We start from the raw sequence: 144,179 nt of genomic DNA, 5'->3' as shown, positions 1-144,179 counted from the left end.
TCACAGGGCTACCTGAAAGCCTAGGACAAAGATAAAGCCTAGACATCATATTTCAAGAAACCAGAAAATAAACTGCCAAAATGTCTTAGAACCAGAAAGCAAAATAGAAATGGAAAGAATCCATCAATTACTTTCCAATAGAGATCCCAAAATTAAAACTCTCAGGAATATCACAAACAAATTCCAGAGCTCCCAGATCAAGGAGAAAATATTGAAAATAGCCACAAAGAAACAATTTAAATATCATAAAGCCACAATCACACTCCCACAAGATTTAGTTACAAACCATGAGCAGAGGGCTCAAAATATGATATTCTAAAAGGCAAAGGAGTTAGGATTACAACCAAGAATAACCCACCACTAAAATCAAATATAATCCTACAGAGGGAAAAATGGATATTTAATGAAAAAGAAGACTTTCAAGCATTTCTGTTGAAAAGTCCAGAGCTGAATAGAAATTTTGATATTGAAACACAGGCCTTAATAGAAGCATAAAAAGGTAAACATGAGTGAGCAATCATAAGAGATTAATCCATATTAAATTATTTACATTCTTTTACAGGGAAAATGATACATGTAACACCTCAGAGCTTTATCAAAACCAGGGGTCTGGGAGGGAACTTGACTAGACAGAGGGTCTTGGAGTGATCCTATTATGGTTAGATGAGCTCAGAAGAAGAATAATTGTGCAAAAGATAATTATAATAATGAAACAACACACCAAAATTTCTAGGATGCAACTGAAGCAGTCCTCAGGGGGAAAAATCATATCCTTAAAATCATACATTAAGAAAACAGAAACATAGATGATTAACTAAATATGCATTTTTAAAAATTAGAAAATCAACAAATAAAAAACTAAATAATGAACACAAAAGAGAAAATTAAAGGGGAAATGGATAAATTGGAAATAAAAAGTCATAGAAATATTCGATAAAACTATAAGCTGGTTCTTCAAAAAGTCTAATAAAATTGACAAACCCTTCCTTAGTGACTTTCATTAAAGAGAACAGAAAGTCAAATCAATAAAATAGCAAATGAGCAAGGTGAAATAGCAGCAAGAAGAAATAGCAGAAGAAATAAAAAACCAATAATTAGAACACATTCTACACCTTTATATATGAACAAAACTGAGAACACAAAAAATAGAGGAATACCTTCAAAAAACAGAGAAATACCTTCAAAAATTTAAACTATCCAGATGGTCCGATTACCACAAAAGGATATTAAATAACCCAATCTCATAAAAATTAAATAGATGTAGCTACTACAAAAGAAAAAAAAAGCTCTTGGTACTGATGGATTCACAGGAGAACTATATCAAACTTTAAAGAACTGTTTGTACCCATATTTCACAAATTATTCTCAAAGACTGAGCCAAGATGGCAGAGAAAAGGCAGGGATTTGCCCAAACTCTTCTAAATTCCCCTCCAAACAACTTTAAACAATACCTTAAAATGAATTCTGGCATAGCAGAACTAACAAAAGAATGAGGTGAATCAATGTTCTGTCCCAAGACAACTTAAAAAGTTCATAGGAAAGGTCTATAACAATGAGGTGAGAGTAGAGTATAGTCCAACATGCCAGTAACACCCTGGTATGACAGCAGCAGGCTTGGCAGCAACTAAATTGACAGCAGAGGCTTTCAGAGCTCTCAGTGCACATATGGGAAGGAGATCTAAAAACTGGTCAGAAGGAGACTACAGGACTCCCTTTGCTGGCATTAGGTGCAGGACCTTATCAAATTGCCCATACTTGGATCTGAGTCACAGTCCAGGTTTACAATTCCTGGGTGAAAAGGAGCACTAACACACAAGAGCATACTGCACAAAAGAAGAGATACTAAAAATTAGAGGGGAAATGGATGAATTGAAAATTAAAAAAAAAAAACCCAGTGGATCAGGGATCCTGGTCACATTTTCAGGGCAGAAAAGAATATTTGTGGACACTCATAGGCCAGATCACAAGCCAGAAGTGTAGTAAACACACCGCTCCTTAAATCATACCAACTTAGAGGAAATGAAAAATTACAGACCCCAGAAATAGCACTGAAAACAGCTACACAAAAAATCTGGAGCTTGGGACACGGCCCCTCCATCCTGGGAGCACAGCCCAATTTCAACATAAAATTAAAAGTCAAGAAACAAGCTCAGGAAATGAGCAAACAACAAAAAAGAAGGTGACCATAGAAAGTTACTATGGTGACAAGGAAGACCAAAACACAAACTCAGAAGACAACAAATTCAAAACTGCTATATCTAAAGCTTCAAAGAAAAACATTAATTGAGTTTAGGCCCAAAAATAATTCCAGGAAGAGCTCAAAAAGTTTTTTAAAAATCAAAGAAGAAAGGTAGAGGAAAAATGGGAAAAAGAAATGAGAATGATGCAAGAAAATTATGAAAAAGAGTTGAGAGCTTGGCAAAAGAGGCACAAAAAACATTGAAGGAGATAATGCCTTAAAAAAACAGAATAGTCCAAATGGTACAAGAAGCACAAATATCCATGGAAGAGAACTCCTTAAAAAGCAGAATTGGTGAAATGTAAAAAGATATACAAAAGTTTACTGAAGAAAAGAACTCCTTAAAAAATAGATTTGGACAAATGGAGAAGTGAGCAAAAAGCTCACTGAAGAAAATAATTCCTTGAAAATTAAAATTGGGAAAGCAGAAGCTAATGAATTCATGAGACATCAAGAAAAAATAAAGTAAAATTAAAAGAATAAAAAAATAGAAGAAAATGAGAATCATTTCATTGGAAAAACAAATTTCTTGAGTATGGAGGAGTGATAATTTAAGAACTGTTGGACTATCTGAAACCATGATAAAAAATGTCTAAACATATTTCAAGAAATCATGAAGAGTATTACCCCTATATTTTAGATCCAGAGGGTAAAATAGAAACTGAAAAAATGCACTGATCACCTCCTAAAAGAGATCACTAAATGAAAACTTCTAGGAATATTATAGCCAAATTCTAGAGCTCCCTGGTCAAGGAGAAAATATTGCAAGCAGTCACAAAGAAACAATTCAAATATCACAGAGCCACAGTTAGGATAACACAAGATTTATCAGCTTCTACATTAAAGGATTGGAGGGCTCAGAATATGATATTATGTAGGGCAAAGGAGCTAGGCTTACAACCAAGAATCACTTACATGGCAAAACTGAGTACAATACTTGGGCGGGGGGGATGAACATTAAAAAAATAGAGGATTCTCAAGCATCCCTGATAAAAAGACCAGAACTGAATAGAAACTTGACTTTCAAATAGAAAACTCAAGAGAAACCTCAAAAGGTAAACAGGAAGGGACTCAATAAAGTTAAACTATTTACATTTCTACATGGGAACATTGTGACTCCTAAGAACTTTATCATTATTTGGGCAGTTAGAAGGAGTATATATAGACAGAGGGCATGGGGGTGAGTTGAAGGTAGTGGGATGATATCTAAAGAAGATAAAAGTAATGAATGAGAAACAGGAATGCACAGGGAGAAGGGCAAAGGGAGTGGTAGAATGGGACAAATTATCTCACATAAAAGACATGAGAGGCATAAAAGAGGGAAAGATGCGGAAATCGAGTAGGGAGCACTTGAGCTTTACTCTTATCAGATTTGGCTCAAAGAGGGAATAACATATACACTCAGGTATAGAAATCTATCTTGGTCTATAGAAAAGCAGGAGAGGAAGGGGATAAGAGAAAGAGAGGGCCTGATAGAAGGGAAGGTAGATTGGAGGAGGTGGTAGTCAGAAGCAAAACACTTTAAAGGATGGACAGGGTAAAAGGAGGCAAAGAGTAAGATAAATGGGGGAGGGGAATAGAATGGAGGGAAATACACAGTAATCATAACTGTAAAAATTTTTATAGCAATTTTCTCTAATAAAGACCTCATTTCTCAAATATATAGAGAACTGAGTCAAATTTATAAAAATAAAAACCATTGCCCGATTGATAAATGGTCAAAGGTCAGTTTTCAGATGAAATTATCATAGCTATCTACAGTGATAAGAAAAAAATGCTCCAAATCACTATTGATTAGAGAAATGCAAATGACAATAACTGAGCTACCATCACAACTTGTCAGATTGACTAATATGACAGAAAAGGAGAACAAAATTGTTGGAGGAGATGTGAGAAAATTGAAGCACTACTCCGCAGTTGATGGAATTGTCAACCATTTTGGAAAGCAATTTGGAACCATGCCTAACGGGCTATAAAGCCATGCATTCACTTTGTCTCAGCAATACCACTACTAGGTTTGTATCCCAATGAGATATGGTATATGATTGTGATGGAATGCTTTTGTGCTATAAGAAATGATGAACAGGATGCCCTTAGAAAATCTTGGGAAGAGTTGAATGAACTAATGCAAAGTGAAATCAGCAGAAGCAGAACATTGTACATAGTAGCAGCAATATTGTACAACGATCAACTGTAAATGACTTAGCTAGTTTCAGAAATAACAATGATTCAGTACCATTCTGAAGGACTTATGATGAGAAATGTTATCCATCTTCAGAAAAAGAACTGATGGAATCTCCATGCAGACTGAAGCATACTTTTAAAAAACTTAATTTTTCTTATTTTTTTCTTGTGTTTTCTTTCACAACATGACTATTCTGCAAACATTTTTTTATATTACTGCACACATAAAACCTATATAAAATAACTTGCCTTCTCAATGAGGGGGGTGGGAAGGAAAGTAAAGGATCTGAAACTTAAAATTTTTTAAATGTTAAAAATTGTTTTTGCATGTAATTGGGAAAAATAAATTATTAAACAAATAATAAATAATAAATGCTTTCATCACACTCTTTTGGCTAAATACTTGAGAATGTGAGATGTTTTGTAACCATCATCAGAGGGCTAATATATATTAATTTGGAATAAATTATCAATATCATTTTTAAAAATTGGGAAAGAGCACCTTACCAGAATCATTTTTGAGAGTCCTAATACCTAAACCAGGAAAAGGTGTAACATAGAAAACTATAGGCCAATATCATTAAGGAACACTGACTCAAAAATTTTGAATAAAAATCTATCAAAGTTTATCCAAGAAATCATTCATTTTGATCAAATGGAATTTATACTGGGAAAATGGTTTAACAGTAGGAAAACAATCAACGTAATTAATCATATTAAAACCCAAATAAATCCAAACTTCTGGTCATCTCAATAAAAGCAGAAAAAGCCTTTGACAAAGTAACACCACTCTTTTATGCTAAAAACTCTAAAACGTATAAAGTATAGAAAAGGCACATAGATATTTTTAAATGATTCTTTAGGATTAAGTTATTTAGTCTCCAGTTGATTTTTAATCCTTTTTTTGTAACCCTTTGCTTAACATAATTTTATTGCATTGTGATTAGTAAGGGATATGTAGAATGTTTCTGCTTTTCTGCCTTTGTGAGTTTTATAGGTCCTAGAACATGTTCAAGTTGTAAAACTTCCATATACCACTAGGAAATTGAAATTATCTTTTTGAAATTTGAAATTTGAAAGCCATCATCTTTATCATGCTCCCTGAAAATGTACCCCTATATTTTGTCCTTTGTCATTTCTCTCTAGATTCACTTAGTGATGTAATTAAAAAGCATTTACTGTACTTAAAGCCAAAAGCAAACATCATATGCAATGAAGATACACTAAAATCTTTTCCTATAAATAAGGAAGTCAAGCAAGGATGGCCACTATGATTTGATATAGTTTTGGAAATGCTACCAATAGCAAGAAGACAAGAGAAAGGAATTAAAGAAATAAAGACAGATGAAGAGGGGAGAAACCTAGCCCTCTCTCCTGATGATATGATGGTTTACTTGGAAAATTCAGAATAATTAGTAAAGATACTAATTGAAATAATAAGTTCAGCAAAGTTTTAGGTTCAAAATAAAATTCAAAAAATCAACAACATTTCTCTATAATAATAACAAAATTCAAGAAACAACAACACACAGAAGACTTGTATATATTCAATTACAAAACACTCCTTAAAGAAATAGAATACAATCCAAATTGCCGGAAAAATATTCAGTGCTTATGGTTGGGTCATGCCAATATAACAAAAATGACAACCTTGCAAAAATTAAGTTGCATTTTTAATGCTATATCAACCAAATTACTAGAACTTGTTAAAATAATTACAAATTTTATTTGGAAAAACAAGAGATCTAGAATATCAAGGAGAATGATGAAAAAAAAGTAAGGAGGAAGGAAGAAATAACACTTGCAAATCTCAAACTACATTGTAAAGCAATAGTCATCAGAACCATTTGATATTGGTTAGAGTCAAGAGCCAGATCCACAGAAGCAAATAAAAAAAAGGAGATTCAGAAACCATAGAATTAAGCTCAGTTTTTGATAAAGTAGAAAACAAATTAATGATTAAGGAAAAACCCCTTATTTGATTTAAAAAAAACCTGGGAAAACTGGAAAGTCATGTGGCAGAAATTAAGCTTAAACTATCATCTAACACCACACTCCACATAACATTCTAAATTGATATGACTTTCATTTTAAAGATAATATAGTATAAAAAATTAGAAGAGAAGCCCATCATATACTTCTCACATTTATGGGCAGGAGATGTATTCTTTATCAAACAAGAGACAGTAGCAACTATAAAAGATAAAAGAGAATTTTGATTACTTGAAACTAAAAACCTTCTGCATAGACAACATTAGTGTATCTAGGATAAGAAGGGAAATAATCAAATGGGAAAAAGAAGTCTTCATATCAAATTTCTCTGATAAGAGTTTGATATCTAAGATATGTTATACTCATAGTTACACACATATATACATATATATGTATTTATCATACATGATGTATCTCTCTAGGAGAGGGAGGGAGAGAGATGCATAGAATACTATGGTGGTATAAGAAACAAAATATCCATTAAAAACTTATCAAAATAAAATTTTAAAAAGTAATCATTTGGAGGTTTTTTTATGTGACTAGAGATAACTTAGGATTCTTCCCTTAAGAACTAGAACTACTTGTTCACATTCTCAGATAATTTATCAATTGAAGAATGGATCTTGGACATGAAGGCTTTATCAGAGAAGCTTATTGTAAATATTTTGCCATTAATTATTTCTTAGATTTTTGAATTTTTTCCTGCGGAAACTCTTAAAATGCTGTACAAACAATATTATTTATGTTATCTTCTATGATCCTCTCTTACATTCTAGTCATGAATTTTCTTCTATTCATATCTCTCATAGATTTTTTTTCATGCTTCTCTAATTTATTTATGATGTGACCTTTGTTACTTGGGTCACATATACATTTGGAGCTTTGTCTTTGTATAAGATGTGAGGTACTGATACAAAATTCATTTCTTATATATTCATATGCAATTTTTCCTACAAATTTTATGGGATTGTGAACTCTCATCCCAGGACGTGGGATCTTTGAATTTACTGAATGTTAGGGTATTTGATACATTTGTTTCCATATATTGTATATCTAGTCTGTTCCACTAATTAGTCCATTTCTTAACCAGTATCAAATTATTTTAAGACTTGCTGCTATGTAATAGAGGTTGATAACTAGAAGTGTTAGTTCTCTGTTCGGATTTCTTTTCAGTTTCTCTAGAGATTCTTGACAATTTTTTATATATGAATTTCTCTATTTTTTCTAGTAATTCTTCAGTAGTTTAATTGTAATAGCATTGAATAAATAAACAAATTAAGGTAATATTTTCATTTTTTTGTTATATTAGTTCATCTTATCCATGAACAATTAATCTTCTCCCAATTATTTGGGGATGTCTTTATTACTTTGAACAATTGTTAGTAATTGTATTCATATTATTCTTGTGTGTATTTTGGAAGGCAAATATCTGAGTATTTTGTACTTTGTGTGATAATTTAAAATGGATTTCTCTATTATATCTTGCTGTCATTTATTGGTATTATATAGAAATGCTGATGATTTGGTTAGATATATTTCATATCCTATAAATTTGTTAAAATTGATAACTGTTAAATTAATTTTAGGTGACTCCTTTGTATTAAGCACACTATCATATTATATGTAGGTGATAAATTTATTTTTTCTTTATGATTATTCCCACAATTTCTTTTTCTGATCTCATGGTGACAATGGACATCCTTGTTTCACTCTTCAGTTTTTTGGGAAAGGATTCAGCTTGTTTGCATTATATATAACAGTAGTTCTTGGTATGCTATTTATCAATGTAAATGTGCTTTATATGTACAAATATAATGATAAATATACTGTTTATCAAAATAAAGAAAATCTATTATGTATTTCTTCTATTTTTTCCATAAATATGTGTTGTATTTTGTCCATAGATCTTTCTGCATCTATTGATATAGTAAAATTATTTTTTCTTATCAAAATGCTTAAATCTATAGTTTGACCAATATTAAGCCAAATTTACATTTATGGTACAAATCCAACCTGGTCGTAGTGTATCATCTTTGTGATATTTTGTTTCAGGCACTTTGTCAACATTTCACTCAAACTATGTTTATCCAAATTTATTAGGGATGTTAATCTGTAGTTTCCTTTTTCTCTTTTGATTCTCCTTGGTTTATGTATCAAGACCATATCTGCATCACAGAAGGAATTTTATAGGATACCTTATTTTATTATTTTTATAATTTATGCAATAATAGAATTAATTGTTTTTTGAATGCTTGATGGAATCCACTTGTGAATCCATCTGATCCTAGCTCTTTTTTCTTTGAAAGCTAATTTTCAATTAAATTTCAGTTTCCTAGGGTGTATGGAAGCTTTACAAAACTTGAACAGGTTTTAGGACCTATAAAACTCAAAAAGACAGAGAAGCAGAAACATTGTACACATCTCTTACTAATCACAATGCAATAAAATTATGTTAAGTGAAGGGTTACCCAAAAAAAGGAATAAACGTCAACTAGAGACAAGCTAACTTTATCCTAGAGAATTATTAGAGCAAAGAAAAAAGTCCTAGAAACAATTATTAAAGATAATCATTAATGATAATCATAATGAAAATGAGACAACACTCTAAAATCTGGGAATTACGATCAAAACAATTCTCAGGAGAAAATTTTATTATCTATAACCACTATTACTTAACAACAACAAAAAAGAAACATCCAAATCAATGAAATACTAGATAAAAAAATCATCCAGCTAAAAATCTTCTATGAAATCTCAAAATAGAAATCTTGAAAACTATAGAAGAAATTAATGAAATTAAAAAGGGAAAAAGTATTTGAATTGATAAGCAAAACTAGGAGCTAGTTTTTTTTAAAATAATGAACTAGTCAATTTGATTAAAAGGAAAAGAGGAAAACAAACTTCCACTATCAAAAATAAAGAGAATTCATGAGAAATGAAAAAGAAATGTGGGATATTATTCCAAATTATTTTGCCTCTCAAATTGTATTTGTAATCTTTATAATGATACTGCATATTCTTATATATACCCTTATTGTCTTTCTCATTACAATGTAAGCTCTTTGTAAGAAAAAATTGTTTCATTTATTATGTTTGTATATTGTATTATATTTGTATTATGTGTACCTAGCATAATTTCTGATACATAATAAATATTTAATAATTACTTGTTAATTAATTTCATTACACTAATCTATTGCTTCTCTTACTACCTGTCTTACCGCTCCTATTCAATGTCCTTCCTGAACCATCATCTTTATCATATTCCCTGAGAGTGAACCCCCATGATCTGTCCTTTGTCATTTCTCTCTAGATTCACTTAGTGATTTCATCAGCTGATATTGACTTAATTATATCTCTATGCAAATCTTCCTCAGAAAATGTAGTAGCAGAAATAACCACATTGAAAGAAAAACATTAAACAAGGAGTAAAACAGGGAGATATATGCTTGCCAAAGATATTTGCTACTGTCCTGAGTAGAAGATGCAGTTTAGATTCCAGGTAGAAGAGGGAACCCCTATGGATGGTGAGGTCTTCCAGATTCTCAAGATTGTGAGTGTAATGTTGATTGCATCAGCCCCCAGAATATAACAAAATGTCCTAGAAGACATCTATAATTAATTAAAGGAGTTTGATTTATCCATCCTCATAATAAATAACAAGTAGATGAAGAATATATATTACTCAGATTTCAACATGAATTTTGTTGAACACACATAGAGCTTTTCCAACCATGTGGATAATTAGGACAGACAGCAAAGATGGACAATATTCTATTCCCAATCTTGTAAAGGAGGAATGGTCTGGATTGCTTTTGAGAAACTGAAAAGTTCCTTTACTAACCCCAAGTTCCTCATGGAAGCAAAAGTTGATCTTCATAATGTTAGCATTTTACTAGTGTTTTTGTATGGCAGAAAGAAGTTAAACATTACTGTCTCTGAAGAACTAGATGTAAGTACCATTTAAAGGACAGTGGAAAGGCACATAGTGAGTGTGACCAGGCTACAACATATAACCCATAGAATATTCTAAAGAAGAACAAGAGTAAAGGGTGCCATCAAATAATCATATAACACAAAAATAACATGTATTGGCTATGTGTCAAGAGCAAGAGATAACAAGTGGACATCCAGAGTGCCCCACTTATACCTTTCTGATGTTGGGGAAAAATAAGGAAGTCTTACAGCATGTTGGGTGGGCTCCTTATGGTGAACTATTATTGTGAGAATATGTGTAAGAATTATACAGAAAAGGCAGACATGAATGTATTGCAATCTTATCATTGGAGAATGATAAGATTGCAATACATCAATTCACTCCTGAATTGATGAGTAAGAAAATTATTCCTAGATCTATATATCGTCTCTAATTTCTGTTGAGTTCCAGTAACATTTTACAAACTGCCTATTAAAATTTTGAATTATGTCTCATAGACTGTAACGTACCACTTCAGTTGAATCGTATGAATAGATGTCAACTTAGTATAACTGATAATGTAGTGAGAAAAAGATCTAGTATTTTAATAAGCTTGTTTGCCAACTTAACATAGCTTAATCTATTTTATTTTAAACCTCTGTTTGATGATCCAAGTCTTAGCACAGTGCCTGACACACTGCAAGCACTTAACAAATGTTTATGGATTGATTGAGACTTTTTGAGTAAGTTATTTTTCAACAATAAGATAAACACTGCATGGTATGTTGTTATAATAATATATATTCTTAAAAATAACTAATAAACATATGCATACCTCAAGATAAGACAGACAACATAGGAGAAAAAATGATAAATAACTTCATCAATAATTTTGAACTACATTAGTAGTCAAATTAGGTGGTAAACATTTTAGCTAAAAGCATAAAAACCTACCTGAGATCCTAGACATCAGCCTCTTCCTAGGTCTGACGTTCTCCATGCTTGATACTCCATTAAATCCATGTGGTTATAGGGCATTGCTGATTGTTTGATGGAGACTTGGAGACTTCCTAGAAGACCATCCCTGAGAGAGATATTCAGCCTTCAACGGGGCAGAGAAAGAACATTTAGTTCAGTAAAAATGAAGCCTACAAGAACCTCTAAAACGACTTGGTGGTTTGTTTTTAGAATGCTTGATAAAGTTTATTGCATACGTTAAATAGTATAAAGCTAATCAGTGTTTCCATTGTACTAATTGGTATATGTAACAGTGAATCAGTTAGATATATACCATACGTTACACAGGCATTTTGAATTCAACCTGTCCAGAGTCAAACTCATTATCTTTGCTCTTAAACCTTCTGAATGGTTGAGACCACCAAGGCTTTTGTGTCTGATACATGGTCAGTTTTGTAGAGATACCATAATAGCTGAAAACTATGTATAACTTTTTTTTCCTATTCCCATTCAGTAATCACCAAAGAATTATCATATCTAATTTAAAAAAAATTTATTCAGGTCTTTAACTTTTTTCTTGTGTATCTTTTGATTTGACTTTTCAAAGTCTAAGAGGGACATAATGAGATTCACAACAACTCATTTCTCCATGTAATACAATTAACTCTTCCTTAAACATTAAGATGCTATTCCATTCAGTACATTTAGATTAACATTTGATATTAATTCATCACCAATGGTGCCTTTATGCATCATGTAGTTTCCTTGTTTCTCTCTTGTAATTGTTAATTTTTATTTTTGTTTTATCTAAGGTCATGACTGCTACCTTTGTTTTTGGGTTTTTTTTAGTTCACCTGAACCATAATAAACAAATAAATTGTAAATTTACTCTAGCCTCTCATTTTGTCTATGTGAATCTGTTTTCATTGTTTCTTTTAAACAGCATATTTTGCTTTCTAATCCATTCTTCTGTCATGATATGGCTCAATTATATAATAAACACATCACAAAAAGCATGAACCAATTAAGGTACTTCTTCCAGGAAGATGATTAAAATTCAATTGAAGGTAATCATATAGGTTACCATGTATTCTTGAGGATAGAAAAGCATTGCTCTACTTACTGTTGTTTAGCTTCTCAGACTTGAGAAGTTTCTGGTTCCATGTGTTTAATCATGCTAGATTTGATTTACATTTGAAAAAATAAATTTCCTCACACCTCTTTCTAGTACAGCATCTCTTTTAACAAAGAATAAAAAAAAAATCAGAAAAAGGTAATTTAGACAATGGAGGACTGTCAAGGTTTTTCTTAAGCCATCTTCTATCTGCTTATGAGAACTAATTATTAAAATTTTAACACGTGTTTGTACCTCAGAAATTATAAAACACTACAATTTGGTATAAATTCATTGTTTTATTGATTTTATAGACTCAAGAAACTGATGGAAAATATTAATAATTTAGATTAAACTTTAAATGTGTCATGAACAGTTTTCCCCCAGAAAACTGATTGATAAACATTTACTAGCCAAGGCATGACTAGAGACTGTCTGTGATCCTCTTAGTCTCTCAAAAATCTTTAAAATATGAACTACGTGCAAAAGATAAAATACTTTCAACTGTCTTCATAGTCTAACACCTAGAATTCTAATGAATCAACAAGTGAGTGAAATAATAGCAGAGAAAATCTCTAATATGTAATTCCTCAAAACTGTCACAGCTTCCTTACTTTTCCTTTCTCACCTGAGAGCCTTGTTTCCTACTTCATTAAAAAGAAAGATGAATGGGGGGCAGGATAGGATGGAGGGAAATATAGTTAGTCTTACACAACATGACTATTATGGAAGTCATTTGCAAAACTACACAGATATAGCCTATATTGAATTGCTTGCCTTCCCAAAGGGAATGGGTGGGGAGGGAGGGATGAAGAGAAGCTGGAACTCAAAGTTTTAGGAACAACTGTTGAATATTGTTCTTGCATACAACTAGGAAATAAGAAATACAGGTAATGGGGTATAGAAATTTATCTTTCCTTACAGGACAAAAGAGAAGATGGGGATAAGGGAAGGGAGGGATGTTAAAAGGGAGGGCAGATTGGTGATAGGGGTAATTGGAATGCTTGGTGTTTTGGGGTGGGGGGAGGGGAGAAATGAAGAGAAAATTTGAAACTTAAAATGAATGTTGAAAACTTAAATAAATTTTAAAAAAAAGAATAAAATTTAAAAAAAAATAAAAAGAAAGATGAAGCCATTTACCAAGACCACGTCTTTTATTCTCACCTCACACCACTTGGATCTTTCCGCAACTCTCTTACTTTACTTCTCATTCATGCACAGGTGGCCTTTCTTACCCAGGTAAATACTTCTGCATGCACATGTAATCTCATCACCTCTTTTCTTTGACAGTTTGCCTTCTCTATCAATTCCTTCCATTTATCTGCAGTCTGTCCCTATCCTGGCTGCTTGCCTATAAACATACCAACGTTTCCCCCCATTCTCAAAGAATCCTCATGATTCACTAAACCCTGATAGCAGTCATCCTATTTGTCTCCTTCTTGTGCCTAAATTCCTTGAGAGAGTGAGCTATGATAAATATTTCCAGCTCCTTTCCTCTCTTCTTAACTCTACAATCTGGATTCCGTCTACATCATTTAACTGAAACAAATCTCTCCAAAATTGCCAGTCAAATCTAATGCCCTTTTCTTAATCCTTAATCCTCCTTGACTTTTCAATAGCCTTTCGCATAGCAGATTACCCTCATCTCTTTGATATTCATCTTTCTAGTTTTTTTTTTGAGATACTCTTGATTTTCCTCCTATCACCTCCAAGAACAAATATAAAATCCTGTTTGACATTCAAAGCCTGCCCCCCTGACTTTCCAGACTTCTTACACCTTTTGACTCCTCATGTACTCTGTGATGCAGTGACACTGACTTCCAAACTGTTCCTTGGACAAGGAACTTTATCACCCAATGTCACACATTTTCATTGGCTGTGCCCCATGCCTAGAATGCTCTCCTTCCTCATTTCTACCTCCCAGCCTCCCTGGATTTCTTTGAGTCAAGCCTAAAATCCCACCTTTTACAGGAAGCTTTTCCTAATCCCTCTTAATTCTAGTTCTTTACCTCTATTGATTATTTCTGATTTATCTTATATATGGCTTTATTTACAGATGGTTGTTTGTATATTGTCTTCCTCATTACACTGCTAACCCTGTGAGTTCAGGGACTGTCTTTTGCTTTTTTTTGTATCCCTAGTGCTTGGCACAGTGGTTGGCACATAGTAGGCATTTAACAAATCTTTAACCATCTGACTGGATAAATTTAATTAATTGGGTGACTAGAAATTATGTAAGTAACCAGAAGAAAGATCTGCAAATACAAAGGAGAGGAGAATCTAATAACACAAGACTATTCTGTATCTACCATGTTTCATAGGAGAGAACAGAATAATGTATTCTCAATAGCAAAGGAGCTCAAGATGTAACCCAAGGACACACACCTTGAAAATCTGAGCCTAACCATTAATGAGGAAAGATAAATGTTCAATAAAAAGGAAGTACTTGAAACATTCCTAATAAAAAACCCCAGATATAGATTACTTTCTTTGTAAACATCCTAGATAACTTAAATAAGAATTATTTTTTAAACTACAACAACTACATAAGACACGGGAAATGAAATTAATTACTCCAGGGGGAAAAAAGGAAAAAAAAAAACAAACTAAAAAGGTAAAGACATGAATGGAGTTAAAGAGAAAATGACACCACAACAAACTAAAAAGGTAAAGACATGAATGGAGTTAAAGAGAAAATGACACCAACAATAAAGTAACAACAGAGAGACCACCGACAATTTCTTTCTAAAAGTACACAATGGTGAAATCAGAAGTCAAATATAAGTACTGATGATGGAGAAACAGGCCTGAAGCATCATGAATTAAAACTTACAGTATCCCTTCCATATGTAAATCAAATTTATTTGTGGAATGAAACTGCAGAATGAGAAGCTATATAAATGATGAAGAAGAAAAAAGATAGAGAACATATGATGTATCTTAATGAATCAATGATTAACAATGAAGGGAAAATTACTCTTATATAGTCTTTTAAGGAGAAAAGGGTTTAGAGTTGAATGGGTGAGAAGGCAAAGGAAAGAACTGAATGGTGGACGGGGGGGGGAGTCTTGGTTTAGTGGTGGGAGGAACTCCCACTGAAGAAGGTTCCTATAAGGTAAGAAAGATTGTCTATAATTGGGATGGGGGGCTTTCAATGTATATAATATGAAGGGATTTGTAACTTAGATCTCTCATCTCATCTCAGAAAAAAGACAATTAGAATTCCTGGAGACAACTGGCAAGCAGAAAAGTAGGATAGCCTGGACCCAGATATGATACTTTATGACAAATGTGGGGAAAATGACCATGGGGAGGACAAAAAGTAGTAAAGACCTAAACCATCAGGGATACAGGAAAATTTCTTCTTGTTCAGTCATTTTCAATCATGCCTGACTCTTCATGATCCCATTTGGTTTGGTTTTTTTTTTTGACAAAGATACTGGAGTGGTTTGCTATTTTCTTCTCCAGCTCATTTTGCAGATGAAGAAACTGAGGCAAGTAGGTATGACTTATCGAGGGTCACATAGCTAATAAGTGTCAGGCCTGATTTGAAATTAGATCTTCCCGACTCTAGACCCAGTACTTTTGCCATCGAGCCAACTAGTTGCCCATAAAATTTCTACCACGAGGCAATATTTCTATATTCCTTATAAACTTCAGGAATTGGCATTTCTAGGAAAGAGACAACAAAAAAATGGAGGCAGGGACAATATTTACAATTCAATAATGAAAACTATATAGAAGACAAAACTTTTAAGACAGAATAGCAGGAAGAAGTACACTCAGGTTTACACCACATCTGTCCTCCACAGAACTCTAAAAAAATGGACAAAAACCAATTCTTATTTGGAACTCAAAGGAAAAAAATCACAAGTCATTTTTCAAGCCTAGGTAAGCACAGGGAGACAGACAGAAGTCTCATGATACTGGAGATGGGGTCTGACCAGGAGTGTGAAGTACATAGAGTATGATATCAAAACAGAAAGCCCCTGGAAAGTAAGAAGTCCCAAGGGATCCCTGAATTAGTGCAGGGCATAAGAAGCAGTGCTATTTGGAGCTTTGTGACTCACTCTACAGTTCCAAATCACAAATTCAGGGCAAACTGAGGAAAGCACTTGAACCTAGGGATTCCAGAGAGTAGCAGCTGCTATCATGCACCCTAGATATGTATTGCATGAGAAACATGTTAAGAAGCAAACAGTAGCTTACACAGCTACATGTTCTAATTCTAGGAGCAGAGATGGGACTCAGTTCTAGCCTTCATTTCAGATTGAATATCTATAATGGGAAGGAATCCCCAGCCAAAGCAGAGGCTGCAGTTTGGTTACTATTTTTGTTGCTGAATCTACAGAGTCTCCTAGCTAGCTAATATTGGCTGAATCCAGTCTATTGAAACCTCCAAATATTGGCTTCCAACCCAACTCTAGGTCAAGATCTTGCAGTGCTCAGACCAGGAGAGAAATGAGCAGATGTCTCTCTAGGTAACATCATCTTGGGAGCACTCAAAGATACAGATTCCTAATCCTAACTGCTCCCCAAATTCTGGTATAATACAACACTCAATAAATACAGCAATAAAGCAGAACAGACACTCAGCCCAGACATTCTCCCAGACATGCATAGATCCCAGGACTAACATAAAGTCTAAAATCAAGAAGTAGATTGGAAGAATAAGGGGATGGGGGAAGAATTCTACAATAAAAAAGTCATAGAAACAGGAAAACTCAAGACAAACCCAGATGAAAAAAATGTATGTATATATGTACACAATATGTTTAAAGTATGTACAAGACAAGCCTCAAAGAAAAATGAAGCTTGGCTGCAAGTTCAACCAGAATTCCTGGAAGACAGAAAATAAGAATTTTTAAAGAGCAAAGAAATTATTTTATAAAACAAAGGAGAGGGAAAAAGAGAAAAAAATGAAAGCTATGAAAGGAAGATAAGAAAAGAGAATTAACAGCTAAGAATAAGAGGCACAAAATCTTACTCACAAAAAAAAAATTCCCTGCAAAAATTTTGTTATTGTTTTTCAGTTGTTTCAGTCATGTTGACTCTTCATGATCTCATTTGGGGTTTTCTTGGCAAAGACACTAGAGTGCTTTGCCATTTCCTTCTTTAGCTCATTTTACAGCTGAGGAACTTAGGAAACTGTGTTAAGCGATTTACAAAAGGTCCCACAGCTAGTAAGTGTCTGAGGCCAGATTTGAACTCAGGAAGATGAATCTTTCTGACTTGGCTTAGCATCCTATCCACTGTATCATCTAGTGTAAAAGCAAGGATGCCGACATACACAGGAGGGTCTGCTATCACAGATTCTTGGATCTGCATTTCTAAAAGGAAAGCAACTTGAGTGGTCAACAGTCACTTTAATCAAGCACATCTATCATTCACCTAGTTCAGGGGAAAAAGTCAGCACCCTAAACTTCAGAGAAAATACAGAGATATCAAAATCAACAGACAGGTCTTCCAGCTGCCTGACAGATCAACAGATATGTTGTATATGTCTGATCATATATACATAGTTACCAGAGAGAGAAGCACCAACATCTGGATTTTCAAAGCCAGAGGTCTCCTTAGTGGCTGCCCAGAGTCTCATCCAACCAAACAAACATTTCCAGGGAGTAATCCCCACAGCAAAACCTCACCTCAGAGTATTTATGCATTTTTCAGAGTCAGAGGGCATCACAACCCTTGAGAACAAGTGCCTCACTGGAAAAATCAATGAAAGGTGTGGGCCTCCCCTCATCAAGCTTTCCTTAATGGGAAGTCCCATCAATGAGTGGGGAAGATCTTTAAATTCTCATAGCTTACCATTACATCTAGCTGTCCTGAAAATTAGAACTGGCCAAAGAGATGGTAACTACTCCATAAGACATCATGAAACATTAAGAGAAATTGAAAGGTCTGAAAAACAGAAGAAAATGTAAGGTATTTCACAGCAAAATCAACTCACTCAGAAAACAGATAAATGAAAGATAATTTAAGAATCATTGGGCTTGGGGTGGCTAAAAGATGCAGTAGATAAAGTTCTGGCCCTGGAGTCTGGAGGACCTGAGTTCAAACCCAACCTCACACATTTGACATGTACTAGCTGTGTGATCCTGGGCAAGTCACTTAACCTAGATTGCCCAGCCCCTCTCCACCCAAAAGAATCATTGGGCTCCCTAAAAACAATGCCCACCCAGATCTCTTAGAACTAGAAGTCAAAGTAGAAATCAACAAAAGTCACCAGTTACCTCCTGAAAGAAATTCCCAAAAGAAAACTCCCAGGAATATTAGAAGCAAAATATAGAGCTCTGAAAAAAATACAGCAACCAGCCAAAAAGAAATAATTCAGGTGGTAAGAAGTCACTATCAGGAACACATAAGATTTAGCAACATCTAGTATAAAGAAGTGGAAAGTTTGAAATAACATAGTGCAGAAGGCTAAAGATCTAGACATTACAGCCATTACCAACTAACACAGCACAACAGAGTATAATTCTGCAGGGGAGAAATGGATCTTAAATAAAATTGAGCATTTCCAAGCATTCCTGATGAAAAGACTAGAACTGAACAGAAAATCTTAGATACAAACTCAAGAGTCAAGAAAAGCATAAAAACATAAACATGAGCCAGCAACCATAAGAGACTGTTTAGATTTTTTTATATTAAAATAATAACTGTATTCCCACAGAACTCCATTGTAGTCAGCAGTCATAAAGGGAGTCTAATTAGAGGGTCTGAGAGTGATTCTAATATGATTTGATGAACTTAAAAGAAGAACAAAAAGGGAGGGGAAGAAGAATATAATGGAGGGAGGAAGAGATGGTAGGGGAAAAAATTACTTCATACAAATGGAATATACCAGCAGAACAAGGAGGTTGTGGTGGGCAGGGTTTGGGCAACATTTGAACATCACTCATGTGAACTGTTCAAAAGAGCAACACACTACACACACACACACACACACACACACACAGTAACAGAAATGCATTTCACACAGTCGAGAGAAAAGAAGAAAGAGGGCTAAGGGAAAAGAAGAAATAGGAGGGAGGGTAGATAAAGAGAGGAATTAATCATAATCAAAAAAACTTTTAAAGAAGGTGAGAGGACCAAAAATAAATAAATAAAGGAATGGGATGGGATAATACAACAGTCCTAATTGTGAGTGCGAATGGGATTAACTCACCTATAAAACAGAAGAGATAACAGAAAGGATTGTAAATCATAATCCTACAATGTGTTGTCTACAAGAAACACATTTGAAACAGAATAATATATCTGGGTTAAAATAAGGAGCTAGAGCTCTTAATATAGAACTTAGAATCTACTATACTTCAGCTGAAGAAAGAAAAAGTAGGGCAGTAATCATGAGATAAGACAAAACAATAGCACAAATATACTTAGGTAAAAAATAATAAGGAAACTATTTTGCTGAAAGGTATGATAGACAGAATTAGTATGAAAAATAAACATATATGTAAAAATAGAATGGCATCTAAATTCTTAAAGGAAAAGGGAAATGAATTACAAGGACAAGGAATAAAACTTTAATGATGATGGACCTTAGTGAGGAAGTAACACTCTCAAACCTAGATTAATTTAACTATACATATATATATATATGAGAAATTATACCAAAATTTTTGAGACAGAGTCAAAGCAATACTTGGGCAAATATTTGTGTATCTAAGTACTTTGATAAAAGAAATAGCAGATCAACAAATTGGACATATGAGTTTTTTTTTTATTATAGAGTCAACAAATTAAAAATCTCCAATTAAATTCCAAAACATAAATCCTGAAAATTAAAGAAGAGTCTAGCAAAATTGAAACAAGAGAAAATATTGAATAAAGGAGCCAGTTCTTTGAATAAAAACAGGAAAATAGAAAATATTATAAAGCAGAAATCATGAAAATCATGTTATTGATTTTTTAAAAAACCACAGAGGTAGGTCAATGGTACAGACTAGACTAGGGAGAATCAGAAACAATGTAACTCAGCAATAAATTTAAAAACATAAATTACTTTGGAAATAGCTCCCTATTTGATGAAAACAGCTGGGAAAATCAAAAAGCAATCTGGTAGAAGTTAGAGTTAGAAGACTACTTTATACCACGTTCTACAATATATTCCAAGTTGATATGTGACATTAATATTAAAGATAATGCCATAAAAATTTAAAAGAAATATCACATGCATTTCCCAACTATGGGTAGGAGACATTATTTTTAGATAATATTTTATTTTTCCAATTACATGTAAAAGCAATTTTAACATTCATTTAAAAGAATTTTGAGCTCCAAATTCTCTCCCTCCTGCCCCTTCCCCTTCACTGAGATGGCAACCAATTTGATATTGGTTATACATGTGCAGTCATGCAAAACATATTTCCATATCAGTCATCTTGTGAAAGAAAACCCAGACCAAAAAAAATCCCAATAAAAAATAAAGAAAATGAAAAACAGCAATATGCTTCAGTCTGCATCTTCAGACTCCATCAATTCTGCCTCCAGAGATAGATGGCATTTTTCTTCATGAGTCCTTTGGAATTGTCCTAGATCATTGTAATGCTGAGAATAACTAACTCATTGACAGTTGATCATCATCGAATACTGTCATGTGTACAATGTTCTTCTGATTCTGCTCACCTCACTCTGCGTCAATTCGTGTAAGTTTTTCTAGTTTTTTTATGAAAGCCTCCTGCTCTTCGTTTCTTAGAGCACAGTAGTATTCCATTACAATCCACAACTTGTTTAGCCATTTGTAATGGCCAGCAAAGTAGGATCGTTTGCTGTTTTTCTGGATTGAGTTTAGCCAATCAAGTACCTTTGATTGAGTCTTGCCCTTGATTGAATCAAGAGTCTTTGATTGAAAACAGTATGTGTGTGTGTGTGTGTGTGTGTGTGTGTGTGTGTGTGTGTGTGTGTGTGTGTGTACACACACATATATATAGTATTGTGTCTGGATATACATATGTATGTATAGTATTGCTTAGAGAAAATAGAGAGAGAAGTGAGCATGAGTAGGCTAGGGGAACTTGCTGGTGGGGAAGGTCTAACAGAAACAATGTTTGTGATGTCAGCACTCCCATTGATCTGTGTTGATTTCTCAGACAGAAGTCCTGTCTTGATGGCACTGGTAATGTGTGTAAATATTGTTAAGCTTTGTTTTCCCAGAAACAGAAGCTTCAGGTAGGAGCCCTTGGAGCTTGCTGTCAGGTGGAAGCAGGAAGAGTTTGGAGTGGAACAGTTCCTGTGAGCTGAGACAAGGAGTAGGAGCAGAGAGCTGCCTGCTTGTGATCCCAGGCAAGAGCTGGGAGCAGTCAGGCCATGGAGAAGGATCTGTGGGGTTAAGAAGTCAGCCCCAAGTCAAGACGAGAGAGAACTTTACTTGGACACTGCATATTGATTAAGAAGATTGTTCTTAGACCTAAGGGTGGATGGTGTAGTATTTTCTGCTACCCCTTAAGGATGCACCATGCTAGGGGAGACCCTAGCCTGGGACCCCCTGACTTTGGGGATGCAATGATATATGCTATGCTCCATATGACATACTGCGTGTTATGAGACACGTATGTGTATTAGATGATATGTTTTGCTTAAGGATGTTGCTGTGGATGTTATGCTCCACTTTACTGAACAATGTTTAGTTTATTGCTGAATAAATAGAGAGTTCATTATACTATGCAATCAGACCCTTAAAATTATTCACAAGAGCAGTCTGCAGGTGTGCTGCCATGACTGGTATTAAACCACTCCCCAATTTACAGACATCCCTTCAATTTTCAATTCATTGCCACCACACAAAAAAGCTACTATAAATATTTTCACACAAATAAGTTCTTTTCCTTTTTAAAAAATCTCTTTGAGGATACATATCTAGCAGCAGTACTGTTGGGTCAAAAGGTATGCACAGTTTTATCACCCTTCAAGTACAGTGGTAGGAAATATTCTTAACCAAAAAGGAATAGAGGTAATTACAAAGGATAACTTAGATTACAAGAAATTGAAAGTTTCTGGTCAAATTAATGAATCTAGGTAAGAAGGGAGGTGGTTGAATGATTTAAAAATATTTTTATTAAATTTCTTTGATGGAGTTTGGTATCCAAATATATATATAAACAATTTATATATATATATATATATATATACATATATACATAACAAATAACATATGTATATATGTTGTATATCCAAAAGCCATTTTCTACTAAAAGAAAGTTTCTCCAGTCTCTCAATCCAGTGATTCATTTCACTACTAAATTTATACTCCAAGGAAGATATTGTTTCAAAGGCTATACATCAAAATATACATAGCAGCACTTTTTTGTGATAGTAAAGAATTGGAAACAAAGCAGATTGTAGGACTTTTAGCTGAGACTAGAAGGAATACATGGAACCAAAGAGGCAGAAGTTAGGAGGGAAACCATTCTGGGCATAGGGGCAACCAATGACAATGTTCAGTCAAAGATGAAAGTCAAAGTTGGGTTATGAAAGGCTTTAAAGACCAGAGGATTTTATATTTGATCCTGAAGGTGATAGGGAGCCACTGGAGTTTATTGAAGAGGGAAGAGAGTGATACAGACTTACATTTTAAGAAGATCAATTTGACAGTTGAGTGTTGGATGGATTGGAGTGGGAGGAGATGAGGCAGAAATATCAAAAAAAAGGCTATTAGAGTACTGCAGCTATGAAGTGATGGGGCACTTCCCAAGAATGGTTGCCATATAAGAGGAGGGGAAGAGATTGCACATGAAATGATGAAGAGGGAGGATCAGCAGAATTTGGCAACTGATTGGATTTGGGTGGAGTGAGAAGGGATGAGTCAAGGATGATAACTACCTAAATTCTGAAACTAGGTGACTGAGAGGATGAGAGTATTTTTAATGGTAATAGAAATGTTACAAAGAGGAGAGAGTTTGGGGGAAAAGATAATTTAGTTTCAGACATTTAAGGTAATCATAAAGAACCACCACCACAAAAAAAATCAAAAGTGAATGCTGAAAAATTGCCAAGAGTAAATATGGCTCCAAAGATGAGACATGAAAAGACATTCCCATCCTAGTACTTTGCAGAGGTGGGAGGTTTTTAAGTATGGCATAGTGTACACATTTTCAGACTTTTCCTATATATTAATCAGTTTTGGCAATTTTTTCTCTTCTTTTTTTGTTTTAAAAAATATTATTTGTTATATAGATTGACTCTCTGGGAGGGGAAGGGGAAGGAAAACAGTAAAATTTTGATGATATAAAAAAGACACAAATGAAAAAATTATCCAAAAAGGGGAAAAAAGTAGTTCAGCAAAGCTAACACAGCACAGTCTGTGAAAAGTATGTGAGAAGTTCTGGCACATAGTTCTCCATCTCTTTGAAGAAGAGAGGGGCTACATTTTCTCATCTTTTGGGGACAATCTTGGTCATCAAAATTACACATTATTCAGTCTTGGTTTTGTTCTTTCCGTTTACATTGGAAATAGTCGTTGTGTACTTCATTCCGTACTAGTTTATGTTTTCTCAAATTTCTTGAAATTAATTTGTTTAGAATTTCTCACAATATTCTATAATATTATCTTATATTTACATGGTACACTTTGTTTAGCCACGGCTTGACTAACAGGCACTTGCACTTTTTATAATTCTTTGCACCACAAAAAGTGTTATGAGTATTTTGTTTCATGGGATCTTTATTTTGTTGTTTGACCACCTTAGGGCATACTGCTAGCATTGGAGGAGGGGTGATTTTCTGAGTCAAGCAGTAAAAATATTTTAGTAACATTTTATAACATTATTTCTCATTTGCAACCCATCCTACAAGGTGGCTTACACATTACGACCCCTTGGGCAAGCCTACTTATTCTCATGTTTAATCTTATCTTGAGCTGTAAGGAAATTCCAGGGCATTTAAAAATATTTCCCCATTCATTAGAATAACACCAATAGATCCTCAAGTAATAAACTAAGCTTAGAGCCCTCCTCAGTTCAAAAAGCATTATGTATTTAATAAACAAGAGAAATTGGTTTCATCAACCTGTAATCCCACCCAGACTGGGAGGATCACAGTTAGTTTAATCTAGGCCAGTTTAGTTTCCTCTTAAACCAAACAGTACATAAAAGACAATCATGGATATCAAAGAAAACATTACAAAAGAAACAGTAATTATGAGAGATACACATACATGTACATACATGTATGCATATATAAAACACATGTTTCGGTGATAGAAAATAAAGAGGCTTTGTGACTGACTCTAGATTGACAGGAAATCTAAGCTGAAACAAGGAGAGATCAATGTCACCCGGGAAGTCTGCTTTTTGGAGTCTCTGTGAAAGGCAGGCATTGGAAATCAAGGGGCATGTTGGATTACCAAATTTCCACGCATTCACGACTGTGTAGTCTCCTGTTCATACCAGCCTTCTCATGTGCAGTACTCAGCAGCACAGCACTCTTCTTCAGAGGACTGTGAAAAATATCTGGAGTGGAAATGGGGCTACATTCCTCTTACACAAGTATCTATAAGCATAGTAGAAAATGTGCTAAGCCTATGGTCGTCACCTCAAGTCATTCAATCCTTTATTCTTCAAGGCCTATAAATTTTTAAGTTGCTTAATATATAATTTATTAATAATGAAATCAATAATTAAAAATTGCATAATTAATTACACTGTTTTAGCTTTAAGAACAATCACAGCCAGAGCTGCCTCAGACCCTCACTGTAACTGCAGGGGACTTTTTTTTTTTCCATTTCTGGGAACAAATAAAATACTCTGTGCAAGAATCTTCTTCTTTGCAATGTAAAGGTTTCATAAGGAAGGATGATACCTTCAACTTCTTTCTCTCTTTCTTCTCCATTTTATCTACCAACATATCAGGAAAACAGTCTTCAGATTATCTAAAGCTATCACTATCAATAATATTTCTCTAGACCCACTCCTTATAAAATGATTTCTTCTTAAAGTAACGGCTGACAGGTCTAAGATGAAATAAGTTTCTCCTCATCTTCTTTCTCTCTGTTTTCTCCACAAACCTGTCCTATATCCTATAGTTCAAAGTTAAGAAAATATATACTCTTCTTGACGCTATATGGAGAAACATCTCATAGAATGATAGTTAAAACTGGAATTCTAACTTTTCTCTTTCTTAAAGAGCTAGTAACATGTTTTTGTTTTTTTAAACAAGTGTTACATGTAGCATTTAATACATTTTTACTTATCTATCAACAGGAGCATATGCAATGAGGGCATATGATGTCACTTTGGTGGGAAGCCATGTGGTACAGTGGAAAGAGCAATACCTCTGAAACTAAAGGATGTATGTGTTCAAATACCACCTCTGAAGCTTAGTACCTGTGTGACTTTGGGCAATCCACTTAACAACCCAGGGCCTCAGTTTCTTCATCTGTAAAATGAGGAGGTTGGACACGATGACCTCTGAGATCCTTTCCAGATCGACATCTATGATCTTGCATCCTTGGCATTTTAGCACAAAGCTTGTTGATTGAACATATCAATAAAACATTTTTTAAAAAAGAAACCACTTTATTTCTCTGGGCCTCAGTTTTCTCATCTGCAAAATTAAAGCATAGGAATAGATGGCCTGAAATGCCTTTTTGCCTCTATATTCATAGTTATTATTGATGGGAAGAGGGGAAGCTAGATAATATTTGGAGATGTTTATTATGGCTAGGATCTATCTCCCACACTTTCTGCTTCCCCTTTATCACCATGGCTGCCCTCCCAATGTCATTGATATGGGAAGTCATGGAGAACTGGGTGAAAAGAGACACCATTTAGGAGGGTGCTGTGAAACTAAAGTAGTAGCAGGCTTCATCTACGCCTTTTTCTACAGTATCTGTAATTTCGGTGCAACTGTTAAAGTTAACATTTGGGCATCCTACAGAACCTGACAGCAACAAGGCACTATGCTAGCACACTTAAGCTGAGTCTTTTCTTGGCTTGCTCTCATCCTAATGATAATGACATCACAATGATGAGAAGGGACTGATATTCTTAAGTCACTTTTTTTAGGTCAGTCGGAAAGGTTCAGAGTAAAGCAATATTTTCAAGCAGTGAGATCGTTTTGGTCTTGAAGTTTGGAAAAGCTGACTTCAAAATTCTGCCTCAGACCCTGAATAACTTTGGGATCCTGAAGAAATCATTTTTCTCTCAGCCTCAATTTTCTTATCTGTAAATTGGGAAGATAATAACATCTGCATAAAATACTTTTCAAACCTTCGAACCCTATATAAACACTAGCCATTATTTCAGTCTCTTCTCTTGTAAATGGTTTGATTCTCCTGATAAGGTTCCAGAAACTCACCGCCTTTCCCCCTTCCAGTGTGGGATCCACTTTCCTGGGGGTCCATTAAACTTCTGTCACAGCTAAGTGAAAAACTTATCAGGAAATAAAATTTCTTGTGAAATTTATTTCTTTGTTTGACTCTCCCTCTTTCAGTTCTTTCATTATCAGAACCACCCTCATTCCCTTGGCACCCCCTTCTCTAGTATCGACAAAACAGATCGCTACTTCACTGTTCACAGAGTTGATCGTTAGAAACTAAGGAGCAGTGGCAGAAGATGGAGGGACCATTTGCCCTGCATCATGTGGAAAAACTGCTAAGATAAGAAAGGTTATTTCCTTTCCCTTTAATATTAAGAGAATAATTGTGGTCTTCTGCCCTCCCACCCCCATCCCACGCAGCAGCAGTACTCAAGACCGCATTTTTTTTTTCAGAAGAAAAGGGCGAAAGTGTGAACGCGATAGAGTATTTCGAAAATTACGAAAAACAAGTATATTTAAAGAGTTAAGTCTTCACCACCCTGCCCTTTGAAGAGAAAGGAAATTGCAGACACCGTGAACTAAATGACAGATTGTACGGAATAATGAAAGGCTTATTTGAGAAAAGGAGGAACCTAAGTTCCCACACAAAGGGACAGAGTTCCCAGACTCTTCAGCTGCCTGGCAAATGTGGCATGTACTGCCTTGAGCTGATGGGAAGGGAGCTGCGGTCAGGGGTGGAATATGCTCTGTACAGCCAATTAATGTGCCAGGAAACCCCTTGTAAAAAATCCCAAACAAGGGATTTGACTGAGAGTGTGGCTAGGAGGGGAGGAGAAGGAAGGGGAAGTGGGTAATGGAGAAAGTCAAAAGGAGAGGAGGGGGAAAAGAATTTCGCGTGTTAAGTAGAAAAAAAATCCAATCCTTTGTGTGGATTTTACAATTCCACTCAAGCCGGAGATCAAAAGGGTTACTGGACGCACAGAGAAAAAGTTCTGCAGCAGCAATTGCCTACAAAAGGGTGGAGGGAGGGAAAGAGGGAAGAAGAAGGAGGGAGGGAGAGCTCAACTTAAAAACATACTAATAACTATCTCAAGCATTCACCAAAACATCCCTGCAGGAGATGAGGTAAGCAAAGACCAAGCAATCCCGATTGGTTGCGAAATGCAAAATAATGCTGGGAACACTATGATTGAAAGGAAATTGAGTTTTTCTTACCAAAATATTTTCACTTGCTCCCTCCCTTCTCTATCTCTCCACCCCTCGTCTTTCCTCTTTCTTTCCTCTCCTTTTCTCTCCTCGAGCTCTTTCTCCAATCGTCACTCTTCACCCCACCCATCCTGTCCTCTTTTTCCCCTCCTCTCTATCTGATTAAATGAGATGGGACCGTGGGAGGGGTGGTTCCGAAGCTCTCCCTTTAAGAGGCAGCCTGCAGTGACGAATTCTTGAAATTGCCCTTGCAGGATGGCATTCCACTATAAATTCATTGTTCGACCTCCTCTCATCTTCACATTTCTCTCTTCTCTCCTTGCCTGTATCGACCAACTGGGGATAACAACAAAAATGAAAATACAGAGCCACGGGGGATAAAGTGAGGACATCTTGCCATCTCACCAAAAGCGATCTGGGTTTTCCTCGGTCACCTCAGGTTCTCAAGAGACCAAATGGGACCACCAAATTAAAAAGAAAGAACTGCTGGCGCTTAGTTTGGAAAGTAAACATTCTTAGCATCGATGATCCAGATCGGAAAAGAGATAGGGGCAGAGAGGAAAAGCTGAAAAGTTGCCTGCTCTAGTCTCTGAATCTTATTTCTTGTTTGCTGTGTATGGCTTTGGGATTTTCTGCTTTTTCTACCCTTCTCATGCTGATTCTCCTCTTCCAGCTTTTTCCTAGCCAAAATCCAAAACGTTAATTTTGTTTTTGAAAAAAGAAACCAGCTAAGAAAAGTAACACACTAGGACCTCAGCTTTGACAATCCATAAGCTTTGTGGGCAGCATTTTCTTACACTTCATTCAACACTACAGGCAACACAGACGCACGCATACATATGTATATATTAAAATACATATATGTGTGTACAGAAAGATCTAGATAGAAAGCTATGTGGGTAGATATGTTTATTTCAATCCATGGTAATTTGCATTACCGCTTATTTTAAAACAACAAAAAGAAACCCTCTCCTTCCATTTTTTTCTCCCCTCTTCATCTATTCCGACGCTCTGAGAGAGCAATATGGTCTTGAAGTTGGTTTCTTTGCTTCTTTTGGTTTTCGAATCGCCCTTTGCTTCTGCTGGAGTCCGGGCTCCGCCGGCACCTAAACACAGTCCAACCCATCACCTTCCACCCATTGCAGTAGAGACAGCAGAAGCTCATCTCCACTACCGGCAGCAGAAGGAGGTGCTGCAGGAGCAGGAGCTGCAAAAGTATCCCCAGCAGCCCCCCTCCATTCCCCCTATCAACCGCAAGACTACAGGTCTAGTGCAAAACATTGACCAACTTTACTCCGGAGGAGGCAAAGTGGGATACCTCCTATATTTGGAGGGCAAGAAATTTCTGTTGGATTTGGAACAAGATGGATCAGTGGGCTTCCCGGAGCTCTTGTACCCCGGGTTTGACCAGGGCAGTCATCAGGAAAGCCACCGGGATCACTGCTTCTATCGAGGCACCGTGGATGGGAGCGCTAGCTCCCTGGCCCTCTTTAACCTGTGTGGGGGCATGAAGGGCTTCTTTGCCGTTAAACATACTCGTTACACCATCCAGCCGTTGTTGCTGGGGACAAGGGAGGCTGAAGGGGGGCGGCCGTTTGGGCACGGGTCTCTCCGGGTGCTGCACGTCTTCAGGAAAGAGAGTTTCAGTTTTAAAACCCTGAATCTTCGCAGCAGCTGCGAGACCCCCAGCTCTCCCAGGACCGGCCACAGACCACCAGAAGCACTCCCTGCCCAGGCTAAGCCAACGTCCGGGATCGTGCCCTCCCCGCAGCCCTTTGCGGCACCGGCTCCCGAACCACAGAAGGGCTGGCGACGTCAGCGGCGCTCCATCTCCAGGGCCAGGCAGGTGGAGCTGCTGCTGGTGGCGGATGTGTCTATGGCCAAGAAGTATGGCCGGGACTTACAGCATTACCTGTTGACTTTGGCTTCCATAGCTTCCCGGCTTTACAGTCACCCAAGCATCGAGAACCACATCCGCCTAGCGGTGGTGAAGGTAGTGGTGCTGGATGACAAGGAGAAAGGACTGGAGATAAACAAGAACGCGGCCACTACTCTCAAGAACTTCTGCAAGTGGCAACACCAACACAACCAGCTGGGAGATGATCATGAGGAGCATTATGATGCAGCTATCCTCTTTACCCGGGAGGTAAGTCTGAGGCCATGCCAGGTCACCACCAAACCGATGGCTACCCTCTGAGCATGTGTTTAGTGGTAGCTTATCTGGGGCGTCATTTGCACAATATGTATTTGGGAAAGTCTGGGGAGCTACAGGGAGGATGAACAGAGAAGCTGTGGTAGCTTCCAACCCCCCTCTCCCAAATGTTTTGAGACTTCATGGGATTTAATCTTATTTCATGAACGTATCAGGTTTACAGCTGGAAGAGACGAATAAATATTGACCTTGGATTAGATGCTAAACCTAGAATATTCTCTGACTTTCAATATCTGAGATGGGACCTGCATTGGTAGAGTTAATTTCCACTCGCAGGAGTTCTCTGTACCGATGAGATCACTCATTTCCTTAGTCTAGTGCTATCCTTACACACTCCCCACAACTTCGTGTCCAGGTGCCATCTGAGGAAATCTCAGGTATCCTAGCATTTAGGGATAGCTAGAGCTAATAGGGAATAACTAGATCTATTAAAAGCTGCATAATATTTGCATACATGTAGCTAATAGAGCTAATGCTGGATCTGTTGGAGGCTGTATAATATGTGTATACAGGCATTTAGTGTGAAAGAAAAGATAAAAAAGTTTTTAACCTTAAAATCTTTCTGCCTTTTCATAAACCAAGGGCAGCTGCTTGCCTGTGTGATTGAATTAGCTTGATATTTCATATTTCTTAATCACTTTCATTCCTTTCCACTCTTGCTTATCGTTTGTCTGTCAACTAACTATTAAGCACTTACTTATGTATCAAGAAAGGAAGGCCTGACCTCAAGAAGCTCACATTCTGATGACAGAGAGAACGTGAAAATAACAAGATGCTTACAGATATATGTACAATAGATAGAAAGAAGGATATTCAGTAGAGGGAAAGACAGTAGTAGCTAGGAGGAGGAGGGACTCAAAGAACTCCTGCAGAAAATGAAATATAAACAGAAAGAAGCCAGGAAAGCCAAGAGGCAGAGAGATGAGGATGGAGAACATTCCTGGCATGGGGGACACCCATGCAAACGCATGGTTTATAGTGTATAGAAATCTGGCTCCAGAGTTTTAAAGACCTGGATTTCAAAACCCAACTGGACAAATATTTGGCTATGATCCAGGGAAAGTTATATTTAATCTTTCAGTTCCTTATAAATCGCATGAGTTACTGCTCCAAATTGGTAAGAGTATCCTCACCTTGAATTCCCTACACTGAGGATACATCACAGGTCTAGACTAAAAATAAAGTAAAATAAACAAAACGGTTTCCTTCTCTGCTGTCCCTTTTATACCTAGTGGTGAAGGAGTTTCACAGGCAGCATGATGTCCACTGCTGGGAATCCAGAGACCTGGATTCGAATCCAGGTCCTGACCCTAACCAATAGGGTAATTTAAGCATGATACTTAACATCCTTGGACCTTGTTTTTCTTATGTGTGGAATGATGGAGTTGGCCTAGAGAGCCTAAATTTCTCAAATCTTACCTTATTATATGATTCTGTAGTGGCATAGCTCCATTCCTACCTTGTAAATGCTTTTAAATACATTGGGGAAGCCAACATATGGTATCAGTTGTGCAGCTGTTGTCTGTACTAAATATTTCCTGATAATAAGCCCTTCTCCTGGCAGCAAATATTCAATTAATATTTGTTTAATTAAAAGAACAAATAAATATAGGAGAATTGAGATGATCAAAGAGTCATTTGATAGACATTAAAAACCAGGTCAGTGAACAAAATAAGTATTCTGGGTATTTTGGTGTCTTTTTAAAAAACAGTGTAAAAATAAAACAAATAAAATAAAAAACAGTAGTCAATACCTCATTGTCTATACAATTTATGTTTGATCTACCTTTGAGCAATATAGCTTATTTATATGGTTTTTGGGAAATAAAAGAGTGCTTTACAGGTTCCAATGCTGAATATCCTGTGCAAAGGATTAAGTTATAGATGCTTAGCATTTCAGAGTATTCCTAGATTGGAGAATTATTTAACCAGGAGAGTGTAATGGAATGACCATAGACTGACGGGAAATCTGATCTAGTGTCCATATGGTATGGTAAATAGAATGTTGGACTTGGAGTTACAAAGACGTGTGTTCAAATCCTGCCTCAGACACTTCCTAGTTATGTGACTAAGCAAGGTACTTAACTTCTAGAAATGTTTTCTCATTTCTAAGATGATGAAGGTGTCTTTAATAAACTCTGCATTCTATTCCTGGCTTTGCTCACTGGCTGTTTTACTTTGGGTAGGCCACTTTATGTCTTTGGGCCTGGATTTCCTCATCTGTAGAGCAGAGATTTGGACTCTTGTTCCAACAGTGCTTTGATTCTGTTATAAGAAAATGGGGCCGTGGCTTTATTGGGCTTAAGAGAAAACAGAATAAACATATAAACATATGAGTAAACAGAGTATATATAAATATATATAAACAACAGAGTAAATATATAAACAATATCAGTAGATACTGGAAGAAAAGCAGTACACGATTTCCTACTGTCAATTCACAATGTGCCTGAGATTCAGATTTTACATATATAAATTGATAATATTATTAATGCTTGACCTCAGGTGAGTAGTGGCAATTGACTTACGAGCTCATTCTTTGAATGTCTGAGGAAAATACAGGTAGAGTTTTTGTTTATTATTATTATTTTTTAACAAAACTAAAAATAACATGCAAGGCACAAAAGAGAGAAAACAGTCGTTTAGGAAATTGAATGAAGTGTTTCAGGATACTCCCAATCAGAGAACTCCGCTCCTCCCACATTCTCTGTCCTGCTCACTCACAGGGCACCTGTGGTTTGAAAGGAAAAGGCTGATAAATTTGAACAGAGGGCTCCCTGGTTGTTCAAGGGCTAGGCATCAATGTAAACCAAATGTAAACAAAGAGACAGGTGTTAAAGACAGAGGAGTTAGATGAGAATAGACAACATATTTCTAAGCACACATGAAAAATCTTTCCCTTAATAAAATGATCCTTTGGAATTCCTTCTTGAAGGCATTGGTTTGTGTAACACTGCCGCAGTAGTTCTGTGGCTATTCCTTTGAAATAAAATACTTTAAATCTTTTTCTAGTATGGGCTGCAAGCTTAGGGAGATTTTTTTCCTCTAGTATTTTTTTTTTTAAACATTTCATGACTTTTCATGAATTCTTTCTTGGCTAAAGGAAGATAGGCAATAAGGATATCTAAGTTTGTTGCTAAACTACTTCAGGTGCTTGATTTTCATTCTGGGGTTTCCTTTTTATTCTCATATTCAAATGTAACTTTCTTATTTATATTTTAAAAAGAAAATTATGTGGGGTTTTGGCATTTTTGTTTGCATTTTAAAAACTATCAATTCTCTTATTGAACCTGAGCACACCGATACAAGCTTTTGTCTCTTTTTTTATTCTAAATGTTTTAGACTCTAAATTTTTGATTCTAAATGTTTTAATGAGTAGTCCACTCTACACTATTTTAAGGAGTAGTCAGCATTTTATTTTTTTGAAGCATTGGAATATAGCATATTTTTAAAAGATGAAAGCATAAAACATATTTATAATTTTATAGTATTCTTAACTTTTTCAATTTGACATTAATAATTATTGAAACAATATACTGTATTTATCCACAAATGAAAAATTCTATCAGCCTTTACTAAGCAAAAAAATACTTTCAGGAGGAAATTAGTTTTCTGGCATTTATTTGCTATGTAATATGTCAAAAAAATTCAAAAACCACATGTACTTATTTGAAAACCACATTGAAACTACCGATGAGTTCCATTTGTATATGGTCTAATTTTAGTTAAGAACTGAGAAAAATACCTAAAGACTTATTAAGGCTTCATTTTGTGGGGGAGGTGGAATGTGAAGTATAGGAAGACTGGAGGGGTGGGGATGGCAGGCTATAAAGGACTTGAAATGTCAGAGGATTTTGTGTTTGATCTTGGAAATGATAGGAAGCCATTGGAGTTTATAGGCTAGGGGTGGGGATGACATGATAAGACTTATGCTTTAGGAAAATCGCTTTGTCAGCTCAATGGAGGGTGGATTGTTGTGTGGAGAGACTTGTGACAGATCTGCTAGCCAGAAAGCTATTCCAGCAGTCCAGTTGTGAGTTGCAAAGGTGAAAATCAACAGGTCTTGACAACAGATGAGATGGGGAGTGGTCAAAGGAGTCAAGAATGACATCTAGTTTGAGAGCCTGGGGTACTGAGAGATTGTTGATGACCTCAACGGTAATACTGACGTTTGGAAATGGAGAGGCTTTGGGGAGAAAGATAATGAGTTCAGTTTGGAAATAAGTGAGTTTAAGATGTTTACTGGACATCCAGTTGGAGATGTACTATAGATAGTGGGAGCTGCGAGACTGGAGTTTAACAGAGAGGTTAATAATGTATGAATAGACTTGAAAATCATCAGCATAGAGATGGTAATTGAATCTTTGGAAACTAATGAAGTCACCAGTCAGAAAAGAAGACCAAGGACAGAGCTCTGTGGGACATGCATTGGTTAGCAGGCATGACCTGGATGAAGATCCAGCAAAGGATGTTGGGTTATATTGGTAGAAGAACCAGGAGATGGTAATGTCTCAAAAATCTAGAGAGAAGGGGATTGAGAAGGTCAAAGGCTGCAGAGAATTCAGGGAGAATAAGGACTGAAAAAAGGCCGTTGGATTTGGCAATTAAGAGATCACTAGAGAGAACAATTTCCATTAAATGATGAGGTTGGAAGCTGGATTTTAGAGATAAGAAGTGACAGGAAAATAAGTGAAAGCACATATTGCAGTCAGTCTTCTTGAGGAATTTAGACACAAAAGGAAGGAGATATATGGGATAATAGCAGGGATGAAATGATCATGTGAGGTTTTTGTTTGTTTGTTTTGAGGATGGGGAAGCATGGACATATTTATAGGTAGTAGGGAAGCAGCTGGTAGAAACTGATGATGTGTGAGAGAGTGGGAATGCTACGGTGGATGCTACAGCTACTGTCTGTGGGAGGAGAAGGGATAGAAAGGTATCATTTGTGCAGATAGAGGGTTTGTCTTCCCAAGGAGAAGGGCCATCTCTTCCTGTGAGATAGGGGTAAAGGAGAAAATAGTAGCAGAAAACCCCGAGCAACATGAAATGAGGAGGGGAGAAGAGGGAGCTCTAAGTGAATGACATCATTTTTTTTTTTCAGTAAACAAGGCAAGTGTATTATTTGAGGGGGGAGGGGAGCCATGAGATGTTTGAAATAGGTTGCTTAGCCATTAAGTCCATAGTTTGATGGGCTGTGAGTACTGCACAAATTTTGGATGTTCGGATATCTTCTAAATGGCTTTTTTTTTTAGGCATGAAACAAAATTTGAGATTATGTTTTCTATGCTTGTTTAGTAGTTAAGGTCACTATGGATTTTCTGCCATTATGCTAACAACAATAAATTCATTTATCAAACCAGCACATTTAAGTATTCTAAGTGTTTTAGTACCTGTCTCAAAAGTACTAAGTATCTACAGTGAAATAAACAAATATACAATTTTCTGACACAGACACAAAAATATTGTCCTTCTGGAGTAGCATTTTTTGCTAAAATTCACATCACTTTTGCCCTGAAATAACAGAAACATGATTTTCTTTAAGATTAAATTTTGTCTTCCAGAATCAGTTCTTTGTTCTTGGTTTCCGCTACTATAGCATGTTATTCGTTGTTCTTTAGAAGCAAAATATCTGTCTATTCTGTTTACAAAACAGAAAATTATTCGTCTTTTCCCACTCTACAAATATTGAAGGGTACTTTATCAAAAGCTATTTATATATTATAAATATTGTAAACCAAAACACTTAAGTAAGAGGTTAGGTAGGATGGGAGATTGATTCACATTCACTAATTACCATATTTGAAGCTTATCTAGGTCAAAAGTGAATGTTATCCAGTCATTATAGCCTATGCAGTGGTCCCATTCTCAAAAAATCTAAGCAGTTTAGGCACAAGAAGACTGTTAACAGATTAACTAGTCATAATTGAGAACCTAAGGCCAAACTGTAGAGAATTTTATGAACAATGTAATTCCCCAAAGAAAAGAATTTTATAATATACAATTTTTGCTTCATTTCACCATTAAGTTTCCCTAACAGTTCCATTTTTTTCTCATCCAGTTTTCTTGTCTAGAGTATTTTATAATTTCAATGTGACTTTACTCATCCAGATTTTTAAAGCAACTATTAATTCTGTCTAAATTTTTTCTGATGAATGCCCTTGTTGCACTACTCATCTAAAAAAATCAGATGGCAGCTCCAGTATTACTGTGGCAGCTAGAATAAATGTTGCAATCTTTGTAATACTTAAAACTATGGTACATAATTTTAATTGGCTTAAACGACATCCAATAGAATCAGAATTTGAGGGACTAAATTTTTAAAAATTAATTTAAACTTTATTGGGGAGTCTAGATCTGTTACTTCATTAGTATTCCAAAGTCCCATGTGGAGCCCTTTCTTGATGCAGATCATTAGCTTGTCGGTAAATTTAGAGCTTCAAAGAGCTGCCTGGTACGCTGAGAAGTTAAGTAATGTGCCTATCATCACAGAACTAATATGCCAGAATTGGGACATGAATGCAAGTCTTCCTGACTCCAAGGCTGACTCTGTCCGCTATCCTTTTATGTAAACCTTATAACAAGCAATTTACCACACTGGAAAGCAAAGCTCAGAGCAAGAATCTTGGGTAAAGTAGGAGGTTTATGGTGAATATTCTATAAGGCTCAGAAAGATCCATCTCTATCCCTGATGATACTATGAAGAACAAGCAGAGAAAGTTGGTATGTGAGCACAAATCATAGTAGGTCTACAATTGTGTCTGTTGATATTGAGAGAATTGAGAGAATGGGATGTCAGCACATCTTGTCCTCCTTCAGTTGTTATTATCAGTAATATTAATACTGAAATGTAGCATGACAGAAGGGATAACAAACTGAACAGGGAATTTAACACCTCCAGTACTGACTTTTGGACCTGTGGGAAAAAAAAAATATTTAAACTCTCATTGTTCCTCAGAAACTCTTTAGCACAAGGTAGCAATTCTGATTGTTTCTATAACTGTTTAGAAATAGTTAACGTTTTATTTTTGTGAAGCTTTACAAGTTAGTACTTTTTAAAAGATAAAAATAAGAAGGAAAATAGAATAATTTCATAATATTTTTATCAATTTGACTTTAACACTGAACTATATTTGTCTGCATGTAGAAATATTTTATATGATAAGTTTATTTTTTGACTACAAATTGAAAAAACAGCTGTTCATCTTTATTGGTAGAAGGAGTCTCTTCATCTGAATTTCCATCTATTGTTGAATTCTTGGATCCAAGAGTAAAAATAAGAATAATAACACATTTGTTTCGCACATTAAAGCTTATAAAACACGTTCCTCAAAATATCTTTGTTAGGTAGGTAGATGTGGTGATATCTTTGTCACCTCCAGAGTGATTTTACTATATAATACTAATCTAAATGAACTCTGTACTGAATAGTGCCTTCATAAGTTTGGAATTCTTTCTATACATATGATTTGGTTCAAACAGGTCATAAAACAAGGTCGATTGATTATAAAACAAGGCTGATCACCGGTTAAAAATTTGGTTAGTTTGCAGTGTTGTGGCTAATTGCTAACCAGTTGTCTAAATAATTTAGAATACATTAATACCTTTAAAAATTGATTTATATTTATTGTCATAAACTTTATCCTTCACATCATCACCAACCTATAAGGTTAAATTATTTTGTGGGGAGAAATAAGTGATGTCAAACATTCTAAAATAATGACCTGTTATTAAATTTTAGGGAGTGCATCAGAATAACTATATCTTCATGAAACTTAATTTTTAAAAATGAACTACTCAGCGATTTTAGTGTAAGAAATGATTCTTGACAATCTGCATGTTTGGGGTTCAGGTACTTAACATTCTGGAGGAGCAAATACTAAGTTGTCTGACTCCAAGTATTGATATGTTAATTTGCATGTGATGAACTGTAGAACTTTGGAGTGAATGGACCATGCCATCTGCCTATTTGATTTTCATGTGAAAATCAAAGAACATTTAGGTTAATAACTGGAGAAATATGGGCATGGACTTCTATACAGTTATGGGACAAATGTAATTTACCTGATTAAAAACAGACAATTCGTTATTAAGTTAAGGTGAGATTGCAGAGAGGACCTAGCTGCATATTATTGGAGGTGAAAGGAGAGTTTTAAAACTACGTTAAAGAGAGAAGGTAACTCTCTCTGCGCTGTCACTTGTTGTTGGGGAGTTTGGCCAATGAGAGGCTAGAGGGTTTTCTACTTCCACCTGAAGAAAGAACAGAGACAATGTTCTCTGCTCTCTATGTTAACTTGTTGTTGAGAAGATGAAGATGGGAGGAGAGCCAGAACAACTCATAGGGGTTACTCTGAGGACCCAGAGAGAGTAGTAGTAGCTACATGTCTATCCCTATTGGAAATCACCCTAGTGTCTGTATTGCGTGTAAGTCAGGTGAGTAAGCAACCCACAGCCCAAGAAGAAAGTGAACCTGAGAATATTTGGAGGGGAGGTCTATACCAGGCCCAATACATGGACACTGGTAGCCAAAACAACAAAAAAAAAGTTAGAGTTGTAGGGAATCTGAGGCATAATAATGTCATCCCCTCATTTTATACATGAAGACTCTAAGAGTAAGAGAGGTAAAATTACAATAATTAGTGGCAGAATCGGGACCAGAACATAGACTTTCTGATTTCCAAACAAGTTCTTTATTGGTCCATTATACAATGTCGCCCCATTATTATTTCAGAATATCATATTAACCCAATTTAATTCAGCCTGGGCACTTAGAAGGTGTGTATGATATTTGCAGGAGAGGCAGAAGCCATTAAATGTGAATCAGTCATCCACTAAATCAGAATCATGCATGGCAAGAGATTTTGTATAAAGAAATTCCTGATTGACTTTTCTAGCTGTTTTTGCTATGAGATTGTTCTGATCTCATTGCTGTTGGGGAAGAAGACCCATTCCTTGAATGTCTGCTATTTAATACCCAAGAAATCACTTCAACCCTGATGGTTACTTAGGGTTCTTGGCAATCTCACCAAACATTCTGGTGCCCAAACAATGAGGCCAACCCACTGCCTACTTCCAAGCTCAACTGCCAGATTCAGGTAGTAAAAATTTTTATCCCTACTATTGGAAAGTTGACCACCTGAGTAAATCCACTGGTCTTCTGTTTTTCTTTTGCTTAGTGCTTTTAATTTCCATGTAGTGTGGACTTTATGTAGTTATTTGGTATTCCCCTTGTTTCTCAAAGATAAAAATGCCAAAAGAAATTATCAGTTACCTTTACCAACATCCTATATGATAGCTGTGTTATCCACAGAGGCAGAAGCCATTAAATTTCCATCAGTCATCCAGCATGTGCATCTTCTAAGTGCCCTCTGGAATGCAAATTAGAGGCAGAAATATATTAACTCTTATCTTAGCAGTGTGGTTTTTAAAATATAAATTGTTTTAAAATGTAGTTATTTTGTATAAGTATATTAGAATGAAATTTCTTTAAACAAAATTCTACTGAATTAGAGACCACATATTCATATGTAACTGCAGTCAGCTACATTAAAAGAAATCTGTAACTTAAAAAAAGCAAGCAAATTTAAGTCAATTTTGTATTAGGATATTTTAACTTTTTAAAAAAAATTTCAAAAACTGTTCCTTTGTGATCTAAGCAAATTTAAATTTACCCAAATGTGTATTAAGTTGAAATAGAAATATGGAAAAGATATCTCTATCGTATATAGTAAGTTACCTTAATGTTTTAACGACAGTCCAATTTTCCTTATTCAGTTGTGCCTCATCCTCATCCTGAAATGCAATTTATTCTGGCTTCTTGTTATCATTAACCTTCCACAACAAAATGGCAGCATCTGTGGGGCATTAAATTTGATTATAGACTATATTTTATTGATTGTTTCTGAAAACATTACTGTTTCCTGAAATGATCTGTGATTGCATCACCGTGTAGAACTCTGAGAATGTGAACTTCTTTTACAAAACAAGGAGTAATATCCTAGACTCAGTAAAAATCCTGAGAAGTTGTCAGAGGCCCACACAGGTTAAGTGATTCTGCCTAGATCACGTCAGAAGTAAGATCTGAACTCAATTAAGTCTCTCTGATTTCCAACCCTAGCACTCTAGGCACCTCAATTATTCAATGTACGCATTATTATAACTTATTTTAGAAACAGTTTTTAGAAACCTTAGTGGAAGTGGAAGGAGTATTCCATGCCTGGGGCATCACTGGATAGCTGTAAACCCATTTTACTCTGAAGTTCACAGATTGGACCACAATAGGTCCCTGCCCAAGCAATAGTTAATGGCTATATTTTAGGCCCTCCTGGCTCGGAGCGAATGTTAGTAGTAACTTATTTCTCTTTTGACAAGTGACCCTGAGGGTATTCCCCTCTCTTTTTAATTAAAGGGGACATCCCTTGACTTACACTGAATGGCTGTTACAAAAGACCTTAGCCTCAAAGGGCCAGGGTTTCCCATTGCATTCTGGGCCATCTCCAGTTGTCCTGATGAATATCTGGTCACCGGACCCAGATGGCTCTGGAGGATAAAATGAGGCTGATGACCTTGCACAGCCCTCCCTCACTCTAATCAAAGTCAACTGCAAGTCATGTCATCATGTCCCTGATGTCATGGTCCTCTTTGAAAAACGAAGGATGAAGACAACAAGCTGTGTATAAAACACTAGACTCAGTACTGAGTATGAAGGTAATAAGACATGGTCTCTGACTTCAAGTAGCTTGTAATCTTATAGGGGAGAGATAGAATATAACTTTGAATTTGGATATTCTAAAAACATGTCCGAAGACTTTGCAAAAAAAATTTGCAGTCATGACATTGTTCTAGACTGGGTCTGACTCAGACCAGTTGCCTGGCCTTTTAGGTTCAACATTAAGTGCCTATTATGTGTCAGGTCCGGTGTTATGTGCTCTCTACAAATGGTAATCCCATTTGTTTTAAGGTTAAAATTTCCCAGGTTTTAAATTTTTAAAAGGGGGCCCTGTTTTAGTATGAATAGTTTCCCTTATTGATAATATTTTCCATATGAATATCAGTTAAAAAAAGCGTATGGTAATATTTAAGTAATGTTACCTGTATAAAATAATTCCTGAATATTTTAAAGATCACTTAAAATACTACTGTATAATTTAGTATCCTAGGTTTCAGTGCTGGAAGGAATCTAAAAGTTCAATCCCCATTTTTATCAGTTAAAGAATTAAGAATTGTTCAAGGGCAAACAAGTAGCAGAATCAAAGCCAATATGCTTTCCACTACCACTTTAAAATAGTAGAACTATTAAAAAAATTCTCATTAAAAATAAAAATCTGGCAGCTAACATAGATTATTTTAAAACCATTGGATTAATATTATTATGATTTAGAACCTTATGTATTTATAAACTGACAGTCTTTGCTGCCACTGCTGATTTCTGAACATTTCTTTTCCCTTAAGATTATCATTTCAGTAGTTTTTCTTGTGTTTTTTTCTTTGGAGTCCAGATATTTCAAACTGATATTTTGACTGAATGAAGGCACATTTTATTAATTTACAAATATCACCCACTTAATGACTCCCTATGAAATTGCAACGTTCTTTAGAAATGTTCACTCATTGAATTGTTTATAGATGCACATTTAGAATAGCTAAGTTTGGATTTTTTTCTAACCTACTAGAACATTTACATTGTAAGATATATTGTAATTTGTACCTGTACTGATGAATCCTTTACAAACTGATCAGGTTGAATACAAAATTGAATACAGAGGCCTTTCCAAAATGAAATCTAACTATTCTAGATGTTAAAGAATGCATATATTATGGCTTTAGTAATGCTTCTATTGTAAAATGGAACATACAACTCAAGGTATCTTTTAAATATAATTCAACCTAATTATACAACTTCTATGCTTCAGTAGCCCAGAATAGTTCTGAAAGCATGATATCCTCAGATCGTCCTTGGAGAAATGCCAGGGAGGGACAGGTGACATTTACATCTATCCAAATTCTTGGTATTTGGGAGGGCAAGTAACTATTTATAGTGACTTTTCCTGCATGTAAATTGATTTTAATTATTTCTTTTTTTTTCTCCCCTGCAGGATTTATGTGGACATCATTCATGTGATACTCTTGGAATGGCAGATGTTGGGACCATATGCTCTCCTGAGCGCAGCTGTGCAGTGATTGAGGATGATGGCCTCCATGCAGCTTTTACAGTTGCTCATGAAATTGGTATGCGTTGCCTTTTATGATCATTTGCCAAATCAAACACTTGTAGCAGCTGCATTAGGAACCAAAAACACTTTATAATTAATTCCAGATTTTTCCCTGGTTCAGTTGTACACTTGCAGATTACGTCTATGTGGGTGTTATCTTTCTGATAAGGAATCAGAAGACAGGGGAAGACACACAGTGGATGTTCATTTTTTGAAAGTATCATTTTAAATGAGTACTTGAAGGGAGAAGTCAAGTGTTCTAACTCTTTTAGAACATCAACATGCAGCTCTTTTAAATGAAATTTGGAAGTTTACTATAAAATATTCCCATATATACATTTTGTGAATGATTTAATGGAAAGTTATATTTCAACTTTATTTGTATCAGTTGGTCACAAAGGACAGCAAATAAGTTGTCATAGATAATGATGAGTAATCATATCAATGAGGTAAAAACTTGTCATGCCTTGTTTTCTTATGAAAGAAGTGAGTGAAATTAAACAATGAGACAAAATTTTGATTTTAAACATCACTTGCCTTATTATTTGCTATTATGTAGAAATAGCTTTCACAAAAATCTGTCAATAAAAATAAATTTCCATTCATTAGCACTATTTCCAATCTATTTGTTTTCATAAACTATTAATGTTGATGAGCACTTGAGTTGAGCTGATGACTTGAATACCAAAGACTTCAAAACCTAAATTCATCTTTTTTCTGTGTCATGAGGGAAACATTATTTATGTTGTTTGCGTTTTCCTTCTCTTCTTTTTTTATGGCATATATCATAATTTTAAAATGAAAAACTAATCATAAAATCCCATACTTAGAAGTAATTATGAATTGTCTAATGACTGATTAGGAATTCATCTCTTATTCACATTCCCCCAAAATATCATTTTCTGGGTTCCCCTAATTTATGATGAATTTTTTCTATTTAGATTGTTTATATAATTAGAATGTATTGTGGTGTATGATTTATGTGATGATATAAATACATTCTTTGTCAATTTTCTACCCTGCTTTTCCAGCAACTCTTATTGAAAAATTATTTTGTCTTCTCAAAATAATCAAAGATTAGACCACTATGCACTTTTCCTAATAGGTCTTCTTTATGTAATCTCTTCCATTGATTAACTTTTCTATTTCTTACCTGGTACCAGGAAATGCCAAATGATCACGCAGTTAGCAAACCCTCACCTGCAAACAGATAAAACTTACTGTACTTTGTCAGTATAAGGAAGTATGGTGACATGAGTGTGAAGACAGCAGTTCCGGTAACTATATCCAACTTCACCCCAGTCTTCATTTACTTAGTGAATTGGCTGAATAAATTTATCTGATGATGGTGAAAGTGGCACAGGCATGATAGAAAGAGAAGGAAATTACTCACTCTAACCCAGATGTGAAGTGAGTATAGAGGAAATTCCATTCAAAGTTTGTATTTTTAAGAAAAGGTAGATTTTACTTTATGGGACTTTTTGCTGTACTTTTGCTGGTTATATATGACTGTGGTCCTAATTCACATGATAATAGCAGCTAGTGTGAATATATTATATATATATATATAATGTATATACATACATACACATATACACACACACATATATTGGAGTATGTATGCATACCATTAATTGAACTCAAATTCATATATAACATATATATGTATATATAGTGCTGTAAGATTTGCAAAGCATTTTAAATGTATTTCATTCAATCTGTACAACTCTGTAGGGCAAGAGCTATTTAGTACTCCCATTTTACAGAAGAGTCAACTGAGGCTGAGAAAGGTTAGTGATTTGTTTGGGGTCATACTGTTATGGCAGGATTCAAATTCAAAGTGTTCCTGACTCCAAGTCTGGTGATTTTTCCACTGTACCATGTAACTGCCTCTCTTAAGATCTAAAAACCCTGAGATATTTGAAGACTTCAAATAGTAGATTGCCATCCTTGTCAGGAAAAGCTGTCTAGCCTCGGCGGTTCAGTGTCAAAACAGCTTAACAACCTTTGAAAGCTGTAAGATGTTCCAGCCAGGATGTGACTGACAACATGAATTGTCTGGGAAGGAAATCTCCCTTCCCATTTTGATGTGGACCCCTGTATATATTGGGTGTTGTGAGGCAGGGAAATCTTGTTTGGTATTTACTTGGTTATTCTATTTTGTGTAATTAATTTTTGCATTGAATTAATGTATAATCTGATTTTATCTGTTAGAGCAGAACATTAAATGGATGTGAATAGGTGCTGAGCTAATGAGTACTTGAATAATAGTGTAGTTTTTTGTGGAGGAAGGGATCATATTGTGGGGATGTATGCAACACATAATATTATACATAATAATCCAATCGGCATCACAATCCCCATTACCTCTCCTGTCAACAGCACGGACAGAGAGAGCCTGGGACTCCACTTTTACAGTTATAATTTTTTTCTTTTCCTTTCTCTCATGGTCAAGGATGTTGTAGTAATCACTCACTCTTCTCACTTTCTTTAGGATTCTTTTGTGTCTCCCATTTTAGGATAAATTATTTTAATCCACCTTACCTTCTCCTCATTATTACATATGATCTAGTTTTGCTTGTTATCTTTCTGAGGTTCTTCCTTAAATTCCCTCTGTGTTTTAAATGACTTAGAGTAATAATGATATTAAGGCTACCATAGATTTGTCACTTCCTTATAACATGAAAACATGAAATCATTTTTAAATTTTGATTGCATTCAAGTCTAAATCAACCTAAGTTTTATGTAGTTCATATATAATATGCATGACATGTATGTCAAAGACCCACTCTGGGTCAGAGGATTGGCTAACTTCCCAACAAACAAGGTGGTTATATTGTCTTTGAGGGTCTCTGGGTACTCTCTCTACTATCTTAATTGGCACATAGTCAAGTCTTTGAATTACTTAATATAGGATGTATTTACTGAACTCCAAATTGTCTAAAGCTGCTACACAAGCGTGGCAGGTCATATCTAGCTTGGCACTGGTCAAAATGTAGGTCAATGGATAGTTGCTTGTCCATACTTTAAATCTGGCTTCATTTATGTAGTCTGAACTTCTCATTGATAGCCCAATTGAAATCCAAAGACTCTAGTTTTTATTGTCTTATTGTCAATAAATTCTTTATTAGAAAATTTGTTAAGTTTCTGATTATAATCATTCTTCAAGTACAAGATTCTTACCAAGTATTTTAGGCTAGTTATGAGTATACAGGACAAAGGGTTTGCTCAGGTTCACATGGGTCAGCATTGGTTAGTGAGTGAAGCAATTAACAAAACCTTTGGAAATTTGTTGATACACCTAATCCCAGTGATCCGGGTACTGAATGGTACTGAAAGATTCAGGCTGTTTCTGACTTTTCTTGCCTTTCTGTCCTTGGTTCTTCCCAACTACATGTCAATAAATGAGATTGAATGTCATAGTAAAAAATAGCAAAATTCTTCCATTTTTTTTGGTGGCAACTGCAACATCGAAAAACATAGTTCACAGAGGTTCTTTGGGTACAACCAAATAGTAAGCCCTTCTCTGGGTCAGTATTCACTCCCTATTAAGACACTGATGCATATACCAGACAGAGACTTTGCCAAACTAGCATTTGCTGAGTTTTAGACCAACTTCTTCTAGCCAACCAAACACTTTGATTAGATTTTCCTCACATTCTTCCAAGGTCTTTCAATAGATAATGGGAACTTCTGGCTGATACAGTTCCCTGACAGATGATATGATTCCCACATACTAACTCCAGGAAAAACCTGAAATTCACACCCGATGGAATAATGAGTAAGATATCTGTTGAAAAATTAGAGTGTATGACTTCTTCAACTCAAAACTGCACAGAAAGTCAACCATAACCTATTGGGTAAAAGGAAAGGGTGTCACTGCAAAGACTGCCAGCACAGGCAAATAAGACTAGCCTACCATTGTGGCCAGCACTGTTCCAAAGACCCTTCAAAGCTCTATGAATAGAGGGAGCAAGAGTGAAAGGGCCCCAGAAAAAGCCTCAGAGTGGAGACCTTGAAAGCCCACACAGCAATCAGAGTCACATGGCAACACTCAAAGAATGACAGTCCAGGTTCCCAGGGGATATGAAGTCTCTGGTCATTTGCACTAAGGTGCGAAAGTCTCTGAAGATACAGTGCTCTGAACCTCAAAGATCCAGAAGGGGCTAACTTTGGGAGGCAAAAGTTAACATAAAACCTCAATGGTGAGACCATAGGGTCAACAAATAGGACCAAACCAATGGAATCAAAGTTTAGAAGAAGATGGATCCCCATCCTGGTAAAAAGCCTCAGTTTAGAAGCTAAAACAAGACATTGGCAAATCCAAAACAACACCAACCAGTATAAACAAATTATTGTAGATATTGAGACCCCTAAATAAAAATGAAAAAAAATTAACAACTGCATTAGACAGTAGGAAATACTATCACAAAATCAAGAGATTGTAAAGAAAGAAAATATATTTATAAAAATTAGCCCAGAAAATAGGTCAAGAAGAAATAATTTTAACAGTACTGGACTTCTGAAAACAATTTTAAAAAATCTGTATATTGTATTTTAAGAAGTCATAAATAAAAACTGTCCAGATCTATTAGAAACAAAGAGCAAAGTGAAGATACAAAGAATTTGCTGATTCTTTTCACCTTGGGGGAAAAGAAAAGAAAGGGGAAACACCAGAGATGTAAAAGCCAATGTCAAACCAAAAATGCTGCAATCCCGGAAAGAAGCAGTTTGAGTACCAAGGAATCACAGTAAGTATCATGTTGCCCTTGGCAGAAAAACTGTCAGTTTCTACAATGAATCAAAGGAGATCTTGGAAGACAATAATCTGAGGGGCAAAAGATATGGGCTCACAACCATGAATAACTTACCTGGTAAAGTGTGTATGTGTGTGTGTGCACGTGAGTGTGCAAATAGACCTCTAATGAAATGAAGGCCATTCAAGCATTTCTGAAGAAAAGACCAAAGTTGAGTAAGACATTGAAATGCAAACTCAAGAGTCAAGAAAAATCTAGCAAAGTCAATTTATTTGAGAAATTGTCAAGGATTGTATGATGACGTAACGTTCACATTCAAATGGGGAGAGAAAGAAGAAGTGTTCCTTTTAAGGATATGGAGAAAGTAATATCAAAAGCAGATTGGGATGGATCTATTAAAGAACTCTGAACAACCACATTTCCAGGGTCCTCCTGAAAGAAGCAAAAGACTCAAAGTGTAGAAAGAGAAATACATTTTTTGATATAGCTCCTATATTTATTTATTATAAGTTTGTTTTTGCTTTCTTTCAATTTTTAATTGCAGGGGACGAGATTTAAGAATATGAATGGATTAGACATAATGATGCCAGAAAAAAAGAGAGCAATTAAGACATTTTTAAAATTCACAGAAAGGAAATTCAAAGGGACAAACAGGACAGATTTGAAAGTAATGTATGAACCCTTTATGTAACTTTTTTTTTAAAGAAATGAAGATGCAGTTTCATACACAAAATTCTCCTTTATGTTCTATGTGTATAGAAATGCTTCATAATAAAAGTAAAGTCAAATATACAAGCAAATATACAAATATACAAGCACCTACTGTATGACTGTACTAGACACTGAAGATAGAAAGAAAGGTCAAAAAAAAAATCCCTGCCTTCAAGGAGCTCACAATCTAATGGGGAAGACAATATGCAAACCTCTGTGTCCAACAAAGATATGTATAGGATAAATTGGAGATGATCTTATGAAGGAGGACCAGTCAAGACTTCTTGCAGAAAGTAGAATTTTAACTAAGGCTTTAGGGAAGCTAGATGGAGGAAATAAGAAAATTCAGGCATAGAGGAAAACCAGTAGATATGAATCAAGAGTTGGAGTGTCTCCTATGAGGAACAGCCAATAGACCCGTGTCACTGGATCACAGAACGTGTGGGTGGGAGGGTAAGGAGTAAGAAGATTGAAGAGATAGGAAGGGATGAGGATATCAAAGGATTTGAACAGCAATCATAAGACTTTATATTTGGTCCTGGAATCAGTAGGGAGCCACTGGAGTTTATTGAATAGACTTGAATAAAGGAGGGCAACTAAAAGATTACTGTAGTAATCTATGCATTATGTGATAAAAATCTGTATCATGTCAGTGACTGTGTGAGTGGAAAGAAAAGATTAAAGGTTTCCAAGGTAGAAATGGTAGGACTTGGTGACAGATTGGACTGAGGAATGAATAGGAGTGAAGTGTAGAGGATGACAGCACCACACCCTTACCTTGGGGTTGTGAGCTTTGGTAACTTGGAGGACGGTGGTGTCACAGACAGTGATTAGAAGTAGGGAAGAAAGGAGGAAGGGGGTCGGTGGGAGATAATGAGTTCTGTTTGGAACACATCAAGTTGGAGATTTCTGTGGGACATTCAGTTTGAGACAGTTAATCAGCAGTAATGTGAGACTGGAGGTCAGTCTGGATAAATAAATTTGAGAATAATCTGCATAGAGATAATCATTTAATCCATGGAAAATGATGACCTCGCCAAGCAAAGTAGTATAAAGGGAGAAGAGAAAAGGGCCTAGGAGAGAGCCTTGGGGTTTTTTTCTCTTTTTATCATTTACTATTATAAGTGGCTTGCTGGAGAGGGGTGGGAGAAGAGACATATTTGGGACTGAAGGTGGCAAAGAAACAAAAGATATCAATAAAAATAAAATTTTTTAGAAATGGAAATATTAGGTGGCAAGCTGACAAATGCCTTGATTTTTGTCATTACAATTTTAATCACTAAAAACTCTATTATCTAGAGTCTATGATATGTCTTTAGCTGGACATGACCTGGATGATCTAGCCAAGGAGGCTTAGAAGAGCCTCTCACAATTCTGCTTTCCTTCCTCTGGGCACCACTCAATTTATCATTGTCCTTCGTAATATCTGATATTTAGAACTAAACAAGATGCTCAAGGTGTCTAATTACTGGCAGTCTAATATTGCATTAGCTGTTTTGGCTATCATAAACCTTCTGAATCTGCCTCCAGTCTATCCTTCCATGCACATTAATCTCCTTCATGCATGCATTTCTCAGTTAAACAAGACTACTTGTTTTTCCCCATACGTAACATTTCATTTCTGTCTCTAAGCCTTTGTACAAACTCCCCCATATTTATAGTAAGGTATAATAGAACTGGAAAAGTAGGAGAGGGCGAGACCACAAGGGGCTTTAAAAAGACAAATGGAGAATTTTATTTTTGTTCCAAGAGGTAATAGGGAGCCACCAGAGTCTATTGAATGGGGAAAGGAGTGACATAATAACACATTTTAAGAAGACAAGTTTGGTAGCTGAGTAGAGAGAGGATTAAATCAGAAAGACCAATCAGAAGGTTTCTGAAATAGTCTAGGAGTAAGGTGATGAGGACCTGCAGGAGGGTGGCAGTGTCAAAGGAGAGAAGGGAATGTAGACAAGAGGTTGGAATAAGAAAATTTAAAAAAAAAGGATAATGCAGTCATCTACATACATCTAAATAATTCATATCTCCTCACTTTTTCCATAAGCAATTGAAATGTGTTTGGTACCTTTGAGATTCCTTAAGGCGTATGCTCAAACTTGGAGAATCCAGTAAGGCAGATGCAGGCTGTTTTTACTTTCTCTTCATCTATCTTTAAGATGTGCTAAGACTGTGCAAGTCCAGTATTGGGAAGTACTGTCTGGGTAGTACTTGATCCAAACAAATCCTAGAAAGATAGCCCAGGGCATCTTGGAATCATGGCATGATATATTCTAGGTCTATCCTAGTTGTCTTGTTCAGTGTTAACTAGACTTTAGTAAAACCACTGAGGCTAAGACATGGACTTTTTAACTCTGATGCTGCCATATACTAATATTTTCAAATGATTTCTGAGGTCTTCTATATGTGAGAAACCTGTCTTCTAAGATTACTCTTGAATGGACTGGGAATTGTTGATCAAGATTCTATGTCACTACTTGGGCATACCTCACATCCCATTCATACAGTGATAACACATTGTTCTTCAAACTGTTCCTCACATATAGTGGATAAGGCATTGGGCTTAAAGTAGGGAAGACATGAGTTCAAATCTGGCATCAGACACTAGCTGCTGGACAAATTACTTAACTATTGTGTACCTTAGTTTCCTCATCTAGAAAATGAAGGTGTTGAACTCAATAGGCTTCTAAGGTCCCCTTTCCAACTCTAAATCTATAAATATATGATTCCCTTCCTGAACCATGGGAGACTGGCCAAAGTCAAATATTAATGGATCTACTGTTGAGATGGAGGAGCCAGTGTGTCCAGTGTTCTGTCGTCATTAGCTTCTTCCTTCCTCCAGGCTTCCACCCAGAATGCATGAATTATAAGTGTCTAGATGCTAGATCCAAGTTTTCTGCCTGCAATATTCGGCTAGTACTTCAAAGAGATTGGAGTTGGTTCCAATAAATGCTTATATGCCAGACACATTTTCTGGCTCTGCACACATTGGAGCCACAGTGTCTGTCTTCTCTCTGACTCCCATAGCTTCCTTAGGGAACTTGAAGTTTGTACCAGTATAACCCAAATATGGGTAGTCTTTCTCACACAATCTGCAGAATCCTAGCCTTTGTATAGACTGAAAGATGGTCTTTTGTGAAGGTTTCTCATAGAGGTCTATAATGCCATCATCCCTTGTGATCCACTCCAACACAGCAGAATACTAGGTTTTCAGTTTCCAAAGTCAGAACTTTACAAGGTCCCACAAGCCAGGGAGAGGAGGTAGGGTATAACTGGGCTTTGGCAAGGTCTAGGAGTGTCCTTATCCTCAACCGTTCAAGTTTCCTGATGCTATTTCGAAGGTGTTCAGTTTCAGATATACTAATTCTAGATCCTCTGGTAGAGCATATTTAATCCATCTATCAATATTTAAATGCTTACTATTTGCCAGGCAATGTGCTAAACACTAGGCATATGAAAGAAGGTAAAAGACAATCCTTATCTTTTACAATTGAATGGGGGAGAAAACATGTAAACAAATAAATACAAAGCAAGTTATATATAGGATAAATAGGAGGTAATTAGTGGAAGGAAGACTCTAGAATTTAGAGGGTTTGGAGAAAACTTCCAGTAAAAGAGATTTTTGTTGGAACTCAAAGGAAGCGAGGGAGGTCAGTAGTCAGAGTTGAGGAGAGAGAGTATTCCAGGCGTAGGGGACAGCCAAACAAACAACAGCAAAAAACCCAGAGCCAAGAAATCGAGTATTTTGTTTGTTTAATTTTTAGGGGGCCAATGTTACGTTATCAAAGAGTACGTGTCTGGCTAGATTATGAAGGACTTTGAATGCAGAACAGAACATTTTGTATTTGATACTGAAACCAATAGGGAACCACATGACTTTGTTAAGTAAGGTGGGGGTTACATGGTCAGACTACTACTATAAGAGAATCACCTTAGTAGCTGAATGGAGGATGGATTGAAGTAGGGGAAGACTTAAGGCAGACAGACTTACCAGCAAGCTGTTACAGTGGTCTATGCCGGAGATGGTGAGAGTTTGCACTAGAGAGGTGGCAGTGTGAGAGTAGGGAAAGGGATGTATTCAAGAGATGTTGTAAGGATGAAATCCATAGACCTTGACAATAAATTTTATAAGGGAAGGTGAAAGATAGTGAGGAGTCCAAGATGATTCCTCAGTTAGGAGTCTAAGGGACTGAGAGGATATTGTTGTCCTCTATAGTAATAGGGAAGTTAGGAGGGGAAGAGAGTTTAAGGGGAAAGATAATGAGTTCCATTGGACATGCTAAGTTTAAGATTTCTGCTGGACCTCCAGTTCAAGAAAGGCAGTTGGAGAAGCAAGACTGGAGGTCATCAGAGAGATTCAGGCAGTATAGGTCAACTTGAAAATCATCAACCTAGAGATGGTAATGAGAGCTGATAAGATCACCCAGCAAAGCAGTATAGAGGGATATTAGAAGACAGCCCTAGACGGAACTCTGAGGGACACCTATAGTTACAAGATATGATCTAGAAGAGGATCCAGTAAAGGAAACGGAAAAGTTGTGGTTAGATAGATAAGAAAAGAACCAGGAGAGAATGATGTCCTGAAAATGTAGAGAGAAGCAAATACCAAGGAACAAAGTGATTGCCAGTGTTAAAGACTTCAGAAAGGTTAAGGACAATGGGGATTTGAAAAAGGCCATTGGATTTGACAACTAAGAGATCATTTGTAATCTTGAAGAAAACAATTTTAGTGAAATGATAAGGTCGTAAACCATATTGTAAGGAGTTAAGAAGAGCATGAAAAGTGGTGGTGCCTATTGTAGACAGTCTTTGTGAGGCGTTTAGCTACAAAGGACAGAAGAGATATAAGACAATAGTTAAAGCAGATGGAAAGATCAAGTGAGGATAGGGGAGACATGGGTATGTTTGTAGGCAGGAGGGAATGAATCAGTAGACAGGAAGTGGTTGAAAATAAGTGAAAGAGTATGCAAATGGCAGTCTGTTCGAGGAGACAGAATGCAGTTGTTTCACTTGAACATGTAGAGGGGTTGGCTTACTTGATGAATAATACCTTTCATCATGTGAGAAAGGGGTGAAGGAGAATAAGGTAACAAAAGGCACTTGAGTGATAGGAGATGAAGAAGAGGGAAGAGGAGAGAGCTCATGGTGAATGTCCAATTTTTTTCTGTAAAGTATGAGGCAAAAGATAAAAAGGTTTGGAAGAGCCATGGTAAAGAGTCAGAATAGTGAGTTGATAAAGGAGCTATAGTGGGCTTGCCTAGCAGCAGTGAGAGCCCAGTTGAGAATGTGTAACATGTTGTGATTATCTGGTTCACCTGTGTAACCAACTAAAGGTAGTTCTTTAATGGACTCTGAAATAGTTTTTTTTTTTCTGGCATCAGACTCTTTTGCTCTCAACTCTCAAGCCTGTTTCCCATTTCTGGAGGGGAGGATTTTCCCACTAGTCCATTTCACAGAAGACATGAATAAATCTCCTGAAGTAGAGTCTGGTTCATTAAGGTATATTCTCACTTGACTTCCGTGGCTCATACTTAGGAAGATGTTTTGGAATGCTGTGAGTGATTTCTATTACTTCAGCATGATCCCCTTGTTATAGATCCTTGTGTCTGCCAAATTATCAGTTATTTTGCCTGTGGGGTTTGTCCTTCATTTGATAAAGTATAGCTACGTTGGTAACAAGACATTGTTGGGGAAAAGTACTCAGTATTTTGAAGCTAGAAGTCCATCAGAGACAAATTTATCATATTCTAAGCATCCCTATTTAGAAAGAGATTCAAAGGTACAGAAATCTGTTCTGTTTTGAAACTTTCTTTGACCCAAGTAATAATTTGACCTATCAATAATTCCTGTGACTCAAAAACAAAGATAAAATTTCATAATCAAAATGTAAAAAGGGTACAAAGTTAGAAAACAGTTTAGATTCATCAAACAAAAAAACTGAAACATTCAGTTCACTCTGAGGAATTATTTTACTGAAACCATTCAGTCTAGTCAAAGTTGGGGAAAGTCAATCAATAAACATTTAAGTGGCTGCTAAGTACTAGGGATACAAAAAGAGACAAAAAACAGTCCCTGTCCTCAAGGAGTTGGTAATCTAATAGGAGAGACAACAAGCAAACAAATATGCACAAACAAGCTATATGCAGGAGAAAACTTAAATAATTAAAAGATGAGAGGCACTAGAATTAAGAGAGGTAGAGAAAGGCTTCCTATAGAAGGTGAGATTTCATTTGGAACATAAAGGAAGCCGGTAAGTAGACATGAGGATGGAGAGCATTCCAGGCATGGGGAACAACCAGAGATAATGCTCAAAGCTGAGTTGGAGTGTCTTGTTCATGGCACAAGGAGGAGGGCCATGTCACTGGATTGAAGAGTATGTAGCAAAGAAAGGACAACCTCTCTTTATTGATTAACTTAGAGTAATTGCTAGGATGGATTGCTGGACAGATCAAGCCTCTTCTGATTAGGCTTTCAATAAAAATGAAGCAAAAAGACTGCAGTGTCAGGCATTGTCTCTTCAGAACTTAAATTTTTTTTTATTCATATGACATCAAGGACTTTATTCAAAGTCACTGAGAAAATATGATTTCTCAACGCATATGAAAGGAAATGGTGAGGGGAGAAAGCAGAGGACGATTTTTACTGTAAGTTACCAGAATACCCAGTCCCCATGAATACTCGAGTCACCCTGACATGGTACGTACCTCCACATGAATTGCACTTCTCTTTATTTTTCTTTGTAGTAGCTTCTCCAATCTTAACAGTCAAAGAATATCACTCCCACCTCCTCAGAGATAGTTAGCACCTTCACGTAGGTACTTTCTAGATTGTCAAACTGACTCTCCAGCACTTTCAAACAAACCAAAAAATCATTGTCTCTGGACATTATATTTCCAGTGTACATACCCAGCCTCTAAGGGTCTCAATAATCAGTCACTTTTCTCATCTCTGATGCTATGTCTGTAACTCATCAGTGGCAGGAAATCATTAGTCAGGAGGCTGATTTCTCATTTGGTAGATAGAAGTTTTTTCCCCTGGAAAGGACAACAGTTTTCCATATTAGTATTGGTAGGTTTATATCCTGTTTGTTGATTGAGTTGGCTCAGTCATGTCTGACTCTCCATGACCACATTTGGGGTTTTCTTGGCAAAGGTACTGGAATAATTTGCCATGTTCATTTTACAAAGGAGACTGAGGCAAACAGAGGTTAAATGACTTGCCCAGGATCACACAGCTAGTATAAGTGTTTGAGGCCAGATTTGAACTCAAGTTCTTCTGACTCCAGACGCAGCACTCTATGCACTGTGCCACCCAGCTGCCCTAAAATCCTGTACTCTTCTTATATAATGATACTTCATCTGGAGCAAACCAGGATGCTGGTTTGGAGGGAGGATGCAATTCATTTAAATTTTCCTTTAAAAAAATTAAGCCATTTGTTTTGAATACATTTAGTGTGAATACTAATTTATTGCCTATGGTACTGTTCAGAAAAATATAGTCTCCCCATTTATATCTTTTAATTGGTTCTATTTTTGCTGTTTCTTTGTCATAATTGCTATCGTAACCTTTTTTTAAAAAATCAGTTAAAGCATAAAAAGCATAATTTTTTTTGCCTGAGCCTCTTATTTTATTCCTGTGTGAATCTTTCTTTCTCAAGTCAGCTTCTCGTAAGCTCTCCCTATGCCTTGATCTACTGAAGATGATACATGTTTTTTTAGGTGGTATTCTAGTTATGAATAACTTCCATACTTTTCTTCTTTTTTTGTACCAGGAATGCCTCTAATTTTCTCATTTTCTGGTTATCATCATCAGTTGGAGGTTTACTAAATAAACTGATTAACTGATTTACTAATTGAACTGATTGACAGTTGCTTCTTTGTTAATGTTAGATTGTATCACTGTTTTAGGCAGCATAGATAATAACATTATTCTTCCTCTTTCTAACATGTTTTCAGCCTGATGCAAAGCCTGCATAACACCATCTTCAGCCCAGTCACAAAGTATTTCCACAACTTTGGAGTTAGTGATTCCTGTGAAAAAGCACCAAAGTCATGGTGGTTAGAAAACCCAGTGCTCAATCATGATGTACACTCACAGTCTAAACATGATGTCTCAATAAATCATAAAAGGGAAATATCTAGATATCTTAGAACCAAAGGGCAAAGTAAAAATTGGCAGAAGTTACCTATCACCTCCTGAAAGAAACTCTAAAATCTAAACTTTCAGAAATATTATAGGCAAAAGCCAGAGTTTCCAGGTCAAAGAAAAAATACTGCAGGCAGTCAGAAATAAGGAATTCACATACCTGAAAGCCACAGTCAGGATCACACACAATTTAGCAACACTCAGTGTTAAAAGAGTAGAGTGATTACTGAAGAGTCTTTATCTTCAAAAGGTAAAAGATAAAGGCTTACAACCAAAACTAACTTGCTCAGCAAAACTGAGCATAATCCTACAGGATAAAATTAGATCTTTGATGAAATAAACTTCCAAGTATTCCTGTTGAAAAGACCAGAGGTGCATGGATACTTTGAAACAAAAAGATAAGAAGCATAAAAAGGTAAATATGAGTGAGCATGTAAATATAAAGGATTATATCTAATCTTGACAGATGAAACAGAATCCTATTTTCATCAGGCATCATAGAGGGAGTCTAATAGCTTGCCTGGAAGTAGTTCTGTTATGTCCTGATACCTTTAAGAGAAGAATGGAAAAGAGAGGGGGTAAGGAATACAGTGAGAGGGGAGTAAGAGAAAGGAAGGGAAGGAAAAAATTAATTTTTTTTACAAGTAGAAGTCAAAAAGGAGAGGGTAGGAGGAGTGAACAAAACTTCAATCTCATACATACATAGAGTTGGGTGTGGAAATACATTTCACCTAATAGGGAAACAAGGAGGAAAGGGAAAAGTAAGAGGGAGGGTGCATGAAGGGAGGAATTAGTCAGAGGTAAAGCAAACTCTTAAACAAAGAGAAATAAGTAGAGGGGAAATACATAATTAACAACTATAACAGCGAATAGGATGAGCTCACTCATAAAACTGAAGACAATAGCAGAATGCATTGGAAACCAGAATCCAACAATATTGTTGTTTACGAGAAGCTGACTTGAGAAAGAAAGATTCACACAGGAATAAAATAAGAGGCTCATGCAAAAAAATTATGCTTTTTATGCTTTAACTGATTTTTTAAAAAAAGGTTACGATAGCAATTATGACAAAGAAACAGCAAAAATAGAACCAATTAAAAGATATAAATGGGGAGACTATATTTTTCTGAACAGTACCATAGGCAATAAATTAGTATTCACACTAAATGTATTCAAAACAAATGGCTTAATTTTTTTAAAGGAAAATTTAAATGAATTGCAGGGAGAACTAGATAGTAAAACTAATGTAGTGGGAGACTTCAATTTATCCTCTCTGAGACCTAGACAAATCTAACTAAAAATCAAAGAAATGAAGGACTTCAATAGAATTGTTTTTAAAAGTTAGATATGATAGACCTCCAGAAAATCCTGCATAAGAACTAAGAGCAATATGCCTATTTCTCAGCTGTGCATGGCACCTTCACAAAAATTGACCATATGTTAAGTCATAAAAACTTTACAAACAAGTACAGAAAACATAAATATTAAGCATATCAATAATCTATGTCAAATTACTTGCCTTCACAGAAAGGGAGGAAGGAAAGGAAGAAAGGAGAGAATTTGGAACTCAAATTTTTAACTGATGTTTTTACATGTCACTGGAAAAATATTTTAAAATATTAAGCATATCAAAAGATATGAAAAAGTTTTCAGAGGAAAAAATCGAAGTATCAATAATTCTATTTTTTTAAATGCTCTAAACCACTGAAAATGTACCTAATTCAACAACTTTTTGGTTATAATTCCAAATTCCATTGTTGTGGTTGTTCAGTAGTTTCAGTTGTATCTTGACTCTTCATAGCCCCATTTGGGGTTTTCTTGGCAAAGATGTTAGTATGTCTTGCCATTTCCTTCTCCAGCTCATTTTACAGATGAGAAACTGAAGGAAATAGCCTTTATGTGACTTGCCCAGGGTTGCACAGTTAGTAACTGTTTGGGACCACATTTAAACTCAGGAAGATACATACATATACATATATTATATATTTACATATATATAATATATGTACATACAAATTGGGGGAGGGGAGGACATAGTCAATAGGGGAATTTGTTTTGCTTAGCTGTGTATGTTTGTATCGATTTTTGCTTTTCTTAATTTCTCAGTGGCAGAAAGGGCAGGTGAAAGAGGATTTGAAGCTGAAAATAAAATAAAATAAAGTCAGTTATTTGTTGATTAACGAGTTTAAGCTAGTTCCTTTAAGCAATCAACCTAAGAAGCACCAGAAATAGTGCCAAGATTTCAGCTACCATTTGAAAACACAGATGTAAACTGTACAATATTTATTATAATTATAGCTTGCATCTTGAAATTATGTTCTTGACTCGTTTTGTCATATTTAGAGTTATAATGATAACTCTTTCAGTCCCAGATTCACTAAATGAACTTTCAAGTCCTTTGAACTCCGAGATGAGAGCTTAGAAAAAAATAGTTTAAACTGATATTGGATAATTTTCCAATTTGCTGTATGCAAGTGGAGAAAAATTTGATGATTCATACATCCTCATATATGATTATATTTAGCAAGTCTCTATTTTGGTAAATTTCAGAGGTTCTTGAAACATCCTAACTGAAAGCCAGATTCATAAAATCAAATGTCAAAATTCAGCCCATCTAGACCAAGGAGAGAATGGACCTGAATTTTTGTTTTGTGTTTAGGAGAGTGTTTTTCTTTTTCCCTAACACTACTGTTTTAATTAACATGCATTAAATTTTGGGAGAATACACTATTTCTTGGTACTAAAATAAAAAAATATGGATTAGGGTTTCTTTGCTTTTTAGAGCAATATTTGGAAATATAACCTGTATATGTTGCTACTTTTTCTAAAGAGAACTTTTAGCAATATTAACAACAACATAAAATTTAATGGAAATTCTAATTGATACTGGAAACTTTCCACTACAAAATGTACAAAAACATAATACTGGAAAGAGAAGTGAATATATCAGATACTAGTTTCCTTTTTTAACTCTGATGATTACAAAATAAAGGTAACCATTCCTCAGACTTTCTCCTACCTCTCCAAAGAATATTAGAAAATAGAAGACAACATGATATAGTCCAAAGCAATTTGGATTTTGAGTCAAAGGACTTGCATTTGATATCAGCTTTGCCACTTCACACTTCTGTGACTTGGGATTTGCCCCTTCATTAATCTCTGGGCCTCAGTTTTCTCATTTTGAAATGGGCTTCTTCTGGATCCAATTCATATAATACTCTGCTATCAGAGTTTTTTCAGGATAACCAATGACATAAAGGAGTGTTCTTGGGGTATTACAGACAATAACAATCTTAATATCGGGTGGGATCTCAATCTTTATCTCATCATGAATCTCTTCTACAACTCCCCAACAAACTGTTACATAGCAGCTTTTACCTGAAGACTTTTCTAGAAGGAGACTCACTACCTTCAGAGAGAGCCATCTTTCTTTTAGATAGCTGTAATATCGAGCCTAAATCTGCCTCTCTATAACTCCCACTCACTCTTCCTGGTCCTCAGGGGCCAATCCATGCAGGCCTTCTCCCACATGATGGCCTTTTGTATATGTTTCTCATCTTCAGGCTAAAGAATTCCCAATTTTTAAAATTTGAAATTTAAATTAAATAATAAAATTTAATAAAATAATAATAAAAATAGATAGTAAAAATTAAATTTTAAATTTTAAAAAAATTTCCCAAGTACACAGCATAATTTGGAGGTCCTCTTTCATCATGATCTTGAACAAACCTGGCTTTAGATCCCAAGTGAGCTACTGACCCGCTGTGCAATCCATGTGCAAGGCTTTATCTTTTTGAATCTTTAATTCCAGCTGGAAAATGTGTGTGGGAGCATGTAAGTGTTGGGGGAGGGGAGGAGAGGAATGGGACTTTACCTTACTGAAAAAAGGAGAGTTCGTATGAGGTATATCCCCCTAAATAAACAGTTAACATAATTTCTTGTTTTTAGGTTGGTTGTCAATGTCCCTGTCTATTGCTTGATATGGGTTCATAAACACAAAACTAGAATTCTGTTTCCAGGTCAGTGTTTTAAATAATAGATTACCTTCCTGAGTCTAAAACTTATCAACTAGTCCTAAATAAAATGATATTTCACCCAAATTAAATCTATCATTGGAGTTTCTATAGTTCTATAATAAGTTGCTTTCCAATAATTGGTTATTTATCAGAATATGCAGTATCACAAGCACTCCCAAGCATATTTCCATCTTTGTGTTAAGAAAGCAGAGTTAACAGTATTTTGTGGAATGAAATAAGCAAGATATGAAATTAATTCAATAACAAAACATTCTTTCCCATTCTCATACGTTAGTAAAGTGATTGAGGCACTTGTCTGATATTTTTTCAGAGAGAAATAGAAATTTCAAGAGAGATAGATCCTGCATCCCACACTGACATTTTCACTTTTTGTTGTTCAGTCATTCAGTTGTGTTTGACCCCCATGAACTTGTCCATGGGGTTTTCTTGGCAAAGATACTGGAATGATTTGCCATTTCCTTCTCCAGTGTGTCCCTGTTTTACAGATGAGGAACAGAGGCAAAGAGGGATGAAGTGATTTGCCCATGGTCATAAAGCTAGTAAGTGTCAGAAACCAAATTTGAAACAAGATTTTCCTGACTCCAGGTCCCATGCTCCATCCACTGCACCCCCTCGCCACTGACATTTTTGCTATTCAGTGCATTAATTCATCTAATTAAATTACATTCTCTTGTCAATTTATATTGTTTTTTGGACACCTTAGCAGAGCTATCAATATCAAAAAAATTATTTTGCATAATAAAAAAACTTATCTAATTAAATCTCAACTATCTGTTAAATCTCAAATTTATTATAGTAGCATGTAAAGTTAACCTTTGAACCCTCACTTGCTATCAAGAGCAAACAAAACCAAATCTCAACATTGTGGTTAATGCCACTTAATAACTGTGTTATGCTATTTATATGATTTCTTATATTTATTTACCTTCCTATTGAAAACATTTTAAAAAATACACATAGACAAGTCTGTCATGACTTATCAGCAGTCACCTTTCAACAAGTCACTAGATTTCTGGTATTGTCATTGGGCACATTCCATCCAGTGGTGTAATTGCATTCCGTCCTTACACATTCTATGGATCTCTTTCCTTGTTCTCTCCTACATCACCCATAGGACACCATACAAAAAGTGGGAAGACTGTTAGATCTTTTAACTTTATGTGAGTTCAGCACACAAACTATCTGTTATTATTTGTTTTAGCTGAGGATTAGCTCACTTCCTTTTCAAATGTTGCATTTCTTGAGTGGTCTCTTTACAAGACTTCTTGATGATACGCTAAATCCTATTTGCACACTCTTTTCCTTTGCCCCACATTTTGATTCCTCAGGAATTACGTGATTCTTTTTTTAAAAATAAATTTTCATGTCCTTTTAAATATTAACCATAATTTTCCCCAGTATCTCTTTCTCTCCCCTTCCCAAGAGGCATCCTATATTAAAAATAACATCTTTTCTTTCAAAAAATAATTTATTATTATTTTCAACATTTTTTCTTTTTAAATTTTGAATTCCAAATTCTTTCTCTCACCCTTCCCATACCTACTGAGAAGGCAAGTAAAATAGGATCAATTATAATGTAAAATTATGCAAAACATATTTCCATATTAGCCATCTGGCAAAAAAGCAACAAAAATAAAGTGAGAAAATTATATTCCAATTTGCACTCTCAGTTCTCTCTCTGGAGGTGGATAACATGAGTCATTTGGATCATTGTATTGATCGGAGTAGCCACATCTTTCAGAGTTGATCATCATTAGAACATTCCTGTTACTGTGCACAATGATCTTCCATTTCTTCTCACTTCACTTTGCATTGGTTCATATGGGTCTTTCCATATTTTTTCTAACCCCCTCCCCATTATTTCTTATAACACAATAGTATTTGATCATAGTCATATGACACAACTTGTTCAGCCTTTTCCCAGTTGATGAATATCTCCTCAATTTCCAGTTCTTTACCACCATAAAAAAAACTGTCACAAATATTTTTTACATAGAGGTTCTTTTCCCTTTTTGATCTCTTTGGGGTACAGAACTAGTAGTGGTATTAATAAATCAGAGAGGATGCACTATCCTATAGTCCTTTGGCATTGTTCCAAATTGCTCTCCAGAATGGTTGTATCAGTTCACAACTCTACCAAGAGTGTATTAGTTTCCCAACTTTTGCACATGCCCTCCAACATTTGTCAATTTCCTTTTCAGTCATATTAGCCAATGTGATAGGTGTCAGGTGGTATCTCAGAGTTATTTCAGTTTGTATTTCTCTAATCAATAATGATTTAGAGCAATTTTTTTTCATATGACTATAGATATCTTTGATTTCTTCTTCTGAAAACTGACTTTGACCATTTTTCAATTGGGGAATGGCTCTTATTTTTATATAAATATATGAATCAGTTTCCCATATATTTGAGAAATGAGACATTTATCAGAGAAACTTGTAAAAATTTTTTGGTATTATTTCTTTGTCTATGGTATCTTTTAACAAAGTGTACCTTCCATTATTATGTCTTTTAATTAGGTTTATTTTTGCTTACATTTTGTCCAAGGTCATGTTTACTACCCTTGCCTTTATTTTACTTCAGCCAAAGCACAATAGATTCTGCTCCAAACCTTTATTTTAATGCTGTATGTGTCTATCTTTCTCTCTTTTTATTCTGTCCCTCCTCAAAAGTCTGTTTTGTGTCTGACCATCACCTTCTTTAATCCTTCCTCCATTTTATCACACCCCATCATATCTCTTATCCCCTTCCCCTCCTATTTCCCTATTGAGTCAAATAGATTTCTATACCCAACCGAGTGTGTATATGCAGTCTTACCTTTTTGAATCAATGAAGTTGAAGTATTGCTTACTCCCCCATTCTCCCCTCCACCATAAAAGCTCTTCCTTGCATGCCTCTTTTATGTGAGAAAAAATTTCTCATTCTACTTCTTCCTCCCCCCTCCAATGCATCCTCTTTCTCACTCTTTCATTTTTTTTGAAGACCAATCCCAACATAATCAATTCACACTCATGCCCTCTATTTATGTAGACCTCCTAACAAATAAGGATAAAGTTCTTAGGAGTTTTAAGTATTATTGTCCCATGTAGGAATGTAAACAGTTTAAATATATTAAGTTCCTTATGATTTCTCTTTCATATTTACCTTTATGTGTTTCTCTTAAATTTGTCTTTGAATGTCAAATTTTCTATTCACCTCTCTTCATCAGGAATGCTTGAAAGTCCTCTATTTCATTAAATATCCAGTCCCATTCCCACACCCATCCCTGAAGGATTATACTCAGTTTTACTATGTAGTTATCCTTGGTTACAATTCTAACTCCTTTGCTTTCTGGAATATCATATTCCAAGCTTTCTATTCCTTTAATGTGGAAAGTGCTAAATCTTGTGTGCTCCTGGCTATATTCCACAGTATTCAAATGATTACTTTCTGTCTGTTTGAAGTATTTTCTCCTTGACTTGGGAGCTCTGGAATTTGGCTATAATATTCCTGAGAGTTTTCATTTTGGGATCTCTTTTTAGGAGTGATCAATGGATTCTTTCAATTTCTATTTTACCCTCTGTATCTAAGAAAGTAGGGCAGTTTTCCTGGACAATTTCTTGAAATATGATATCTAGGCTCTTGTTTTTTCTTATATCAATAATTCTTAAATTCTCTCTTTAATCCATTTTCCAGGTCAGTTGTTTTGCAATGAGAGTTTCACATGTTGTTCTAATTCTTTCATTCTTTTGAATTTGTTTTGTTTCTTGATGTCTTATGGAGTCATTGACTTCCACTTGCACAATTCTAATTTTTAAGGAGTTATTTTCTTCATTGAACTTTTTTTTCTTTTGGCCAAATATGCTTTTGGAGGAGTTGTTTTCTCCAGTGAATTTTGGTACTTCCTTTTCCATTTGGCTTATGTTGTTTTTTAAGGAGTTCTTTTCTTCAATGGAAAAAAGGGCAATAGGCCAATTCTATTTTTAAGTTATTATTTCCTTCAGTATTTTTGTGCCTCTTTTACTAAGCTGGTAATTCATAATTTTCTTGCATCACTCTCATTTCTTTTCCAAGTTTCTTTTCTACCACTCATCTCTTCCATTAACTCTTCCAGAAATTCTTATTGGGTTCTGGTCCAATTAGCATTTTTCCTTACTGCTTTAGGTGTAGCTGTTTGCATGTTGTTATTTTAGGAATTTGTATCTTGGAACTTCCTGCCACCATAATAGCTTTTTATGGTCAAGTTCTTTTTTTGTTGTTGTTATTTGCTCATTTTTTCCAACCTATTTCTTGACTTTGAACTTTTTGTTAAGGTTAGATTCTGTTTACCTGGTAGTGGGTTTATGCCAAGCTTTGGGCTTTTTTATACTGTTGTTTTCAAAGCTAGATCTTGGGGTCTGCAAATATTCAGAGGTTGTGGCAGTGTGATGTGGAGAGAGCTATGCTCCTTGCTTTCCTTGTCTGTCTTCTGGTCTTTACTCAGGAAGGACCCTTTCTCCCCTGTAGCCACAAAATGCTGGTGCTCCTCTTTGCCTAAGAAACTTTGACCATGGTCTTGTGCCCTTGTGAATGAGCATAAGAATTCCTCTCCATCCTGAAACTGTGACCCAGAATTGCTTATGGGCAATAGGGATGCCAATCAGTGCCAGTTATAGTAAGTGGCAACAAAGGGTTGCTTTTAACTTCTTTCTGACCAGTTGTCCATCCTGCTTACCATCTGCAGGCTGAGAGCTCCAAAGCTGCTGCTGTTGCTGCAGTTGCCTTCAAGGTCAGCTGCTGCATGCATGTGCTCCAGATAGGCTTCCACCCTGGTGTCACAGATCTCTCTTGCCACCCTCCTAAATTATCTTACACTAGAAAAATGTCTTACCCTGACATTTTATTGGCTTTGCCAATCCAAATATTATTTGATGTGTTATTTAAAAGTTTTTTTGAAAGAGAATGTTGGGAGAATTCAGCTGATTTTCTGCTTTTACTCAGCACATAATATTTTTAAGGAAAAAGATCAGTATTAATGATCAATATATCAGAAATTTCTGAAAATGCATGCAATGGACTAGCCCTGTGAACTTCCCACCTCTGCAAGGAGGTGCTATTGGGAATGTCTTCTCATTTTTCTTCTTTGGAACCATGAATCTTCTTTGTAAATCTGCAGTATTCATTTTTGATTTATGTGTGTTTCTTTCTATTTCCGTTGGGATTAAGTTATTGTGTATGCTATTTTCTTAGCTCTGGTTTCTGCATCAGTTCATGTAGGTCTTTTTATGCTTCTTCATATTCATCACATTCATAATTTCTTATAACATAGCAATGTTTTATAGAAATTAATGGAATTCATGAAGCTTTTTAAACCATTCTCCAGTCAATGGGTGTCTACTTTGTTTCTAATTCTTTACTACAGGGCAAGATGTTGCTATAAATATTTTAATGTGTATGGGAGTATAAGCTGTGTAGTGGAGACTCTTGGTCAAAGGGTATGGATGTTTTTTGAAAGAATTGTAAATTGCTTTCCAAAGGGGTTGTATCAATTCACAGCTATACCAACAATGCCCTACTGTACATTTTCCTACAACCACTTCAGCATGAATGGTTTCCTATGCCTTCCTGATGTGGTCTTGATTTCATCAATTGATCCTATCAGTCCCACTGCCTCATGTCTATTCTCCCTTCCTAAGTTGTGCTCCATGACCAAGTCAAGTCTGTAAGTTTTTATTAATTGCCTACTATGTGCTAAACCCTAGAGATACAAAGAAAGTAAAAGACTGTCGATGTCCCCAAGTACTTTACAATCTAGTAGTGTCAGTATAAAAGCAAAAAAACCTGATTTACACTGTCTTCATTTCCTCTCCACTTTTTCTTCTTATTCAGAGGTTTTAATCTGGAGTCCATGAACTTGTTCCTCTTTTTAACATTTTGATAGCTTTCTCAATATGATTAGACATTAATTATAATTCTTCTAATCCTACATATTTCATTTTGTGCATTTAAAAACATTATTTTGTTCAGGTGTCCATATGCTTCATAGCTAAAGGGGTCCATGACACAAAAAAGTTTAAAGTCCTCTATTATAAGCCCTCTGCAATCTGAATTCCAACCTCATTGTTCAACTAAAATTTATATCTCCAAAATTACCAAAAATCTCTTAAATACCAAATTTAATGATCTTTTGTTGATCCTGCCCTTGACCTCTCTATAGCATTTGATAATGACCATCATCTTTTCCTGGAAACTCTTTCTAGGTTTTTTTGTGATACAGTCCTCTATTTGTTCTCCTGTCTCTCTGCCTTTTCAGTCTCCTTTACTGAATCTTCACTGATGTGAAGGTGTACCCAGGACTCTGTCCTGTGTTCTCTTCTCTTTTTGCTCTATTTTAATTCAGTTGGTGATCTCATCAGTTCTGGTGAGTTCAAGAGATCTCTATATCCATCTATCTATCTATATGCCATGTATACACACATATGTATAATATGTCTATAGAACTAAAATCCTAAATCACCAATTGCTCATTAGACATCTTAAAACACATGTTCCATAAACATCTCAAACTCTCCACACGCATACCCAATATTTTCCTCTTCCAAATCTCTACCATCCTACTAGTTGCCCAAGACGTTAAGCTGGTTCCATCCTCTACACTTTACTCTCATCCCACATGTCCAATCCACTGCCAAATCTCATTATTGTTGCCTTCACAACATCTCTCATATATATGTGTATATACATACACACATATATATTATATATATACTTCCACTTACACAACTGCCACCCTACTTCAAGCTTTCATCACCTCTCATCTCAACTATAACAATGGCCTACCAGTAGATCTCCCTGCCACAAATGTCTCCTCCCTCCAAACCATCCTCCAATCTGCTGCCATGGTGGTATTCCAAAAGCGTAGGTCTAACTACATCACTCCTATGGTATGACAACAGTTTCCTGATGCAGTTTCCTTTACCCTGACACAGCTTTCTTACCATACACAAACCCCACACAATTTCTTCTGGTTCCATCTTCCCTAGTAATTCTCTGGTAAAGCTTCCTTCTCGCACAAAATCTGATCGATTCCAGCTTCTTGGATGTAGCTTCCTGACTTAGGGACAATAAAAACCTTAAACCATATGGGTTCTGGGTCTCTGAAATGTGGCTCAAGACCTTGCAAGTCACTATGGCTTTTGACTGACTGACCAGATGAGTTTCCAAATAGAGATGTCCAGAGAAGCTATGTGCCCCAGTATTCTTGCTGAATATCCTTGCTATGTTAGGGCAAAGGAAACTTCCTCTGTTGTTAAATGTTCAGTGACTCAAGATTGATTCATTTCTTTACAACATCAAAACTAAACTAAGAGCCATACATATAACTCCTCTACTCGATAAACTCTAGTAGCTTCCTATTGCCTCTGGGATCAAACATGAAGTCCTCAGTTTGACATGTAAAGCTCTTAATGATCTAGTGCCCTCCTGTTGTCTTATTTTTCTCTCCTTCACACATTCTAAAATCCAGGTACAGTGGCGTATTTTCTGCTCTCAGCATAATGCTTCATTTTTCATCTGTATGTGTTGGCTGCCATCCCACTCCCCCCAGCTTCTCCCCAATACTTGAAAAAGCTCTCTCTCCTTCCCTGTATCTTTTACCTTTTAGTTTCCCTACCTTCCCTCAAGTCTCTGTGTTCTATATTATACTTTTTCCGGTATCTTCAACTGTTAATGCCTTCCCCTCTGAGACTATCTCCCTTTGACTGTAAATTTCTTGCTAACACCTAGTTATTTACATATTATCTCCTTCATTGGTTTGTGAGGTCCTAGAGAGCAGAGAGTGCTTTTTTTATCTTTCTTCTTATAACCAATGTTTAGCACAGTGCCTGGCACAATTCTTAATAATTGTTTTTAATTAAGTTATAACCTAATTTTATATCCAGATATTTTTAGGTTTGACCTTTGTAGTTACACTATTTATGGTTTATGAGTGAATGAAAAAGCATTCATTTAGCACTTTCTATGAATCAACACTTTCAAACTGTGGTGCTGGAGAAGGTTTTTGAGAGTTCCTTGGACAGCAAGGGAATCAGTCAGTACTTAAAAAAAATAAATCAGGCTATTCACTGTTAACAGAATTTTAAATGTAGTCCCAACAGGACTGATCTCCAATCTGTGAATAGCTGAAACTGCACAAACCCGCCAGAGACAGGAGCGCCAGGAATCAAAAAGCGATTTAATTAATTACTTTCAGATTGGGGAATGCAGTCTGCACACTTTTGTAGTTCTCCTGAGAAGAAGGGTTCCACATGCTGGAATGAAGGCACAGTTTATATACATAAATCACAAGTGGGAAGGTGGGGGTGGTGGATTACAGCACAATCATTTCTAGGTTCTGAGCGGTTTCCCATGACAAGTCCATGAGTTCTGGATGATTCAAGTGTTCTTGAGTCCTGCAGATACAGTTGTTGATTATTTCAAGTCTTAGGGTCATTACTTGGTGGGATACAGGACCAGAGTTCTGTGACAGGAACAGGTTCTACATTCCTTAATTTGCTTCACTTAACTTTCATCGGCACAGTACAAACACAGGAATGTCAGAGTGATTGATAACTCTGAGTTGCATTGTGAGTCTCTAACTCCCAAACCAGAATTTGCTGGTGAAATAGTAGCTCTGAAAATCTAAATTATTAATGTGTTCATTACACATATCATATAGATTAATATGAAAATCATAAACCCCTTCACATCACTGAAAGGTCAAATACTGAACGTGAAGCTTAAATACTTTGGCCATATAATGAGAAGACAGAACTCATTTGAAAAGACCCTGATATTGAGAAAGATTAAAGGCAAAAAGAAAAGGGGACAGCAAAAGATGAGATGGATAGATAGTATCATGAAAATAGCAAACATGAACTTGGAGAGACATTGAGAGATGGTGGAGGATACAAAGGTCTGGCGCACATGGGGTCACATGAGTTGGACATTACTGAACAACCAAACAACAAGTGTGCCAAGTCCTATATGAAATGCTAGGGATACAAATAAAAATGAATATCAGTCCCTTCTCTCAAGAAAGTTGCTTTCAAGAGAGAGAAAACATATTGGAGAATTATGCTTGGGAAGGATATTTTGATCTAGAAAGTGACAAGTACGGTGAGTAGTGCAATAAGACATTCATCTGTTGTATCCCTTCCAGAAGTGTTCACTGTTCCCAGAACAAGAGGTAGAAAGTAGGAAAGAGGGTATTATGCCTATGGCATCAAAGCAGAAAGATGATCAGGGTGAAGCATGATCAGGGGTCTAGAGCTATAGTGGGCTTTCCCCAGTCAGGATAGCTCAGCCCCCAGTGTTAATAATACAGATAAGACCCTCTGTTAAACAGGTTTTAGACAGAAGTTGTTTTAGTGGACTTCATAATAGAAGTTGAATACACATTGCTAATATCAAATGATTTTTAAGTACTTACTAAAGGACGCCCTTCATAGAACTACATCTTTAAAAAAATCTATAATTCAGACTTTTCATTAATTTGTATAGAACTTCCCTCCGGTTAATGAGATTTTAATTGAAAATACTTCAGAGGTAAAATATGAAACTATACACTAAACTGAGAAAATTTCTTTCTAATGGCATAATTATTGTTTTATATATATATATATACGTTATAGAACCCCTTTTCCCCTTACTATCAATGGTAATGGATTTTGTTTGATGGGAAGGGAAGGCATTACTATTGGAACTAAATCTTTAATGGTAAGTTGTATCTGGAAAAGTGACTATAGTTGAAATATGGTATTTAGACACTATACCACCAGATAGTTTGGTTGAATTAAAGCTACTTTGGGGAGGGGAGAGAAGGGAGAGGTGCAGGTGGTCCAGGTACCTCAATTAGTTGATGAATTGATTCCCTGCTGTCCCACCTCCAAGTCCAGTTGATATGATAATGGAAAATAAGGGGCATTTAAAATGTGTTAAAGTTTTAAAGAAAATATACAAGAGGACTTATATTTTTTATTATCCCATTATGAGGTTTAAATTTTTATTCAATCTTGATGTTTTTAGAACCATAGCTTGCCATTGGTTGGCCAAGATCAGCCTATCCCTATGTGGCCCTTAAACAGCCAGATTGCCAGCTCAGGAGATGGAAGGAGATGCAAGGAGTGTGATCCCTGGCAGTCTACAGAAGAATCAGAAAGGAAAGAAGGAAGGAAGGAAGGAAGGAAGGAAGGAAGGAAGGAAGGAAGGAAGGAAGGAAGGAAGGAAGGAAGGAAGGAAGAAAGGAAGGAAGGAAGAAAGGAAGGAAGGAAGGATGATGATTTAACAAGTTAAAGAAACAACTCATATGTCATTTTTCAATTGTTTTAAGAATTGCAGGCTGTTTTTTTAGGCTTGTGGCTTCTTTCATTCATTGAGCCCAGTGCTTTGCCCTTCATGTACATAAACATGAGAGTCCAAATTCAAAGTCCAAAGTATCTTCTTCCTTTCAGTGAACAATAGTAAGAATTATGAGTTAGGATTTTCAGGAAAATCAATCAATATTGCTATAGTAATGGATGCTACATATTTTCAGAGTTTCTATCAAATCTGCTATCCAGGTTATTGATTAGAATTGAGTTTTTTATAGCACTGTAATTCCTTGAAATATCAGAATCTGTGTTGTGTTAATTTTTATGATGGCTATTATAAGATTGTGTTATTGGACTAGCTCTGTGTACCTTAAGTATCATGGAAAACCAGTAATGATAACTTACCTTTGAAGAGTATCTCAAATAAATTTTGGTTCATTTTTATTGACTAATCTGTAAGGGAGATAGCCCTAACATTGTTAGTCTGAGTTTTTCAGATGAGTAGACAGAGAATCAGAATCAAAACTGGAAAGTGCAGAATTTGGATTTGTATCCAGACCTTCTAACTCAAGTGCTCAAGTCTTTTTTTTTATCACCTATTATTTCTTGTACTTTCAGCATCTATAAATTGAATTTATTATTTTTTTATTTTCATAGGACACCTCCTTGGACTATCTCATGATGATTCCAAATTTTGTGAAGACAACTATGGCTCCATGGAAGATAAACGCTTAATGTCTTCTATCCTAACTAGCATTGATGCTTCCAAACCCTGGTCCAAATGTACATCAGCAACCATCACAGAATTCCTGGATGATGGTCATGGTATGTGTTGTTTCAGTTCAAACTGTATATAAAAATCAAACCATTTAGTTTCTCATGAGCATTGTATTACTTTATATCCATGTAATTTGAAGTTTTCAATAAATTCAACTTCAGTTAATCATTACAATAGAGGATAATAGAGGAACAGGAAATACTAACCTCGCTAGTTATACAATGATAATTTTCCTTTTGGATTGGAAAATGTGTAGGGAATCAGTAAATACCTCAATATTACATTGAAAGCCTGGATTTTATTCTCATCTTTAGCATTGTTTTGCTTTGAGATTCTTTGCAGATATCAGAGAATTGCACAAACTAAAAGTAGTTAAGGACCTTAAAGACCATGTAGGGAAGCTACATATCTAATGGGAAATCTATTAGAGACCTATATCTAAGCAATAATCCATTACATAGAATCACAGATAAGTGATTCGGTCATTCAGTCTCTGTTTGAAGAATTCCAGTGAGGTACTTCATATATATTCACTAAACTGAACTGAAGTCTAAGCTGATCAATAACTAGGTTTTGGGTACGGTCTCTCAACAGCTCTGATTCCACTTAACTATACTTGTCACTTAGCCCACATCTTTCCATTATAGCACATGCTCTGAAGCTACTATCCCAACTCCTACCCACACTAATAAATAGAATCCCCAAAGTCTGGCAATTAGGTCCCCTTATGACTCAAAGGGTACCTTTGAAAGGGTGTCGGATATTTTTTCTAATGCTATATAGCTCAAGTTCCCACCTGTGGACTTCTGTTTATAATCATCATTCAATATCAATTAATCAACCAGATTAATTAGCTTTAAAAAGAGGTATTTACTAAGCTAGTATAGTAAGAACATCATAAAAAAATATTCTCCTACTCTTTCCCCCAAAAAGTCTGTAACATACTCTCCCTCAAATACATACCAAGTCCAGGAGAAAGAAGAATTAAACTTGGAGTACACATGCAGCATTTGCTGGAGTCCTCAAGATGTTCCCCTAGGCGTGATGAAGATTTTCTCTATCAGCTCTTTGTAGTGCCTTGAATCTACATCTAGTATGTCCTTGGCTCCTGATCTGCTGATCTGGTCCAGTGACTGTGTAGGAAACCAATGGGAAAATGAGGTATCCTCCAGACTTCCAGAGTTTACAAGGCCCTAGTCTAGTCAAGGAAGTAGCAGGAAGGAAGGAGGGAAGAGACAAAGATCAAGGCAGGGCCTGGGACTCTGAGAGGAATCAATTATTTCTCAGGGATTAAGTAGCAGTGAAACTTCACTTGCTTAAATCTTTAAGGTTCCAGAGCTTACTAAATTAGAGCAGATTTATTGTCTTACCTATGTTTTTTTATTTATTCAAAGAGATGGGGAAAAGAGAGGGGATTTTTCATACCTACTGAAGAAAAGAAATAGGTTCTCACCTAATAAGTTAATCAGGGATAAGCATCTTATCATTTCCTTTACTGAAGTTGGGTAACTGATGATCATCTCAATAACTCTCCATTTTTTCTACCATCTAGTCCATAATAATGGCATTAGAAGCTTTGTCAAATACTTTGGAAAAATCTAAGCATACTATCTAAAATCTGAGAATACCTTGTTACTGATGTGACTGATTTATCACATATTATAAAACAGATAGGAAACAATTAATTTGGCTTCTCTGACCCATCTATGATCAGCTATCAGAATGGTTTAACTCTAGTAAGGAAACCATCTACAGGTGTACATGTAGGTTGGTGAATTAACTTCTTTCCTGCCCTCTACCTAAGAAAAATAAAATGGGAGATTTTCTTTTTCAAAATGACTTATGAAAAAATCTTGTGGGCTTCAAAGAAGAGAAACCCTATTCATACAATAAAAGTATGAAAGAATGATGGAGAGAAAGATCCAATGAACAATAATTACTGTGAATACCAAAGAATCCAACAACATGTGGTTTAAAGAAACACAATTGAAACATTGATACATTTACATAAGAGATTTACATGGAGTTAAAACAAAAGCCTGGAGCAAAGACTATTGTGCGTTAGCGTAATTTTTTAAAAAGCAGGGAAATCAATCATGATCTTAGACAAAGCAAACATAGAGTTAATAAAAAAAGATAAATAGGGGAATTCCATTTTCCTGTAAGGGATCATAGACAAGGAATTAATAACACTGGACATTTGTAAACCAAATAATGTAGCATCTCAATTCCTAAAGGAAAAGCTAAATGAGTTACAGGGAAACTATAATAGTAATCCTCAACATACCCTTTTGGAGCTAAATAGATCTAACAAAGAAATGAACAATAGAAAAGAAAGAAGTGAATAGAATTTTTAAAAAGTTACATGTGACAAACCTATAAAAATTGAATGGGAATAAAAGCATATACCTATTTGTCAGCTATGCATGCACCTACACAAAAATCTGACCATATATTAGCACATAAAAAACTCATGACAGTGCCGGAGAGTAGAAAATTTAAACACATTTATTTTATAGACCATAATGTAATAAAATTATATGCAATGAAGGACTTCTAAAGCAAAGATTTGAGATTAACTGAAGAATAAACTTGATCCTAAAGAATGAATGGATAAGAAAATTATTGAAACAATTAATAATTTCATTAAAGATAATTACAACAATGAGAAAACATATTAAATTTTTGGGGATATAGCCAAAGCAATCTAGGGAAAAATGTTCTCCACTAAATATTTTCATCATTGAAAGAAAGAGCAGATCAACAAACTGCATACAACTAAAGAAAAAGAAAGCCAATAAATTAAAAACCAAAATAGAAATGCTGAACATCAAAGAAATAATAAAATTGAAAGCAAAAAAAAAACCCCACTTCACACTGAATTAATAAAACTAATAAAACTAGGAGCTAAGTTTTTTTTTTAGTTCAATAGGCTAACTTGATTAGAAAAGAAAAGAAGAAAATCAAATTACCAGGATAAAAAATGAAAAAGGTGAATTCACAAACAATGAAGCAGAAATAAAAGGAACAATCAGAGACTATTTTGACCATATATGTCAATTATGTCATATTAATATATGTCAATTAAAATGATAATCTAAATGAAAACAATGAATATTTATGAAAATATAAAATGTCCAAAGTAGGAGAAGAAAAAATAGAAAACAATCCAATCTCAGAAAAAGTTGAACAAACCATAAATAAGGCTCTGGTTTTTTCTTTTTTCTTTCCCCCTGAAAAAAAAATTCTGTTATCAGACGAATTTATAAGTGAATTCTATAAAACATTCAAAGAACACTTAATTACAATATTATGTAAATTATTTGAAAAAAATGAACAGCTGTCATGCCAAATTCCTTCTACAATACAAATAGACTTGATACCTAAAACAAGGAAAATCAAAGCAGAGAAAGAAAACTACAGATTAATATAACCTAATATTAATGCAAAAATTTTACATGAACTATTGGCACAGAAACTACAGCAATGTAGCAAAGTTATACACTATGACCAGGTCAGAATTATGTAAGGAATACAAAGTTGATTCAATATCAGGGAAACTATAAATATAATTGACCATATTAGTAACAAAACCAGCAAACATCAAGGAGGCAAAAGAAATACTTTTGAGAAGATACAACACCCATTTCTATTTTTTTTCAATTACAAGACAAAAATAAATGGATTTTTTCTTATTATGAGTAAAGATGCTGTAGCATGCACAGCCATACCCCAGTAAAAACCATTGTGACAGATAGGCTAAACCAGGTTGAGAGTAACCAAAGGCCTGAAACCCACCAATGAATTAGGGGACTGGCTATCTCAAGCATGTGAAGACTTCCTCTGCTGGAATGGGTACATGAGCACAGTTTTTTCCATTGACCATGGAGGCAGCTAAACCAGGCTCTGTGGAGCACTTACAGCTTGGTCAGACATTGAAGATGCCAAGGTCATCCACTTCATCCTGGGCCATCATAAGTCATCTTGACTTCTGTTTTGCAACTGGAGTTTGATAAGTTGAAGAGTGAGGCTGACAACTTTGTGCAGCTCTGGCTCACTTTATTCCAATTCATGATCAAGTCAAGATATCACCTCATGATGTTAATGGCCCTCTTCAAAAACTTATTTAAAATTAGAGCCTGTATTATATGTAATGAGGATAAATTAGAGGTCTTTTCAGTAAAATCAGGCATAAAGCAAAGGTGATCATTATCACCGTAACTATTCAATAGTGAGATAATAGCGTTAGCTCTAGAAACAAGAAGAAAAAAAGAATTTGTGGTAAAAATGATAATGTTTTTGCTGATTATGTGATAGCTTATTTTGAGAACTCTAGAGAGTCAACTACAAAATATTTAACAACTTCAACAAAGTTGCAAGATTTTAAAATATACACATACAAATCATCAACATTTCTGTTTATGCATTTAATGTTTATTGGATGATTATGTATTACCAACAAAATCCAGAAAGCAAGAATAGAATTTAAATTTCATTTAAAATAATTGTATGAAGTATAAAATACTTTAGTGTCTACCTACCAAGATATCAGAAACTATAAGAATACAATTGCAAAGTACCCATTTCAAAAATAGACAGATTAAATAATTGGAGAAATATAAATTTCTCGTATGAAGACTGAGTCAGTGTAACAAAAATGACAGTGTTACCTAAATTAGCTTATTCAGTGCCATAGCAGTGAAACTATCAAATTATTACTTTGTAGAGCTAGAAAAAAATAATAAAATTTATCTGGATGAATACAAAATTAAGAATTTCAAAGAAAATAATTTTTAAAAAAAAGTGGTAAGGAAGAGGTCCTAGCAGTACTAGATCTCAAACTCTATTACAAAGCAACAATTATCAAAACAATTTGGTAAGAAATAAGGGGTTTGATCAGTGGAACACATTTGGTGCACAACTTATAGAAGCAAATGAGCACAGAAGATTTGTGTTGTATAAACTCAGAGATTCCAGCTACTGATGTAAGAATTCAGCATTTAGTAACTGTTGAAATAACTGGATAGCAATCTGGCAGAAACTGGGTATACCAACATCTCACACTGGATATAATCTCCAAATGGGTACTTGATTTAGACATGAAGAGAGAGATAGCAATCAAACTAGAGAAGGAACAAGGAAATTACCTGTCAGATCTATGGATAAGAGAAAAGTCCATGACCAAACGAGATAAAGAAGTTCACAGGAAGTAAAATGAATAGTTTTGATTAGATCAAAATAGTTTTTGTTTAAACCACAGCTATGAAACTAAAATGAAAAGAGAGGTGGATAAGCGGGGGGAAACCTTTGCAGCAAGTTTCTCAGATAAAGGTCTCATTTCTAAAATATATAGGGAACTAATTCAATTTATAAAAATAAGAGCCATTCTCCAATTGATAGATGGTCAAAGTATGTGAATAAGCAGTTATCAGAGGAAGAAATCTAAGCTATCAATAATCATATGGAAAAAGTTCTAAATTATGAATACATAAAGAGATACATATTAAAATTACTCTGAAGTTCTTCCTTATACTCCACCTCTTGGCATAGATGATAAATAAGGCAAATGACAAATGCTGGCGAAAAACCAAGTACATTAATATACTGTTATTGGAACTGTGAGCTGATCTAGCCATTCTGGAAAGTTGAAACCATGACCAAAATGATATTAAACTGTGAACACCTTTTGACATTATGATACCACAGCTAAATCTGTGACCCAGAAAGATGAAAGAAAGAGAAAAGGATCCATATGTTCAAAAAGCAGTTATAGCAGCTCCTTTTTTTTCCAGTAGCAAAGACTTAGAAATTGAATGGGTGTCCATTATGCACATTAGGAAATGGATGAACAAGTTGTTATACATAAATATGAAGGAACATGTGCAGTAAGAAATGCTGACCGAGAACTGAGAAGAACCAGAAGACAAACAATTTTCAAATCTTGGGAATTCTGTTCAATTCAATGACCAACCAGAATTCCAGAGGACTCATGATGAAATGTGCTAACTGCATGTGGATAGAGAGGTGATTGATTCATTCAGATGAAGTGTAGATGAAGACATTTTGGTTGGAGGAGACATAAATAATACAGGAATCTTTTTTCAACTATATGAAGTTGTTTGTAGTAGGATTCTTTTCTTGCTATTTCAGTGGGAGTGTGAGAAGGAAGAAAAGGAAAAAGAAGAACTTTCATGATTAAAAAATTTAATTTGAAAGCTTATTTTAAAATAAAACACACAAGGGAGGAAAAAGGAAAATGAAGTATCATAAAAAAGAACAAATGGAGGGAGGATCCCCTATTAGTGGTGAAATCCTCCAGATGTTATTTTCAGATAAAGCCCTGAATCACTGCACACTCCCCTGAGATTTATTACTTTTTTTAAAAAAACATCTTTCAGTTCACATGTTCAGGGAGATAATACTTTATTCCTTGCCATTGATGAAATCTCAATTTTGTTAATCACAACACATCTATAATATTTAAATGGCCAGTTATCAAATTAACTGTATAGATCATTTTTTCTAGTTTTAAAAATTCAGATTATATAATTCTTCCTTGTTTTGGTTGTGGTAATAGAAAGGAGATAGTCTTCTATTACTTTATATTTATTTGTGTATAGTTTTAATATTTAGTCTTAATTTTGAAGACTAGCTATCTTTAATGAGCTAGATTCAGAATGACTTCTAAGAATAGGGATCGTAGAATGCAACTGACTATTTTAAATAAGGTATATTACACAATACAATGGTCTTAAATTTTAAAGTGACATAAGTATTCCTGATGTTTCTATTCACAGTTCTCTTTAACTAATTTCTAAAATGAAACAAGAATATTCTACTTTATTGATGAATTTATGTGTAAAAATATTTATACCCTTAGATCCATTAAAACAATTTTAATGATAAATGAACCTTAGCTAGAATTTAACAGGTCATAATATCCATGCACCAAAGTTCATTTACCTTATTCAAATGAAACGCATTAGTGGGGTGCTTGGGTGCATGTGTTTGGACTCCAATTCTAAAATCACATTTTTCTTCAAAAATCACATTTCTCTTTAGCCTCAGAACACTATACCACACAGTTTCTGCCCAGTTCAAGGACAGCTTGCCCCAGCAAAACTTCTTTCTCTCTTCCTGATACAGTAGCCAGCTGAAACGATAGAACTTATTAGTCAGAACCAGCTGTGTCCTGACTAAACTGGCTGTGTACTGGATCATAATGACATTTACTACTCATTAACTAATCATGTGTATCCTAGACTTAGACATACATATACTCCCTTACAATTGTCTTATCTAACAAGACATTGACGAGAACAGCCTGGTATTCCTTAGTCAACCCTGACTGTTAATTGATTTACGGTTCAGGTCTCGCACCACACCTCCATGTGGCACCCTCCTTGGGCTATTTCCCAATGAACTCTGGGTAAAAAACTTGCACAGTAGATACTAAAAGTGAATGTTCCTTTAAGAACTAACCACTCCCTAATCCTGCCCTGAATCATCTAATTAGCATATTTGGCACATGTCTTACTATAGAATATCCTACATAAACTTTACCTGTATCCCTCTAAGATTGCAGGTTCCCTAAGAACTCTTGCCTGCTGAAAAGCATAATAAATCTTTACCTTGACCTCAAGAATGCTTGAGTCCATGAATTCTTCTTCAGATGGCCCACGCAGGGAATTCCAGACTTGGAGTTCCTGTACCCCATCTCTCCAGCTCTCATCACCTTTAGATTCTCACTCACAAGTTATTTACTTTTTATCACTAATCAACATAAGGAAACGAAAGGCAATATCTGAGCAATTGACAAGCCAACCAATAATTTGATATTGAAAAAAAATAATGAAATATAACACCTTACTCTTTAGAGAGAAGTGGGAGCCTTTTAGGTCAGAATTTTGTTTATATTGTCAAGCTTGGTGACTATGTGGGGTATATTTCTACTTGATTGTTTTTTATTTAGTTACAAGATCAGCTTAGAAGAAGAAAAAGGTCTGAAAGTTCTATGCTTTAAAAAAGCTATAAAAAGGAAATAGTACCTCAATACGAAACTTGAGATAAACTGATGCAAACTCTTGTTAAGCCACTTCATTGTGACCTAGTAAGCCACTCCATTTTATGTATGCTGGTTCTACCTGCTTTCAGCTTCAAGGAACAAACTGCCCCTCCTGGGATAAACTCATCACTTCTAGTCTCATCACCATTCTGATACCTCCAGGCTTAACTGACACCACTTCCCTTAGCCTCCTCCTAATGCCTTCCTTTATTGAAGGCAGATACTTGACTCTTAGCTTAATACAATGACTAAATCTGACAAGTTATAAAAAATCCTGCTCCAGTATCCCATTTTTTCTACTGGTTTTAGGGAAGTCTACTTCATTATATAATCTCCAGGATTAATATTGGTTTTTGGGTGGCTTGGAGTTTAACTTTCTTTTAACGATCTGATATCTTAATTTACATAGTTGTTCTGTATATCGTTCTTTTGGTTTCACTTGTTCTATCCTGTGTTAGCTCATACAAGTCTTCCCATGTTTCTTTCAGTTATTCAGGGATCATTTCTTCCTACTCAATAGCATTTTCTTACATTCATATAACACAGTTGTTGTTTTTTTTATTTTTTTCCCAATCATTTCCTAATTGATGGGAAGTCCGTTTGTTTCCAGTTCTTTGCTATCACAAAAGGTAGTACTATGAACATTTTAGCACTTGTTTCTGTCTTTGACTTCTTTAGGCTGTAGTCCCAGTAATGGGATCAAAAGGTTAAAGGGCAAGAACACTCACTTTTATTGCATAATTTCCAAATTGATAACCAGAATAACTGAACCAACGCATTGGACCAAAAATTTGTTAGTGTGCCTATTCCCATAGTTCCCACAACCCCTGAGAAACTATTCTCCCTTTTTGGTCATCTTTACTAACTTGTGGAATCTGATGTGAAATCTCAAAAAAAATTTTTTTCACTATTAATGATTTGAGAATCTCAATCAATGAACATTTGTTAAGTGCCTCCTATGTGCTAAGCACAATGCCAAGTATACATGATATACATAATAGTCCCTTCTCTCAAGGACTTCACAATCTAATGGGAGAAACAACATACAAGTAATTATGTACAAACAAGATAAATACTTGATAAATTGGAAATAATGGACAAAGGGAAGACACTAGAATTAACGGAGATCAGGTCTAGGCTTCTTGTAGAAAGTGAAATTTTAGCTGGAACCTGAGGGGAGCCAGGGAAGTCAGAAGGTGGAAGAATAACTTTCCAAACATGGGGAACCATACCAGCAGAAATCCTCAGAGTTGGAAGTAGAGTATTTTGGGTGAGGGAAGAGCATGGAAGCCAGCATCACTGGATCATGGAATACACAGGAGTGTGTAAAGTATGTAAAAGCTAGAAAGACAAGTTATATGAAAAATGTCAAATGCCAAATAGAGGATTGGTGATAGAGATCCACTGGAGTTTATTGAACAGGAGGGATGACATGGTCAGACCTGTGCTTTAGGATGACCACTTTGACAGGTGGGTCAGATCAATCAGCATGTTATTGCAGTAGTCCAAACATGAGATGATGAGGGCGTACATTTCTTTATTTTCCACCTGGCTACTGGTGGGACTTCTTCATCTTCCCACCACTCTTTCTTGAGTTGTCTTTTCCCATTAGATTTTTAAGAATCTTAAACACAGGAACTGTCTTTCTTTTTCCAATTTGAATCTTCTGCATTTAGTACAGTGCCTGGCACATAGTAGGCACTTAATAAATGTTTACTGACAGATTATACCAGGGTAGTAGCAGTTCAAGGGAGAGAAGGAGAGCACATGTGAGATGTTATGAAGGGAGAATAAACAGGCCTTGGTAAACCACTGAAAACTTGGATGAGAGAGAGCAAGGAGTTGCATGGACAACACCTAGATTGTGAGCCTCGGTGACTGAGAGGAGGGTAGGTAGTAGCCTCAATAGTAATAGGAAAGTTAGGAAGAGAGGAAGGTTTGGTAGAAAAGGTAATGAGTTTAGTTTTGAATATATTGAGTTTTAGATATCTATAAGATACCTAGTTTGAGAATTAGAGTGTATTTTCATATGATCATTTATAGTTTCAGTTCTTCTTTTGAAAACTGCTCATTCATACCCTTTGACCACCTATGTATTGAAAAAAAGAATATACAGGGTGTCCCAAAAGTCGGAGTGCAATTTAAGCTATTGAAAATTTAACTAAAACTGGAGCACCCTATATTTGTGCCAATTATGTGTATTTTTTGTATAATGAATTTTTATCAGTGATATTTGATGCAAAGATTTGTTTTCTCACTCAACTATCTCCCTATATATTTGATTTTTGTTAGTATAAAAGCTTTTGAATTGATGTAATTCAAATTGTCTATTTTGGCATTTATTGTTATATCTAGTCCTTGTTCTGTTGGGAATTCTTCCCCTAGCCACAGTTGTGAAGGGTACCTTCTTCCTAACTCCACCAATTTATTTAATCATGTCACCTGTCACATTCAGGTTATGAATTAATTTGGAATTCAGTATGATAATTGGAATTAGATGCCAGGCTAGGACTAATTTCTATCAAATTATTTTCTATTTTTCCTAGTAGTTCTTGTCAAATAGGTAATTATTCCCCAAAGTAATTTTTGATATCAGATTTTTCAACTGCTGGATATTCTTTTCCACTGATTTGCTTTTTAAAAAATTTTAACCTATAACAAATAATCTTAACCATTGCCACATTATAATATAATGTAATATTATGGTAATACTATGGCACTTTCAATATTTCCCTTGAAATTCTGTTTCTTTCATTCTTCCGGATGAATTATATTAATCATTTATCTAGTTCTATAAAGCATCTCATTGGTCATTTGACTGCTAGAAATATACAAATTCTTTTAAATAGCATTGTTGCTTTATTATATTGACACAGTATCTTTCTTCCTTTATATCTGCAAAGAGTATTCTGTAGTTACCTTCCTTTCATCTTAGAAGGTTAACTCCCAGACATTTGGGAGGTGTTGGGAATGCAGTTCCTTTTTTGTTTCTTTTTTCCTGATGTTTACATATAGTTAAATTTGTCATGTCCTATTTCTATTTCTTATATTTTCTAATTTCTATAGCTTATATTCTAGAATTTCTAGAACTATGTTATATGTTAATGGAGAGAAGGGACATCTTTTCTTTATCCTTTTTGTAGAGGCAAAGCAACTAGTATTTTTCCTTTGCAAATAATGCTAGCCCTTGGTTTGAGATATTTGCTTTTGATCACATTAGACGTTTACATGGTATAACAGATACAATACTGGGCGTGGAGTCAGTAAGACTTCAGTTCAAATCCTCCCTCAGACACTCACTAACTACATGACTATGAACAAGTCAATCAAGCTTTCAGCCTCAGTTCCTTTCTCTGAAGAATAAGGATAATAGTAAGATCTGCCTTATAGAGTTGTTACTAGAATCAAATGAGAAAAAATATTTGAGGCTCTTTGCAATCTTAAAGCACTTATATAAATGCTATCACTGTCATTATTATATGAAGGAGTCACCCTTATAGGATGATGCTTTTCAAGGTTGTTTTTTTTTAAAATAAATGACTAGTTTCTAAGATATATATTTGTTCTTAAAAATTTCCATTTAGATGTCACCACAAGGTCCCTCAAATCAGATTTGTTAAATAGTCCATATAATCAATGCTGTATTATCCTTCTTGTTTATTTTTGTTAGATTTATGTAGCCCTGAAAGAATAACATTGATGTTTTCTAATATTATTGTGTTTTAATGTGTTGGATTTTTTCTTATATCAGTTATTCTGAAGGTTTTCCTAAACGTTTCCCCCTGTTTTACCAACCTTACATCCTTGTTATGAATTGTAATTGGTGGTAGTGAATTATTTTCTGGACATATCACTGCAATCCTCTTACAATGACTTTATTTATGTATTTCAGTTTCTTTTGCATCAGTATGTATTACTGAAATTGGTCTACAGTTTCCTTTCCTTTGCTTTTCCCTGCGTTGGAAATAGAATAATATTTCTTCCATAAAAGAAGTTTGGGTGAGCACCTTCTGTCTCATTATTGAGGTAGCTAGATGGCTCAGTGCGTAAAGTACTAGGTCTGGAGTCAGGAAGACCTGAGTTCAAATGTGGTCTCAGACACTCATTAACTGTGTAACCCTGGGCAAATCCCTTAACCTCTACTTACCTAAATTTACTGGAGAAGAAAATGGCAAATCATTCCAGTCTCTTTGCCAAGAAAACCCCATATGGGGCTACGACGGAATGACTGAATAAAAACAATGTGACAGATACAGTGCTAGGCAGTGGAAATACAAAAATAAATTTTAAAAATCCCTTGCCCTCATATTCTATGGGAGAGTAATAATGTATCCACAGAAAATTAAATAATATATACAAATAGAGTCAAAGTAATTTGGAGGAGAAATTAGAAACTGACAATACCAAGATAAGCTTCCTGTTGGAGATGATACATGCCTGATCTGTGCCTTAAGGAATGCCAAGGTTTCCATGAGGTAGAGACAAGGAGGCAGAACATTCCAGACAAGGGGCATAGCCTATGCAAAGGCATAGTGGTAGGACATAGAATGTTTCATACTAGAAACGGAAAGTAGGACAATTTGACTGGAAGGTATATATGTAAGAGGAGTTAAAGCAGAGTAAATTTGAACAGCAGGGCTGGTAACAAATTACAAAGGTCTTTAAAAGTCAAACCAAAGTTTATAACTTATCCTAGATGGAAGAGAAAGCCATTGGAACTTCTTGAACAGAAAAGTGACATGGCAGTTGTATGGAGGATAGACTAGAAAGGGAGAGAAAATGGAGAAAAATGGAGAAAAGGGAGAATTCACCTGAAAAAAAGTGGTTACTGTGCTAGTAGAGAGAACAATTAGGAAGGATGATTAAGCAAGATTTGACAATTGATTAAATATGATTGGTGAAGGAGAGGGAATTGTTTGCACACAATTTTGTTTGCAAAATTCTTTGCAAACCTGGATGCTCAAAAGGACAGTAATACCCCCAACAAAAATAGAGAAGTTAAAGAAGGTTTTTGGCATGGGATTGTGGGTATAGATAATGAATTCTGTTTTAGACTTGTTGAATTTGAGATGCCTCTGAGGCATTTGGTTAGAAATATCCAATAGAGAGTTGCTAATACTGTACTGGAATACAGATGAGATGCTTGGGCTGGATATAAAGATCTGTAAGTCAATTGTATAAAGGTTATAGTTGAATCCATGGACTTGATATTATTCAGAGAGAGGTTTTCAAGAGAGAAGAAGGTTCAGGACAGAGTCCTGGATAGTCAAGCAAAAGAAATTGAAGAGTGGTCAGACCGGCAAGAAGACAGTTAAGAGAAAACAGTGTTATGAAAAGCCAGGGAGAAGAAAGTGCCTAATAGGTACGCAGTATCAAATGCAGCAAAGACTAGACGAAGAATGAGACTCTCTTTAAATATTGATAGAATTTAACTGCAATTCCATCTGGCTCAGGATTTTCTCCTATCCTTGTTTAACTGATTAGTTTTTCTGATATGGACCAAGACCTCTATTTATTGATCAGTTTTGATATTTTAACATTTTATTGATATACTTCTGCTTCATTAGAATTCCAATTGTTATTGGCATATGTTTGCGTGTCATTTTTTTGGTCAGTCAACAAGCATTTAAGTGCTTAAAATGTGCAAGGCATTGCTCCTGATAATTCTTCATGTTTTCTGTCTACTTGCTACAAATTTTTCTTGTTCATTTTTTATTTTGATAATTTGATATTCTCTCTTTTTCTTCATTACATTAACTAATGGTTTATTGATTTTGGTTTTCTTTGGAAAGTTTAGTTTTGTCTATTAGTTCTATCACATTTTGATTTTAAAATTTCTCTTTTTAGTTTTAGAGATTTATTTTATATTTGTTTATATATTTTATTTGGTTTTATACTTGTTTTAGGAATTTTAATTTTTCTGTTACCTAGTCTTTATGATTAAGTTCGTTGATCTTCTTTTTTTCTACTTTATTATTTTTTTCAGAGATAATTTTTCATCCAACTGCTTTGGTTGCAACTTTGGCTTGCTTTCTCACCGTTATTATTTTCTTAACATGATTATTTGTTGTTTCTATGGTTTATACATTGTTATGATTCCCTTAAGGTATATTAGTTGTTCATTTAAAAAAATAAAGCTACCATTGAATTCTGAAATATAAGTGTATTCTTTAAAAATTCCATTTAGAAGTCACCATAAGTCATTCAAATCTAATTTGTTCAACAGTCTACAATTCTATATTGTCCTTTTCATTTAGCTTTATGTTGGATTTATGGAGCTCTAAGAGAAGAACATTGACATCTTTTAATGTTGTGTTATAATCCATCTTTTGGCAACTTAGTTTTTTCTCTCTGTTACTTTCTTTTTAATCCATTTTTATTTGTATCATTTTTTACATTAACTTCATTTCAAAATATCTTCCTTTCCCTTCCACTATAACAAAGAACAACAAAATAGAGAAAAAAAGTAGTTCGGCAACACCAACCAACACTGCAGCTGTCTGACATACAGATTGGTAGGCAGTTACTAAATGCTTCCTGATGGCTTCATTAGTATAGAGATTATTCCACACCCGTAATTGTCCAACTTTGTGGCACCAAAAAAAACATAAAGGAAGGATGTGCATTTTAGAATGTCTTCCGTAGGCCCATGCTTGAACATTAGAATCACACAATCCATAAGCATTTAGTAAGAACCTACTACGTGCCACACACTGTGCTTTTTGCTAGGGATTTGTCTCTGCCTTCAAGGACTGAACAGCCTAATGAAGAAAGGCTACATATAAAATGAAGCTAAAAAGAGAGGAGGGAAGAGAGTATTTTGGGGGGGGGGGGCAGTGAGGGTTGGAGAGGGGAGAACAGGCAGGAAATGATAAAGACCTGCAGCTGAGTGAGGAAGGATGAGGTGACTGTAGACAGCTGTTTCCTTAAGCTGAGGATCTGGGAGGCATTCTCTGCTGTCCACTCTCTACTTTCTCCAGTCAGAGGGAAGAGTCCCCAGGGCCAGGGGATACTAAAGAGGATGACTGAGTTTCAGAGTTGATTCAATCTTGCAGGAAGATGAGTTTTCGGAGACAATGATAAAGTCAGAAGGTCAGCCTAGTGGAAAATGAATTTTCCGTTTCATTGTTTTTTTCCATTTACACTGTTGTGGTTATTTTGTGTATTACATGTGTATTTTGTATATTGGGTTCTTATTTCACTCTACAAAGTTTGTATAAACCTTCTCTTATGTTAGAGATAACTCTAATGCTAGCACTCTCTTAGTTTAGGTTTGATGTTGGGACAAAAGGATGTTCCAACAAAACAAGGATATGCAATGAGAATTACAGTGGCGTTTAGCTTGTTTGGGTGGGTCTCCCCCTCGCTCTCTGCACCCCACCTCGCATTGCCATACAGAAATAAGTCTAGTCATCATATTAGGCTATGGTGAAAGACATGATAACTCAGTCTTCAGAAATGACTGGGATTTTTTAAGCCTTTTAGTGATCAGGAAATTGTGTCAGGAAGCCAGAGATGTACCTGAGGACAACTTTGTCTTCTTTTAGGGATTTTGAAAGGAGGAAGGACCTTGACCTTCCATATTGTTGGTGTGGAGAAGGAAGTTGAATCAGGGAAATGTTGGCAAATGTTAGCCCTATCATACCATGTTCCTCTGAGTTCATCATATTCATCATTTCTTATGGCTCAATAAAAATTCATTACATTCATAACTGTGCTTTTTTCAGCTGCTCCATTTTGTGAACCTCTCTTTTGTTTTCTGTTCTTAGATACCACATAGAATGATGTGGGGTTTTTTTGGTGAATAGTCTATTTTTTCTTTAAATTTTTAGTGTTTATACCTAACATTAAGATCTCTGGGTATAGACGTTCTCCTCTCTGTCTTTTCTTTTTTTAAACACAATACTGAATTGCTTTCCAGAAAAGCTAGATTAAAAAAAAAAGTCAAGTCCTATGACATTTCACGCACAGTGTCATTGCTTTAAGAACTTCCAGGTTTGGGAGCACCTTGAGAAGAAAAACTGTTGCACCTATAGGAGATCTGCAAGTGAGAAGAGACATGAGCCCAGAGGGATTGTTAACACACACAACTCCCACCATACCTTAACTCATGAAGGAAGCAGTCATCCAAAAAGAATGATACTTTTGTTTCTTCTCTGCTTATTTTTACTTCATTAATTTATTTTTCTTGTCTTACTGATTGCCTTGCCACTAACTTTATTGGAAAGGACTCTTCCCATGCTTCTCTTAATTAAATATGCTCATCATTTCTCATATCATAATATTATTCCTTTATTATTCATGTACCATAGTTTGTCTAGCCATTCCCCAGTCAATGGGCATCCAATTTATTTCTGTTTTTTTTTCTATCATAAAAGTGCTAGTATAAATATTTGGTATATATGGGGGCTTTTTTTTTGTCATTGACTTTCTTGGAGTCAATCTCTGGGTCAGAAGGCATGGACATTATAGTCACTTTATTTAGGTAATTCCAAATTGCTTTGCAGAATAGTTCTACCAATTTACAACTCTACCAAGAATGAATAAGTGAGACTGTCTTTCCAGCACCTCTACAACATACTTTCATCTTGTCATATTTGAGAATGTGATGTGATGTGAAACCTCAGGGTTACTTGGATTTATATTTCTCATGTTATTTGTGATGTAGGCTGATCATATTCTTTGGTATAACTTAATAATTTGCAAATTTTCTTTTGATAACTTCATAGGTGAATACCTTTTGGTCATGTATATTTTTATTAGTTGTGTATATAGATTGTATATAGAAAAAAGTCTTATCAGAAATATTTGAAACAAATGATTTCCCTTCTTATTTTCTATTTTTATTTTGTTTTTCCCTTGTTACATTAATTTTGTTCAGAAATTTTTTTTTCAGTTTCATGTTCTTAAAATTATCTTTTATCTTGTCTTCATTTCTTGTTTGGATGAGAATTCATTCCTTATTTATTGCTGTGAAAAGCATTGTGATCTGCTCCTCTTCTAATTTTTTATGGTATGCTCTTTAATGTTTAGGTCAAATAACCATTTTGAATTTATTATAGGATATGGTATAATATATTGACATGAATCTAATTTCTGCCAAACTGCTTTCCAGTTTCCCCATAAGTTCTTGTTAAATAGGGAGTGCTTTCCTACATAGTTTTTGCTATAAATTTATTAAACATGGAATTATTAAAATCAAGTGTTATCTGATTCTACCTTGTCTAGTGAATTATTTGACCTAATTTTCTCTTTTTTTAAAACAAGTACCAAAAAGTTTTGTTAACTGATGTTTTATAGTATTACTTGAAGTCTGGAAGTACTCCCCTTTCCTAATTTTTTTCATTTTTCTCATTGATATTCTAGATCTTTTCCTCCAAATAAATTTCATCATGATTTTGTATAACTCTGTAAAGTATCCATTAGGTATTCATAATAGTATAAAAATTAAAATAACTTCAGTATTGTTGCTATTTTTATTATACCAATATGGTTGAGCTATGTGAGTGCTGAATTTTCTTCCCATTATTTAAGTTGTTCTTTCTTTCTTTCAGGAATATTTTGTAATTGAATTTATGAAAATAATTTACTCCCAAATATTTTTAAATTAGACTTTCTTTTCTGTTATTGCCTCCTGGATTTGCTCTTACTTTGTAGAAATTCTATTGATTTCTCCGTATTTATTTTGTAGCCTACAACTTTATTGAAGCTATTAATTGAATCAACTAAATTCTTTTTTTTATTTCCTGGGATTTTCTAAGTAAGACATCAAGTTAACAGAAAATATTACCTCATATTGTTTTCTTTTCCTGTGATAGTACTTTTAATTTCTTTCTCTTTTCTTATTGCTACTGCTAGCATTTCAAGAATTGTATGAAAAAATAATAGTGGGACAAGGGATAATCACTACATTATATCTATATTTATTGAGAAGCTTCTAGTGTTTCCTGATGCACACAAAGCTAGGTTTTTTGCTTGGTTTTTAGTTAGCTACTTTTTATCATATTAAAAAAAGTGCCTATACTCTGTGGGATTTTTAGCATAAAGGAGTGTTGTGTTTTGTCAATGGCCTTTTCTTCCTCTATTAATGTAATCATGTCATTTTGAATAGTTTGGTTTTTAGTATGCTTATGTCAATTATTTTCCTAATATTGAATCATTCTTGCATTTCTGGTACAAATCCAACTTGATCACATGATTTTTTATAAATTGCTATAATCTGTTGGACATGATTTTATTTAAAAGTTTGATTCACTGTTTATTAAAGATTTTGGTCTACATATTTTTTTCTTTAGTCTGTCAGTAAGCATTTTTTAAGCACTTGTCATGTGATAGGCAGAATGTTAAGCCTTGATAATACAAGCATAAGTAGAAAAAAATAGATGAAGGTCTCTACCCTTAAAGAGTTTACATTCTAATGGGGGAAGGCAAGACATAAAAGAAAACTGAAAAATAGGAGTGGGAGAGGAAAAGCAATTCAGGAAAATCTGGAGAGAAGCCTAAAGGGCGAAGGTCACATTACTGGCCTGGTCACTTTCCTTAAAAGGGAGGTTCTGGGAAGAACTGACTATTCAAAGGAAAGGGCCACAGGGGAGGAGTTTATTTCGCAGTGAGAAGCCCAGGGTCAGGGTGAAGGCTGAGAAAGCCTCAGGGCAGAATGAACTTTCTGGATATACTAAAATGCTATCTTTCTCAATTTTTAAGAATATTTTTTAAAAGTATTATATAGTTATTAACTGTTTAAATGTTTGGTAGAATTCTTCTGCAAATCTCCCTGGACTCCATATTTTTTTCTTTGTTGGTTCTTTTACAATTAATTCAATTTCCTCTTCTGAGATTGAATTAAGAACTTTATTTGCTGTTCTGTTAATTTGAATGATCCACTTCTACCCCCTGTCCTCCCAGTGATCATTCTCTGTCCCACTGGCCAAGGCATCTATCTCATATCTGAGTCCATGTCCCTCCATCCTTTTGGGTACCAGGTGCATCTAGGACAGGTTATCATCCATGAAGGGTTCTCTAACACTCTCTCTAAAGCCTATCAAATAATCTCCATCTCTCATGATATGCATTCACATTTTCCCCCATGGAAGTATTCTTAATGGGACTCCCCCTCCCAAAAACTCTTCCTCTAATTCTGTCAGTTTCAGATCTCCCTTCTCCTATAGCTGCCTTTCTTATTGAGAGACTAGAGAAGTTGCCATATTTTCACTGTCCTCCCATTACTTCACCTTCCCTCTCATTTATGTACCCGTTCCATTCTGTAAGTCCCTTCCACCTGATGTATCGATCCATCTGAAGTGGGATGGTGGGATTTAGTTCCCGTTGTTTCCATTTTAGTCTGTACTTTCACTTCTCCATTTCTTTAAATTTCACTTACAAATTTATTGCCTTGTGTACTTTTTATATGACTTTTTAATCTATTTTGTTTTTTTCCTATTTTATCCTTTTCTTTCTCTTTAAAAAAACTTTATAAATTTGGCATAATTTATTCCACTGATGATTGTTTCCTTGGTAATTGTGTATCTGTATTTGACATATTTGCAAGTTGACTATTCTGCTCAAATATATTGTTGGGTTGTTGTTTTTCCCCCCAGAAATGTCTCTCCTTTCTTGAATATCCATCTTATTCCTTTGTTAGATAGGCTCAGATTTACGTGTCATTTAAAAATTTTTTAAAATTTATTTTATTTTTAATTTATGAAATAAAACAAGCATTTCCATAACATGGAATAAAAAAAGATTTCATATGAAATTGTGAATCTATTATGTACAACTTGCTATTCCTTTTAAATATATAATAAAATTATGGTATAATTTTCTTTTTTCCTTTTTTTCTTCCCTCCCCCTCTCGCCCTAGAGATAGCTACCATTAGACACAGACATGTGTGTGTATATATGTGAAATAATGTTATACATACTGTTATTTATCAGTTCTTTCCTGAATACATATAGCATCTTCCTTTATGGGTTCTTTATAGTTAATTTGGGCAGTTATAATAGTCAAAATGACTTAGCCACTCAAAATTGTTCTTAAATCAATATTGCTGTTACCCTATACAGTACTCTCCTAGCTATGCTCATTTTAGATTTCATGTTGAGCTCCTTTATTTTCAAAAATGCTATTTCACTCCCTTCTGCATATTATAGTGAGTTTAGAACTCTTGGGTTGTTTGAATTTTCTTTCCTTTCTATATTGAGATCTTTCTACTTGGTACTTGCAGAATTTGTTATTTCTCATTAGAATTGTTAAATTTACCATGTGTCTAGTAGTGGATGTGTACTTTTTTTCTTGAGGGAAATGAATGGATTCTTTCAGTTGGTGCTTTGCTTTCTACATGCAGAGGTTCTGGGAGATTTCTTATTATGCAGTGTAATGTTCAGGTTTTTCTATTTATCATTTTTTTTCTGGAAGAACTATGATTCTTAAGTTGTCTCTGCATATCGTATCTTTGAGGTTAATGAATTTGGCTTGTATAAAAATCATTTGTTCCCTTAATATTGTTGCCTTTTGTTTCTCTTTTCTGAGATTTTCTTCCACCTTACCATTTTTGTATTGCAAATCTGTTATTAATTACCCTTTTGCTTCAGTGAACTCTCCACAGTAGACTCATTTGTTTTCCTTATCTGCTAATTGAGTCTTTTATTTCTGCTTTGAGGCTTATAAATTCTTTAACATCTGCTTATTCCTAAAATCTTCTACAGATTTCATTTCTCTTTTAAACAATTCTGGAATTTCTTTTTGTTGTTCCAAGCTCTGTTAAAATCATTCAGGTTTTTGTATTTCATGAAGTATTGGTTCATCTTTCTTTGTCTGATAATCTTTTATTATTTGTTAAGTGAGCTTTATAATCTCCTTGAGGACTTAGTACTCATCTTTCCTCCTAGTTTTCTTATCTTCTGTCTTACTTTAACTACCCATGCTCTAAATTTTAATGAATAGTCTTCCTTTTGAAAATTTTGGTGACTCTATATTTTTCTTTTTATGTCCATATATCTTACTTTTTGGTGGTTATACCTCCAGATTTGTAATGAAAAATTTCCTCAGCCTCTACCTCTGTTGGAAGATTCATGGCTCATTGACCAGTATCCTTGACCTAAGTAGCCCTGAGAGGAGGTGCAGAGGGAACTGTCCCCAGCTTTGTTTCAGTTTGCTTTCTTTCACACATGATGTATCTATTCATGCAGATCACCTGCCCCAGTTTTTGTCTGGCAGTTTTTTCTTTCTCTGGATGGAATGAATCAGTATTTGCTATATTCTGTAAGGTTAGGGAAATATTATAAGGATGATCTTGGAAGAATCTCCATAGCCTTGGGAATCTGTATCCTAGGGGCTAATCCAGGCATGGGGGGGCGGGGTGGACTGGTGTTGAGTCAACTCACAAGACTTCTAGATAACAGAGTTTCTCTCTCTCTTGTCCTATGAATTAAGCCATGATTACTCTGCCCTGGTATATGATTCCTCTTTGAGAGTACTTTTGAGAATTAGTTTGAACTGGAAGAAAGTCCAGTCCTTCATTTTTTTTTTTTACATATCCATTTTTTAATACTTTTCTTAGTATTTCTTAAGAACCTTTGCCACGCGAACACAACCCATCAGAACCCTGAGGGTCTTCCCCTCTGTTTGATTTTTTTTTTTTATTGCAGGAGCCATCCCTTGAGTAACTTAAAGAAGCCTATTCATTGAATGGGTGTATCTCACTCAAAGTAAGATTGTGATAAGACCTAAGTCTGAAAGGGCCAGGGTCTCCCATTGCATCCTGGGTCATCTCCGGTTGTCCTAATGAATATCAGACCACTGGACCCAGATGGCTCAGGAGAAGAAAGGAAGGTTGGTGACCTTGCCCAGCCCTCCTTCACTCAAATCAGAGTCAACTGCAAGTCATATCATCATCGTGATGTCATGGTCCTATTCGAGAATGAAGGACGAACACAACAACTTCAAACACTTTGGCCGAGTACATTAAAGAACTGTGCTCATTATATCCATTTTTTATTTTTGCTATAATTATAGTTTGATAAATACATGGGTATGTGATTTGAAGAAACTTGAATAAAGCTAAAACATTTCAAATCAACTCAATTCAAAAAGCACCTATTGATTCCTTACTATGTATCATGAATTAAATACAAAATACAATACAAAATAATTCTCTGCTGTCAAAGGTCTTATAGTATAATGAGAGACAGCATATAAATAATGTTGTACAAGCAAGATATATACAGGATAAATAAAGATAATCAACAGAGGGAAGGCATTAGCATTAAGAGGGATTTATAAAGATGTAAAGATCTTGCAGATGGTGGGAATTTAGCTAAGACCTGAAGGAAGCCAGAGAAGCTATGTGGAGGAAATGAGGAGAGAGATAATCCCACGATGGGGAACAATCAGTACAAATGTACAGAATTAAGAGACTGGAGTTTGAGGAATAACAGGGAGACCAATGTAACTGGATAGCAGAGTATTTTGGAAGGGGAGGGTGGGGAGAAAAATAAGGAATAAGAATATTGGAAAGGTAGAAAGAAAGGGGCTAGGTTATGGAGGGCTTTAGAAGCCAAACAGTGGATTTTATATTGGGCCCTGGAGAAAAAAAGGAGCCATTGGGGATGATTGAATAGAGGAGTGACAGATCAGTTTGACAGCTGAGTAGAGAATGCATTGGAGAGGAGAAAGACTTGAGGTAGGAAGACAAAGTCTCAGGCTGTTTCAGTACTCTAGGAATGAGGTGATAAAAGCCTCCACCTGAGCTGTAATTGTGTCAGAGGAAACAAGGGGCAGTAAACAAGAAATGTTGTGAAGGTAGAAACAACGGGACTTGGCAATTGATTAGATTTGGGGGGCGGTATTTCAAAATGAGAAATTAAGCATGATGCTTAGGTTGTTTGTGAGCCTGGGTGATTGCAAAGGATGGTGGTAGGTTGCAGATGAATAGATTAGGAAAAAGGGATAAAGGGGAAAAATAATTTCTATTTAGACCATGTGGATTTACTATGCCATATGTAGTTTGAAATATCTGGTAAGGAACTACAGATTTGAGACTGGAGGTCAGGAGAGATGTTAGGGCTGAAAAAACAAATCTGAGAATCATATACTTAGAGATGATAGCAGAAACCATGGAAACTGATGAGATCAGCAAGTGATATGAGAAGAAAAGAGCCCAGGATAGAACCTTAGTTGATACCCACAGTTAATGAGTATGATATGGATAAAGATACAACAAAAGGAAGAGTCAAGCAGGTATGAAAAACAGGAGAGAGCAGTGTCACAAAAACTTAGAGATATGAGTGTCAAAGAGAAGATTGTGATTGGCAGTGTCAAAAAGGTTGAGAATCTCTGAGATAAGGTCACTAGATCTGGCAATTGAAAGATCATTGGTAACTTTGGAAAGAGCAGTTTCAATTGAGTGATGAAATCAAAAGCCAGGTCAAAAAACTTTGGAGAGTTAAGAAAGGAGTAAGAAGAAAGGAAATTGGAGGTATCAATTGCCTTCTCTGGGATTTTAGCCAGAAAAGTCTTTGATAGTATTGGAGGGTTCAAGAAGGATGAAAATTAAGAAAAGATCATTAGATTTGGCAATTAAGAAATTGGAGAGAGTTGTTTCAGTTGACTGATGAAACTGGAAGCCAGATAGTAGAGAGTTGGGGAGTGGTGAGAGGAAAGGGACTGAAGGCACCATTTGTAGATGGCTTCATCAAGAAATTTACCTGGGAAATGGAGGAGAGCTATAGGATGTTAGGTAAGTAGAAATTAGCAGATCAAATGAAGGTTTTTCTGCTTGTTTAGGTTTCTTTTTAAAAAGATGGGAGAGAAATGATAGTATATGTAGGCAGTAGAGAATCAGCTAGTAGAGAGATACTGAAAGTAAATGAAATGGTAAAGATTTTAGAGTATGGGGTCCAAAAATGTCCAGTCTTACAACAGAATAAATTGAGGCAGAGTTCCTAGCCAGTAACCATTTATTAAAGAGACCTGGCTCCCTTCAATGAATAGGACCCCATATCTTCCTCATGTTCTGCAATGCTCTCTGTCCCCAGGGCCTTATTTTTATAGTGCTTGATACGCAGACACACAGAAGAGGCAAAGTGAAATACAGGGTCTCATTAGTTTCTCTTGACCCTCCAAGAGGGCCAGAAATGATACATCGGCATGAGTGGTCATAGGATGGGCAAGGCAAGGATCACCTCCACTGACTAAGTATTCATAACATGGGCAGGAGAGGGTGGTCCAGAGGTACAAAAGTAAGTTGGAGAACTTTCCATATCAAGTCAAAACATCCCACACTGGACATGGTAATGATAATTAAGCAAAAGAGGGTAGACGCTTGAAATCCTGCTGTCTTCTCACCCACAATAGCCTTGTTCCTACAGACCAAAGGGTGGAGGTGCCCTAGTCAACGTTCTTGTAGTTAGGCAAGTGAACCTTACAACAAGTGTACTTCTAGCTTGTACTTTAAATTGAATTTGCAGAAATAACCTCTCTTATCTAATTATCTCTAAATAGAATATATGTAAAATATGAGTTGATAGAGGTAATTCATATGCTAACATTAGGTGACTAGATGGACTCAACATGTATCAATAGGTTAGCATATATCTATAATTACCACCCATATGGAGTAACACTGAATAATACTGATTGGAGTAAAATAGAAAAAAAAATGGGTCTGATTAAAGTCATCTATCTGAAAAGGAGTCAATCTGATGGAGAAGATGGGATGGAGTGGTATTCCTTGTGCAAGTAGAGGGGTTTGTCATGCCTAGAAGAAGCTCCATCTCTTCCTGAGAGAAAGGGCTGAAGAAGGAGACAGTGGTCAAAAAGAATCTGACTGATGTGAGGTGAGGAGGGGAGAAAATGGAGCTCTTGATAAATAACCTCATTTTTTTTCAGTCAAATATGAGGTGAGATTCTTACCTGAGACAGTAGAGGAGGTAAGGAGAGTTGAAGAGAGGTAAAAAAATTTGGAAAAGCTTCTGATGAGTGGGATAGTGAAATGATAAAGGAGTTGTAAAAAGATTGCTGAGGTCATAGTTGACAATATATAACAAAGTTTTAGTGGACCCATCCCACATAGTTTTTTTGTTTTTTTCAGTTTTTCTTTCATTCAGCAGCATGTGAATAGGAAGTTAAGCAGTAGGTTGTGAGAATAATCTGAGGTTGAGGCTTGACAGGGCAAGGTCAGTGACAGAATCAGGGTCACTATGGGGAAAGGAGGAAAATATAGCCAGCACAAGGGAGACAGCCTGGCAAAGAACTGACGCTGGATAGGTTGGAGGTTACAGTGAAAACAAAAAGTACAGTTAGAGGGTACAAAGCAGAGGAGAAGTGAAAGAGTAACAGATTATGATCAGATAAAGGAATTTTAGGGTTCATAAACCTGGTAGTGAAATACTTGGTAGGTGACAGTATGATCATTTCTGTGAGTAGCAGAGGAAAATGGAAAATGAGTAAATTGAGGAAGTAGGGAGTTAAGATATTTGAGAGAATGTCAATATTGAAGTTCCCTAGTACATACATGGAGAGGAGAAGACTGCGAGCCAGGCACTGGACTCGTTAAGGAAGAAAGGAGTTTCCTAGAAGTTGGTTGATAACAGCTACCAGAATCCTAGTTGGGTGATTGAATAACCCCAAAGAAAAAGAAATGATGGTGATAGGAGACCCTGGAAGTGACTCTAGGGAGCAAAGAGAATTCCAGCTCCCCTATTATGACCTACCTTATTAGGGGATGTGAATGAAACTTCAACTCAGTACTGGAAAGAAAAGCTATGTCATCAGGAAGGAACCAGGTCTGAGTATAAGAAGATGGAAGGAGTAAGAAAGGAAACCACAGTGGAATGGGGTTTAAAGTGGAATGTTGGATTGAGGGGGATGAGAATAAGGGAATGGTCAAGGGGGGATAGACGACAAGGTTTGAGCAATAGGATGGGGAGGATTTAATGGGGTGGGAATATGTTAATAAGTTCAGGTGTGTTATAGTAACTAGGGATTTGGCCTTTGTAGATGGAAGGTGGAGGTGGGGGAGGTATATTCTCTGCAGCAAAGCAACCAGTGTGGAGGCTGCTGGAGAAGATGCAAGAAGTTCATGGAATGACTGTCTCAGGAAACCTAGGATGTTCACCTTCCCCAACAACACATGAACAATTCCTGAATTTTTCTGCATTTAAACGTGAAAATTATTGTTTTTAACCTATTTGGATTGCCATAGGTGTGAATCTCACTAGTGTAGTGAGTTCCCTGTCAAAGGATAAATCCAAGTAGGGGTTGTATGATCAAGTGTCAGGGATCCTGTAGAAGGGATTCATTCGTTGATCAGGGAGTTGACTAGTTAAGCTCTCAGGTCCTTTACAGTGTTAGAATTGTGACATTTTCAAATGGATCATTAGTAATTTTTATTACAGATTCATCATTGCTAAATGAAAACCTTGTCAACTTCATTAATAATTGTTTACTAACACTTTACTAATTGGTTGGTTGTAATCTACCATATGAAAAGTAATTTTATCTTTCTCCTGAATATTAGACATTTGTTTAATCCTCAAAATGTTTCAGGAAGGTAAGAATAGTCATTGTTACATAAGTGGGGAAACTAAAGCACCTAGTGGTTGAGAGTTAGCAAAGGTAACTCAGCAGTCACAAATCCAAGGTTATAAGCCCTTGCTATTTTAGCAATAATGTGTAAAAAGTACAAGTTCCTATAAAAGCTGAATCCAAAGGATATTGAAATAAGAGAAAGAGTAAATAAGGTTGGGCTTATGAGTGGGCAGTACCCAGTACCCATTCAGTTTGATGGTTCCAAATGAATGCCTACCTTTGCCCCCACATATTGACTCTTCCCTCGTTCCTTTGAATCTTGAAGACTTTTGTGTATAAGTATCCTATTAAAATTCATGTACTCCTTCCTGAATATATAGACTTGGACCTAGAGGGGGAGTTCAGATTTCTTCTCCAATTCCTTTATTTTATAAATAAGGAAACTGAGGTGTAGAGAAATTAAGTGACTTTTTGACGCAGTTGAGTACATAAGAGCATGCTCAGAGAAGCCACACCTCTTAGTCATTTTCTCTAGGCTGCTTCTCCTTCAAAGTACAAAATATAGTAACTGGTTCATAGTAATACTTCAGTTGAGCTGTTTCCTGTGTATTTATTTTTGAGGTCATAATTTAACTTAGCTTAAAACCTAAAACGAAGTAATAACAAAACCTGGATTATCCCTTCAGGTAACTGTTTGCTGGACATACCAAGAAAGCAGATCCTGGGCCCTGAAGAGCTCCCAGGACAGACATATGATGCTATCCATCAATGCAAGCTGGCATTTGGGCCTGAGTACACAGTATGTCCTGGCATGGATGTCTGTGTTCGCCTGTGGTGTGCAGTTGTTCGACAGGGCCAAATGGTGTGTCTGACCAAGAAGCTGCCAGCTGTGGAGGGGACGCCATGTGGGAAAGGAAGGATTTGCCTTCAGGGCAAGTGCGTCGACAAAACCAAGAAAAAATATTATTTGGTACATTATTTCTATATTGTACACCATCCAGAAATTCAAATATGAAATTGATTTATTTGGCATATCTTAGGACTGCCATAAGAAATCTTCAAAAATATTCATTGAAGAAAGCATTTTCATTTTGGAAATCTGTATTCTATCTCCAACTTCTTATTTTAACCAAAGTGGTTATTCATTTATATACATAATGCCTAGCATAGTGTCTTGCACATTGTAGATGCTTAGCAAATGCTTGTTGAATGCAATCAACTACTGGGGAAATGGGGGTAGACACTTAGTATTACATGGAAACCTGTGTTGTGTATACTTCAACATTCTGATATTATTAGCATTTCAAAGAATTTTAGAATTGGAAGAGAGTGTAAATATCCTAAAGTCAAAATTCCTAATTTTTAAAATAAAGAAATTGATTGAGCTCTTGAGAAATTAAATGGCTTGCCCTGGTTCACACAGTTAAAAGCCAGATACAGAGAACTAAATTCACTTGAGCACATCATAATAGAGCTGCCACTAAGAGACCAGAATCAAAGAATGTTAAAGCTAGAAGGAGGCCATCTAGTCTAGCCCCCATCACTTTACAGATTAAGAAACTGAGGCCCACAGGAGACCGGCCCAGGGTCGCACAGCTGATGTAGTCTGACAGGACCAGGATTCAGATCTAGTGCTTTTCTTTCTAAATTTTTATACTACTCTACAAAATCATGGTAGTGCCAGTGTGGGTGCCCTTGTTTATTTTTTTTTCCAAGTAATCATTGGTCCTTACCACAGAGTCTAGGGCAGAGGTTCTTATTTAATTTGTGACTCATGAACCCCTTGGGGGTCCATAAATAGATTTCTAGGACTGCGTGAACTTGAATGGGGAAAAAATGTCTTTATTTTCACTAACCTTTAACTAAAAGGATTTCTTTCTGTTATGAAGGTAGGCCATGAAAGATCCTTAGGAGTCCATAAGTTTACATAAGACTTCCAAGGCTGTGAAAGACTCCTAGTTTAGAGTAACTCTACAACTGCTAATTTCAAGCCAACACTTACTACCCTTGGTTGCAGGGATGGAGCAAAACATTCTATTTCTCCCTTCTAATCACTCTCAGATCCTCAGGACAGTAGGATAGGGGCATCACGTTTTGTTTTTCGTTTTTATTTGAATTTGTCAGGCAGTCACACAACCCTTCCTAGCAGTATTTAGAAACACTCTGGGTTGTTTCTATAGTCGTTACAAATCTTCCACAAAACTCACTAACCAAAGGAATTTGGAACACTGCCAGACTTTGTTACAGGCAAAAGAAAACCTAAATTGTTAAATGGGGTCTCTTTCATTTCTGAAAGCCTTCACACTTTTGTCTGCATTTTTGACTCTCCATGAAAGTCCTGGTCTTATGCTACATCTCATACATAAATTATGAGAGTAGAACACATCTTACTGAGCTAGAATTCTATAAGAACAGCCGTCAACATTTGACATCCAGCAGTCATTCAAAGAACAGCCTGGTTAAGGGTGGAGAGGCTTATCCCTAGCAGATTAGTCAATCTGCTACCAGGACAAATGCTAAAGATAAAGGGGCTTCGATCTGTTACAGTGGTGGTGATATTCATGTTGATGAAATGACTAATTTTTCAATGTATCTCTATATAGACAGACATTGTATTCCTTTGTCTTCATGTCTTCATTGTCCTACTCAGCTCTAATATTCTGTAAGTATAAATGGATATGTGACTCACAAGGAAAGGTAGCATAGTATATATAATGCAAAGAACACTGAGTTTAGCACCAGGAGAGACATGGATGGACCCAATCCCATCACTGACAGTGTACTCTAGTTGTATGACTATGGGTAACTTAGCATCTTTGAGACAGTTGCCTCATCTGTGAAATGGGAACAAGAATTATATAAACATTGATATATATAGTTATAGACATATAGATATGCATATTTATCTACATATATATATATATACACACAACTTAGAAGGTTACATGGATCAAATAATATATTTAGAATGTTTCACATCCTAAAGTTATTATTATGAATCAGTTTTTTGGATCTAATTATTAGATTCTTTAGATTTCCCTGCTACAAAATATATTCATTATCAATAGCAGGCTTCACCAACAGTTGTAAGATAGAAAATCTGGTGAAATAAAAAAAAATCATAATAGTAAAACAATCGGGGACAACTCAGGGAGAGAATAACAAGATGGCTCTGAGTCTGCTCTGTTTGAAAAAAATACAGTATTAAAACCCATAGGCAGAAGGAAGCTCTGTAGGTACTATGAGATGATGCCTTCCTTTCACTGGGCACTTAAATAGTCTAAACCACTTGGATCCTGTGCGCTAGGAAAGGATCAAGTTACTGTTTAGTTAGCTCTTTGTGCATAATCACTACTTCCATTCTGGATTCTGTAGTCTGTGCAGCATCTCATAGTTTGACATGGTGAAGTGGTGTGGTAGAAAGCAAACAGAACTTGAAGTCTGAAAACCTATTGGAATACTGGCCTGGTTGCTCACTACCTGTGTGACCTTGAATATATGATTAGTTCTCTGCTGGCCTCAGTTTCCCTATCAGTAGAGGTAGGTTTTACTAGATGACCCTTAAGTTCCCATCTAGCCATAAATCCTATGACTGCTATGAAAACTGAAATCAAAACAGTAATTTCCAAATGTCTCCCCAGAGGTTATGATAGATTATAACAAGGCTTTTATTTCCATTTAAAACATCTTCTATTTTGCATTTCAGACATCAAACCATGGCAACTGGGGTTCCTGGGGTTCCTGGGGCCAATGTTCCCGTTCATGTGGGGGAGGAGTTCAGTTTGCTTTTCGCCATTGTAATAACCCAGCACCTAGGAACAATGGACGATACTGTACTGGGAAAAGAGCCATCTACCGCTCCTGCAGTGTCACAGCGTGTCCAACATATGGTATGTTCCATGACATTTGCCTTGTATCCTTCTCATTTTAATAGTTGTAGACATTAGCAGACAGGGATTAATCTCACAGGAAACTGAGACCTGCATCCCCTGGAGAGATTATGCGTATTGATGACATCACACTAGAAAAATTTTCTTGAAATTCTAAATTAATGTATTCTCAATAGCCTGGGTGAAGTATAGAGTTAAATACAGACCATACAGTAATTCATTCTGTACTCAAGGGAAGTTTTTTGACAGCATTATTGATTAAGAGCTTTACCTCTAATTCTCTTTCTCTCATCTATGTCTCTTTCCCTTAAGAAGCAGCTTTCGGTAGTTGTTAATAATACTAGATGTGTACTCATGAATGGAAGGGCACTTTTAGGGAATGCCATTCTAGCACCTCCTGGTTCCTACAGTAGTCAAATAATTGAGCAGTATAGAAAGATAATTTAGTAGTTATAAAAATTCAGCCGCATGGCTATGATGATGATGATAACGATGATGATGGGGATGATGATGACGATGACAGCCCAAGTTCTGGAAGAAAACAACCTCATTCTTAGCTCTAAGTAAAGTATATGAATATTTAGAGAGGAGAAAAATAAAAATCAGGACTGATGTTTACATCTTGTCCTTAAAAGAAAATCTCCAAATTTTCCAAGACTTAACAGGAAATTCCCAACATGTTGGCACTTATATCAAATATACGTATAGATATGAATGTGAAGATGCTTGTTTTCTAGCTAAAGCCTTCCGTCAGGAACAATGTGAAGCTAAAAATGGATTCCAGTCAGATATAAAAGGGATCAAAACATTTGTGGAGTGGGTCCCCAAATACGCAGGAGTTCTGCCTGCAGATGTGTGCAAGCTGACCTGTCGAGCCAAAGGAACAGGCTACTATGTAGTATTTTCCCCAAAGGTAATTGCATTTCATTATTATTTGTGTTTAATTTGTTTGGCAATATAAACTCTATGACAGAGAAAAAGTGATTGGGTGCTGTTCAAATATCATGGTAGCAAATATTTCAAACGTCAAACAAAATACTTCTTTAGGATTATCAGGTAACAACACATTTATTAAGGAATATGTAGATACATGTACCTATTGTCTAAGGATTTTCATAGTAATTAACATAAAACAATCTTCTGCCTTTATATATTATGAATAAATGCTATTACATGTTCTATATTTTCCCAAAAGTTTTCTTAATGAGTAACATAAAAGGGCTTTATTTGTTTTTATCTCTACCTTTACCTCCACACCTTTTACCAAATATATAATGTTGGGTATATAATAAATATTAGGTAAATAAAATAGAATATTATATTTTGGAAAAGGATGACACATATAAAAAGAAAATCGAGGACTTTAGATCTCCTAACAAGATTCCTAATTTTATAAAACTAAAGCCTTGCCTTAACTCAATAATTCAGTTCATTGTTTTTAGGAATTATATGCTTTGACTACACAGTTTTCAGGTATCTTTCCAAGAAAACTAAAATTACAAGTATGCCAAATGAAGCAAAGAGTTATTCATTCTTGAAATTCTAAATTAATGTATTCTCAATAATCTGAAGGATGGAGTTAAAATGCAGACCTTACAAGTAATTCAATCTGTACTCAAGGGAAGCATTATTGATTAAGAGCTTTACTTCTAATTCTCCTTTTTCTCTATCTCTTTCCCTTAAGAAGCAGCTTTTTGTAGTTGTTAAGAGTATGCAATGGGCATTCATGAAAAACTGATTTTTAACCATAATTCTAACATTTATTAGTTATAAATTCATGGGCATATGTCAAGCTGTATGAACCATAGGCAATTCCAACATTTATCGACTAAATGATAGATTGTAATCTATGGTTGGTGAAGGGCATTCCTACAAAACTATAATGTGGATCTTCGATGTTTTCCTGTGATAATTATACACACACATACATATATTGCAACACAGCTACTCTGAAAGACCCCAAATCCTTCATGAGTAAAAGTTTGACAGTAAATATATACTCGTTTTCTATTTTTAGGAAAACTTGGTTAAACTTCATAGTGATCAAATTTTTTTATGGTCTAGATATTTTTTACGGATCAAAAATTACAATTTTCAAAATTATAAAATAGATAAATCAGTTGTACCTGAGTTGAAGCCTTGTTTTTAATATTATATTACCTGTGGACAATGAGCAAGTCCTCTTAGCCTCTCATCCTTCAGGCTACTCCTCTAAAACACTAAGTTGTCTTTTGTCTTTATACTATAATCATTTCTAGAGAAAAAATATCCTTTGAGATTGAATCTTCTCACATAAAAAATAAAATCAGCTAAGCAGAAACATCTCATGCAGTGACCACATATAGGCCAAATAGTCCTCCACGTCTTTGTACTGAGGAGAGAGAGTTAAATTTCGTTAATCTGCCCATAAGCAAATGCTGGTTCCATGTCCTTAGGCAACTAAGTTCCAGATTCTAAGTTCAAGATGAGTTTCTCATCTAGAAGGAAGGAGATTCTACTCTAAGAGTAGGAACATATCCTTATAGGGTCAAACCAAAACAACAACCAAATAATTAAGTATGACATGGGAATATCTATGAAAATCTGTCTTAAAGGTTTTTATTTTCTAAATAGTAAACAACTTAACAGAACTTAAATTAGTTCACCCCTATCAAATTTTCTTCAATTTTAAATCGAATGTTTAAATCCTCTGTCTCTTTTTGTACACACACACACACACACACACACACACACACACACACACACACACACACAGTTTCTGAAGTTCATGAATCAAAGAAAAAATGTAATAAATGGACATTGTCTAATGAAAATAAATGGTTAATGAATCTTGCCAACGTGTCTGAAAGCAAATTCTCCTGAGTCTGTTGGTCAGATCACAATTAGTCTATCTTTTGAGTTACTTCATCATACTGACCAAGAATATCTCCATCTGTTCATCTCCATTGAGATTTGGAACCATTCAGTAGAAAAGAGCTACATCCTTCTAAATCGAGATGTTAGTTTTAACTTTGAGATGATTATTTTTAAATTAATAATAATAGTATGCTAACATCTCAGCTTTCCTAGTGGCATCAAAGATATGCTGGAGCCAGTTCAAACATGCTGCAGTCAATTATTAAACATCTGCTAGCAGTTCCCTAGCTAATGTGCCTCCCTATACACAATCTAGTCACAAAGCAATACTCACCACCACTAGCTGAAACAGGTTTCACAGTGACCACAATGAAAGAGAAAATATTAATTTTAGAAAGGGCTACATATGCAGAAAGGGATGTGAAGATTTTTGAATCACTTTATAAATAAGATTTCTAGATTTACAAAACTAAAGGTTTGCCTGGAATCACTCAACAAAATGCCAACCACCATTCAGTTCATTGCTTGGGGAACAACACGCTTTGATGGCACACCATCCTTCTAAGCAGTTTTTTTAAAATTACAAAGTAGAAATTATAGGTGCAACAAATGAACCAATTTATTGAAATTTTAAGTTAATTTTTTTCTTAATTACCTAGGTGAAGGATGGAACTGAATGTAGACCATACAGTAATTCAATCTGTGTTCAAGGGAAGTGTGTAAGAACTGGTTGTGACAACATCATTGGTTCAAAGCTTCAATATGATAAGTGTGGTGTATGTGGAGGAGATAATTCCAGCTGTACAAAGGTCATGGGAACATTTACTAAAAAAAGGTAATGTCATCAAGTCATCAAGAGCTGAAGTAGATTCTTAAGTTAGGAAAACATTTCAAATATTCAGTAGTAATAATAACTCACTGCTTATATAAATTATATGAGATCAGTTATCTCATATCTCTAAAATGAACATATTGCGCTAAATCTCTGACTGGTCCCTTCCAGTTAACATTCTGTGGTTCAGTATTGTTCTATGTGCAAGGCACTTTCTTGATAAAAATTTTCAACTCAATCTTTTTAAAGATGTGTTTTATTTTGCATTTTTTTATCAAAATATTTATTAATTTAAAATGAGTTAATGGTAAAATTGATATTTTAGTGGACCTATGATGTCATCAATGTGGGCATTTTCTCAATTGCTACTGATCATAATCTATTACTTTCTTATCTTATGAAATTCTTATCCATCCCAAACTCAGTATGCTAAAGTCTCTTTTCTAGATATTTTTTTTTGTCTTATAGGTACCAGTGCAGTACTCTTTATATATTTTCTTAATTGATATCCCTTAGGTTTAAGATTGCTATTACTAGTCATCTTACATCAGACATAGCATTAGGGAGGTTATAGTATGACCTTGAAATTATATAATAGTCTCCCTACCTTTACTGGCAAATGGAGAAGTATTTTATATATGTACAAAACTCTTTTCCATATACAGTATTTCAAATGTTCCCAAAATATCCAATTGGAGATTTTGAAAAATGGAATGCCCAGTTATGTAGTTTGACACAACACACGATGTAAGTGATGTATTGTATACAATAGTGATGTTTCATTTTAGAATGTGACTGTACAAATCAATGTCACCCATGTTTTAGCCCTTCAGAGTCATTGCTATATAAGAACTGCCAGTGTTCATTACTCTGTTGCTTGTTTTTATATACACAGGAAGCTAAATGACCAACTTTAACATAAAGTATTTTTAATAAGACTCACTAAATCCGTCTGCATATGGTCTAGGCTAGAGCTCTCATATGAAATTCCTAAAAATATTCTGAACAAATCTCCATTTAAGATAAAGTTTTACATAAAATATGTCTTTCTTAATACCAATTAAGATGCACTCCACTTGGACTTGGTTAGTATGCTAAACGAATGTTCCACCACAGATGCCAAAATAATCTTCATAAGTCACACTTCTGCTCAAAAAAAGAAAGTAGCTTCCAATTTCATATAGGTTAAAACATATATTTATATTCCTGGCATTTAAAACCTTCTATAATATGACTCCAACATTCTTTTCAGCCTTGTGTTATAATATTCTCCTTCATAAAATTTACAATCCAACCAAACTGTGCTGCAAGTCTTTCCCCAAACTCCTTGTATATATATATAACAAGCTCTAACAAATGTTTGTTAAATTAAATCAAAACTGTATTGCAACATACTCACATCCACTATGCACCTCTATTGCCTTTTAGTTTACATGTATAACAATGGTGCAGACATGGTTTGCCTGGGAATCCAGGTAATATTGGAGGTGCTATAATAGTATTAACAATCTCCACTGGCTCCTGTATTATTTTCTACAAGTCTACAGAAAAGTAGTCAATCACTCTGTTAATTAATCAGCAAGAATATATAATATATAATTTTCTACAAAGTGATGTATTAGACTACTAGCAAATGTATCTACACTGGTTATTTCCACAACTGGCCAGAAAGCACCCAACCTGCAAAATCTTGGTCTCTTTCCCCCTTTCGTTATTCCTGGTTCACAGTGCTCTTTACAGGGAATGGATGATGATCTTCAATTTAATAGATCTAGTGGTGTGGAAATGAAATATCTCTCCAAATATAAAAATGGAACCATTTCTAACTCTCCAGTCCCTGATCTGATATTGGGGAAAACTCTTGCTCTCTTCCAACCAACCTCCTTCATCACACTCAGGCAAATCACTTTTCGGTGGTCATATGACTATTAGAACACATTATTCGTATAGTAAAATTGTGAAATAGGAAACTGTCCCTTTTAATGGATGGAGGACTCAAAGTTTCATGATGAAAAGACCAGACTTGAGCACACACTTTCAAATGCTAACACAAGAGACAAGAAAAACCCAGAAAGTCAAATAGGTATAGAAATGGTTAAATAATGAAGTGCTTTAAAATGTAATAGGGGAAAAGAGACATATGTTTCATCTGAATCCATCTGTCTCTAAGGGTCACAGTGGGAGTTAAGGAACATACATACTCAGGAACTCGGTGTAGTTTTGTTGGGTTTTTAGTTTCAAGAGAATAAAAGAAAAGGGGGAGGTAAGAAACGAGCATAGACAGAGAAGAAATCGCTTTTGTCGATGATACAATGGTTTGCTTATATAACCCTAGAGACTAACTGAAACAGTAACTTCAGCAAAGTTGCAGGATATAAAACAAATGCCCTTAAATTGTTAGCCTTTCTTTATATTGCCAACAAACTCAGCAAAAAGAATCGGAAAAACAAATTCCATTCAAAATAATAACTGTGTGTAAAATGTTTGAGTCTGCTTACCAAGAGATATACTAGAAATATTTGAATACAACTATAAACCACTCTTTACAAAAAATAAAGGTAAATAGATGATTGGAGAGATATTAAATACTTACATTGGACTATGCCACTATATTAGAAATGATAGAGCTATCTCCTTGTTGTAGTGAATGAAGCATATTGGCCAAATTGTCATTTCACATTTTTAAGCATTTGAATAGATTAGGTTAGAACCATTTCAGTTCTCAATTTCTTCTCCTCTTTGTGTTTAGCTCTAATTTGGTATTGATTTTAACTAGTAGAGAGTTTCCCTGCTCACAGATATCTAATTTTGATATAATTCCCCCATTAATAATGAGCTGTGTTTTTTTCTGTTAAGATATAACCAATTTCATGTGACTCTTTTTCTGTCTTATTGCTGTTGCCCACCATTTTCAGGGCTTTCCAACTCAATTCAGGAAGAAACTATTCTTGATTTATATACATGAGGATTTTGACTAGCAGTTATGCTTTTGGTCCTTTGCATTCCTCAAACCTTAGCTGCATTTTGCAACATACTTTTTACTTTTTCTTATATGGCCACCTTTATATTGAAGTCACGAAGTATATGTTGACTTGCTTGAGGAGTTGGGTGTCATAAAAATCTGTAACAGATTTTAGTAGATAAGCTGTCATTCTCTTCATAGTGGTCTTTTTTCTTATGTTTATCATGAGTTCTGTGAGATAAGATGATCAAATGTGCCACAAAATGAGGTTACTTATTGCCTCTGGGTTCAGATGAAACCAACTTTTAAAAAGAGGTTTTAAAATATATTTTATTCCTAAGATCTGTTCATATGTTAGTCACTCTTATTTTTGCTTATTCATATTTTTGAAAAAATTATGATGTATTCTATTTAAGGTTAATCTTTATCTCTGAATTAAAAAGTGTACATATCATTATTATATATCTAATATAGTTCTATTTATATTAGATGCCCTGTACTTGGGTTGAAACTTGGTCACTAAATTCAGTTCATTCTGGTTAGAATAATCAGTTTTTTTCAGGGGCTTTGACCCAGGTGTTGGAAGGTCTAAACATACATCCCCACTTGTTTCTTTCAACCTTTGCTTTGATCTGGGACAGTTTTAGCGCTAGGAGATTGATTTCCTTTTTTTCAGTTTTAAGTGAATTGCTATTATGAAAAAGGTAGTAAACCATACCATGGCTTCTGTGGCTGTGTCCTTTGACTTGTCTATAAGGACCGGGGAGTTTTCCCTCCACTGGATATAGTTTCCTTTTTTTTTTTCATTTATTGCAATAATATCAATATTGATGTCGTTAAGTTTCCTAGTTGTTCCTTTGCAGTTAATATTTGATAGCTCAGATATTTGTGATTCAATTACCCTTCATCCTGTTTTCAGTTTCTAAATCAATACAAGACTTAAGGACATTTGTCCTGCTTGTTTTTGGTTTCTTGGATTTCCATAAACAAATAATTTACCACCTGAATGAAGAGCCTTTTTATTTTTAGTAAACGTTGGTAATTCTTCTTCTCCAGCATGGTAGACCCAAAGCTTGGTTTTTGGGTAGTTAGCCTTTGTGAATCCAGAGTCATCTCGATATTAGTCAGTGAAGTAGAAGACAGGAAATTGACTATAAACAAAATTAATTTCCATCCAAGTTTGCTGCAGTTTAGTAAAATAAAGACTGGATTACAAGTCTGAAGAATCTGTTTCAATTCCTTAGTCTGAAATTTACTAGATGTGTGACCTCAGAGAAGTAATATCTATCTGGGGTTTAGTTTCTTTTACTGTAATCTGGAAATGGTACTTACATTAACTACCACATAGGGTTTTTGTAAGATTCCAATGAGATAAAGTATTTTGTAAACCATGAAGAGTAATAAAAATGTGAGCTAAAATTATCATCATACTATTAAGCTAGAAATACCAATAGAGAATAATATCTTAGGGTTCTGTTCTCTTGGGCCCAAGTTTCTTTGTAAAATGAGAGATTTGTACTCCGTGATCCCTCAACTCTAGTAGTCTATGATTTTATTATCCTATGATTCTCAAACCCAAACTGTCTCTTGGCTATCTTTGTATGCTTTAACTACAAAAATGTATAGATGCGTTTTCTAAAGTTTTAAAATACAAAGCATCATACCATGACTTTGTCTCATTCAGTAGGATAAAATGCAACCTGAGCCTATGGAGATTAAAGTGTATTTAATCATAACCCTATCACTGTTATGTTTTGTGATATTGGTAAAATTAAAATGGTCCAAGTATGTATGGCACCATTTATAACATAAGACTAATATGTCTAACAAAATTTACTGGGAAGATTAAGTAATGAAAATGCGCTAAATGGCACTAAAATGCCAACCATGGAAGAGAAAAATTAGAAGTAAAATCTATGATGTCAGCAAAAAAATTCATAATGAAAAAAACTGAGATGGACAAATAAAAATATGCATTGTTGAGGCTATGATAATAAAATGTACTTTCATCAGAACATTATTGTTATAACATAGGAGTTGGTATAAGAAGTCTGTCTTTATTATTATCTAAGTTCATTTCATTTCAATAAATAATTATGAAATATTTTCTATGTACTAGGCACTAAGGATAAGAACTCTTAAAAATGAGACAGTCCCTTTATTCAAAGAGATTTTACTCAGAATAGGCGTATTAGGATTTACACAAATACCCTTTTATCAGAAAGTCTCTCCTTACATTTCTAGAAAGCTTTAATATTTATAACATATACATCTTCACAAAATCATGAAAGGTACTCAATACAAGTTTTATTATTCCTATTTTTCAGAGACAGTGAAATCAAATGACTTGGCCATAGTCACATAACTAGGTATTGTTAGAGAGAGGATTTAGACTCAGATTTTCTGAGCCTGTCTCACTGCTATTCCAGTATGATGGACCTTAAGAAAGGAATTGTAGCTAAGAAAAAACAGTAAAAGTAAAAATGAGACGCCGAGAAAATTACTTTATCGAAACTATTGCTATTTTGACAGCTAATATCAAAATAATGAGTAAAAAGATTTTACCATTACCAACACTGCTTGCCATTCTTGTTATATAGACAGTATCATCCACTGACAAAGTGAAGGACTGGTAGTTGAAGCAGATTCTGTTCCTTTCTTTTTATAGTTGTGATTTGGAGAAAGATATTTCATCTCTTTATATGTCTTCAGCTATAAAATGGGGCATTCATCTCTATTTACCTTCCAGAAACTGCATGTGAAATTGTAAGGATGAATCTGTTTAGGTTCTTTAGGTTTCATAAGGAAAAGTGAGAACTAAATATATGACATTATTGCATATTGTCATGTCATTTGATACTTCAAACTATTTGTGATTTTGTTAGTATATCTATACTTTCAACAGATGGTTTCATAAATTGCTGTAGAAAAAAAATCGTTCTTTCTTGGCTACCTTTCTGGTGATGAGATATTCTGGTCTTAGCTAGAATAATTCTCAGATAACCTGTCTCAATCTGTTACAAGATCTGTATTCAAAGCCATCCCAGGTTTTGTAGGACCTGACAGGATTTTTACATTGACATGTTCTTTAAGAACCTATCTAAGAATTTTTACATTGACATGTTATTTAGGAATAGACTTACCATATTGAGTAAAATTGAATTATTTTTTCATAAACAAGAGTTGATATGATAATGGAGCACATTCTAACTAATATTTTATTGAAATGAGGAAATTTTAAGAGTAATAGTTTCTGATTTTATAGAAAGACATCATGGTTTAGTGGATAGAGTTGCCTCAGAAACCAGACCAGGGTCCAAGTCCCATTGGACACATGTCTATGTGATCCTACATAAGGTAACTTTCTAAGTCTAACACCATGTATTTCAGGAAAGGTGCCAACCTTCACTGGTAAAGGGAATTCTTCACAGAGAGGTCTCTAAACCAATGAAGTACCAGTCCTTATCCTTTCTTGTTTTATAATAATTTGCTTTAAAGAAAGCTATGTTTGGGTGTGGTGGAAAGAGTGCTGTGCCAGGGTTCACAATATCTGAATTCAAATCCTAACCCTCCTACTTGATAATCTTAGATGAATTTTTGAGCCTTTGAGCCTCTCAGTTTCCTTTTCTATATAATGAAAAGGTTAGACTAAATGACTCTAACCTATAAATCACAACAAAATTAAAATACAATACCAACTTAAAATGAGACTTTTAAAGAATACCTTTTCATTTCATCAGTTACTTACCTATTCTATTTCTTTGTCTCTGTGCCTGTTTGTCTTTTCCTTGTCTCTCCCTTTTTGCCTTCATCTCTCTATCTCTCTTATGTCTCCCTGCCTCTTTGTCTCTTAGTAAGGGTTACACAGATGTAGTGAGGATACCTGAAGGTGCCACCCACATCAAAGTTCGACAATTCAAGGCAAAAGACCAGAACAGATTCACTGCTTACTTAGCCCTGAAAAAGAAAAATGGTGAGTACTTGATCAATGGAAAGTACATGATATCCACATCGGAGACTATTATTGACATCAATGGGACTGTCATGAACTACAGTGGCTGGAGTCACAAGGATGACTTCTTGCATGGGATGGGATATTCAGCTACAAAAGAGATTCTTATAGTTCAGATTCTTGCAACAGACCCAAGCAAAGCAATAGATGTCCGCTATAGCTTCTTCGTTCCCAAAAAGGCGACGCTCAAATCAAACTCAGTCAGTCACCATGGAAGCAATAAAGTGGGATCACAGACTTCACAGCTCCAGTGGGTTACAGGTCCATGGCTTTCCTGTTCTAGAACATGTGACACAGGCTGGCACACCAGGACTGTGCAATGCCAAGATGGACACAAAAAATTGGCAAAGGGATGTCTGCTGTCCCAGAGACCCTCAGCATTCAAGCAGTGTTTCCTAAAGAAATGCTAGCACATGGTTACAATTTTGTTTAGAAAAATAACTGAGCAAGCCAGCACTGGCATACCTTGGGTGGAAACATCTAAACCTTATTGCAACTTTTTCATGATTCAGATTATAGCAGAATCTGTTTTTCAAGCCTTGGAATATGACAAAGAAAGTCTTGAAAATTATTACAAGACCTCTAGGTCTAAAAGGAGTAGAAAAATGAATGAATGTAAGCTGATAAGATATTTGAACAGTATAAATCTATTTCCCCTTTATCACCTACCTCTTACAGAATGCCTTTGAAAACATCATAATAATTATTAATCATGGTTTATTTTTGCCATTTGTAAATACATAATTTTTCTATAACTGGATTCTATTAAAATAATTCATTCTATATATAAAGTGATTGACCAAAGTAGGTCTGCAGCTGTTTTCAGTTTTCACCAATTTTCCAGAAAGAGCTGTGGATATTATACTGGAAAATATAAACTTGCTGTTGATATACTTTTTAAAAGACTAACCCATGACACAGTGTAATTTTAAAAATTCTTGAGCAGAGCTTGTCAGAATACTTATAAACGTATACAGAGGCTTTCTTACCTGTATTTTTCAGGTTGCCAGTCAAATTAATTGGAATATATTTTGTATGTATGTATGTCCATCGAATTTGGATTTTTTAAAACTTCGGTGGGGGGGGTGCTGAAATTTAGGAAAAAAATCAAATATTTTATAATATTGTCAGCTATGTATTCTTGACCATTTTTTTCCTGTGGCTTGCAGGTGAAATCTAAAGTTTCATGTGCCTAAAAATAGCTACTAGAGAGGCTATATTTTCCTTAATAAGGAAAAATACCCAACAAATACTATTGTATCTCTACTCAACACCTTACATCCTAAAATCTCTCTTACCAGAAAATATGTAATGTGCTACTTATCCATTTTGTTTTGTTAAAAACTATATTATATAAGGAATTAGTGTTTTGATTACCTTACATAGTCAGTTTTACTAAATATATTAAGTGTCCAGATGTGGCTGCCATCAACGTAGTAAGACTTTTTCCATGTGTAAGTTAATAATTTATTTTTTAAAAAAGAGAGAAATAATTGGTATATCAAGCATACTTCATATGCTAAAGATTTGGCATATGAAAAGCATATTGTTATAATGGTATTATGCTAGAAAAACTGTAATAGTAGCCACAAAATGCAAATTTCTCTCCTCAATCAAATTTTGGTTACATGAGTTTAAAGTCTGAAAATATGTAGGCCTTTGCAGTTTTTTGGCTACTAATGCCATTTAGACCATATTCTAATTTTTTAAAAGAATTGAAGAGAGCTGAATTTGGAGAAATTTCAGAGTATCCTTTTATCTTAGTTTAATAACAGTCATAACCACATATATTTGACATTATAGTACTGGTAGACATGATATATCTTATGGAGACATGGATTTTTATGTATTGTGTTTGCATAAAGCAAAGAATGCTTATAATCCATTGATTTAAATGATTATTTATAAGTATTTAACTTTAGAGATACTCAATATTTGGCAGAAGAAAAAAAATTATTTAACATAGGTCATTCAACACATACCAATCCAGCAGATAGATTTGCTTTCCTGACACAGTGTGTGGCAGCTGTGTCTAAATTCCATATTTTAACTTATGTCTTTTCACCAAACAGTCTTTCTGTATGTTCCGGTTACCTAGAGTGCGTTACTTCATTTGCATTGTATTTTAGCATAACACCTGTTTTGTTATCCCGGCAGTCTCAGAGACCAACTGATATAATGTCCAATATATTTATTCAGACCATTTTTCTTGATTTCCCTCTTATGTGACATAACCTCTTCACATGATCAAAACACATTGTACATTGTTCTGTAAAAAAAAATCAGTTGAAGTTGTTCACTTGTATAACCAAAACTCACATTTCAGCTAGTTGTCTGGATACTTTGTAGATATATCCTTAATTCATAATTGTGCACCATTTGATTGTGATCATGCTGAAGACAGGTATTAAGTTCATCATTCATTGCAAGTAAGTGGGAGGATATAAAGGAGGTAACCTCTTCCAGTTCTCAGGCTGTGATCCTATAAACATGCCTGAAAAATTCTAGGGTTCTTGAAGCTCAGGGCTGCCTCTCCCTAACAAACCTGAGTTGAGTCAAAAATCATTGCATGAGTTCCTGTTTCTTTGTGATGGAGCCATACAATATTGTAGATATTAAAAATAAGTGGTGCTTTTCATTTTCTTTCTGAGGAAGATGTTCTTCTTGAATATTAATCTACAATATTAGTATTTATCACTCAAATGACATAGAGTTAAAAAACAAACCACTATATCTAACTGCTCTATTAAAAGGATCTTGTTTCTTTTGTCCAAGCAGTATCTGCTGCTATTGATGGACAGGGTAAAGATAGGATAAGGGTAGAACAGGATAAGAATTTATGTACAGAAGATGGAATGACTAAGACTGGACAAAGTTCAAAGAAATGAGCACTTCCATATCTCTAAAGAATAATGAGTATGTGTTAGAGAAAAAGAGAGCAATTCAGTCTTTTGAGGTCCCTTCCAGCTATAGATCTATGGGTCCTGTAGATTTTATTTTTCTGCTTAGAAGTGGGAGGCAGCATGGTGCATTGAAAAAGAGCTGATTTTGGAATCAGAGAACCTGAGTTTAAATTCCTTCTTTGCTAGCTACAATTTTTAAAAAGTATCTGTATGTCTTGGTATCATAATCTGTAAAATGGGAGGGTTTACAGGAGATGACCTTTAAAGGCATCTTCCAGTTCTGATCCTGTGATCCTATAAACATGCCTTCATTTCATTATACCTAAAAAAAAATCCTAGTGTTCTTAAAGCTCAGGGTTGCTTCCTCTTAACAAACTTGAGTTGAATTGAAATGCTTAGGTTTGACAACAATGAAATTTTACCCACAAAAGTTAATCACTCCTAGAATTTCTTTCCTTATGAAGAAAAACGAGAGAAAATAGTTTCTTTTTCTGATTATACAATTTTGTTTGGCCTCCATATTTAAAAGTACTTGATAGGACAGTCTTATGGATTTGGCAAATTCAAGTCTTTTTACCCTTCTAGCTAAATAATTTTATCCCACTAAAAAAATTCAATCGTAAAGATAAAAAAGAAATATTGCACTGAGAAAGAATTTACTGTTTTTGCACCTGGTATGTGAATCTGTGTGATGAAATTATTTATTTTTATTTAATAAAAATGTCAAATTTGCAATTTCTTATATATAATATATTGTATGCATATATGTATATATTATATATACATGCAAATGTATATATAATGTTATATATATTATGTTTTACTAGATGTCCTCCCTTTAAAAAAGTTATTCTTCCTATGTGTATTGTGAAATACATTTTTGTGAGTTTGCACTGATTGCCTTTGTATCTTTAATAGAAAAGTTTTCTTTATGATATTACACTTATATACATATACGTATTTGCATATATATTAAAATATCCATATCTGAAGACAGGAAAGGCAATGTGATGTAATTGAGACCTGGTCTTAGGAGTCAGGAAGACCTTGTGCACCACTAGCCAAATTGCTGATATGCACGGTTAGAAGGATTTTCCACACCAAGTCTCCTTTGATGAAATCACAGGTCTGAATAACAACAAAAATTATACATACATACACATGTATATCCATACACGTATGTATATTCATATTCTGATATTATGTCTTTCCTTTATAAAGGAAGTTTTTCAATTTGATGTTCCAGTATTCATCTCTTTCTACCATGATGATCTTTTTAAGACAAGGCTTGGGGCATTCCTCTTAAGTTTCAGCTTAGGATGCAATGCCTATTCACCAAATGTTGTATAAGATGTAAGAAATTCATTTTATTTCTACAAACACTAAATACCTATTATGTTCAGAGCACTTTTTCAGGAATTGAGGAATTAAATTTAAGAAATTTTTTGAACCTTTCCAGGTACAGCTCATGAATGTGCTCAAATCATATAGATTACTATAATTTAGATAGTGAAGGCATTCACTACATATAAGAGTGTTGGATGCCCATTTTGGGGGAGTAGGGTCCTCATGGTAAAGTGCCAGGATAATTCTTCCATAGGTCCCAGTGGTTAACATCAGGAACAGTGGAATATACTTCCTGGCAATAATACAGTGACCCCTGGGGGAGAGGGGTTGTGATTTGTGTCACACCAAAAAACAAAAGCAAAAAATAATTTTTGGTCACATAAAAATTGACAAATACATCCTTCAGATCTGAAAATTTCACCCTTTGCTCAGTATCAATGTAGATATAATAATGTAGCTAATAACATTTCTAGAAGTATTGTACTAGTGGTATATGTAACTTTGTTATTTTTTTGTTTCCTTTCTAATTCCCCTCGCCATAGTGCTTTGTGGTTCACAAAAGACTTGTTTCACCACACCCCTAGGAGGGAGATGATGAAAATAATATTTCCCATTTTAGAAAAGAAGGATAAACCAAATCTACTTTATGGATTTCATAGCCACTTCTACTTTTTGTGACTTCACAGCCATATTTATTAAGATGAATTTACTCTTTCATATCTAAGCAAGAGTCAACAGAATATTCCTAACTACATAGATTATTACTATAGATATATTAATCCAAAAGCCAAAGTGGACTGGATATATAAATAGAAATACATAAAACTTTACTATTTTCATAACATTTGCCATCTAAAACTTATGTTCACATTGTTCAAATTACCTGAACTGACCACTCAAGTCAATTAAAATAGTAGAGTTCGGTAGTCTTACATTGTCCTTAATTATGAAAATGATTTCTCTGTAGTTAAATATAGTTAAATACCAATGTCAGCAGATTGTATACCATGCAATTAAGTAGATATGAAAAATTGACTGGGAATCCATAAGGAAACCAAAAACTGTTTTATAGAAATCTATATTGTTTGGGAAAGTATTGGGTAGTTAATATTATATGGTGTTTGTTATGCTGAGCTGTTCTCAGTGTAGGACTCAGTGAGGATCTAGGTATAAATTAATAATGATGTCATAAAAGAAAATCAGGGCTGAATTTTTTAAATAAGTTCAATTCCTTGATCACTGGCTTGATATCACATTAGCAACAAAGTAAGACTGATGCTTGTGACCTTAATCTTATGGTTTCACTATATGGAAAAGACAAGGCTTGGGACATTCCTCTTAAACAAGTTTCAGCTTAGGATGCAATGCCTATTCACCAAATGTTGTCCTTAAATTGACATGATGCAAGAAATTCATTTTATTTCTACAAACATTAAATACCTATTATGTTCAGAGCACTGTTCCAGTTCCATGCTCAAAGCAAAGCTAACAAATGAAAAAACCCTAACCAACTCTTTTGATTCAGTCCCCATTACCGAAGGTTATATAAGGCTCGTCAGAATAAACAAAAGTTTAACACTATGATGGATTGTAAACAAAGAAAACTTAAGCTTTATAGGGACACTATTTGACTTCTCCAGTGATAATGTGGTATTTCAATGCAATATAAACGTGGGTCTGGGGTGAGAGCAAGATAGTGTTTTTTTCCAATGATTCCTCAATGAAAGCAAACATCACCATTCTTTTTGGGAAGAATGAATGACTGTAATTCTATAAAAATTTTGAAACGCAATTAATCCAAGTTCATTCTTTTCAACTATGATTGGTGTCCTTAAGGCTATCATGGTAGGTGCAAAGTTGAAGATGTTCTCTTTTTAATTTAAAGAATGATACAAATAATATTGTACCTATACACATTTATGATGAATGGAAAATTTAATAGAATCAAATTGGAGAAGCAAAATACTTGATGAGTAAAATTTAAGTAATTATCCATACATTCCATGTTACCTTTAAGGGACAACTGGATTCGTTTTCTTCTGTGGTGTTATAGACTACAAAACTGCTATGTCTTAAACGTAGCTTTATTAACATTCAAAATATATTTCAGAATATTAAAAGTAGTCCTACCTACTTTATAATATAGATTTAGAATTGAACATCAGTTACTTGTGTGACTGTAAAAATTGACTAATTATATGTTTATATGTATAAATACATACATATATGCCTCCGTATTCTCTGTGAAAATGTGTTTATCAAGCTTGGCAGAAAAGTTATTCCTCTATACTTCTAGAAATTAGTATTATAAAATATTGCCTATATAGTATAAAAATTACTTAGCGAAAATTATGTAAGTAGTTTGTAAGTATACTTTGCCAATATCTAAAGTAGAAAAAATGACAGGTTCAACTTGAATGATTTAAGCAGTGATATAAATTGTTATTTTATTTTTGGACCAAGCGATGCGCAATTATCAGAAAATCACCAAGCAAAAACAAAGATTGAGTATTAAAAAGATGAGAGGAAAAAAGATATCTTGAAAGTTATTTGCACAGAAGAGTAAAAGATTGAAGACATACGTATTGTACTTGAGCAATCAATAGTGATAGTCCATTATCTTCTACTTTCAGAAAGTTACATTTCTTTGTGTATTTGTGATTTGTGTATTATAGTTAACACAAAAAAATCCAACAACAAAATTCCTTGGAAAATTAAGAGGTACATAATTCTAAATTGATTTTAGACTGTTTGAATTTATTTTCTATATGAATAATTATTAAAGCATTATTAAAGTTCATGCTATTCAACAATCAGTTTTTCAGGTAACGATCTATTTGAACTGAGCCATTTGCAATATATTATTTTACCTCCTTTACATAAGTTTAGTTTACATATTAATGATTAGTGAGTATTTTAAAGATATATTATTTTGTTCCATGAAAATTAAACACTTGGCACATACCAATTGCTACATTTCTAGATTACATAGAAATAATAAATATAACTGTATATTAGGTGACTTAGAAAACTACATATGATATACCTATGGGTTGTGATTCTACTTTTGTGTACAAGAATGTACACTGAAAGACTTAAATCTACTGAAGACATGGTACTCAGTACTCTCTACATGTTATTTTTTAAAAAGAATATTCTGACTATAAAATTAATGACACAAAACAATTATCAAAGCACACTTACTTGATGGAACTGGATAGCAAAAAAGTACAAAAATATATTTTTTCCAATAACATTTGTACTATTTGACTTTCCAAAAGCAATAATATTTTTAAATATGCAAAGTTATTGTGATTCACTTCATACCCTAAATTAGTGATTTTTTCCCCTTACATACATACTAAGTTTGAAATCATGTCATGTTATAAAATGTCATTTCAATGAAATGGACAAAATGGCACTTTTATATAATAGAGTTACCAGATGATTAAGTGAACATCATAACAGTACTAATAAATTTAGCTATGGAATTTGACTTTCAAAAAACTGAATTTACTGAACATTTTATCAAATTGACTATTTATTTTGGCATCATAAAAACTGTACCAATAAGTAGTCATTACATACATAGACTTTATATCTACTAAATGTTCAGAGAATTTGATTCATGTTCACGGGACAAAATTCACATGAAATAACTAGGGCACAACAAAACAAGGATTAATCAAATATTAAATTCTACCATATAGTTCTGTGATAGCTCAAAGAAGGGAGAGATAAATATGGACTAGAGCTGTCAAGGGAGGTTTCACAGATGAACTAAGCCTTGAAAGATGAGTAGAATCAGTTGAAAAAGAAAAAAGCCTAGTTTTATGCAGGGGAGTAATATGGTGTTAAGATGGAGAGAAATCTGCAAGTCAAGGAGAAGTTTCTCTAAAAGGCAGATATACATTCTAAGGTTAAGACAGAGCTGCCTATTCATTTTTGTGAAGGAGCTACTTTCCTTTGCATTGTAGAGAATGGACATGTGTAGTTATTTGTATTTATTCTCCCCCATTAGAATGTGAGTTCCTCAAGATAGGGACTGTTTTTTGCCTTTCTTTGTATCACCAGCACTTAGCACACTAGGTGCTTAATAAATGTTTCTTGACTGGGTTTATTTGCCCTTGCACAAATCTCTAAGCATGCCTCGTGCAGTGGTGATGTTTTGCAAGCACATAACTTTGTACCCTATAAAGAGTTTACATAAAGCAATCTATCCCTTTACTACTGAAATATATTGCTAACAAATACTGTACATCTCTTTGGCCTATGCATTTATGTTATGGTCCTGCCACTCTTTCATAACTAATAAATATTCCCTTCTGTAACTAATCTTCTGTAGGAGGTCGAATCAAAGACTGATTATCCGGTCTCCTTGTTCATACAAACCTTTAATTTGTACTATTGTACAGATTATTGTTCATATAATGGGCTATTGAAAGAAGGCTTATGGAATTCACTGTCTAATTAGTTCACCTTCGTTGCACATCCATTCTTTTCCTATGTAGCAAGAATGAATTACTAAGCAGGCAATCTCCCTTATTCTTCATTTTGTCTTCTCATTCTTTTGTAATAAATATTTGTGGTGAGGATCAATAAGAACAACCTTATTGAATTAAGTAATCATGGAAATTACTGGATAGATAAGGTAATCTAAGAGATGAGAACATGACTTCTTGGTCAGGAGTACGATGCGATGAAGCTACAGGAAAGTTAAAATGATAAGAGTATGATGTTTGGGTTGAGACGGAGGGGAAGAGGTGGGGGAACTGGAGGCATGGAGTTGAATTAGAAGACTCTTACAGGTATTCATGCAAGAGGTCATGAGGCCTCAATCATGTCTCAAAAATTGAGACAGAAGAATACAAAGCAAGTTGCTTTATGTTTTTCTAGCCTGTTGGGGGGTGGCCGTGGTGGTGGTGGTGGTGGTGGTATGTATCAGGTTAACTTGTTCCAATCTACATTTAGTTGTGTTAAAACATGGGACTGCTGAGATAAGGTACGTGATTCACACAGAGAAAGTGGGGTTGCCATTACAATAGAACAAGGTTAGGCCTAGACCAAGTGCAGATAGACTTTACTCCAAAGTACAAGGCAGTTTAATGTTCAAATGAAAGTCATTGAAAAGCCAGAAAAGCAAGAGTGCAGAGTTGAAATCTATTCAGAGTCTGCTTGCTCTGAATTTGAACTGGAAAATTTAAGGGACAGAGGCAGTTCTAACACATTACAACTACTAAGTAGTATGGACGTGTTATTGCAGTATATAATACTTGAAATCCAACTCTTGAAAACTGACTTCCATATCCCTCGGTAAGGCCAAAGTCTGAGGAAAACTAACAACTTTTTAAAATTAAAATGATTTCACAATAAACTTTATGCCAATTAAGTTACACCATATGCCCTTTGTAATTAATTGTGTTTGACCTATTCTACATGGCATTAAGATGTTTCAATATCTTGAAAGTGAAATTAGTTTTTGTTCTAAATAAATTATTATATTTCTTTATTAAAGCTTTGGTGAAAGAGTGATATCTCTGCTTTTAATAGTTTTTTCCATGCCTGAAGAAACTATGGAATTAATTAACAAAGCTTCATTAATCAGCAAATAAGAGGTACCAGAGTAAAAACAAAATACTAGGAAGTTCTTAATAGCTTTGATGATAGGAATGTGATAGGACCACTGGACTAGGAGCCATATGACCTGGGTTCCCACCTAACTCTACCGCTAATTAACTTTCTAATCATAATACATCTGGGCTTCATAAAATGACAAACTTGAATGAAAATATTTCTTATGTCCCTTCCAGTTCATCAAACCTGTATAATTAGGAGAATGCCACATCTTAGCACTTCTATCTTCACACGATCTCTTTTATATGCCTGCCCCTTTCTCTCTACCCATACAGCCACATTACATGTCACATACCCCTCTCCCATTCAGTAAACTAGTGACTCCCTATTACTTCCAGTATCAGATAGAAAGTCCTTTGTTTGGCATTTAAAGTTCATCATAACCTAGTTTCTTCCAACCTTTCCAATCTTCTTACTGTTTCCCTCCACTTTTGAATTCTGACTCAGTTATCAACCATATTAGCTGTCTTATGACATTGGGTCATTTTTTTTTACCTTGGTAAAAATGTTGAATACAATAGGGTCCTTGCCAAATTGCCACTGGTATCCTCCTTCTATGCAGATATCCACAGATTTATGACTGCTTTCAGGGCTTGGTCATTCAAATAATTCTTAATTCAACTAATTATACTATAGACTAGTACGGTGCTTCCCATTTAGTGGTTTTCAGACCCTCTTGGGTTTGCAATTGTGGTTGAAGATATTGGTGCTACAAATTCTTTATGACACCATAGGCAGTAAATAATCATTCAGTTCTGTTACAAATGCATTTTTCCTCTGTGACAACAGACATGAAGATGTTTGAAGCATTTAAGTTTGATTCTGCAGTGGTTTGAAATCATGATCATGACATCTCATCCATAATGATTTTGGTGTTTCTGCAGTGGTTACATCAAAATGACTCCTTCTGATGGCAATATATTCTTGCAGTTTTTTGACATAGCATTAAATTGTTTTCAGAGTTCTACAGGGTTCAACCTCAAACTGATTCACAGTAGATGGTCAGAAACATATAACCTCATTTGCATCCTGTACAGTGTACTAGAGTACCTTCATTATTTTCCTCTGTTATGAATGTTTGCACTCTTCCAGGGCAAATATCAGGTTTGAAAACCCTGATCTCTGGTCATGTGCATTATCTTGAAACCATCATTCCCTATCATAAATGTTCTGCAGAAATAAACCTTATTTTTCCTGTCGTTGAAGTGTTGAAGCAATTTTACAGTTTAAACCTATCTTCTGCTTGTGTTACTATTCTATCTAGCAAATTATCAAATGAACTGACTGGCAACAGTGGTCAGGTTGTTCAGTTAATCTGTATGAGGTTATAGCTGATATGCCAGTGGTAGGAGAGAAGAAAGTCATGTCTGAAGAGATTCTTTCCTTATAAAGGTTAGTTTATATATCGACGTTACTAAAAGCAATATTTGCACTTAAATGTTAAGTATATTTATCCTTTAATACAGCACTTATCCTTACCCAGTAGAAAAGTAAATATTTCATAACTAGCTTTTTATTTTCATTTATTGGTTAGGTGGACAAAACTAAAAAAAATTTATCTCTCAGCAAGAGAGCTTGTAAAATTCTCTTACCATCTTCTATGACATATTTGTGTATCTACACGTTTTCACATTATTCTTGTTTTAAATCAAAATACAGAAATACATTCAACATGGGACCAGATTTAAGACTGTGTTTGTCTGGTGTTGAACCAAATATCACAAATTTTTGTTCAAATAAAAGAGTGTAACATAAAAATTAAGTTTACATATGATTGTTTTATTATGTTAAAAGATCTTCCAAGTTGTAACTTATTTCATTAAAATGTTATTTATAATTCAATAAAATTTGTGAAAATAAAGACATTTTATATGTAGGCTTACAGATAATGGTAAGCATGTGATTTTAACCTTACTGAATTACTTTTTTTAATTCTCACAGAATGTCCCACATAAAATATTTATAATTATTTTATAATTGGAGTTTTGTAATTTTTATATTTGGAGTTTTCATAATATAATTGGAATAAAATTTGTATTTTATAATTTTAATTGTATGATATAAATTTTATCTTAAAGGCAAAAGTTATTTACTTTTGATCACTTAAATCTAAAATAATATTTTGAGTAGTATATTAAGTTACACTGAGTATTCAAAACACTTTTTTGTTGTTACTGCAAGAAATACATGGAATTAAAAATTTTAGGAAGCACTGATCCCTTAGATCAGAGACCTATATTCCATATAGGTCACTATATAAACTATAGGTTGGATGCATCGCTGTGTAGAGACGTAAAATTATATCTCTCCTTATTGTCCAGAAGGATGGCATGAGAGACTTTTTGTTTTGCTGAAATCTAAGCAAACTGTAATTTCCCTAATCTAGTCTAGTAACTATTGAAATTAGTCTGTTCATGATGGAGCCATACTGGCTGTTAGTGATTCTTGTATTTTCCAATCCTTTCATAATATAGCCTAAACTTTCTCCAGTTCACCAGCTTATAGTTTGCAGCATCTACTCTCTTTGCATTTTGGAATGTAGACATAATATCTACACAACTCCAATCCCATGGCACCTCTCCTATTATCCAAGATCCTTCAAAAGTCACCCATGGTAGCTAAACAATGGTATCTGTCAGTTCTTGCATTACCCTCTGATTTAGTTCCTTCAGATTTGGTGGTTTGAATTACATAAAAAGGGTACTCTCTCACTATTTCCTCAGTTATATTGGATTTCAACTCCATGTACCACTGCTGGCCCCTTCCAGAAGCTTACAAGGATTGGAGATCTGATGGCTAGACAGATCAGGGTTACTTTATTCTAGAATCAAAAATTTTAGGAACCACTAATCCCTTAGATCAGAGACCTGTATTTCACGTAGGTTAGCTAGATCACTATGTAGTGATCCTGGTTCCCACTGCTTTAGGGAAGTGATAAATTAGCCTTCCTCCCATAGAGTACCTTGACCTTAAATGGTGGTCGTTGTAGGACTTGCAGGTGGCTGAGAGGAGTAGTAGCCGGGCTTCTTATGATGAACTTTACCAGCCCTGAGTAAAGTCATAGTTCTGCCTGGGACAAAAACAGCCCTAAGCACTGGGGGCATGTGTTGTAAAAGGGAAAGTATAGAGATTCCTAGTGCTAATAAGGTATGATACTTGATGAGACCAACTTGGGATCCTCCTGGACTACTTGCACATTCATCTACTTCCTGGTTTTACCCATTCCAACAAAGAACAAATCAAACTGAAGGACTGACATTATACCTATTATCTCTGTAAGCCTTGTTTTGGGGTTTTCCTGTTACAGATTTGAAACTGTATTAAGACCAGATTACTATCATATCTGTACTAATACTGCCTACTTTAATACAAATGGGGAAACTGAAAAGAAAGGGACACAATCTGGAGGAGGGAAGATTTGTATTACTGAGGTGTTGAAAACAATGAAAAAAATTTTGCCAGTGCAAACTGGGAGTTTGAGCCACACATTTAATAGAGTGGAGAATTTACCTGAGCGAGAGAAACAATAATTCCTGGGAAAATACTTATAGAAACATGGGTCAGTAATCACAGAGGCAGGTGAGTGACCTGAAGCCATGGCCATTTTTCTGCCTTATTCTCCTACAAGACAGTATAGGGGTTTTAAAAGGAAAGCCATGCTCTAGAAGGACATGAGATGCTAGGGAAAATGCATATGAAGGGAAAGAGAGAGAGTTTTTAGAGCAGACAGAACCTAATGGTCAAGAGTGATTAACAGCTCTTCCTGCCTTGTTCACTAGAAGCTCCTAGAGGATATGTCCTTGTTAGCCAATCTTGTTCTAGCCTTTCTAATCTGATTTTGTTCTCCTTGATGGACAAAACATCCATGTAAGGCTTTTTAATGGGCAGGGAGGATCTTATATCCCATTCACCTTACATCTCTTGATAATTTCATCAGCTTCTGTAGGTTCAAAGATGATTCCAAAATCTGTATAGGGTGTCCCAAAAATCTTAGTGTAGTTTGGCACTAAGTTTATATCTTCCTGATTCCAGACTCAGTGCTCAATTATGCCATCAAACTTCATGGGCTCTCTTCCCATCTCCCTCTATACCTAGAAATAGTTCTATTTTGATAATACTGAAAGAAGAAACAAAATGAGAAGGATACACCAATGAAGGAAATGACAGGAAAGACAGGGGAACTTATCCCACACAATCAGGGTACACAAGTACAAATATATGCAAACTTGAAAGAAGTGGGGATAATGAGTGTCACCTGAACTTTGCTTCTATCTAAACTAACAAAGGGAAGGTAAAAAAAACCCACACAAATACCCACAACACTTACAAGAATTTTATATAGGAATATATTGATAAGGAAATAAAAAGAAACAGGAAGAGAGAGAAAAAAGATTATGGGATAGAGAGTAGATTCAGGGAGAAATCATAAAGCAAACCCTCAGCTGCTAAGGACATAGTGACTTTAAGCTTAAAAGGAAAAAGTATAGGACCTGTAAGAAAAAGGAAAGGTGGAACAAAAAGAAGAAAAGGTGTAAAAGAATAGGATGGAGGGAAAAATAAAATTTATTATCATAATTGTGAATGTAATTAATTTACCCATAAAACAGGAAGACAGAAGAATGGATTAGAAAGCAAAATGCAATAATGTCATTTATAACAAACATATTTAAACATAAAAGCTATCACAGAGTTAAAACAGATTCGAACAAAATCTATTTTGCTTCAGCTGAACACAAAAAAATCAGGAGTAGCAAATATGATTTCAGATAAAGCAAAAGCAAGAAGAACCAAAGAAGAAAAAATATTATTAAAAAGCAATTTTAGCAAAACATAGTTACCTTGTTTGTTTCATAGACATTCATTCATAGACAATGAATTAATTTTAATACATGTACTGAATGGCACAGCACCTAAAGATTTAAAAGAAAAACTAAATTAATTATGAGAAACAGATGGAAAAATTATAATAGAAGAGGACCTCATTGTACCCCATACAGTTTTATCCCTCAAAATGAACCAAAAATAAGTTAAGAACCTGAATAGAATTTTAGAAAATTTTGATATGGTAGACATGGTGATTATTGAATGAGAATAAAAAGGTGCATACAGGACTTCCAGTTCATGTGACCAACAAAATAGAATACTAGACATTTTGTCCAATCCTCACTATTTTCAAACTACTCAAAAATGGAATTATACACCAAAGATAAAGCAACTCCAGCTGTCCCCTCGATTTAAGACACCAAGAAGTAAAACAGGGTAAAAAGTCAATGAACTAAAAGCCGAGAAAGCAAATAATCCCTCACCTCTAACTCCCACCATCCACCACATTCCCAGAAGCTGGACTGCACAAGCCAACCCACACATATACAACGGAAGTCAGCAGAATTCAACTCTACACCCTAACCCACTCCCTTCCTCCCAGTGTTGTGGAGGTTCAGAGCAGAAATTTACTCAAGTAGAAATAGCAGCACTCTGTGACCCAAAAGAACTCAGTCAGAATGGAGGAAACAGAGCAGGCAGGACACTGGTCCTTGCTTGCAACAGAACTCGACTCTGCACCCTGATCCCCAACTTTCCTCTCCTCCTAATGCTGCAGAGATCCAAACTCCAGACAGAATTTTGCTCAGGCTGCTGTAACAGCATGGCAATACTCTGAACCACTGGGTGAGAGATCTGAGGGACAGAGGGAACAGGAAAAGAACGTCTGTGGCTGTTTGGCACTCCACTAAACCTGGCAGAAAGTGCCAAGTATCCAACTGGGACCAGTTCTGTCCCCTGAAAAATCATTAGCTTCAGAGACTGAGGCTGGGGAACTGTGAACTGCCCAGCATTAGAGAAGGCTGAGGCTCTTTGAGCTCCAGCACTCAGGAAAACTGCCATCTAAGGGTATATAGAGAAGGAGCAAGCAATAGGGGAAATTGAAGGGGGGCAAAGACTGAAGTCATTAAAGATCTCAGGAGGAAGAAAACTCAAAGACAAAAGCAGATATATTAACAGAAGATAATTTCAGAAGAAAATATGCCTTCTAGATCAAGTAAAAGAGCTCAGACACTTATGAATAAATATTCCAAGACAAAAGAAAATGAATAAACACCTGATGAAATAGAAGATTCAGTGGATTCCCGATAGTGTATGGAACCATAGCAGGATGTGTCTGAATAGTTTAAAATAGAAATAAGAAGTATGAAAGCAAAAATGTATTGCCTATAGGAAGAAATGACTGGCAGAAGAAGAGAAACTTAAACATATAGTTGAAGAATCTCAGCAAAGAAACAAAATAGAAGATAATTTATTAGAAATGTAAACATGTAGAAGTGAGGGACAATCTAGGAGAAATCAAGCATTAAAGGAAAACATGATCTATATATAAACATAACATATTGACCTAAAGGACAAAATATATAGAAATAGCTTACAGATTGTAAGTTCCCTTAAAAGAATGTGCCAAGTACAAATGAAAACAAGTTGAACACCATAGAGCAAGAAATAATATAAGGAAATTTTCCACACCTTTTAAACACAGAAGAATCAAAAGAATTCATAGATCACCTCCAGAATGGGGGAAAGAAAGATATGCAGCAAACTCTAAGACTCAGACTAGTTCAATTTCCACTGACAACTCAAGTGACAGTCAGTTGAGCTCCAGCACTTGGGAAAACTGCCATCTAAGGGTATGTAGAGAAAAAGCAAGCAAACAAATTCTGCAACTGGTCAGGAGAAATACCTTTAAATATGAAGGAAAGGAAATTCAAATACCACAAAACTATTCTGTACCCAACAGAAACTGCGGGAGGGAATGGAATAATGTATTCTGACAAGCAATGGAACTCAAGTTGCAATGGAAGGTGACCTTCCCTGTAACTCTGAACCTAACCACAAATGAAAAAAAGATGTGTAATAAAAAAGAGGCATTTAAAATATTTTCTAAAAGAAAAGCAGGCCTAAAGAAATTGTTTGCTTTTAAAATACCCTAGACAATAGATATTCAAGAAGGTCAAATAAATAATACAATGATGAAAGACAACAGAAAAATCACAAGAAAGAGACCACTAAGAGAATCCTTTATGAATAAGCAATATGTTAAAACAGAGATGAAATAGAAGTGATTGTACAAACAGGCCTGAAACATCATGGACTAAACTCACAACACTTCCTCTACAAAGGAATCAATTTTTGAAGGGAACTAAATTACAGAATGAGAGGGCACATAAAAAGGAGGAGGATTAGTAAAGAGGGAAAATGTAATGTTCCCTAATCAAATTTTTAAAAACTAGCAATGAAGACAATTTAACTCTTGTAGTGTCTATCCAGAGAATGGGTGAGGAAGCAAAGCATTGAAAAGATAGGGGGCAAAGGGGATATAAATGTTTCAGTTTGGGGAAGGGATATCACAGATGATTGATCTTATAGGATAAGAGAGATATTCTATAAAGGGAGATGGGAACTTTACAATGAGTATTATTTGCAGGGATTAACTGACAACATGAAGAGTTGGAAGACATGGACTGAGGGAAGAGGTATACAAGGCAACAACAGAAACTGTTTAGGAGGGGAACCCAAAAAGGTACCTCAAAAGTTTTAATTCCATGAGAAATATAGAAAATGAAGGAGACCTAAATAAACATAAAAAACATGAACTTTATAAAATTAGAATAGAAAGAGAAGGCAGTGAGGAAAGAAAATGAGAGAAAGAAACCATTCTTAGAAAAAGGCACCAAAAAGGCATTTTAAAACTCTAATGAAGAAAACAAGGTCACAATTTCAGGGCCAACAGGAGCACTAGTGTTTGTGGCTGCAAGGAAGCAGCCCTTCTTGGGTGACAACCAAAGTGCAGAGTAGGAGAGCAATGACCCTACCTCTCCCAGCATAACAGCACCTTGGAAACACCAAAAACTTACAGAACTCCCAGAATTAGCTCTGAAAATAGTAGCATAAAAAAGACTGAAGCCACCTCCCCACCCCAAGGTGAGCAGAGCCCAACTTTAACATAAAGTTTGAAGTCAAGAAATAAATTGTAAGAAGCAAACAACAAAAGAGAACTTGACCATAAAAACCCACTACAGTGGCAAGGAAAACCGAGACATAAAGTTAGAAGAATACAACAAGAAAACATCTACAAGCAAAGCCTTAAATAAAAATGTTAATTGGATCCAAAAAACCAAGAATTCCTAGAAGAGTTAAAAGATTGGTAGCAGAAAAATTGGGAAAACAAATAAGAGTAATGAAAGAAAATTTTGAAAAGAGAATAACAGGTTGGTAAAAGAGGCACAAAAATATTGAAGAAAATATCACCTTAAAAAACAAAATTGGCCTAATGGTCAAAGATGCACAAAAGCTCACTGAAGAAAAATAATTCCTTAAAAATTTGAATCGGGCAAGGAGAAGCTAATGACTCCCTCAGACATCAAGAAACAATAAAACAAAGTCAAAAGAATGAAAAAGTATAAGACAATGTGAAGTATTTCATTGGAAAAGTAATTGACCTGTTAAATAGATTGAGGAGAGATGATTTAAAGAATTTTTAAACTATCTGAAAGCCAAGATAAAAAAAAAAAAAGAGCTTAGACATCACATTTCAAGAACTTATAAAGTAAAATTGCCCCAATATCGTAGGTCCAGAGGACAAAATAGAAATTGAAAGAATTTACCAATCACCTCCTGAAAAAGATCCCAAAATGAAATCTCTCAGGAATATTATAGTCAAATTTGAAAACTTCCAGGTCAAAGAGAAAACAGTGCAAGCAGTCAGAAAGACATAATTTAAATGTAATGGAACCACATCCAAAGAAAGATCTATGGAGTCTGAATGCTGATTGAAGCATATTATTTTCACTCTTTGTTTTTTGAAAAGTTCTGGTGGCTTTTCCCTTTTTTTCTGTTTCTTCTTTCACAATATGACTAATGTGGAAATATGTTTTCATGATGGCACATATGAAACCTATATCAGATTCCTTGCTATCTTGGAGAAGGGGAGGAAGAGAGAAAAATCAAAATCTTATTTTAAAAATGATATCGGAAACTATCTTTACATGTAACTTGAAAAATAAAATATTATTAAAATAAACATAATACCAATAAAATACTATTAAAAAGAAAAATTAAAAATTAAAAACAGCAATTCCCCCAATTTTGCAAAATTTAAAGCTAAATTAAAATCTAAACTCAAGGTTATGAAGGAAAAATGAATTAACTTTAAAATGAAATCAAAATTTAAAAATCAAAACTAAAATGTTAGAGTACAGGTATTTCCTATTTAAAATGCAATAATAAAGGAAATTCTATTTAGAAGAAGAAGCAAAGATTAAAATAATATTTAAGCTCAAAGTTAAAAATCAAGCAAAACATCCTTCCACCCCTGCCAGGCCTAGAGGCCTGAGGGCTACCCGAGTCTTACCTTACCTGTCCCAGGTCTTCGGTTGGCCAAACCGGATAAACGTATGAGAGAAGAGACTTTCCGGAGTCGAACAAGGGTTAGGCTTTATTCAGGGTCCTGGTTACATGTGCAGGGGGAGCTCTTCCTTAGGAGGGAGAGAGAAATCTCCCAAGGAGGCAAAGATCTTATGGTAAGAGATTGGAAGTAGAAGTGTAAGTGGGGAGAGAGGGGGAGGGGAGAGCGAAGAGAGGAAAAATGGAGCCTTCTGTCCTGTCAGGGCCCCTCTGCGCTAAGAGCACCTTCAGGCTTTCCTGACCCTAATTAAGCTCTCCGGCCATGTAGTTTGCACCTGAATACCGTGCCTGTTAGATAACAATAGGTGTGCCCAGATCCGGGACAGTCTCGAGGGCAGGGATGCTCCTCCCATCACGTTTCTCACGGGAAGAGGCGGAAATACACGAGATAGCTCGGTCTCACTCCTTGATTCCCTGGTGTTTCATGGGGGGCCTCATGAGAACTCTAAGATTTAGAAGTTCCCACCTTTACCCGCCCAAGACTGTCCACATGGAATTGAGCTTCCATCCCCAACACCCCCCCCCCCCCAAAAAAAATGATTCCAGACACAATACCCACGCATAGCCAAAGGGCCTGTTTGGATTAATTGTATAAAAGTCATTGGAAGCTAGTTATTCTCTCTCATCTGTTCTTTACCTCGACAATTTTGACATAGCTTGCCTTTTTCTAGTCACTTTCTTTCTATTCACTGTCCTCAACTCCACCCATCCAGGATGATGTCTTCTTGAGAATACATGTAGGAAAACAATAGAGTGATGAACCATACCTTAGTCAACTGGACTATATATTCATTCTTCTTTTTAGTTCCTCAGGCAGAAGACCTTTGGAAAGTACACAAAATAGGAAATCAATGTCAATAACATTCTCTCATTGACTTAAGTACCCAGCCAAAATCAAATCTCAACAATTAAACAGAAGATTTGAACACCTGTTCAAAATACATCTGTGTATTTTATCCTCACCGTCCTTGTCTCTTTTTGCCTCTCTCTATTCAAGATAATATAACAAATAGATTAAAAAGTAATGATCAATCAGACTTTACCCAGAATCCAAACTAATTACACAAATATTTTAGCTATATTTTTAAAGGACAGAAATAACCTTTGAAATAAGAACTCTCTGGGAGAGGGAGGGACAGGGAAGACAAGAGGAGGTCAGAGAAAGGGTCACCATTATTGTCGACAACCTCAAGCAGTCACAGTCTTTCTCTCCTCTGCCCAGAGGGTATACACATAGTTTAAGCCCCTGAGTTGTGATAGTGGCAGCAGCTGTTTTGGTAACGAAGCTCTCCCTCCATATCTCTGACTCCTCACTCAAACTGGGCACTTGACCTCTCCTCCTGTCTCTGTGTCCTGGTGCACACACTTCCTCCCAAAAGAGCCTCTCAGTCTCTTTCAGGGCAGGAAGAAAATTAACATTATCCTATTAATACACAACTTTTGTTTCTTCCATAGATTAAGACAAGCCAAAAGATTGTGTTCCAACCAGCAGAATTTTATCTCTTAGTATGCACTTCTGTAATATCAAATAGGCATCCAAGATTACAGTCATAGACAATAAGTTTATCAAAATTTTAGATGACACAAAACTAAGAAGGATAGAAACATGTCAATGACAATATTCAAAAAGAACTTGGTAGGTTAAAGCATTAGACTAAAACAAGGTGAAATTTAATAGAGATAGCAGTAATCATAAAAAATTATGTTGAGTTAAAAATTATAAGCAAGTTGTGAAAGTCCTTTGATCAGATCCCTTCAGTTAAAAGAAGGCACAGAGTGGACCAGGTCATATGAATCCTTGCCTAACCTCAGGTCACCTCTTGCTCACATCCCACCAGGATACCCTCTCCCCACCACCTTTATAAGAATGCTTTTTCCTCTTTTCTCCCTCTCAAATAGATGTTAACCTACACATTCCCACCCTCAATGGGGCAGTACCACCCTACCCTCACCCTCAGTCTCATTCTACTCTTTCCAAAAGTTATGGGTAAAGCACTTCTAGGTCCCTGCTTCATACTCCCCATCCCACAGAATAAACATGGCCACTCTCATTGCTTTGATGAGCACAGAAAAGCTACAATCCTTCCAGTAAGATGGCAGACCATTGGTCTGTTCAGTCAGTCCTGCAGCTGAACCCTATCATATGTGTTGTCTCCACCAATTTAGAGTACAAGCTTCTTTAGAATAGAGACTATCTCACTTTTCTATTTATATCCCCAATACTTAGAATAGCACTTGACACAAGCAGGTCCTTAAATGCTTTTTTTTAATTCATTCATTCAAGTAAAAGATATGGAATGCATGGCTAGACAGCAATTTATCTGAAAAAAGGTTGGGAATTCTAATGGATGGCGCGTTCCATTTAAGTATTCAGTGAAGTATGCAATCAGACTGCATTAATAAGAGTTAAAGCATTCATTAGTGTAGAGAGGATAATTCTGCTGCACCCTATGCCATCTGACCATAGAGTTCTGAGTATTCCATTTTAGGAAGGACACACAGTGTATCCAGAGATGAACAACCAGGATGGTGAGGGTCCTTAAGTATATGTTCCATAAATATGTCTTTGAGGATCCTGGACTTTTTTTTTGCCCGACAAAGAGAGATTTAGGGAAAGCACAATAGCTATCTTCAACTATTTAAAGCACTACCAGAAGAAGTATTTGCCCTCGTAAACAAAACAAGGAGTAATGAGTGGAAGTTTAAAAAAAAAAGAGGCAAATTTGGTTTGATATGAGGGGGATAATTCCTGATTAGAGATATCTAAAGTTATAATAGGTTGACTGAAAGATAATGGGCTTCCTCTTTTTCCAAGGAGACTAGATAACATTTTAGGGGAACAGCAGGTATAGATTAAACTAAATGGCCACTAAGGTCCTTTCTAATTCTGAAAAACTGTGATTCTGTTGTCACTCAGTTTTCATAATATAAATTTGCTCTTTTTTATGGGTTTGTATTCTAGAAAGGCAACATAATTCAGTGTGACTGAATTGACTTTGGACTGAGCCTGAGTTCAAATCCTAGCTCTCACTTTAACCTTAAAACCCTAGACCCAACAAAGGAGGTTCTAAGTACCCTTAACTATAATAACTCATAAAGTTATTCTGAGGGAAGTGCTTTGTAAACTGTGAAATGCTGTGTAAGCGTAAGCTAGCACTATTAGGTTTGTCTCAAAAGGTATTTGGACTAAAGGTGACTTTTTTTTAGGTAAAGTATTTGTTCCACTATGGAATACTTCCTGGAAATAAAAAAAATGGAAAAATTCATTCTCTGTATCTAAAAACTCATTTTTATGACAAAAGTTTTTTTTTAAATAAATTTAATCCTAAAATGAGTTTTAAAGCATTTAAAAGTATTTATGTGATTTTTCAACACAAAAAAGTCATTAAAATAACTCTCATTTATATAGTTTTTAAGGTCTATAAAGCCCTCTTCTCTGTAAGGGTTATGGTATCAATAGTCTCATTTTCGAGATGAAGAAACTAAGATTGAGACCATAGATGGCTTACTTATAAGTAAGTATCTGATGCAGATACTTAAACCCAGGACTCCTTACTTTAATTTTAGCATTTCTTCCATTATGTGCTGCTGCTTAAGCAGTTTTCAGGGAGAATATGTACCTGACGTCGCTTATTCATGTAAAAAAATTTCCTCTGTCTCTTCAGTTAGATTATAACCATTTCAAAGGTGTAGAATTTATTCATTTCCTTTTAACCTTCCCATATTGGCCTAGACCAGGGGTGGGGAACCCGCAGCCTTAAGGCCACATGTGGCCCCATAGATCCCCAACTGCGGCTCTTGGCTCAATCCAAACTTCACAGAACACATTCCCTTAATAAAAGGACAAATTCTGTAAAATTTGAGACTTAGTCAGAAGACCACACACCTAGGTCCTAGGTGAATGTTCTGCCTTCAGTATGGGTCCAGTGAATTCTGTTGACTAATGAGAATGGACTTTAAACCCATTAGGCCACTACCTAGCCCTGCAACACTGTCTAAGAATGATAAGCATTCTTAGAAAAATATTTCTTGTATTATCCCAACTTTTTAGGAAAATTTTATATACTTTATACTTATATATACTTTATAAACACTTTGTATACATATTTTAGTCTGCCTTTGCTATATAAGTAGCTAAGTATCTAGAAGTTACTACCCTGAACACTGTTGATTTGTGTGTTTTTAGAGAATCAAGAAAACTCTAGTGCAATATGACCTTATATACTACATGTGCCCATGGAGACATTATCATATTGAATGAATCCTGAGAATCAATGGGACAATTGATGAACTATGCAGCAAGCAAGACATACATACAGGCGATTACAATAAGGCACCTAAATTCCTGCTTTCAATCACATGTGAATTACTTAGAAAAATGTATGCAAATTAGGCTCATTCCTTTCAGGTCATTAGTTTTGTGCATAGAGCCAGGTTTGCACATTTTCTTCCATAGCTGGATGGAACATTTTTCATATAGCCAAATAAAAACCATAGAGGAGAATGAAATCTCTGTTCTACCTATTTTTAAAAAATAATATTTTACTTTTGATGGAGGACTGTGTCTATTTCCAAAACATTAACATTAAATAGCAGATTTCTTCTAGGGAATGCGAAAGTAACAATGCAATTTATGGAGAATTCAGATTCAACCTAAAACATGAACAATTAGTTATGGATACAGTTTCTTTTGTTTTAGAATGTACAAAAAGGTTCATGGTGAAAAGACCAACCAGACTTATACTCAGTTCAGTGCCAAAACATACATTCATAAACTTGGCCCTTCAGTGGAGCTCTAATTCTCTGCTATTTGACTTCAAAGGGAGTGGAAACTGTGGGAGGTTTTTTCTCTTTCTTTTTATTTTGCTTGGGTTTTGACCAATTACAGTCTCCTAATACAGAGAGAAAATCGCCAACAACACAAAAGCTGTAAGTCTAGTCAAAACACAAAATGGAGCTACAATATCTTAAGACTCTATAGGCAAAAAATGTATATGTTTGTGTTTATGCCAATGTGTGCACATGCCAGGTTGGGAGGGTGTGGTGATGGACATGGCAAGTGTAAGGGAAAATATTTTGGAACACTGAGTACTTTTCATGAGGTTGCTATTAATGTTTACATGTATGCTGTTTGTCATTGGAACCTGGAATGCCAAAATCAGATGGAATTCTGAGCTTTTCCCCCTCAAACGCAACAGTAAGTTTTAGTGCAAAGTGATGCAAAGTGACTGATATTTTCATTTGTACCCTCTCTTAACCTAAAATGTTTTAGTTTATTTTTCACTTTCTACTTTGGTCTTGATGCATTAGGCATGGCATGGATTTGGGTAAATGGATGATTCTAGTTTTTTTTTTCCCTGATCAAAAGCTAAATTAATCAATTATTTTCTGAGGCAGCATCTTTTCCTTACTATTTGGTCAAGTCTAATGAAATCTAAAAATGATCAAATTAGTTCATGTCTGTATATTTCCAAAATCCTGCTTTACTTGGGAAAAATAGTCATCTCTCAATTATTGGTAAGGGAATGATACATTTTTTTTAGATTATTAGAAGCATCCAATTGATTACAGACTGACCTCCTGCCGTCCAGCAAATGGTAAGTATTCAGATGGTGAGCTTAACTCAAATCCAGTTTAGAAATGAATGTAGCACTAGATGGAATACATTTGAAGAAAACTTTCAAGAAGTACTTTTATAGTGACCTAGAGAAAACCTGTACAGTGTGGGGAGAGGTAAAATCTAACACTGTAATCTACTGTCCATATACAAAGCTAAAACATACACCTTGAAGCGTGTATTTTTTTTTATCACTAGTGATTAAATTATGTTGATGGATCATAGAATTCTAAACACCCTTAAATATTATATATTCCACCCATTTAATTCCACAGAGGAAACTAAGCTTCAGAGAAGTAAAATGAAGCAAGTTGTATTCAAATTCCTTCACTTCATTTCCCAAGCCTTTGCTAACATTAACAAGCTTCCAATCAAGTCTGGGACATTTTGCACCCTGCTGAATTTTCATGCTTCCTCGTTGGTGGAGACAATGCTGAGATTTTGCATCTGATGGGCAGAATGGGTTGGGGCAGTGGTTGGAGAGATTTGGGGAACATATGTGGTTCCAGATGTTCTTCAAGAAAAAGAAAGGTTTTATGGAAGCTGCAGATAACTTAAGAGAAGTGATCTCTTCTCACTTGCCTCCCTAGAGATTTCAGACTTTCCCTTGGTTTAAGCTAGCATTACATCCCATCAGATTATGTCCCATGAGTAGGGTTCATTTACTCTTGTAGGTTTTCAAATACATTCTAATTTGTAGAACTTCTCCAAATTCTATTTGCTGGTTTGCTTAAATGAATTAGTATAATCACTATTTGTTATTTGTAATGGTCTTTTGTGTAAACAGCACTGAGTAGGAAGAAGCAGAGCAGGCACGTATAAGCTAAGGTACACTTCCCTCTTAAGAGCAATCAGAGAAACAGCAACTTTTGTTCTGACCTCATTGTTCCAGATATATTTTAAGGGGCAGATAAATATAATTCTGAGAAACTGGAGAGAAGTGTCCAGCCTTGAGATGTTTCTGAGCCCTGTCTGTACCTCTCACCTTACTTAGATTGTTGGTTTACATGCACAGATCCTATCTTTCTTTCTATAGAAGTAGACTGGATTCCCAAGATATCTCATCCATGCATCTGTGAACTACTCCCACATATTTAAGTCATGTATGGGCACATACCAATTCTGCATGGGTTACAGTACACTATTAGTTTCTGGGAAAGGGTAGGTAAAGGAAAATGCTCTATCCAGTGTACCACCAGCTACCTCAATAGTATGGAGGGAGTTTGCAGTCAAAATCATGAATATAGCACAAGGTAGGTGAGTTAACATCACAATTGACTTTTTTCTTAAGGAGAAGAGGAAAGGCCAATAGGAATACTTTACTTGAGGGCATTGACATATCTAGTCTATAATCTACACTATCCTGAAACAACAATTATGCAGCAAAGTAAAATAAGTATTGTTGCAGTCTTTGTATGTGTGTTGCCAGACCCTAGCATAATAGTATCGGCACATTGTCATTGTTGTGTTTGTCCTTCGTTCTTGAAGAAGACCATGACATCAAGATGATGACAGGACTTGCAGTTGATTTTGATTTGAGTGAGGGAGGGCTGTGCAAGGTCACCAGCCTCACTTTTGGCACACGGGTGCTTAATAAATGCTTGTTGACTGATTGATGGAGCCCTCTATAAAATACACTGAATTCATACCTATGTAAGTACTAAGACCTTCTAAATAAAATAGAAATAGCTGAGTTATGTGTAGTATGATATAGTAGAAAAAGTACCAAATTCCAAGACAGAAGACTTAGTCACCCTGTTGGTTATATAACCAGAAAAAAAAATTCTATCTCTTAGCTTCCATTGCCTTACATGAAAATTGTGACTAATAATGCTTCCTTTATCTGTCTCATGGGGTTGTTGAGGATCAGATGAAATAAAACATATAAGATTTGCTTGAACCCAGGATTTAGAGATGGAATGGAATTTAGAGACCATCAAGTCCAGCCTTCTGATTTTACAGATGAGGGTAGTGAGGCCCAGAGAGGTTTAGTGACTTGCCCAAGATCATACAGGTAGTAGGATTTGAATCCAGGTCTTCCTGACTCCAAATCCAGTGCCACCTCCACTATAAAATGCATAGATTTCCATAAATACTTTGAACTATTATCTTTTATTGTAATATTCAGTTTTTAAAAATTATTTACTTTATTCATTTATTTTACAGTCATGGATCTATAACTTCAGTTTCTATACTCACTCTACCAACATAGGTATCAACTCTTCTATGCCTCCTTTGTAACTTACTTTGAACTATAAATCATTACCCTACAGCAAAACTCCTAAGCTTCTTCAAACTTAGCCAAGCTGATCTTCAGAAGTCAAATATAGTCCACATCCAGACCTTTCTCCAAAGAATTTTCATTTGGAGAGGATCTTCCAAAGTTTATGGTATTTTGGCATAACTTTTGAAAACCTAAGAAATAATGACACATTAGAAAAAATGTTTATGCACAAGTAGTATGGAAACTGAGAGCTATTTATATGGCTCTGCACAATTGCAGGGTGTAGACAAGTCCTAATACAGATCATCATAAATGAACACCACCTCTTTGGAGATGGACCCTTTCCTTGAACAGTGAGATTGGATATCCCAACCCCAGAGACTGATGAGTCCTTCCTCCCTTGAAAAACTTCTGTTCTTGGGTAACTTATTCCTTTCCCCTGAGTCACTGCAACAATGGTGCAGGTCTATGTTACCCTCATAAACTGTGGCCTTTGGTACCAATCCAATGATTTACAAGAACCAATCTTTATTTCAGGTGTAGTCCCAAATTATAATTCTTTAGCTTTTTTATGCCCCCACCAACAGTTTACACTAAAGAAAAATCTTTAAATATATCTCTAATATGGTTCATGTCAAAGGTTAAAGAGTATCCAGATCCTGGCACTAGAACTCAAGCTAACACATTACAAATAATAGACATATGTCAATCTTTAATCCACCTCATATAAAATGTAAAAACATAAAATATTCACAAACAATACAGCAAAACATATAAAGGATTCACAGTAGCTATAAAAAATTTATGCAATTTCCCTCTCTCTCTAATGAGCCCCATTTTCCACCTGATTCTAAAGTTCTCTACACTCATAGCCTCTCCTCAAAAAAAGTAATACATTGAGGGAGTGGAGCCAAGATGGTGGAGTAAAAGCAGGGGCTTGCTATAGTTTTCCCCCCAAACTCAGCCAAATACCTGTAAAAATGACTCTAAACAAATTCTGTAGCTGTAGAACCCATAGAATGATGGAGAGAAGCAAATCTCCAGTTCAAAGCAGCCTAGAAGGTCTATAGGAAGCATCTATCACCCTTCACTGACAGCAGAGAACAGTCCAGCATAGACCCTACTGGCACAGAAGGGACCTGAGCAGGCCTGGGTGGGGGAAACTGAATCTCCGGCACCTGTGGTGGTTTCCAGACTTCTCAACTCCAAAATGCCATGGACAAATTGGAAGGTCAGTGGAAAAAACCTATGAGACCTGTGTGACAGAGCAGAATGGTCTGGCCCCAGCAGAGGGGGTAGAGGAGACTGCAGCAGCCATAGCAACAGGGGAAGAAGTAGAGGCTGATTTTGGAGTTCTAGACCATGAGGGGATTGAGTGGCTGACAATACACTTCTCACCCCACTGAAAATCAGAGAATTACCTTGACAAAGACCTCAAAAGTCAAATAAATAGTTGAGCAAATCAGAAAAAACTGGAAAAAGAATCAGACTCTAGAATCTTACTTTGATGAAAAGGAAGAACAAAATATACAAACAGAAGAAGACAACAAAATCAAAATTTCTATATCTCAAGCCTCCAAGAAAAATATGAATTGGTCTCAAGCCATGGAAGAGCTAAAAAGGATTTTGAAAATCAAATAAGAGAGGTAGAGGAAAAAATTTGGAAGAGAAATGAGAGTCATGCAAGAAAATCATGTAAAATGAATCAACCACTTGCTAAAAAGGACCCAAAAATACTGAAGAAAATAACACCTTAAAAATATACTAACTGAAATGGCAAAAGAGATCCAAAAAACCAATGAAGAGAAGAATGCCTTAAAAAGCAGAATTGGCCAGATGGAAAAGGGGGTCCAAAAGCTCACTGAAGAAAATAATTCCTTAAAGATTAGACTGGAGCAAATGTAATCTAATGACTTTATGAGAAATCAAGAAATTATGAAACAAACCCAAAGGAATGAAAATAGAGCAATGTGAAATATCTCATTGAAAAAACAACTGACCTAGAAAATAGACCCAAGAAAGACAATTTAAAAATTATTGAACTACCTGAAAGTCATGATCAAAAAAAGAGCCTATACATCATCTTTTAAGAAATTATCGAGGACAACTGCCCTGATAGTCTAGAAGCAAAGGGTAAAATAGATATTGAAAGAATCTACCAATTGCCTCCTGAAAGAGATACCCAAAGGAAGACTCCTAGGAATATTGTAGCCAAATTCCAGAGTTCCCAGGTGAAGGAGAAAGTATTACAAGCAGTCATAAAGAAACAATTCAAGTATTGTGGAAACACAATTAGAATAACACAGGTTTTAGCAGCTTCTACACTAAGGGATCAGAGGGCTTGGAATATGATATTCCAGAGGTCAAAGGAGATAAGATCAAAACCAAGAATCACCTACCTAGCAAAACTTAGTATAATTCTTCAGGGAAAAAATTTTCATTTAATGAAATAGAGGACTTTCAAGCATTCTTGATGAAAAGACCAGAGATGAATAGAAAATTTGACTTTCAAACACAAGAATCAAGAGAAGCATGAAAAGGTAAACAGGAAAAAGAAATCGTAAGGGATTTACTAAAGTTAAACTGTTTACATTCCTATATGGAAAGATAATATTTGTGACTCGAGATTTTTCTCAGTATTAGGGTAGTTGGAGGGATTATATACGTATAGACAGAGGGCATAGGATGAGTTCAATATAAAGGGATGAAATCTAAAAAAATAAAATTAAGGGATGAGAGAGGAATGTATTGGGAGATGGAGAAAGGAAGAAATAGAATGGGGTAAATTATCTCTCATGTAAAAAAAGGCAAGAAAAAGCTTTTTCAAAGGAAGAGAAGGGGGGAGGTGAGAGGGAAAGAGTGAACCTTACTCTCATCAGATTTGGCTTAAGGAGGGAATAACATGTACACTCAATTTGGTATGAAAATCTATCTTACACCACAGGAAAGTAGTGGGGAAGAGGATAAGTGGGGAGTTGGGAGGAATGGTAGAAGGGAGGGTAAATAGGAGGAGGGGGTAATTAGAAGTAAACATCTTTGAGAAGGGACAGAGTCAAATAAGAGAAGAGAATAAATGGGGGCAGGATAAGATGGAGGGAAATACAGTTATTTTTTATAACATGACTGCTGTGGAAGTGTTTTTCATGACTACACATGTACAACCTATATTGAATTGCTTGCTTTTCAATTGGAGTGGGTGGGGAGGGAGGAAGGGAGAGAAGCTGGAACTCAAAGTTTTAAAAACGAATGTTAAAAAACTTGCAACTGGGAAAAAAGACATACAGGCAATGAGGTATAGAAATCTATCTTGCCCTACAAGAAAATAGAGGGGAAAGGGATAAAAGAAGGGAAGGGTGTGATAGAAGGGAGGGTAGATTTGAGGAAGGAGTAATCAAAATGCCCACCATTTGGGGTGGGTGGAGAGGAGAGATGGGGAGAAAATTTGGAACTCAAAAATCTTATGGAAGTCAATGTTGAAAACTAGGAATAAGTAAATTAGTAAAAAAAGAAAAAATATTAAACAAGCATAATAATAATAGTTTTTAAATAAATAAATAATAGCTTTAGATGTTTAATAAAAATAGTTTTTGAAAGTAAAAAAAAGGTAATACATTTGGCATTTCTACAGGGGCAAACCCCCAACATTCCAGTAAGTTCTGTTTTCCTTCAAGATTCATAGCGGTACCCTGTGATTTGGAATCCCTCCAGAAGAGAAATAAAGCAAATTGTAAATAAGGTTTGGCTCGTTCTTATCCCCAGTGCCTAACATGGTGCCTTGTACATAGTTCTCACTTAATAAATGCTTGTTCATTGATTGATTGATTGAGGCTTGTAGATGGTCAACTCCTTGACATTCATGTGATCTCATTTCACCCCAGAGATATATGCTGGCATCCAATCTTACGAGCACTTGGTCTCCCCTTGAAGCAAAATGCATTCTAGAAGCAAAATGCTATACAAGCAAACCTGTTTTGATCAGACCTATTGCATCCAAATAACAGTGATAGTAAAGTGCCACTCCTCAAGTTTCAGATGTACAATATATGATAAATTCTGGAGCTCTCCTCTTTGACCATATTACTTCTTTCCTTCAGTATCATCTCTTAGGCTGAGAGGTTATAACATTACCTCTCTAAGACTGCGACTAGTGACTACAGACACTCCATTACTGTCTTACTCACTGCTGTTTCTTCAGCAGAAAGGCTGACATCTCTGGGTCACTTGGCCTTGTGATTCCTCTTTCCACAGTTTCCGTGTAGATAAGAACATGTGACTTCCATGTACCTTGCCTCAAGATTATGATCTCCCTTACATTCTCTTGGTCTTTCTGCAGGAAATATGGGGGAAGGGTATAATAGGAGGAGACAGAGAAAGAAACAGAGTAGGGCTTTTGACTCTTTTTTATAGGCCAATACAATTAGGGGTTGTTCTCATAAAATCATATTCCACTAGAGTCCATGCCAGTCAATTCAGCCAACAACAGTGAATCCTATTCTCCAGGAAATTCCAAGGAAGATGTTTTCTTTCTCCAAAGAAAAATGCAATCAACATTCTAAAGTCTTGATACCATGTATAATTTCATCCAGTTGATCCGGAAATTTCTTTGACTGACCCTCTACACCATAAAGAAAGTTGATGTCTGTTAACACCAAGGATCCTGGCCTAGCATCTAGGTATTCCTTGGACAACACCATATTCCTCCATGTATCATTAAGATCATAGATAGATGAAGACTCCTTTCCCAGTTTCAACTTCCTTTTTCTCTACCACTAATCCTAGAAAGAGTGGAACTATAACCCATAAAGCTCTTAATTCCAATTTGGAAGCTTCCTCA

At 35.3% G+C, this 144,179-nt stretch overlaps 1 protein-coding gene and 1 long non-coding RNA gene across 2 annotated transcripts; one reads left to right on the top strand and one right to left on the bottom strand.

Annotated features, from left to right (window-relative positions):
• Window positions 1-28,762: 28,762 nt before the first annotated feature.
• On the bottom strand, window positions 28,763-29,949 carry LOC140507051 (uncharacterized). Its single transcript, XR_011968187.1, has 2 exons — window positions 29,783-29,949; window positions 28,763-28,976 (listed from the first exon to the last, which is right to left on the bottom strand). It is a non-coding gene; the product is annotated as an uncharacterized lncRNA (long non-coding RNA).
• ADAMTS5 (ADAM metallopeptidase with thrombospondin type 1 motif 5) lies at window positions 28,895-123,915 on the top strand. Its single transcript, XM_072614927.1, has 8 exons — window positions 28,895-30,016; window positions 42,175-42,307; window positions 70,904-71,071; window positions 98,305-98,588; window positions 101,325-101,508; window positions 102,246-102,421; window positions 105,024-105,199; window positions 112,013-123,915. The coding sequence occupies exons 1-8, from the start codon at window positions 28,895-28,897 to the stop codon at window positions 112,578-112,580; spliced, it is 2,811 nt and encodes a 936-aa protein (XP_072471028.1). The 3' UTR covers window positions 112,581-123,915.
• Window positions 123,916-144,179: the final 20,264 nt, after the last annotated feature.

The sequence above is a fragment of the Notamacropus eugenii genome, chromosome 5 (assembly GCF_028372415.1).
Source record: "Notamacropus eugenii isolate mMacEug1 chromosome 5, mMacEug1.pri_v2, whole genome shotgun sequence".
NCBI lineage: Eukaryota > Metazoa > Chordata > Mammalia > Diprotodontia > Macropodidae > Notamacropus > Notamacropus eugenii.
This window is presented reverse-complemented; position numbering and strand designations above follow the sequence as displayed.

Bases quoted from the DNA above. Each gene is read 5' to 3' on its own strand.
- ADAMTS5 (XM_072614927.1), top strand. From the start codon at position 28,895: ATGGTCTTGAAGTTGGTTTCTTTGCTTCTTTTGGTTTTCGAATCGCCC. The intron at 101,509-102,245 runs GTATGTTCCATG...CTTGTTTTCTAG, and splicing joins CACAGCGTGTCCAACATATG to CTAAAGCCTTCCGTCAGGAA. The intron at 105,200-112,012 runs GTAATGTCATCA...TTTGTCTCTTAG, and splicing joins GGAACATTTACTAAAAAAAG to TAAGGGTTACACAGATGTAG.